General features: G+C 46.7%; 1 protein-coding gene across 1 annotated transcript; it reads left to right on the plus strand.

Moving 5' to 3' along the window:
• The first annotated feature begins 10,194 nt into the window (after positions 1 to 10,194).
• Positions 10,195 to 116,542, plus strand: LOC142311409 (protein phosphatase 1 regulatory inhibitor subunit 16B-like). The gene is made up of 11 exons (XM_075349802.1): positions 10,195 to 10,361; positions 31,082 to 31,396; positions 68,282 to 68,352; positions 70,506 to 70,651; positions 78,746 to 78,849; positions 78,992 to 79,116; positions 97,651 to 97,776; positions 100,570 to 100,645; positions 109,898 to 110,027; positions 112,542 to 112,692; positions 114,520 to 116,542. The coding sequence occupies exons 2-11, from the start codon at positions 31,141 to 31,143 to the stop codon at positions 114,994 to 114,996; spliced, it is 1,662 nt and encodes a 553-aa protein (XP_075205917.1). The 5' UTR covers positions 10,195 to 10,361; positions 31,082 to 31,140; the 3' UTR covers positions 114,997 to 116,542.
• The last annotated feature ends 27,637 nt before the right edge of the window (positions 116,543 to 144,179 follow it).

Here is a 144,179-nt window from a genome sequence, read left to right on the forward strand (position 1 = left end):
AAGTTTAATTAATGGAGAGGAGTGGGGAGGGGCTGAGGACGCATAACGGGAACATTTGTGGAGGAACACAGCTTTGTGACAGGCAGAGGGGGACTACTGTATTCCGAGGGAGGGGGGGAGGCAGGAGTGTGTAGTGATGAGGTAGTGTAATTTGTGTGTGTAGGGGATGATGGGGGGTGCATTGTATTATGTCTGGGGAGGGGGTAATAGAGAGTGCATTGTATTGTGTGTGTGTGTGGGGAGGGGTTAATGGGGGTGCATTGCATTGTGTGTGTGTAAGGGGTGATGGGGGGGTGCATTGTATTGTGTGTGTGTGTGTGTGTGTGTGTGTGGGTGGAGGGGTAGTGGAGGGTGCATTGTATTTTGTGTGTGTGGGGGGAGGGGTAATGGAGGGCACATTCTATTGTGTGTGTGTGTGTGTGTGTGTGTAGGGGTAAAGGGGGTGCATTGTATTGTGTGTGGGGGGGTAGGGATAATGGAGGGTGCATTGTATTGTTTGGGGGGGGATTACAAAAGAGCAGTTTGGGGGGAATATATAAATAAATAATAATAATGGGGCAATATGGGGGTATATTATAAAGAGAGCAGTGTGGAGAAGCTGTGTGTGGGGATGTGATGGAAAGAGGCAGCGTGGGGGTATAAGGAGAGAGGCAGTGTGGGAGGTATTTTGGATAAGGGCAGTGTGGGGGGGATATTTTGTGAAGGAAGCACATCAATTATTTATTCAGGAGCGCAGCATGGGAGATATTTATATTTATGGGGCAGTATAATACTTGTATTATTAAAGGTGCTGTGTGGGGAAGTGCTGGTGAAGAATAAAGAGGGAGGTCTTCACAGACGAGCAGTGGGCACGAAACCTGATCATGGCGTCTGTACTGTGTGGAGACAAAAAGGATGGGAACGACTCAGAAGATGTCACCAATAAAAGTACCTGGATGTAAATGATTATTTGTGATATTGCCTGTGTCTTAGACCTCTTTCCCACGTCCCTGAAAAACATGCACGTTTTTCACGGACGTGTCAGAGGTGCGTTTTGCCCTCCGTGTGCCGTGTGTATGGCACACGTGTGTTCTCCGTGATAACACACGGAGAACGGGAACTTTCTGCTCACCTGTCCCTGCTGTTGCTGTCCGTGGTGCTGATCTTCGGTCTCCGGTCCTGCTAACTCCCCGCTGCTGCTTCCGGCCGCAGTGAAGTGAATATTCAATGAGCATAATGAGCGGCGGTCAGCAGCAAGTGACAGCAGCGGCAGAGACTGCAGGGCAGGAGAAGGTGAGTAAAGTTTTGTTTTTTTCTTACAGACACGTCTTCTCTCCGGTGTGTGTCACACGGAACACATCCGTGTGGTCCGTTAGCATTACGTGTGACACATTTGCGTTCTGTGTGACACCCGTGATGCCGGAGAGAAAACGGACATGTCGGCGTGAGAAACACACAGACACACGTAATTATGGAACGGACACACGTTCCGTGCGAAAATACTTACGTGTGTCCAAAACCATAGGAATCCATAGGTCTACGTGTGTACGTGTCTCCGGTACGTGAGAAAACTGCCAAACACGTTCCGGACGCACGTACGTGTGAAAGAGGCCTTATCAGTATTGTGGTTCCTGTATGGTCCGCAGTCTGATAAGAACTCCCAGCATCTCCTTACCATTGTTAGGGACAAGCTGGGAACTGTAGATTCCGGCATCTTCCGAGCATTCCCATTGATCTGCATTGTAAAACACAGAACGTTTTCCGAGTGTAAAACACCAGAAGAATGGAGCGCCCACTTATTTTAATCACTTGGTGGTTTTAGAAACCTTAAGTGGGTAAAAGATGCTCAAAATCCTGAGCCTGTGCACAGCGAGGAGATGCAAATGGTCATTGCAGGATTTTTCATAGTAGTTTCGATGGTGCCAAAATTATCACAAATTATCACCAGTGAAAACGACAGCTTCCCTGATCACCTCTCTGTAGAATAGGTCATCAATATTAGTTCAGGGATGTGATTTTGTAATCATGCCCATCAGCTACATGACCGCAGCATTATATGGAGAGCGGTGCATCTTCTTCATTATCTTCGAGACCCAGCTCTGTAGGGAAAATAGCGGCTTCACCAGGTCCTGCTACTAAGAGCAATAACTAGGCCTGAGCTGTAAGGCTATGTCCGCACTTTGCGTCGGCCTAGTTGCATTTCTAAACGCACGTTTTGGAATTAATTGATTTAGCCAAAGTTGCCTTTTTCAGAAATTTAGCGCTAAAACCGCATGCGTATTTACTGCGTTTTAGATGCGTTTTCAGCGCTATTTACATGCTTTTTCCCTTGCGTTTTGACAGATGTGTTTTGAACATCAAGACACTGCTAAATAAAGATTAAATAGTCAAACAGAATGAAAAAAGAGAAAAAAAACAAAACATAATTTTTGAATTATTTAAGAAAATAGTTATATTTCATGAAATTATAGTGGTTTTATATTATTTATTGCTAAAATAGCAATAAAATCATAATTTTCATTAATGTAATTGTCGGATTATGTGTGTGTGTAAAGGGACATATTATTCCATTATTTTAATGTCAGAAAAGCATGTGTGAAGCCCCGCCGGTGTTGTGTCTGTGTCGGTGCATTACCTTCAGGGACTCCACGTTGCTGGATCTCCGTCACCGGTAGGAAATCTTCTTGTTTGATCGTGACGCCACTCTCAGTATTGCGGTCAGTGGGGACCGCCACTGCAGGTTAGGGGACGCCTGGGGCTGATGGTGGGTGCAGTCGGATGTAGTAGCCTCCTGAGAGTGAGGCAAGCCCCAGGGCCCGGTGTAGATTTGTAGTACCACAAGTCGCAGAATGACCACACAAGCAGGAATGTCTTTCAAGGGCTTTACTCACATTTGATGGCAGGGTGAGTAGCCCGGGCGTAGCTGAGATGAACCAGGTGGGAACCAGGTATCCTTCAGGCTGACTTTATGAGGGTGACTACTGACTCGCCTTCCTTAGCCCTTGGTGGTTTGGGGTAACCCCGACTTTGAGTCCCTATGGGGGTCACCCAGGGAAGATGCTCCAAGCCTCTCTCCCCTTCTTGTTTCGCCGTGTGCTTGTTCCCCGGACCAGGCCACTCCAGCCTCTTGCCTCCTATGACCTATGGGCCCTAACTTGCGGTTACGTGGCTGCGGCTTTTGTAGTGTTGTGGTGTGGGCTTTAAGAGCCCCACACCGGCAGGTTTAGCAGAAGAAAGCTGAATCTATCCCCGCTTCGGGATCTACCGCCCGGTTGGGCCTGGTGCTCTCTAGCAGTCTCCTTACTTCCCACTCCGTTGCACTCGCTAGCTGAAGCTGGCTTTCAGGCAGCACTCCTAGTTGACCGTTCTCCCCCGTCTGTAGCCACTGCGCGGGCGCTGTTAGACAGCAACAGCCCCACAGGTCTGCTCCTCACTGAGCCCTATGGAGTTCTCTGCTCTAACTGACTCACTGCCCCTCCTCTCCTGTTCTTGCCTACGCCACCTAGCAACCAGACTCTCTTACCACACCCCTTGAGAGGAGATGGAGGCTCTACCCCCTCCACTATTCCAGTGAAGGTGAAGGCTTGCCCCCTCCTGGGATCCCCAGGGGTCCTCTCATGGGTACATGTGTGAGACCTGATCACTATGCGCCTGTGTTCCACACCCCTGTCAGCCTTCTGGATTACCTGTATTGTACTGTCCCCAGCATGGGTGCAGTACTCAGTGGTGCCTGACCAGGTCAGGGGCGCCACATTCCCCCTTAGTTATCACCAGCACGTCCTCGGGCTGCAAGACAACATTTTAAAATGCATAAAACATTAAAACATGTAAAACATTTTTAAAAGCACCAGGTATCAGACATCACCACCCTCCACCCACAAGTCCGTTAACCCACCCAAAACCCTCTCAGGAGGCAGGTCACCGGTCCTTTTGGTAACCAGATCTGGGCCATCTACTTCCCCAGACCTTTCCTCCAATCTTCCTCTCCCGTTGGCCGCGACTTCAGCCACTTCTGGCAGGATGTAGAGGCGGCTTTCATGGGCTGGTGGTTTCAGGGTATACCTGGCCTGGTGGATCCGCGCCGTCAGCCTCTTCTGGCAGGATTCAGAGGCGGCCTCCACAGTTGGTGCTGACCAGGTACCCTCTTTGTGGTGGTGAGCCAAGGCCCCATAAACAGGCGTGCTCTCTGGTCGCAGGTGAGCCAAGGCCCTTTTCTACGGACGGGCCCCCCTGGTTGCAGACGAGCCAAGCCCCTAAACAGGCTGGCCCTGGTGGTGGTGCCACTGGTGTAACTATTTACACTGCGAGAGTTTGTGGCTATAGCAAGTTCATAGCCTTAAGGTTTATGGTTTTCTCACAATAGTTTTTGTGGGCGCATTTCTTAAACGTTGCAAACAAAACTTGTCAAAACTGGTCAAAACAGTAACTTCTTACTTTCCTTTACTTTACTCCTCTTTTTCACTAGGGCGAGGGCACGTTGGGCACTGGCACCTGTGACTTTCCTGCTCTTTGTCTCTGTCTTCATCTGTGGTTGCCTCATCTATAGGTTCTGTGTCTTTCCTTTCTTGGTCTGCATCTGATTCCTTTTCTGTATCTGTTTCTTTATCTCTGTCTTGTCTTTCTTGTCTTTCTTGTCTTTCTTGTCTTTCTTGTCTTTCTTGTGGCATGGGATGGCTGTAGGGTTTGCTGGTACGTAAGGCTACATCAAGTGCGTACAATCCCCTTTCACCTTGGTGCATGGTAAACTGTACCGAATCTCCCATTTTCAGATTTCTGCCAGGGTGTCCTCTAGGCAGGTGTGCGCTGACATCTCTCCTGTTAACAAATATTCCCTTTTTGATGCCAGGTGCTACAATAAATCCATAGCCACTTCTCAGATTAAAGTCTTCCACTACGCCATAACACAGGGGTCCTCTAGCCTGGCTTTTGGCCCTTCTCAGGGACCGTTTCTCCTGTAGGTCTCTGGCGGTGACTTCCTTCTGCTCTGGAGACTGTGGGGCTGGAGCACACTGTGTTCTGTGGCGCCGTGTCTTGCGGGCTGGGTTCTGTAGAGGGCAGCTCACAAACTCCCAGGTGAGGTCTTGGGGCTGATCTTCGTCAACAGACGGTGTCAGGTCTTCCTCATCCCAGCGGGAGTATGGCAGCATCTCCGGCTCTGGGTAGGGGTCTGCTGCGGTTGGCGTCGGAGTCAGCTCCTCAGCTTCCTGGCCTCCTCTCCCCCTTAGTTCTTCTTGGCACTCCAGCTGTGGCAGTGCCGGGGATGGATGCTCTTCAGCCGGCCCAGGTGAGGGACTCCTTGGTGTAGCTGCTGCAGGAGTTAGCAGGAGACTCTTTGGGGTATGCGGAGGGGGTATGTACTGGCTCACCAACCATTGTGGAAATTTGGCCTCCAGGTCAGCCCTCATCTGCCAATATGCAGGGTCTTCACCCACCGTGGGCTGCCTATCAGGAACCTCTGTGGACCGGGGAGCGGTGTCTGCTCTGGCCTTACAGGCCGGGGTAAATGCTGAGGTAGTCTTTTCTTGGCGGGCCGCGCCCTGTATGGCGGCGGCCTGGTCTTGGCGGGCCGCGCCCTGTATGGCGGCGGCCTGGTCTTGGCGGGCCGCGCCCTGTATGGCGGCGGCCTGGTCTTGGCGGGCCGCGCCCTGTATGGCAGCGGCCTGGTCTAGCATCGCGGTTGCAGCTTGCGTTTCAGTGGGCATCACCACTGCGGCCGGTTCTTGGCGGGCCGGACTGGGCATTGCAGCCGCGGTCTCACTTAGCGTCGCAGCCTCGATGGGGTCCGTGCAGGCTGAGCCGGGCGTCGCTGCAGTGACCGTAGCTTGGCGGGCCGCACCCGGCGGGGCTGCGGCCTGGTTCGGCATATCACTTGCGGCGCGGACGAGCGTCGCTGCTGCGTTGGGGTCTTGGCGGACCGGGTTCAGCAGGGTGGCAGCCTGGGTCAGCGTCACACCTGCAGCACGGATGAGCACTGCCGTGGTGGTCGGAGCCCTGCGGGACAGGCGGGGCATGGCTGCAGCAGCCTGGATTTGGCGGGCCGCTTCTAGCGTGGCTGCGGCCTGGTCCAGCATCGCCGCGCCGGGCGCCTCTTCTGGGACCGCGGGCGTGGCAGCAGGGGTCGGGGCACTTGCGCTGGCCGGGGCATCTCTGGACTCACCCACCGGTAGCAGCATCGGGGTCTGCGTCGTCGCCGCTCGGTCTGACATGCGTCGCGCGGCTCCCTCCTCGTAGGTCCGTACCGCCGCAGCCATCTCCAGGAGCTCCGTGCGTTCTTCTCTGATCTGCTCTATGACCCGGGTCTCCAGTCGGTCACAGAACTGGGCCAGCTCCCGATACCACCAGGCAGCGGAGCCTGGTTCTGGGTTCCTGCGGTCAGACGCCATTTCTTCTGCGCCGTCTTCTGCACGATCTCCCAGCAGTGGACTCTTCGCTGCCTCCTGTAACAAGCTGTCCAGTTTCTGCTCTGCCTCTTTCAGCAGCTCCACTCCCAGCAGCAGGCTTGTGGCTCCCTTTCTGTTCCGCCGTTTCTCGACGCTTCCACTCTCATAGCTGGCAAGGTCAGAACTCTGCAGGGGATCTCTGGGTAGCCACACCTCTTCGTGGGCGGTAACTTCTTCCAGCGCGGGCTGCTGTTGTTTTTCAGCGCGCTTTTCATGGTGGCAATATGGCGGCGCTTCCAATTTTTCAAGCGGACCGCCCAGGCACATGGTCACCTGTCTGAACAGGTCTAGTCCTTATCCTGTTCGTGACGCCAGATGTGAAGCCCCGCCGGTGTTGTGTCTGTGTCGGTGCATTACCTTCAGGGACTCCACGTTGCTGGATCTCCGTCACCGGTAGGAAATCTTCTTGTTTGATCGTGACGCCACTCTCAGTATTGCGGTCAGTGGGGACCGCCACTGCAGGTTAGGGGACGCCTGGGGCTGATGGTGGGTGCAGTCGGATGTAGTAGCCTCCTGAGAGTGAGGCAAGCCCCAGGGCCCGGTGTAGATTTGTAGTACCACAAGTCGCAGAATGACCACACAAGCAGGAATGTCTTTCAAGGGCTTTACTCACATTTGATGGCAGGGTGAGTAGCCCGGGCGTAGCTGAGATGAACCAGGTGGGAACCAGGTATCCTTCAGGCTGACTTTATGAGGGTGACTACTGACTCGCCTTCCTTAGCCCTTGGTGGTTTGGGGTAACCCCGACTTTGAGTCCCTATGGGGGTCACCCAGGGAAGATGCTCCAAGCCTCTCTCCCCTTCTTGTTTCGCCGTGTGCTTGTTCCCCGGACCAGGCCACTCCAGCCTCTTGCCTCCTATGACCTATGGGCCCTAACTTGCGGTTACGTGGCTGCGGCTTTTGTAGTGTTGTGGTGTGGGCTTTAAGAGCCCCACACCGGCAGGTTTAGCAGAAGAAAGCTGAATCTATCCCCGCTTCGGGATCTACCGCCCGGTTGGGCCTGGTGCTCTCTAGCAGTCTCCTTACTTCCCACTCCGTTGCACTCGCTAGCTGAAGCTGGCTTTCAGGCAGCACTCCTAGTTGACCGTTCTCCCCCGTCTGTAGCCACTGCGCGGGCGCTGTTAGACAGCAACAGCCCCACAGGTCTGCTCCTCACTGAGCCCTATGGAGTTCTCTGCTCTAACTGACTCACTGCCCCTCCTCTCCTGTTCTTGCCTACGCCACCTAGCAACCAGACTCTCTTACCACACCCCTTGAGAGGAGATGGAGGCTCTACCCCCTCCACTATTCCAGTGAAGGTGAAGGCTTGCCCCCTCCTGGGATCCCCAGGGGTCCTCTCATGGGTACATGTGTGAGACCTGATCACTATGCGCCTGTGTTCCACACCCCTGTCAGCCTTCTGGATTACCTGTATTGTACTGTCCCCAGCATGGGTGCAGTACTCAGTGGTGCCTGACCAGGTCAGGGGCGCCACACATGCACTTTTGAAGTAAAAAACGCAGTGTTTCTGCACCTAAAAAGCAGGTAAAACGCAGGAAATTTGATGTTTGTTGCTTTTTGTTACTTCTCATTGACTTCAATGTTAGCAAAACGCTGCAGATATGGCAAAAACAATTGACGTGCTGCTTCTTTGAACGCATGGTTTTGCCACAAATTATGCAAATTAAACGCAGCGTTTTAAAACGCAAAGTGCGGACAAGAAGTCCCCATTTTCCGTAGACTATTATGGAAAAGCAAAACGCATGCCTTTTGGCATGAAAACAGTGCAGTTCAAAACGGACCTAAAAAGCAGCTGAAACGCAGGTGGAAACGCAAAGTGCGGTCTTACCCTAAAGCTGGGTTCACACATAGCGACAGCGACAACGACATCGCTGTTACGTCACCATTTTCTGTAACGTAACAGCGACCTTGTAAGTCGCTGTTATGATCGCTGCTTAGCTGTCAAACACAGCGACGCAGCAGCGATCATAACGTCGCTACATGTGCAGAGAGCAGGGAGCCGCGCACACTGCTTAGCGCTGGCTCCTTGCTCTCCTAGCTACAGTACACATAGGGTTAATTACCCGATGTGTACTGCAGCCACATGTCACAGTGCAGAGAGCAGGGAGCCGCGCACACTGCTTAGCGCTGGCTCCTTGCTCTCCTAGCTACAGTACACATAGGGTTAATTACCCGATGTGTACTGCAGCCACATGTCACAGTGCAGAGAGCAGGGAGCCGCGCACACTGCTTAGCGCTGGCTCCTTGCTCTCCTAGCTACAGTACACATAGGGTTAATTACCCGATGTGTACTGCAGCCACATGTCACAGTGCAGAGAGCAGGGAGCCGCGCACACTGCTTAGCGCTGGCTCCTTGCTCTCCTAGCTACAGTACACATAGGGTTAATTACCCAATGTGTACTGCAGCCACATGTCACAGTGCAGAGAGCAGGGAGCCGCGCACACTGCTTAGCGCTGGCTCCCTGCTCTCCTAGCTACAGTACACATCAGGTTAATTACCCGATGCGTACTGCAGCCACATGTGCACAGAGCAGGAGCCGGCACTAGCAGCAAGAGCGGCGGAGGCTGGTAACGAAGGTAAATATCGGGTAACCAGGGAAAGGTCTTCCATTGGTTACCCGATGTTTACAGTGGTTACAGCTTTCCACAGCTGCCAGACGCCGGCTCCTGCTCCCTTCTCTTTCGTCGCTCTCTCGCTGTCACACACAGCGATGTGCGCTTCACAGCGGGAGAGCGACGACGAAAAAAATAAAGCAGGACATTCAGCAACGAGCAACGACCTCACAGCAGGGGCCAGCTCGTTGCTGGATGTCACACACAGCGACAGCGACGGGACGTCGCTGCAACGTCACAGAAAATGGTGACGTAGCAGCGACGTCGTTGTCGTCGTCGCTGTGTGTGACACCACCTTAATAATGGGTGCAGCTGGTACTGCATGTTATATGGTCGTGTTACACAACCTACAAGTGCACAAAGATATTACACATTCACCACGCGACAAGTGGGCCTGTGCACCCCCAAATGCCAGGGCTGAATTTGAGTCCCAGTCCGGCCCTGCTGGATGTCCACCTGCAGAAAGCGTATACTACCAAAAATGGTGCAAGACAGAGCACACGCTGACACTGTCTGCTCCATTATAGTCAATGGTCCAGTCGGCGCATGCGTACAAAATCCGCTTTGCGAGGGTGTTCCAACAGGACCACTGAACGTAGGTAAAAACGCAATGTGTAATCAGCCTAACATCCGAATGCAGCCTGATTTTCATAGACTGACAGAATGGAGGAAATGGAGACATTTTTTCCAGAGAGATGTCTGGAAGTTTAATTTGGCCAGTTTTTAGCTCTGTTATGGCGACCCATCCAATATGATGTTATTTAGCCCGCTATGTGGTACTGGTGTCTGCGAACTGTATATCGGTTCAGGGAAGCCTACCGAAATCACTACACAGCATAACACAAAGGATACCATGGAACATAAGGCCTGAGTAATATATATGGTTTTATAGGGAACCCACCAGAACAATAAAGAACCTGACCCAGACCGGCTATAATGGATATAACATTATTCCATATTGAGAGAAGTAAATAAGGCCAATGACAGGAATAATTGTAATGAAGCCTATGCAGCGTGCAGCAGGCATGGAGGCAGTGCAGGCGGTGGTGTACTGTATAGATGGAGCAGCACTGGGCTGTGCTGGAGGTGGAGCTGTATAATGAGAAGTCTGCACTCTCCCCCTCCTCCTCTCTGGGTAGTGAGGCTGCAGCAGACGCCTCCTCTCTACCCTGCAGAGCTCCTAGCACTGTCTGTACAGCTCGGTGCTGTCTGCATTAGTCCCTCTATGCTGTCACTTGGATCTCAAGCCCTATTTGCATTGGTCCCCAAGTGCTGTGCTTCATGCTTCCCAGAGCATTGAGTGCTGCTCCAAGGCTGCTTATTATATAGGTATGTATGGATATGAATGGTATGTGGAGATGATCTGTACCAGTGTCTATGTATATTTTATCTGCATCGCCTAAATGTATGTGTGCTATACTATGTATACTAGTTGTACCATGACGGTATTGTATTTTTACATAAGGCTTTTATATATAATGCACAAAAAGGAAACAGTATGTCATATATTATTACAGTAAAAGATTGAAAATTAGTATGTATTATTGTATAGGAATACAAAGCTCCCATCACTTCGCTGCAGGTGCTTTATCCTCGGACACATGATACCTGTACATTCTTATATCGGTCTACATATCGTGTGAGTGAACACGTGCGGCGGTCATCTAGAATGACTAGATATATATATTTAGGGTTTCAGGTAAGTATATATCTTTACTGTTTGACAGTTGCTGCATTTACAGTGCAAATCCCAATCTCTGTAGGGTTAATTTGGCACCAGAGAGGGTCTGGAGATGTGATCTATTGATTGCCCATGTACGTATTAGCTATTTAAGACCTCTATATAAAGAATGGGCTCAGATTGAAGCTTTGTGACTACTATGGTAGGCTCAATGTGTACTTGCTGTCCTTACGAATAGTCAGAATCAATCCGAAAGGAAGGAGATACATAGGGTTCTCCTGCATTTGGGTGTATTTTCTACGTCAATAATTTAAGTGTCATTGACCCTTGGTTTCGTGAACCCCATCTGCGATTTATTCCCATATTCCGACCTATTTTCAGTTGTGGCGTTTGACAAAATCCCAGGACGCAGCTGTTCAGCAGGTGCATAACAGCACACAGGTGCCCATCGGTCTAATGCAACTTTCACGTACTATTCTCATAAAATGTAGACTTTGCATTTAAATGATTTGTTTCTATATATATACATAAATGCTTAGGATATAGTTTAAGATGAATCTATACAAAGTTATACTCAGTACACATACACGAATAAGGACATCCAAGTTTTGAGAACCGAGGACTGGCCATTGAAGGTAGAATTAAGAAGTTCCTGGAAGGTCTTTGCTTGTTCTACCAAAGACTTATCATGCTTTCTGAACACAGTCATAGAACCTGGGAAACTCCAGGTGTGAGCTTTATAGTAGACATGGGTAATCGTAAGGCTATGTGCGCACTGGGAAATGAAATTTCCTTGAGTAAATTCCGCAGGCTCTCAAAGATCTTATCACCTGCGGAAAAAATCCGCATCAAATCCGCACCCAAATCCGCATGCGGATTGTCGCGTTTTGTTGCGGATTTGGTGCGGATTTGGTGCGTTTTTTCCACAAGCTGTTCCCTGCGTGATTTTTACATTAGATTAGGGAAAACCCGCAGCTACCTGCGGAAAAGAAGTGACATGCACTTGTTTTTGCTGCGGGATTTCCGCAGCAAAACATGCAGCTGTCAAATTCTGCCCAGTGCGCACAGGATTTTTTTTCTCCATAGGATTTGCTGGTGATTCACTGCAGAGATGTTATGAACATTTTCTGCAGCGAAACATGCAGCAAATCCGCGGAAAATCCGCGGCAAAATCCGGTAAGTGCGCACAGGGCCGTAGGGTTGTCCATAAGGAGAACATTTTTGGACTCTGTTCACATCTGCTTGCTTTACTAGATTCACAATACAACAGATATCAACAGCACTTACGGAGACCCAACCTGGTGGTCCGATGAACAATGGGGTTCGCTGGTTTACTGTTGTGTCTATAGTTTTGACAGCAAAAAAGTGCGGCATGCTGCCTTGTTCTTAGTGCTTTTTGTGGCTAAATTGGCAACTGAGGCTTCCAAAGGATGTGTGAACATAGCCGTGAAGGACCACTACTTTTATAATGATGACTAGTCTTTAGGATAGGTCATTAATATAAGATAGGTGTGTTCTCAACACCTACACCCCACTTATCAGCTGTTAAGACCTCTCGCGGCAGCCGGTTGTAAACATTGTACAGAGTGGAACACCACAGCTCCGTATACTGTATAGTGGCTTTTTCTGGATACTAGATATCAGCCCCTGTTGAAGAGCATAGGAGCCGATCTGTAGTACCTGGTAATGCCCACTGTGTACAGTATTCCGAGCTGCAGTCTTCCCGCTCCGTATACCATACATCTGACCACTGACAGAGACGCTAACAGCTAATTGGCAGGTTGCCCATATTATCCTAGGGATAGGTTATGTATGGTATTTAAAACAAGAGGACAAACCTTTAAAGAGAATTCACACTCTCCAAGTAAGCTGGATGTTGAGCATTTGTAAATATATAAACTGATTGTTACAACTTTTTACTTGCTGGAAATAGAAATTAATATGTTGATTTGATGATCAATAGTGATAAGTGATCACTTAAATGCTCGAGTGCTCAGTACGCGAAACAAGCAGGTTGGATACTCGTACAGGCTCGACTCGATTACCAAGATAATGGAAGTCAATGGGAAACTTGAATTTTTCCAGAAAACTCTGAGAGAAATGGTTGAGTTTCTCATTGACCTCCATTATATTTGTCAATCGAGTTGAGTCGGTGTGAGCGTCCGACCTGCTCGTTTAGAGTACCGAGCACTTGAACATCTAAAGGGCGCTTTACACGCTACAATATATCTTACAATATGTCGGCGGGGTCACGTCGTAAGTGACGCACATCCGGCATCGTAAGTTACATTGTAGCATGTAACAGCTACTTGCGATTGAACAGTAAAACGTTCATCGCATGCACGTCGTTCAATTCCTAAAAATTGAACGTCAGGTTGTTCATTGTACCCGGGGTAGCACACATCGCTGTGTGTGACACCCCGGGAACGATGAACACAGCTTACCTGCGTCCCACGGCTCCTGCCGGCAATGTAGAAGGAAGGAGGCGGGCGGGATGTTTACGTCCCGCTCATCTCCGCCCCTACGCTTCTATTGGCCGACTGCCGCGTGACGTCGATGTGACGCGAACGTCCCTCCCACTCCAGGAAGTGGATGTTCGCCGCCCACATCGAGGTCGTATGGAGGGGTAAGTGCGTGTGACGTGGGGTTATTCATTTGTGCGACATGTTCAACAAATTGAACATGCCGCACATACGATGGGGGCGGTTACGATCGCATACGAAATCGTATGCTGGATCGTATGGTGTAAAGCAGGCTTTAGACTTTCCTGTCTTCTATTTAGGTCCATTCTATGGTATCTTCATTAATTCCGTGATACTATCTGTCCATCAACTCATAAGTACATAACTTTTGTCTTCTAAACAGAGTTGTTCTATGCTATTGCATGTATGAGATTTGATTTGGTCATCTGTGGTTGAGGTAGAAGGTCAGTGTTGAGTCAGTCATGGATCAATTGGTTTTTCTGAGGTCCATATTATTTTATCTCCTAATCAATTTCATTTTCTTGGACAGTTTAATCTTTCACTTACATGTGATCATTTAAAGGATCAACAGTACAGTTCAATATCCGTTATCAGTAAGTGGCTAGGCTTTCTATCACCAGCGTCAAGATTCAGTTTACTTCCCTATTCCTGTATCTAAATACCCTGACCAAGGCAGGATTGCTTGTTGATGGCCTCATCGGTTCCTTCTCCTCTAGCAATGCACCATAGACAAGCTAAATTCCCCTAAAACTGGAGATTAAAAGGCTGCACAATGGTTTATCCAGGTGCAATGTGTTACTCATCTTCTAGCTCTTAGTGAATCAGCAACAATGGAAAAGAAAGGGCAAGAGATTCTATGGAAACAAGGACATAGCTTTTACAACCACCTACAGCAATTGACGGAATGTTTGAGTAGGTTGGAAAAAGCAGTTTTCAGTTTTACCTGATCTGCAGTTTTTTGTTTTTTTTTATAAAGTGCAAACAGTGCTTTCTTTGTCGATGATATTGTTTTTTTTTTATGCCCATAGGTAAAAGGGCATCTGTAGTGTGGTATATGACAGATAATCAAATAACTTTGATTTACTTGACCAGCCTTCTTGGTGGAGGCCTTCACCCCCATTGTGATCTAATTTTTTTTACATTTTCTATTCTTTCACATCAAATGTTCCCATAACCATGAGATAGTTGTCAGCTGACCGTGATCTCTTCAGATTTCATGTACACAAATGTTCCCGTACAGTTGACATAGTTGTCGGCTGACCGCAATCTCTCCAAGCTCCCACATACACCTTCCACAACAATTATTTGAAAAATGACTATCATTCCCAACAGACATTTCTAACAGTTTATTTCCTGAGAGGACAAGCATTGGGTTTTTATTTTTAAAGCCCCTGTACATATTAGATAGCTATTGGCCAAATGATCGTTTGGCCGACAGCTATCTCCGCAAACTCCCCACACATAGGAACACTTACCTTGGCCTAGTGCTCTGGCGTTCTCCATAAAAGAGTTACTGCCAGACTCCTCTCAGAAAAAAATTGACACGAGGAAATCCAACAGGCCGAATCCTAATATCAACAGGTTACGCTGGCTTTAGTTCATTGTGTAAGGGGTCCTTTAAACTGACTTTAAACTGTCTGGGCACCCCCACTGATCAGCTGTTATCACCTCCAACAGTATCCAGAGGCACACAGTGTACGGGCAAAACGACACAGCTCTGTTCAATATTTATATCTGTGTATGAGAACTGTAGTTCATCTTCTATTCTCTTCAATAGGAGCTGAACTGCAGGCTCTAAAATGGCCACTGAACAGTGAATAGAGCTGAGCTGCTTTGGCTATATGCACTGTTTACACCTGACGGCTGACTGTGCTGCTGTGGTAGAGCTACGTGTCGGACCCCCCAATCTGATATTGATGATCTGTCCTAGCCATAGGTCACTAGCTTCAAAAGACTGGACTATCCAATTAAAAAGTGGCCTTTTTGTTCATTTATTCCGGTATGTGCTTTAAATAGTTTTCCAGTTCTATATACATCAAGTTTAATTATTAAACAATGACAATTTTTCAGAAAGAGGCAGCCCGATTGCTCACCGGTTAGCATTGTAGCCTTGCAGCGCTGGGGTCTTGGGTTCCAATTCTACGAAGAGTAATATTGATAAAAAGTTTGTATGTTCTCCCCGTGTTTGTGTTGGTTTTCTCCCACACTTCAAAGACATACTGATAGGGAACTTAGATTCTGAGGCCCAATGGGAAACTGCAGGACCTGCTTCCGAGGAAACATAATCCTTAGATGTATCACACTTCTCTTGCTCTGGGCCTCCGCCTGAAAGCAGTCGCCACCTCATATAAATGAAGTTGTTCCTTAATTTTCCGTCCTTCCAGTTTTAACTGCTCCACCTCTACTAGGTTTGCAATATGATATTCTAGAAGCACCCGTACATTTCCAACACTTTCCTTCATTCCCACAATGACAAATGGAACCATACCCTCTTCACGGGGTAGCTTTACTTTATTGTGCTTTCCAATTCTTACTCTCACAACTCTGGTTTTATCCATGAATTCTCAGATGAATTTTCCATTCTTTCCAACCTCTTTCCCAACAATATTTCTTTGGACCGAGATTAAATCTTACACAAGTTCCAATACATTCCAAGCTCTCTTCATGGTTTCTGCAGTCTCTCCGTAAATTCGACATAATCCTAAATCTTCTTTGAATTTGATTGCTGTGATACCCAGGATTTTCCTGCCTTGCTGAACGTTACTTCTGAGTGTATGTATGGTGAGCCCAATTAAATCTCTTCTCAGTACCATAACTTCCTAAAATGCTGTGGTCAGCTACTTTATACGCTTTAAGTGTTTGGAGGCTTGTTCATTCCATAACATGATCATACGCTTTGTACAAACGCATCGTAGGTGCATGTTACTCAGGATAGCCACCCGCTTCACTGTGGCTTCATTTACATACAGAATAATCAGTTAATTTGTCTCTGAGGTAAAGTACACTCTACATACTCCTACGATTTTCTATAATCTTTCATGCACCATCTTACTGGCACAAGCTTCTCTCATGTCAACAGGCACATCTCCCATGCACTTAAAGACCGGATGGATTCCTTTACCTTCACAACCATCGGACAGTTCCTTGGGTCTTTCCAACTCATCTTTTACCATCTCACGCATTCTTATCAAAGACTCTACCTCTTTAGTTGAAATTTCCTCAGGTATAGCCACAGGTTCAGAGTGTTTGGGTTTCTCATCAACTTGGACCACTGGTTTCTCACACGTTTGAGCTGAGTCAATCTCTGTGTCTTTAGTCTTGGCAGGTTCAGTTTTGTTCTTAGCTCCTGATGATACGTCTAGTCCAGACTTCACTTCCTCAGCTGGCTTTCTCCACTTCTGCAGCTGCTGCTGTCTCTTGGGTCTCCGCCACATTACCTTCAACTTCCTCTTGAGTCTCTTCAGTGTGACCTTTAGTTTTCTGTTGGGTCTCTGAAGCATCACCTTCTGCCTCAGGTTCTTTGGAGTCTTCACCATTTTCCTTTTCAGATTTCTCTTCTTTTTCTTTCAGGATGTCACACCCCACAGAGTTGTACTCTTTTACTTCCAGAATTTCAGCACTGTTTCCACTTACAACCACACTTGGGTTGGCTGAATCACCGGCCTGCTCTTTTTAATCTTTGAGGATTTTTACTCCATTAACGCTCTTCAGGATTTCATCACCTACAGCACTCTAACAAATTTCATCTCTTATAGCGTTCTCCAGGATTTCTTCTCCTTAAGCGCTCTTGCCCAACAGATCATCAGCTATATGCTTAGAAATCATAGAGGACACCAACACTGCTTCCTCGGTTGACTCCTTTTCTGTGATTTCATTCTGCTGATTTTCATCCTCACAATGTGTCAATTACAGCTCTAATTCCTCTTGCAGCACATCATTCTCTGCATCTAACCAAGTGCTTGTGACTGGCAACATGACTTCACCATCCTTTTTTACCCACTCAGAGTCTTGAAGAGAATCCACATTTTGAATGGAAGCACACAACACTGTAATTTCCTTGGTTATATTTTCAGAGGGTGCAGTTTGTTCCGCCCTCTGCGCCTATTGCATCTCCGGTGACGGGAGGAGGAGCATTTGCCTTCTTTGCTCAGCTATTCTTTACTGTACTCTCCTTCTACATTATTAGAGTTACAGTCTACCTTGAAGTCATTGTCACTCATGCTGGTACCCTGGAACAGCAAGTACCCATTTAACCGGCCCCCTTTTCTGGAGGTATCCCGATTTCAACAGTCATACTACAGTTTATTTTTTTAAACATTGTGTTGCTAAATTGGGCATTTCCACTATTTTATTTGGTCACCCCTAACTTAGGACTGTCAACTCTAGGATATGCTATCTCCTCCTTTTTATACCCCAACATACAACCAGGAATCCCTTCAGTATCTTGCTGTGGTGCGGCTTCCATTGGATCGTTACGGTTCTTATCTGAGCAACCGAACACTTCCCACAAGTCCCAAAATGATCCAAAGTCCTGGTCTATTATAACTGGTATAGTAAGTCTGGAACTATACCAACATTAACGGACTCAAACTGTCTCATTGACCACTCTGGACACTGGATGTTCTTTAACCTTCCCTTGACTGCAGCTGACTTCCATCTTTTTTCCGGGAATCAGGTACACATCAGGCGTGGCCCTCACCAGGGTTCACAAGTTTACCGAGCCTAATAGCCCAGTCACACATTCTTCATTAACTTCCACGGAACACACTCTTGGCACCTAATTGGAATGGACTTGCATAGGAACGAACACTGTTGTCCCTTGCTATAATCCATCTGCCCATTCATTAGGTGACATCGGGCTGCTATATGGCCTGGACTGTGACATTTCCCGCAGATTATGTCGTCACCTGATTCCTTCGGCACCACCGCAGCTGCCCCTTTGGACTTAGGAAGATATGGCCTCTTCTGGGTAACTGCCCCCTGGGATCTTCCTGGGCAACCTGTATCTGTACTGGCCCCACAAGGGATTGCACAAACTGGTCCATTACTGCCATATCAAGTTTCTCTGTCAGCGATTCCTGTCGCTGCCACAGCTCTCTGGAGTCCACCCAGCGGCAGACTGGAGTACCTGGGGCCCATCAGGAAAAAATCAATCTTGGGGCCCGCCAACACCATGCAGTTACCGTACTGTATATAGGAATAACATACATACAAGTTATCATACAAGTATGACATTTGTATACTTCTGGCCACATTCTGATTTGATGTGTCTGGCCTCAGTCAATTCACTTTCATTGAGCATATCTGTTCAGCACGTGACCACATCTATGTAAATCACGTACTTGCAGCTTCGTAACCTCCCACTGTCACCACCGGCACCAGAGAATCTTGATAGCGTGTAGTGTGTGCACTGTGAGAATTGAGAAGTCTGCAGTCACATAGAGTGACTGCAGGTCATCACAAACTTGGACAACCCCTTTAATGCTCCTAACCAGATAAATAAAAACATAGTAACCCTTAACTTGCCAGACGGCACAAGATTTTATTAAAGAGATTGTCCACTACTTTTTAATACTGATGGCGTTTCCTTAGGATAGGTCACCAATGTCCGATTGGTCGGGGTCCGGCACCTGGCACACCAGACAATCGCCTGTTCTAGGTGCCGTGCCGGTGGTGGCCAGAAGTGCTCAGTTCTGGATTTGCTTTGTCTTCTGATAGTGGCAGCAGCCTCCTATTAAAATTAATGAGGCGGATGTGCAGTACCCGGCCGCGGACACTATCAGAGGATAGAGCAGATCTAGAAATAAGCATTTCCGGCCACCTGCACCAAGAACAGCTGATCAGTGGGGGTCCCACTGTGCTCACATCAGAAGCAATGCGCAAGTGGGACCAAGGCCTAATGATGAGACATAGTATCACAAATAAACATTTACATTCAGGTACCTTATAGATGATGTTGTCTATAGCCGTTTCTTTCTATTCTTCACCTTGTCTTGACGCCATGATGACTTTTCACATGCACAGCTCGTCTCTGCAGATTTTCATGTTCTCCGGTCTTCTGCAGCACATCCCGACACGATGCCCCTAAAATAGCAGAATGATTATAATACTTCTATTTAAAAATATCTGCCCTACACTGTGCCCCAGAATAAATAATGACCCCTCACTGTGTTCTCTGCACGAAATATGACCCCACACTGTCCTTCATATGGTACATGCCCCCCACACTGCCCTCTCCTTTCCATACTGAGCCTACTCTTTACACTGTCCTTTATACTGTGTCCCCTTATACTGCCCAGTCTTTATACTGTGCTCTCTCATCCCACCCCCTCCTCGCTATGGCCTCACACTGTCCTCCCATTCTGCCCCCTCTCTATACCCCCCCTCCACTACCCAGTCTCTTTTCTGTGCCCCTTCACATTTTTCTCATCCCTTACTGTCTCCTCACTACCTCCTGTGTGTCCAAATACTTTTCCGCCTCACTCCCCATCTTGCCCACTTGCTCCTCATACTGTGTCACTCTTTATTCTGTGGGGAGATAAGGTATGCACACCAGTGACTATGTAAGGGGAATACATGGAATAGCAGAAACTGCTGTGTGAATACTGACTTGAAAAATCCAATAGCTATATGAAGAGTGAAAATGTGAAAAATGGAATCTGCATTACTGCCATGAATATATGAATCAAGAGAAATTTAGCTACTGAATTGATCAATGCAATAGAGCCCCAACACTACGCCAAAGTATTTCTCTACGTTGGGGTCCCTAGCTTGTGTGTGTCCTCTCATGCAGTTAAAAAACTTACCGTGTATGGGAAGCTGAGACCCAGGCTATTTATGCGTATTATATGGATTGGCAATAGGTGTGGTGGGGAGGGTTCACAAACGAAAAACTACTAACAATAAGGAATAACGTTTGGAACTCCATTCTATGTCTGAACTGGGTGCAAAAAACCTAAAAAACATCACTATGGGGAGATAAGGTATGCACACCAGTGACTATGTAAGGGGAATACATGGAATAGCAGAAACTGCTGTGTGAATACTGACTTGAAAAATCCAATAGCTATGTGTAAGAGTGAAAATGTGAAAAATGGAATCTGCATTACTGCCATGAATATATGAATAAAGAGAAATTTAGCTACACACATAAGCTAGGGACCCCAACGTAGAGAAATACTTTGGCGTAGTGTTGGGGCTCTATTGCATTGATCAATTCAGTAGCTAAATTTCTCTTGATTCATATATTCATGGCAGTAATGCAGATTCCATTTTTCACATTTTCACTCTTCATATAGCTATTGGATTTTTCAAGTCAGTATTCACACAGCAGTTTCTGCTATTCCATGTATTCCCCTTACCTAGTCACTGGTGTGCATACCTTATCTCCCCATAGTGATGTTTTTTTAGGTTTTTTGCACCCAGTTCAGACTTAGAATGGTGTTCCAAACGTTATTCGTTATTGTTACTCTTTATTCTGTGTCCTCAAAATTTTTTTCCCGTTTGCTCCCCATACCATGTCCGTATACATTCCCCCAACCATACATCACCCCTCATCCTCTCTCCCTATACATCATCCCTCATCCTCTCTCACCCCATACATCACCCCTCATCCTCTCTCCCCCCATACTGTGTCCAAATATAGTTCCCTCTCCCCATCCGCTCTCCTCCATACTGTGTCTATAGATACTGCCTCCTTCCCACCCTCTGTCCCCTCATACTTTGTCTATAGATACTGCCTCCTCCCCATCCTCTCTCCTCCATACTGTGTATATAGATACTGCCCCCTCCCCATCCTCTCGCCTCCACTGTGTATATAGATACTGCCCACTCCCCATCCTCTCTCCTTTATACTGTGCATATAGATACTGCCCCCTCCCCATCCTCTCTCCTCCATACTGTGTCTATATACTGCCCCCTCCCCATCCTCTCTCCTCCATACTGTATAGATACTGCCCCCTCCCCATCTTCTGTGCCCTCATACTGTGTCCACTGATAGTTCCCTCTCCTCTTCCTCTGCCCCCTCATTCTGTGCCCATAGATACCTCCCTCTCACCCCATAATGTTCTTCTTCGCTGTCACTGTCTTAAGCTCCACACTGGAACACTTCTCCACGCTCTCTGCTGCCTCTGCACTACGGCCCTGACTTCCGGGTCAGCAGTCTGATCAGCTGACCTGATCACCTGACAGCCGTCTCCCTGACCCGGACGTCAGCGCCGGCGTCACCGCTCCAATTGTCCTCGCGTCTGACAGATACGAGGACAATTGAGCAGTGGGAGCCACGCGCTGCAGCTTCTATGAGTGCAGCTGTCAGTGTGACAGCTGCACTCAGAGAATGGCAGCTCCCACTGCAGGGCGGCAAACGCAGCTGCCATGGAGACTTTCACAGCGCTGCATCAAGCAGCCTGACAGCGCCCCCCTGACAGCTGCGCCCGAGGCAAATGCCCCGCAAGCCCCCCCAGATACGCCTCTTGGTAAAGAGCCCCTCCGCACACACACCCGGGTCCCCGCGCCCCCTCCCCCGGGGCCCCTGCTTGCCCCCCTGAGCCCCCGCCTTCTATACTCACAAGCTGCTGCTCCTACAGGGTGGCCTGGGGCGACGCCGGGTCCGTCCTCCATAGCGCAATGCTGTCGACACCCGCACAGGAAGAAAGCAGTCATCGCTCTGAGACTGCCTCCTCCTGCAGTGTCGCTGCACAGAGGAGTCAGAGCGGCACTGACAGTGACAGCAGGCAGAGCAGGGAGATCGCTCTCCTTGCTTACCGCTGCACAGGGAACAGGGAATGGGATTGTCACTAATCATATCGGCAATGTGCCGATATGATTAGTAAAATTACCGGCCGGGGGGCCTCTCTCACATATCCATAGAGGCCCAGGGTGGGTAGGGGGGTGGGGCCTAGGGGGCGTGGCCATCAATAGCAGGGGCCCACCGGGGGTTCTCCTGACCTCCTGGTGGGCCAGTCCGACCCAGCCACCGCCTGCCGGTTCCCTTTAGCTGCTCACTGACCTGCACCAGATGGCTCCACAGTGCCTCGATCTCATCTATCTGTGCTGCCTCCACTAGACAATCCATCTATTGGTCCTGGGCTTGCTGCTGCTCCGCTCACACGGCTCTGCACCACACCAGGAGTCTTCATGGACCCACCAATCCACAGGCAAAAGTTGCGTGCAGTGTATAACGAATCTTTGTGGACACGCCGATCCACCAAAACCAACACTGTGCATCCGATACACGTGCCTCCTGGAATGCTGCTCGCACTCTAGCACCATTTCTGATGTGGGTACTCTGCATGCTTCTTAAGGTAGCAACAAGAACACTCTTCATTTAAAAGTTCAGCTCCTTCATAAACTGCACCAGGAGCACAAGAACCACAGCCTTTTCCAGCATAAAGTCCCAAACAGAACAAAAAACATTGAGACATGTATCTCTACAGGGTTTGCCTGCACAAGATCTCTCACCAAGATCCCACAGATGTTCCAATCTTTTCACACAGATTCTGTCAGTGTAGAGGACCTCTCACACAGGCCGCTCTTCACACCCTGCCATGTGCCAAACAGTCTCCATTTTACACAAATGAGACACACCCATGGGAGGAGATATGTGGATAGCCAGACCTGCCCATCTCTTCAGCTATCCTGAAAAAAAACATATTTGGTATCTCTGCTCCCATCTTTCATCTATCAAAATATCAAATTAATTAAATGGATCAGTAAAAACTGTACAGGGAAATATATAAAAATATAAAAACAATGCAACGCCACAAAAAAATGCAGTAAGAAGTGATGAAATCGTATGCACTCCGAAAAGGTATAAATAAAAATGTCAGCTTGTCATAAGAAAAACAAGCCCTCGAAAAGCTTCATCAGTGGAAAAAATAGGTCTTGGAAAGTGTTTGTTTTTTTTAAGAATTTCTCAATTTTCTTCACACCTTAAATAATAAAAAGAAGGAATATGCAAGTTTAGTATCGCCATAATCCCACTTATGTTGAGAACCCTATTGCCAAGTCATTTTTACCGTATAATGAAAACAATAAAAACAAAAAACAATTGCAGAATTTTTTCCAGTGCATCATATCTTCAAATGGATGGTGTCATTCCAAAGTGCAACTCCCCCTGCTTCTTGGAAGAATTTAAGGAAAAAAAATGAAAGCGCAAAAAAAACCCCAAACACTCAGTCCTTAAGGGGTTAATGAATACAAATAATCATGTCGCTCATATAAACTATGTTATCGGCACCTCTATGGCTCCATACAGATAAGCAGCATGACAAAGTAGGATTGTGTAACGGTCATCAGTATTTTCCATTCTGCCGGTCACAGGACTGTCACCAGAATACCCAGAAGTGGAGACATTGCTTTCAGACCAGTAAACATCACATATCCATCTTTATTTGAAAAGGAACCGATATCGACTATTTTATTGCCAGTGACACTTGATGAATAGCTCTTTTTAGAATTGCTTTTTCAGTTCTTTTTTTCTATATCCCTGGGAGTAAGATGTTAATTCTTTGTATGGATTCCTCCCATAAGATGTGTACTTAGACTTGGAAAACATTGGCAGCTGCTCAAGACACCTGGATTTGTAGGTAGTAAATTGCAGACAAGAAAAGGAGTCTTTTGACTATAATTTAAGGAACAATGTGTCCTAAACGTGTCCAGCAGTTTACTCTCTATATTATGCTGTTACATATTCTGAGCATTTTCCATTGTCTTCTCGTGGTTCATGTTCTCTGCTGATCTTCACTGCAGGAAGTCACCGCATGGCCCAGTCTGTCTGTGTCTGTCTTTCCTGCTTAGGTTTCAATTGACGCCTCTCTGTTTTTCTTACCGTACCGGATGTGTCACACAGCTGAATGATCAGAGATTAAACCCCTTTATACAAATTAGGTCATGGTGCTATACGGTATAATATAATATACTATTAAATGGGATACAGCGCCCAACTTGGGTTTGTTTGACACGTTCAATATAATTCTACTGATGGTCCATTCTTCAGCTATACAGAAAAAGTACCTGTGTAATTAAATCCACAGCTCTATACACCAGTTTATTCATCAACCCCCAAAATGATGATCCCCAGCAGTAAATTATTCGCTAGTTGGGGTTTCCTCTTCTGAACCTCTTAAGCTTTGTTTCTACTTGGCCTGATTGGGCCAAGCCAGTATCTTCTAATCCTCGAGGAGGACAGTCCAACCCTTTTGTTTCTAGCTGTAATATGTGTTAATTGTAGAAATCTTTATAGTAATGGCTTGTTAGCTTTATACCCCCTATCCCTACACATTAGATCGATGTGTATGGTGTCCTTCCATTAGATTAATCTGAATGACCATAGTTGATTCTTCTATTCTGCAGCCAACTTACTCTGTGATCCTCATTGAGAGCACATGAATGCTCAGTTGTGCAAGCGTTGATGCATTTGGGGGAGTTTAGAGGATAAACTGTACATTATCTAAGGTATATGGGCATTGATACAAGAATATTTTCACTCCACTGTGTCAAGGCTGGAGTCTGATTACTTCATTATACATGTTACAAACTGTCCCATTCGTTAGTTCATTCCTTTAAAAATGCCCATACAATTTAGATAACGCTCGGCCACATGCCCATTTGGGTGATAGCTATCTCTTCTCTCACATATACACAGATGCTCTGCATGGCCACAATGCTTGTGTTATTAGTGGTTAAAGGGCAGTAACGGCCCCCATACACATTGGAATAAAACCATCCAAACCCACGAATGTCGGCAATACCAGCCAACAGTTTAATGTGTACACTAACCGCCCAATTGTTCCCCAACAAAAGATATTGGTGAGGAACAAAATCCAGCCTGTTGAATTTCAATTGCTGATACTTCTGTTTGGCGCTGAGAAAAGCTTTTTCCAAAGAACTCAGGCAGTGACTCTCTCATAAAGAACACAAAACTGCTTGGCCAGACAGAGAATTTGTCTGATAGCCACCTCATGTGTATGGCAGGCTTAAAGAGGTTGTCTACTACTTTGACATTGATGACCTATCCTTAGGATAGATCATCAATGTCTGATTGGCTGGGGTCTGACACTCCTGCCGATCAGCTGTCTTTGGTCATTCGGAAATGCTCAGTTCCAGCGATGCTCCGTTTTCTGATAGTGGCCGTGGTTGAAGCCCGCACATCCACGTCCCATTCTAATCATTAGGAGGCGGATGTGCAGCACCCAACCTTGTCCGCTATCGGAAGACGGAGCAGCACCGGAACTGAGCATTTCAGGCTGCCTGTTGTCGCCGCCAGGACCAAGAAAAGCGGATCGGCAGGGGTGCAGGGTGTCGGACTCCGGTCGATCAGACTTTGATGACCTATCCTAGAGATAGGCCATCAGTATCAAAGTAGTCGACAATCTCTTTAAGTTTCTGCCAGACACATTTGGAGGTATCTCCCAGAGCAAAATGATTGGAAAGGAAATTCAGCAAACCTTTTCCATTTCTCCCCCTACATAATTTTTTTTTGCAGTTCCCATACACATTCGATGGATGGCTTTGTCCCTCCAACAAAAGTCAAGTTTTGTCTAATGCCTATGGCGGTCTTAAGTAGAGATGAGTGGACCTGTGGATGTTCGGGTTCGCCGTCTTTTGACAGAATTTAGTTAAAAGTTTGTTTCAGGACCCAGACTTGACCTGAACTTGTTCCTGGATCCCAAACCCCATATAAGTTAATGGGGACCCGAACTTACGGGCTCGACTTGAGTAACGAGTAGAATGGAAGTTAATGATTGGGCAGTTCGGCTCTCCGCCCTCATACAGCTAGCCATAAAGAGAGCTTTTCCGGGGAGGGAAGGTGTTTTTTTTACTTTTTTTTCACACAACATCCGAAAATGTGTTTTTACCACCAGCGAGAGCCATTCAGATATTTCAAGCGGCTCGCCCTGCTTGATCAAGTGGTTAGCCTTCGAACAGCTCCCAAACTCAGGCGCGGATTTTTTTTAAAAAAGTTTGGGTTTGAGCCACAGATACCCAATCTTCGATATGAACCCCAAACTTTATAGGTTGGTGTCGCGGGCGGGGAGGAGGGTGTCAGCACACCGCGCTCACCCCTTCTGCTCGGGTCCGGCAGCTGCTCCTGGTGGCTCGAGCTGTGGGCCGGATCCCGGGGTTTTCTCGAGCGACACTCCTCGCCCGTGAGTGAAAGGGGGTGTTTGTTGGGTGAAGGGATTGTTATAGTTCGTGACGCCACCCACGGTTGTGGTGATTGCACCACCGCTGCTCAGTGTGGGGGTCCCGGGGATGGTGATGCGGAGCAGCCAGGTGTTGTGTTGCCCCTCCGTGGGTAGGGGTTGGTGATCCCGGGGCCCGGTGATGAGATGTGAAGTGTAGGGCCTGGAGGGCGCAGGGACGCGGGGGCAGCGCTGTGCCTTGCGGCACTATGGTACTCACTCAGCCTGACACACGGACACAGTTTGTACGGTAAACCAACGGCTGGTAGGACGGTCCCACAGACGGCTGCACCTGCACTCCCGGTAGGTGACGGTGATGTCCCTCTTCCTTGCACCTGTGTTGACTGATGGTAGCGGTGGATTCCCTCCGGTTACCCGCTCCCCGGCTGCAATCTGGGCCGGAGGAGCTCTACACTTTGCCCGCAGGCGCTGGCCCTGAGAAACTTGTGCCGTGGCGGTGGCGGTGTCTCTCCAATACGGGTTGGGCTGTTGCCTTCAATCGGGACTTGGTTGTTGGGGGATCTGCGTCCCCGTCACTGACGGATTTGGCAAATCTGGCGACTCCTAGCCTTGCCGGGGTCCGAGAGGCCCCTGCCCTGGTGCTGACTATCCTTCGGAACACTGCTCCAGACCACCGGGCACACAGCCAACGGGGTCCTTCCAGGAACTTCCAAACGGTCCCCCTCCAGACAGTCACCGCCGTTGCTGACCTTGCTGTTCTGGCCCTCACAAAGCTGGACCCTTCAGGCTGTCTTTCTCTTCTGTCACTTTACTTGCTTTTCCTCCTTTTCTACTTTCACTTTCACTTTCTAAACTCCTCCACTTTAGCTCCTCACTCCTACTCCTCCCTGAGCTGACTCCTCACTCAAGCTCTCCCTGAGCTCTTCTGCCTGGTTTCTTCCTGCCTCCAGTGTTGTGAGCTCCTCGGTGGGCGGAGCCAACCGCCTGGCCCACCCCCTGGTGTGCATCATCAACCTCTGGAGGAAGGCAACAAGGATTTGTGGTTAGCTGTGATGTGCCTACCTGGAGTGTGGGGTGTGGTGGTGTTGTGACCCGTGTCCCCTGGCTTGCCCAGGGCGACACATTCCCCCTTAGCAAAATGCAGACCGTCCGCGGGCTGCCGTCCTACACCGGTTTTATTTTTCTGTAAAAAGGGGATAACAGGGTTAAGCAAAACATAAATACATTTTTAATCAAAAACTCTTCCCAAGACGGGAGGCACATTTACTTAAACGTTGCAACGGTATACGGTCACGGTTTCCGCTCTCTCCCACCCAAGCAACCTGGCCCTGATGCTGCCCCTAAAACCCAGGCAGCACCCCTTGACCCACAGTCCAGCACAAGTCACCCGAGCGGGATCTGTCCTTCCCCTCCAGAGGGTGGCCACCGGTTCCTTTGGTGGCTGGGCCCTAGCCTGCTCTGCTCAGGGCCCTCCCTCCAACCTGCCTCTCCGGAGACGGTATTGCGGAAACGGTAACGGTAACCAACATATTTACAAGCCACTTAACGTTTGTGGTGCCCTGCAAGTTCACGGGCTTGTCCATGGATAGTTCCCATGCATATAAACTTTAAACGGTCCCCACGGGGACAACGGTGCCGGCTCCAGCCGGTTGCAAATCAACAAACAAATCAGATGACTTCTTCGGTAATTTCACTTATCATTTCAAACTTTTTAAACTTTTTCAAACAAACAGCAACTTCAGTGATGGTCCCAACGGGGACGGTGCAACGGGCATCCGCTGCCCTACTCCGGTCCCTTTGCTGCTTCGTCCGAGGGAGGGGATGCAGAGCTCACCTTGCTCTCCGGGCTGCCCTTCAGCTTTACATCCAGGGCAAACCACCCCCTCTCTCCGCAGTGCCGGGTGTAACGCACCATGTCCCCCGGTATAAGATTGCGGCCAGGATGCTCCTCGGGCAGATGGGCATGCACGTCCCGCCGGGCCACAAACATCTCGGCCTCCAGGCCCGGTTCGTATATGAATCCGTAGCCCCGGCGGATATCGAATCGCCTCACCTGTCCCTCGTATAACGGGCCCCAGACACGGAAGGTCGCTTGCCGCAGGTTTTCTTTTTCCCGAATGGCTCGGGCCACCAGCTCGGCTTTCCTTCTCTCCCTCTCCGCGATCTCCAGGCCCAGCTTTGTCGGCTCCCTGTCCCAGTATGGCGCTGCTCCCAGCTCCGGCGCACGGGTTGAGCCCCGCGGGACATCCAGCACGTTACCCACTGTCAGGAAGGTGGGTAGCGTATCCCGCGGTGTCATGGCCTTGGGCGCTGCCTTGCAGCAACAACCCGGCGCCACCTCAGCCGAGGTGTGGGGGATGGGCACAGGGGCTTTCCGCAGTTGGGCCTTCGGCTCGGAGCGGGTCATCGGCTCCGGCTCGGGGAACTGCTCGGGGACTGTCTCTGGCACAATCTTCGGGGCCTTCCAGGGTAATGCCTTCGGTTGGTTACGGGCTCCGGCTACAGGTCGGTCCGCTGGGGTGGACGGGCTGGGTATCGCTACCGGTGGCGGTGGTAGCGGGCCTAGTGGCGGGGTCACGGCCTCCGAGACGGGTGGCGAGGGAGGCAACGGGGGGAGAGGGCTTGGACCGGGCCCCACAGCCGCGATGACCGGCCCTGCAAGGGCATTGGGACGTGGGTCACTCACCTTCCCTTTCTCCACCTCCTCCTCGCGTCTCCGCACGGTGGCTACAACGTCCGCCATGTCGGCCTCCCACTCCTCCACGAGGAGCTGCATCTTCACCTGCAGCCGTTGGGAGAGCTGCGCGGTCCGGATCTCCACCCACGCCGCGGTTCCAGGCGCGGGGGGTACGGTGTCGCGGGACGGCATCCACATGGTGTCTTCACTGTTTGCTTCCAGGAACGGTATTCTTGCAAGGTCCTGGCGTCCCTGCCTTTATAGCCGCAGCTACATGCGTCCAGCCGCCATCGCGTCCCCCTTAGCTCTTTCCGGCCCCTCCTCTCTCGGGGCGGGGTTTTGGCCCTCGCGCCTCTACTGCTCGAGAAGACGCTCGAGCGGGAACTTTTCGCGCCAAAGATGGCGGCTTCTGAAATTTTTCTGCCGGATGCCTCCGGCGGTAACAAGGCGCACCTCTACCTGACGGCAGAGCGGTAAGATCCTGTTCGTGACGCCAAGTTGTCGCGGGCGGGGAGGAGGGTGTCAGCACACCGCGCTCACCCCTTCTGCTCGGGTCCGGCAGCTGCTCCTGGTGGCTCGAGCTGTGGGCCGGATCCCGGGGTTTTCTCGAGCGACACTCCTCGCCCGTGAGTGAAAGGGGGTGTTTGTTGGGTGAAGGGATTGTTATAGTTCGTGACGCCACCCACGGTTGTGGTGATTGCACCACCGCTGCTCAGTGTGGGGGTCCCGGGGATGGTGATGCGGAGCAGCCAGGTGTTGTGTTGCCCCTCCGTGGGTAGGGGTTGGTGATCCCGGGGCCCGGTGATGATATGTGAAGTGTAGGGCCTGGAGGGCGCAGGGACGCGGGGGCAGCGCTGTGCCTTGCGGCACTATGGTACTCACTCAGCCTGACACACGGACACAGTTTGTACGGTAAACCAACGGCTGGTAGGACGGTCCCACAGACGGTTGCACCTGCACTCCCGGTAGGTGACGGTGATGTCCCTCTTCCTTGCACCTGTGTTGACTGATGGTAGCGGTGGATTCCCTCCGGTTACCCACTCCCCGGCTGCAATCTGGGCCGGAGGAGCTCTACACTTTGCCCGCAGGCGCTGGCCCTGAGAAACTTGTGCCGTGGCGGTGGCGGTGTCTCTCCAATACGGGTTGGGCTGTTGCCTTCAATCGGGACTTGGTTGTTGGGGGATCTGCGTCCCCGTCACTGACGGATTTGGCAAATCTGGCGACTCCTAGCCTTGCCGGGGTCCGAGAGGCCCCTGCCCTGGTGCTGACTGTCCTTCGGAACACTGCTCCAGACCACCGGGCACACAGCCAACGGGGTCCTTCCAGGAACTTCCAAACGGTCCCCCTCCAGACAGTCACCGCCGTTGCTGACCTTGCAGTTCTGGCCCTCACAAAGCTGGACCCTTCAGGCTGTCTTTCTCTTCTGTCACTTTACTTGCTTTTCCTCCTTTTCTACTTTCACTTTCACTTTCTAAACTCCTCCACTTTAGCTCCTCACTCCTACACCTCCCTGAGCTGACTCCTCACTCAAGCTCTCCCTGGGCTAATCTGCCTGGTTTCTTCCTGCCTCCAGTGTTGTGAGCTCCTCGGTGGGCGGAGCCAACCGCCTGGCCCACCCCCTGGTGTGCATCATCAACCTCTGGAGGAAGGCAACAAGGATTTGTGGTTAGCTGTGATGTGCCTACCTGGAGTGTGGGGTGTGGTGGTGTTGTGACCCATGTCCCCTGGCTTGCCCAGGGCGACACATTGGGTTCGCTCATCTCTAGTCTTAAGGGATTTGTTTAGCTGCCTGCTTGAAATGGGTGGGTGGTAGGTGCATGTATTGGATATTTAATGCAAAGTGTATGAAGTAAGGCAAAGTCAGTAGAACAAGAGAGCGCTGTAATTATTGGTCTGTCCCCCGGGGCTCTTAAAAAAAGGCAATAAGATAAATGATAACCTAAAAGTGTTCCACTAAAACCTTTATATTGTTTTGGCTTTGAGCACTTTATTGTTTTCACTTGACACAATACAAAGCAGACATTTAAATGTCATAGTTGTGAATACTCTTCTTTATTTAACAGATATGTCAGTGTATCCACATCTGATGAGAGAAGAACTTATGCTGTCCTGACAGTCAGATATGGCCACAAAGCCAATGGATCTATTGGCAGAACTTCAGCTCTTGGAGAAGGCATCCACTTTAGAAAGACTACGTGCAGCCAAGAAACGAAGAGAACAGCAACTGAAGAGGTGGGCCCAGAATGAAAGAGAAGAAGAGAACAGGAGACGACGCCAACAGAAATCTAGAAGGAAGACCCCCACCAGGAGCAAAAGAGTGTCTTTTCCTTCCCGTGTCACACTCCATGAGGCTTGTCTGAGGAATGACCCAGAAGAAGGTATGTACAAATCATAGAGGACAGAAGGAAAACATTGAGGAGGAGCATAAGGCTTGTGTGTATATGGTAGAGAGTTGGTGATTGATCATCACCAGCAATTTGTGCTTGTACCAGTAATTTGTGCTTGTACCAGTAATTTGTGCTTGTACCAGTAATTTGTGTCACTATGGAAACAAAAGGATTGACAAAGTTGGTTTTGACAATAGTTTAACAATCAGCTATGAATTTTCTATGTAGCGTATTAGTAATCTAATATATAAAGCTGAGTGTATGTATGTACTGTATGTGTGTATATGTACCGTATATATGTGTATATGTATGTCCGCTAAAGGAATCCACACCGTCGCATTTACAATCACGAAATTTTACACAGATGCCTCATTTGACTCAGGTAGCGTCATAGACTATGTTTTGTGGGGAAAATGTAACCCTACGCTTTACAGTTATTTGCCAAAAAACCTGCTTACATTAAAGTGAATGGAGCTGAAAGTTACAGGTCATTAATAGGAACTCTGATTGGTTGCTATAGGCAACCAAGGACATTATTAGTATAAGAAGCTTATGTGTCAGTTAATATGATTTTGGAGGAGAGATGGATAGAGAGAGACAGAGAGACACAGAGAGACAGCCAGTCAAAGAGACAGAAAGTCAGACAGACAGAAAGACAGAGAGAGACACAGACAGAGAGACAGCCAGTCAAAGAGACAGAAAGCCAGACAGACAGAAAAACAGAGAGAGACACAGACAGAAAGAGACAGAGAGCTTGACTGATAATGAGAGCGATGGATAGAGAAAGAGACAGAGAGACAGACAGAGATAGAGAGAATGACAGACAGAGAGTGACAGAGAGAGAATCAGAGAGAGAGAGACAGGCAGACAGAGACAGACAGACAGAGAAGGAGACAGACAGAGAGGTCGAGAGTGGGAGAGAGACAGAGAGTCACTTAGCTACTATCCCAGGCAACGCTGGGTACTACAGCTAGTATATACAGTACAGACCAAAAGTTTGGACACACCTTCTCATTCAAAAAGTTTTCTTTATTTTCATGATTCTGAAAATTGTTGATTCACATTGAAGGCATCAAAACTATGAATTAACACATGTGGAATGAAATACTTAATAAAAAAAGGGAAACAACTGAAAGTATGTCTTATATTCTAGGTTCTTCAAAGTAGCCACCTTTTGCTTTGATTACTGCTTTGCACACTCTTGGCAATCTCTTGATGAGCTTCAAGAGGTAGTCACCGGAAATGGTCTTCCAACAGTCTTGAAGGAGTTCCCAGAGATGCTTAGCACTTGTTGGCCCTTTTGCCTTCACTCTGCGGTCCAGCTCACCCCAAACCATCTCAATTGGGTTCAGGTCTGGTGACTGTGGAGGCCAGGTCATCTGGCGTAGCACCCCATCACTCTCCTTCTTAGTGAAAAAGCCCTTACACAGCCTAGAGGTGTGTTTGGGGTTATTGTCCTGTTGAAAAATAAATGATGCTCCAACTAAACGCAAACCGAATGGAATAGCATGCTGCTGCAAGATGCTGTGGTAGCCATGCTGGTTCAATATGCCTTCAATTTTGAATAAATCCCCAACAGTGTTACCAGCAAAGCACCCCCACACCATCACACCTCCTCCTCCATGCTTCAGAGTGGAAACCAGGCATGTAGAGTCCATCCGTTCACCTTTTCTGCGTCGCTCAAAGACACGGTGGTTGGATCTAAAGATCTCAAATTTGGACTCATCAGACCAAAGCACAGATTTCCACTGGTCTAATGTCCATTCCTTGTGTTTTTTAGCCCAAACAAGTCTCTTCTGCTTGTTGCCTGTCCTTAGCAGTGGTTTCCTAGCGGCTATTTTACCATGAAGACCTGATGCACAAAGTCTCCTCTTAACAGTTGTTCTAGAGATGTGTCTGCTGCTAGAACTCTGTGTGGCATTGACCTGGTCTCTAATCTGAGCTGCTGTTAACCTGCGATTTCTGAGGCTTGTGACTCGGATAAACTTATCCTTCGCAGCAGAGATGACTCTTAGGGGTACTTTACACGTTGCGACATTGCTACCGCTATATCGTCGGGGTCACGGTTGTTGTGACACACATCCGGCGCCGGTAGCGACATCGCAATATGTAAATTCTAGGAGCGACGATGAACAAGCGCAAAACAGTCAAAAATCGTTGATCTGTGTCACGTCGTTTATTTTCATAATGTCGCTCCAGCTGCAGATACGATGTTGTTTGTCGTTCCTGCAGCTCCACACATCGCTGTGTGTGAAGCCGCAGGAGCGACAAACATCTCCTTACCTGCGTCCACAGTCAATGCGGAAGGAAGAAGGTGGGCGGGATGTTATGTCCCGCACATCTCCACCCCTCCGCTGCTATTGGCTGGCCGCTTAGTGACATCAGGGTCGAACGCACCTCCCCCTTGAAGGAGGGATTGTTCGGCGGTCACAGCGACGTCGGCGACAAGGTATGTGCGTGTGAAGCTGCCGTAGCGATAATATTCGCTACGGCAGCGATCACCAGATATCGCATGTGCGACGGGGGCGGGTACTATCGCGCTGGACATCGCTAGCTGATGCTAGCGATGTTGCAACGTGTAAAGTACCCCTTAGTCTTCCTTTCCTGCGGCGGTCCTGATGTGAGCCAGTTTTTTTGTAGCGTTTGATGGTTTTTGCCACTGCACTTGGGGACACTTTCAAAGTTTTCCCAATTTTTCAGACTGACTGACCTTCATTTCTTAAAGTAATGATGGCCACCCGTTTGTCTTTACTTAGCTGCTTTTTTCTTGCCATAATACAAATTCTAACAGTCTATTCAGTAGGACTATCAGCTGTGTATCCACCAGACATCTGCACAACACAACTGATGGTCCCAACCCCATTTATAAGGCAAGAAATCCCACGTATTAAACCTGACAGGTCACACCTGTGAAGTGAAAACCATTTCCGGTGACTACCTCTTGAAGCTCATCAAGAGAATGCCAAAAGTGTGCAAAGTAGTAATCAAAGCAAAAGGTGGCTACTTTGAAGAACCTAGAATATAAGACAAATTTTCAGTTGTTTCACACTTTTTTGTTAAGTATTTCATTCCACATGTGTTAATTTATAGTTTTGATGCCTTCATTGTGAATCTACAGTTTTCAGAGTCTTGAAAATAAAGAAAACTCTTTGAATGAGAAGGTGTGACCAAACGTTTGGTCTGTACTTTATATATATATATATATATATATATATATATACAGTGCCTAAAAGTAGTATTCAACCCCCTGCAGATTTAGCAGGTTTACACATTCGGAATTAACTTGGCATTGTGACATTTGGACTGTAGATCAGCCTGGAAGTGTGAAATGCACTGCAGCAAAAAAGAATGTTATTTCTTTTTTTTCTTTTTTTTTTAAATTGTGAAAAGTTTATTCAGAGGGCCATTTATTATTCAACCCCTCAAACCACAAGAATTCTGTTTGGTTCCCCTTAAGTATTAAGAAGTATTTCAGGCACAAAGAACAATGAGCTTCACATGTTTGGATTAATTATCTCTTTTTCCAGCCTTTTCTGACTAATTAAGACCCTCCCCAAACTTGTGAACAGCACTCATACTTGGTCAACATGGGAAAGACAAAGGAGCATTCCAAGGCCATCAGAGACAAGATCGTGGAGGGTCACAAGGCTGGCAAGGGGTACAAAACCCTTTCCAAGGAGTTGGGCCTACCTGTCTCCACTGTTGGGAGCATCATCCGGAAGTGGAAGGCTTATGGAACTACTGTTAGCCTGCCACGGCCTGGACAGCCTTTGAAAGTATCCACCCGTGCCGAGGCCAGGCTTGTCCGAAGAGTCAAGGCTAACCCAAGGACAACAAGGAAGGAGCCCCGGGAAGATCTCATGGCAGTGGGGACATTGGTTTCAGTCAATACCATAAGTAACATACTCCACCGCAATGGTCTCCGTTCCAGACGAGCCCGTAAGGTACCTTTACTTTCAAAGCGTCATGTCAAGGCTCGTCTACAGTTTGCTCATGATCACTTGGAGGACTCTGAGACAGACTGGTTGAAGGTTCTCTGGTCTGATGAGACCAAGATCGAGATCTTTGGTGCCAACCACACACGTGACGTTTAGAGACTGGATGGCACTGCATACGACCCCAAGAATACCATCCCTACAGTCAAGCATGGTGGTGGCAGCATCATGCTGTGGGGCTGTTTCTCAGCCAAGGGGCCTGGCCATCTGGTCCGCATCCATGGGAAGATGGATAGCACGGCCTACCTGGAGATTTTGGCCAAGAACCTCCGCTCCTCCATCAAGGATCTTAAGATGGGTCGTCATTTCATCTTCCAACAAGACAACGACCCAAAGCACACAGCCAAGAAAACCAAGGCCTGGTTCAAGAGGGAAAAAATCAAGGTGTTGCAGTGGCCTAGTCAGTCTCCTGACCTTAACCCAATTGAAAACTTGTGGAAGGAGCTCAAGATTAAAGTCCACATGAGACACCCAAAGAACCTAGATAACTTGGAGAAGATCTGCATGGAGGAGTGGGCCAAGATAACTCCAGAGACCTGTGCCGGCCTGATCAGGTCTTATAAAAGACGATTATTAGCTGTAATTGCAAACAAGGGTTATTCCACAAAATATTAAACCTAGGGGTTGAATAATAATTGACCCACACTTTTATGTTGAAAATGTATTAAAATTTAACTGAGCAACATAACTTGTTGGTTTGTAAGATTTATGCATCTGTTAATAAATCCTGCTCTTGTTTGACGTTTGCAGGCTCTAACTTATTTGCATCTTATCAAACCTGCTAAATCTGCAGGGGGTTGAATACTACTTGTAGGCAATGTATATATATATATATATATATATATATATATATATATATAATATATATATATATAAAAATGGACAATACATCTGCTAATTAATTGGATAGTTGGTTTGGATGGGGCTGTGTTTGGGTCTGTGGATAACAGATGAGGCTACATTGTTGTGTGGGTTTAAGGTAGTGGCAATTAAAGGGTTATTCTTGAATAGTACGGTTGAGTTTTATTCAGATCTGTAATAATAAGTACCGATGAGGCATTTATGGATCTGTATTGAGATAGAACAAAATTATGTGAAAGGAGCACTTGGAGCAAAACACATTGTGTTATGGCCGTTGCGGGTCTTGAGGGGGCGGAGCATGACACAATGCTTTTCTCATTAGTGTTGTTTGTCATACATCGCCCCTTCAGGCCCTGCACTAACTAAGACGCAGTAAATGTTTTGCTCAGAGTGTTTCTTTCACCTTCTTTAGTATAGATGAGAGCGATTACCGCAACTGCTGATTTGTGTGGGATTGAGAATTACAAGTGTTTAGAAATTAGTTCTGTTAGTCATAGAATTCAGATGCTTCAAAATCATTGCAGTGCGTGGGATCGTGGGTGGATGCGTTCAGTGTTGTTAGTAATAAGCACTGAGGCTGAAAAAAATGCATTTACAAATCCTGATGAAAAACACGCTTTACATAATATGCTGTACGCACGTTCTCTGGTGCTGTGCTGGCCACATAACATAGGGACTCACAGATTAAGACGTAGGAACGAAGGCCGGGTTCAGGCGAGCGCGTGGTGTCACCTGTAGTAATAGCAATAATTAGAGTAATCTTTATTTATTTAGCACCAACATATTCCGCCGCGCTTTACAATTCAGAGGAGACATATACCGACAGTCATCTTTATGGCTGTATTTCATACTATTTTTTGAGCATCCGAACACCTTGTATAGGTGAGTCTGAATACACCAGTGCTTGCTGCGGTTTTTTTCTCACTGACCATCTGACTAATGTTATTCAATAGGGTTGTTCAGATGACAGCTTTTTACTGTGTGCTGCCTGCTTTTTTCATGGACAGTATGCATCTGTTTAATACGCTCGTCTGAATGAGCCCTTAGAGGGGTTGTCCAGCCTTGGGGCTCAAGTTTCCAGTCACTCTATGTGACTGCACACTTGTGAATTTTCACAGCTTGCAGTGTGCACGCTGTCAGTATTTTCTGATGTTGCCACCGGGAGTAGGCGGGCATGTGACCGCAAGTAAGCGATTTCCATATTTGCAGTCACGTGCTGAGTAGACATGCGCGACCTCGCTCAGTACAAGTAAATTGAGTGAAGCCAGAATGTGGTGGAAACTATGCAATTCAAATATATGCTGTGACATGACTCCCCCACACGCGTACCTGTGTCCGTTGTCACCACTTCAGAACGCCAGGTTTAGGGTCAGCACGCATGATCAGAAGTCCAGCACTTTTGGTCATGTGCATTATGAAGCCGGGTGTAGGCGTCCTGGCTTCAGAGAGGTCTAATGCGCATGACTGGAAGTGCCGGGACTTTGATCATACGCACTGACCCTAAAACCGGCGGTGACAATGGACATAGGTACAAGCGTCACCGTTGATGACACTAGGCAATGGGCATTGAATTGCATGCTTGTGGGCATGCTAACATGCTAAGAGGGAGGACTAGTTGGGGGAACTAATGCCCTTGCGACTAATAGTTGTTCTCATAACATATGATAAAGGATCTTTAGAAATACCTTTTCTAAAGATCTCTTTATCTATGCAATTTCTTTTTATTGAGCATCCATGTGTTTTCAGTCAGCAGAAAGGAGTAAGCTATTGTCAGATTCCTCTGTCAGCTGCTTATTTTCCCTAAGAACTAAGGAGCAGAGGTTTGAATTCACAATAACATATTCTTCTCTCTATCATATGTACAAATTGGATGGTTGGCAGTTCTCGTTGAAATCAGGGGCTGATGTAAATCCAATGTGCATGTGTCCTACAGATGATCTAATTTTACCAATAACTTTGTGTAAAGGCTGCGTTACACGCAGCGACATCGCTAGCGAAGTCGCTCGTGAAAGCACCTGCCCCCGTCGTTTGTGCGTCACGAGTAAATTGTTGCCCGTGGCGCACAATATCACTGTTACCCGTCACATGTACTTATCTTCCTCGCAACGTCGCTGTGAGCGGCGAACAACCTCTTCGTTAAGGCGGAGGTTTGTGCGCCGTCACAGCGACGTCACACAGCGGCCGACCAATAGAAGCAGAGGGGCGGTGACCAGCCACAATAACGACACGCCCACCTCGTTGCCGGAGGATGCAGGTAAGCTGTTGTTCGTTTTTCCCGGGGTGTCACACGTAGCGTTGTGTGCTGCCTCAGGAACGAACAACCTACGTCCACAACAACCAACGAGATTTTGAAAATGAACGACGTGTCAACGATCAACGATTAGGTGAGTATGTTTGATCGTTAACACTCGCCGGATGTGCGTCACGAATTCCATGACCCCGACGACATATCGTTAGATATGTCGTTGCATGTAAAGCCACCTTATGCCGCTTTACACGCTGCGATATCGGTACCGATATCGATAGTGTGGGTACCCGCCCCCATCTGTTGTGTGACATGGGCAAATCGCTGCCCGTGGCGCACAACATCGCCAAGAGCCGTCACATATATTTACCTGCCTAGCGACGTCACTGTGACCGGCGAACCGCCTCCTTTCTAAGGGGGCAGTTCGTTCAGCGTCACAGCGACGTCACAGTATCGTCACTGAACCACCGCCCAATAGCAGCGGAGGGGCGGAGATGAGCGGGACGTAACATCCCGCCCACCTCCTTCCTTCTGCATAGCGGCCGGGAGGCAGGTAAGGAGAGCTTACTCGTTCCTGCGGCGTCACACGGAGCGATGTGTGCTGCCGCAGGAACGAGGAACAACTTCGTTACTGCTGCAGTAACGATATTTGAGAATGGACCCCCATGTCACAGATGAGCGATTTTGCAAGTTTTTGCGACGATGCAAAATCGCTCATAGGTGTCACACGCAACGGCATCGCTAATGCGGCCGGATGTGCGTCACCAATTCCGTGACCCGAATGACAACGCATTAGCGATGTCGTAGTGTGTAAAGCCCCCTTAAAGGTCTTGCCTATTCACAGAAGTGGAAGTACTGACAACAAGTATTAAAGATGCCATCAACAACAACAAACCGTGACATGTTTACACTGGTCACTGAATGCGCACCTGCTTCCAATCTAATAATTTTCCATCAGATAATTACTGTGTAAAGACTTTGAAGTATTTTTAGCTAAACTGAAAGGTAATTTTATCCAGCAATCAGATCCTGAGCATGGAGTTTAGCAGAGACTTGACTGAACTGAGTGGAGGTCAAGCTTGCTCACCTCTGTTCCATTCATTATCTATGGGACTGCTGTAAATAGCAAAGCAGGACTTGACTTTATCCATCAGTCACATAGATATTAAATGGAATGGATGCTCGACCTCTACTTCATTCAGACAGGTTACTATAGAGCTTCATTCTTGTGATAGCTAAGGCTGGCTTTGCACGTTGCGACATTGCACGTGCGATGTCGATGGGGTCAAATCGAAAGTGACGCACATCCGGCGTCGCAGTCGATATCGCAACGTGTAAAACCTTTTTGATACGATGAACGAGCGCAAAAGCGTCGTTATCGTATCATCGCTGCAGCCTCCGACATTTCCATAATGCCGGTGCAGCGACAGGTACGATGTTGTTCCTCGCTCCTGCGGCAGCACACATCACTGTGTATGAAGCCGCAGGAGCGAGGAACTTCAACTTACCTGCCGCCGGCTGCAATGAGAAGGACGGAGGTGGGCGGGATGTTTACATCCTGCTCATCTCCGCCCCTCCGCTTCAATTGGCCGCCTGCCGTGTGACGTCACTGTGACGCCGCACGACCCGCCCCCTAAGGAAGGAGGCGGGTCGCCGGCCAGAGGGACGTCGCACGGCATGTATGTGCGTGTAAAGCTGCCGTAGCGATAATAATCATTACGGCAGCTTTCACTAGATATCGAATGTGCGACGGGGGCGGGACTATCGCTGCAGCATCGGTAACACATTGTTACCGATGTTGCAACGTGCAAAGCCCGCCTAAGAGTCTCAACAGTTGGACCATCAGTGAACAGTACATTATCACCTACCGTATGAATAGGGGATACCTTTCAATTTTGGTAACATCCCTTTAGCTACTTCTATAACACCCAAAGACCATAAACGTCTGGGTGATTCATACTTTGCTCTGCCCTCATGTTCTAAAATGTCAATAAAGAGTAAAGATGTCGCTTGTGAAACCACCCGCCCCCGTTGTTTGTGTGTCACGGGCAAATCTTTGCCCGTGGCGCACAACATCGCTAGTACCCGTCACACTACTTACCTTCCTAGCGACGTCACTGTGGGCGGCGAACAGCCTCCTTTCTAAGGGGGCGGTTCGTGCGGCGTCACAGCGATGTCACCCGGCAGGCGTCCATTAGAAGCGGAGGGCCGGAGAGCAGACGCATGGCAGTCACTCCCACCTCGTTGCCGGACGACGCAGGTACGTTGCTGTTCGTCGTTCCTGGGGTGTCACACGTAGCGATGTGTGCTGCCTTAGGAATGATGAACAACCTGCCTCCTGAACCAGCAACGATTTTATGGAAATGAACGACGTGTCAACGATCAACGATAAGGTGAGTATTTTTGATCGTTAGCGGTCTCTCGTAGGTGTCACACGCAACAACGTCGCTAACGAGGCCGGATGTGCTTCACGAATTCCATGACCCCAACGACATCTCATTAGCGATGTTGTTGTGTGTAACGGGGCCTTAAGCAGATTGCAGGAGATTGTACAGCTGTGGAAATGGGGAGTGGGTTATTAGACACTACTGGACTATCCCATAGAGAAGGCAGAGATGGTTTATTACCATGTCTGCCTTCTTGATTGTATACACAGCCCCAAAGCAGCACTTGTTTATGCAGATTAGGAACTAATTGGGGCTCATATACCAGTCCTGCTTGCAGGGAGAATCAGCAATTAAAAGAATGTAGTAATATGTTAAAATGCCCCCCAAAGATTTTTTAAGACTTTATGTGGACATAGTGTATGAAATAAATCGAAATAAAGAAGCAGGAAAAAATAATTGAATTTAAAAAAGGAAAAAAAAAAGACGCTGTCAGTCTGAATCATTGTTTCTAGCCCGGCTCCACTAAAAATAAATATGTCCAATGTATAACTAGAATTTCTACAGAAAGTGGAAAGCAATTTAAAATGTTTTGTGATTGTAACAAAAAATAAAAGGAAAAAAATGAAAAATAGACATGTATTTCATATTTTTCTTTGCATTTCCCCTTATATCAGCAATACAAAATAAATATAAAAATGACATAAAAATAATGTTGCATGTACTGCCAAAACAAATGGCAAAAATTATCTGAATATCCGAAGAATAATTTTTTTTTTATAACCGTTAAAATCGTATGCATGATAAAACCCAAAAATATGCCTGGGAAGGAATGGGGAAAAATAATCTTTTGTCAGGGAGCTTTGGGAAGGGGGGGAGGGGGGGTGTTGCATTTTAATAATTAAAACCTACTTGCCCCTAAACTTCTGTAGTAAGAGCCAGAACTAAAGGCCCCGTCACACGCTACGATATATCTAACGATATGTCGTCGGGGTCACGGAATTCGTGACGCACATCCGGCATCGTTAGAGTTGTCGCAGCGTGTGACAGTTCCGAACGACTGTTAATGAGCAAAAATACTCACCTCATCGTTGCTCGTTGACACGTCGTTCATTTTCATAATGTCGTTCCTCCTTCTGCGCGTCGGTTGTTCGTTGTTACCGAAGCAGCACACGTCGCTACGTGTGCCACACCGGGAACGACGAACACAGCTTACCTGCGTCCCGCCGGCAATGAGGAAGGAAGGAGGTGGGCAGGATGTTACGTCTCGTTCATCTCCGCCCCTTTGCTTCTATTGGGCGGCCGCTGTGTGATGTCGCTGTGACGCCGAACGTCCCTTCCCCTTCAGGAAGAGGATGTTTGCCGCCCACAGCGACGTTGTGAGGGAGGTAAGTACGTGTGATGGGGGTTAACGAAATTGTGCGCCACGGGCAACGAATTGCCCGTGACGCACAAATGGCGGGGGCGGGTGCGATCGCTCATGCGATCGCACGATATATCAAAGCGTGTGACAGGGCCTTAACAGTTAAAGAGGTTGTCACTTTTTGGACAACCCCTTCTCAATCTGTATGTTTCCCCACATCACAATAATAATTATACTCACCTCTGATGTCGTTCCAGTGATGTCAGCACTGTCTCTCCTGGGATTGCATGAATGTGATGTCGCACAATCCTGGCAGCCAATCAGCAGCCACTTTACTCTCATCACCATTGAATGTATCAAATACATCCAGGGGAAGAGAGAGAGAGCAACAGTGTCACTTCCTTTGGATGTAAGCGATTTGTCAGTAGGCAAGCAGAGTGAAGCGGACGCTAATTGACTTGGTGCATGTAATGTCACACAGTTATGCCATCCTGAAAAAAAAATGCTGTTACCAGTGGAACAGCGCTGGCACCAGAGGTGAGTATAAGTTTTATTACTTTAAATGGGTGAAGCATATGGATTGAGATGGGTGGACAACCCCTTTAATGGAGGAGTGGTTGTAGATGCTCACTAATGTACTTTTTACTCAGGGGACTTTTGGGCCCTGTTCTAAATTTTGGTGAGGGGTCCAAGTGCTGTAACCCGCAGTCATGATACATTTGTGGATAGGTGATATATGTTATTTATGGGATTATCCAATTAAAGGCGTTTTCCCACGAACAAAGTTCATGTCAATGTTAATTTTAATAATAGATCTTGGAATAATAATAATAATTTCCACAATTGGATGTAATTAAAAAAAATGTTCCCGTGCTGAGATAATCTTATATATGTGCCCCTGCTGTGTACTGTGTAATGGCCGTGTCTGACTGTACAGGGACATGGTCTGATCATACCACAGTTCCTGGGCAGGGGAGGACAGAAAAGAGTATGCAAACATTACAGCACGGGATCATAGCTCGTTCTTTCGTGAGGTAAAACATTTCCCTGCCTTTATTAAAAAAGTTTTACCTCAAAGAAATAATTATTTGCCATCCCATGCTGTAATGTCTGTATACTTTTTACCCCCCTTCTCTGCCCAGGAGATGTGGGATGGTCAGACCATGTTCCTGTATAGTCAGACACGGCCATTACACAGTATATAGCAGGGGCACATATATAAGATTATCTCAGCACAGGAACATTTTTTTTAAACACATCCAATTGTGGAAATTATTATTATTCCAAGATCTATTGATTTAAAATGAACTTTGTTTGTGGAAAAACCCCTTTAGGCTCTGTGCGCACTGGGAAATGGAATTTTCTTGTGAAAATTCCGCATGCTCTCAAAGATTACCGCACCCGCGGTAAAAAACCGCGGGAAACCGCACCCGAAAACCGCATGCGGTTTGCCGCGGTTTTACCGCGGTATTATTCGCGGTATTGCCGCGGTTTTGCCGCGTGCGGGTTGGGATGTGCTTTATTGCATTCAATGCAATAAAGCACATTGAAGAAAAAAAAAAAAAAAAAAGTCATTTAATTCTGAGATAGTAGATAGACAGAAGAATAGATAGAGGGATAGACAGACAGATAGATAGAGGGATAGATACAGGACAGATCGCTGCATTTCCCACGGTCGGCAGTGAGTTCACATTACCGGCCGTGGGAAATGACCGGTAATTACCTCTGCTGTCTGCTGCATTCAGCCTGTATCTGTGACAGTCGCGGCTGGATGTCAGCAGTGCAGGACGCTGGAGCCGGAGCTGTGTGGATTACGCCGGAGCTTTGTTTGGGGGGGGTTAATAAAATGGTGAACGAGGCTTGTTGGTTTTATTTAAAATAAAGGATTTTTCGGTGTCTGTGTTTTTTTCACTTTACTTACGGGTTGATCATGTCAGCTGTCACATAGACGCTGCCATGATCAAGCCTGGGGTTAATGGCGGTGGTCCCCCACCATCATTAACCCCTTGTATTACCTTGCCACCACTGCTACACGGTGGCAAGAAGAGCCGAGGACACGCCGGTAGTGCCGCATAATGCATGCGACAGTGCCGGGGCAGCTGCGGCTGATATTCTCGGCTGCGGGAGGGGGAGTGAGGCGGGGGGGACATTACCCCTGCCCCTCTCCCTCCCCAGCCTGAGAATACCGGCCGCCGCTGTGTGCTTACCTCAGCTGGAAGGTAAATATGCAGCGGAGCCCACGTTCTTTTTTTTCTATATTTCCGTTTTCTTTCTATGTGTGTTCTATGTGTCTGTGATGTCTATCTGTGTCTGTGATGTCTGTGTGTGTGTGTGTGATGTGTGTGTTTACTCTCTGCACGGCTTCCTCTTCCTGTAATGACATCACTTCCCTGCAAAACCGCAGACAGGCGATGTACATTACCGGAGGTAAACCGCGAAATACCGCAGGGAATAACGCAGGAAAACGCAGTGAACCGCACAGAATTTGCTGCCTGCGTTATTCCCTGCGGGATTTCATGATTAACATTGAGTCAATGTAGTGAAATCCCGCAGCGATGTGCGGAAAAGAAGTGACATGCACTTGTTTTTGCTGCGGGATTCCCGCAGCAAAACATGCAGCTGTCAAATTCCGCCCAGTGCGCACAGGATTTTTTTTCTCCATAGGATTTGCTGGTGATTCACTGCAGAGATGTTATGAACATTTTCTGCAGCGAAACATGCAGCAAATCCGCGGAAAATCCGCGGCAAAATCCGGTAAGTGCGCACATAGCCTAAAGCTATTCTTTGAATAGAATAACATAAACATGTAAGGCAAACTTCTTTTCCAAATCGTGGAGTCTACAATATCGATGACCTATCCTTGGGATAGGTTATCAATATCATATTAGTGGAGCAGCCCCATCAATCGGCTACTACCAGGTCCTGAGGTGGTCAATTTCAGTACAGCAGCTCAGCTTCTATTTACTTCAATGATAGTTGAACTACAGTACCTGAGAACAGTCCTTACACAGTGTTTGGAGCTGTGTTGCACCTGCTAACAGCTTATCGGTGGTGGCGATGGGCTTCAGACTCGCATTGATCTGATATTGTTGACCTATTCTAAGGACAGGTCACCAATATCAAAGTCCCAGACAACCCCTTTAAATAAGTCCTTTTTTATGATGTGCTTTTGTGTTGTAAAATGCTGTGTCAACGAAGTAAGAATGAGAGTGACACATAATGTCAGGTTAATAACATGGCTGATATAATTACTAGCTCCCCTGACATAACAATGATGACTTCTGTACATCCTGTCTGAATGAGCGTTCAACAAGATTACAATATGTGATTATCATCTGACTTAATAAGAGTTTGATGGAAAGTGAAAAAAGGTGTGAACTTCAAGGTCTCGGCAGTACAAAGGTGACTGGGTGGGTCAGTAAGGGTTAAAGAAGCACAAGGACACCTGACTATTTCTGTACCAATAAACCTTGGTGAAGCTTGTTATGCAGACTTGTTAGGAACCGGAGCCGGCGGGTTTGAGAGAGCCGAGTACCAGATCTTTGTTTAAGGGAACATAGGGATTGGACACTACACATAGGAGACACCTCGTGAGGGTTGTTGGAGTCTCTCTCCACCTTCGTTCAGCTGGTTATGAAATGTAAGGGATAATGGTCTCGTAAAAAACTTTTTCCGAAAGCTCAGAGCTTTTTAAACACTATACAACTATCTACCGGCACTGTGAGGTGTAACATTAAAAATGTAAAGTATGACAGTAATTCAGGTGCAGTGAAGGGGCTCAAAGACCCCCAAGAACAATCCTGAGGTTTCAGTTCTCTATTGCATGGCAGTGTCTGTACTACTTGGCTCGACTCGTAAGGAGGCCATACATACTATATAGAAGTAGGAGGATGAAAAAAACAAATGTTGAATGAGTATTGTCAGGGAAACATTAGATTTGCTGACACAGTATACACGATTTTTTCATTATTACCAATAAACCATGCCATACATTTCAAATACATAGGGGACCAAAGATCTTTTGGCTTTGGCCAAATATGGGATAAAAAGATTTAGGCATGGCCAACTTCCTGCTAGATAATGAAAATGTGTCGTCAGTCGGCTGTGTCGTCAGTCGGCTGTGTCGTCAGTCGGTTTATTGAATTTCATCAGATTAACTTTATGGTTGAAATCATCCATCTTCATCAACACAGCAGCCTTGGAGAACTTGCTGTGGAGCACTGTTGGTTGTCTTCCATTTAACCTGTCACATCCCAAAACGCTATTAACCTGCAGATACTAGGTTAATCTGCAGGTTAATAGTGTTCCAAAGCTGCCCAGCCACTGTACTAAAAGTGCGGGTATTTGTCACGCTTCCCGGTCCCCTGGTCCCGTTCTCCGGTCCCCGTGGCCCGCTCCCCGCTCCCCGGCGGCGTCCCCTGCTCACCACTCCGGTCCCGGCCTCCTCGACCCCGCCTGCAGCCTCCATGCGTCCAGCTCCTCGCTCCCGGCGCTCCTCTGCGACGTGGGACTCCCAGCCGGGCGCTCCTGCTTCCTCCTCACCGCTTCCTGGACTGGCTTCTGGCACACGGGCCTCGCGCATGCGCATTAGGGCGCGCGCGCGGTCATTGACCCTTTCTTAAAGGGCCAGCACCCAGAAACAGGATATTGCATAGACAGGTACAGGGTATATAAGGTTTCTCTTTCCTGGTGGGCGGGGCCTGTTCTACGTGTTTAGCAAGCTAGTGTTCAGGTCCCCGTGTTGCTTTGCCTTGTGCTTTGCCTTGCATTAACGCTGTCCTGTCTCGTAGAGCCTGTCCTGCCACGCCAGTCGCTCCGAACCAAGTCCATCCCTGGACCCTGACGGTGACTTCGGCGGATGCCCCACCACCTCTGCAGCTCCGCCAGTCTCCAGTCCCTGGCTCCGTTCGGTGACCCGTTCCATCGCTCAGCAGGTTCCGGATCCCGCCTGACCCTACAACCCGGCCTCGGACCCTGAGCCTCGTCACCCGGACTACCGTCCAGAACTCCGTGGGTTCAGCATCATCCACCTTTCCTGCTCCTCTACGGACTGTCCAGCTACCTATAGTGCTTCGGCTGCCGTGCATCAGGACCCTCTGGCGGGGTGACCGGCCTGGCTGCCTCCTCAGGGGACATCGGTGTACGGTCCAGTGCTTCCGCCACCCGGACGTAACAGTATTGAGAGGAAATTAAGTTTATTACTCTCGGCAGCTTCTGGCTTTCAGTAACAGGCGCAGGTGGCGTGGCTTCAGTCACCACTTAAACAGTGAGTAGCGGCTGTAATCGTATCCCCACACTGACTGATAGCCAGCTCAGCAGTGTGTCAGTACAGAACCAGTTAGCAGTCTGTGTCAGTTCCAGCTGCCACTCACTGTTTACTGAGTGGTGACTGAAGCCATGCATCTATGACTGAAAGCCAGAGGCTGCTGGCAGGAATAAATTCAATTTCTCCCAGTAGCCAAGCTTTCTTTGCAGCAGCTGGGAAGCTTTAAACTCTATGAACCTACAGATTAACCGCATATTTGCTGGTTAATAGCATTTGGGGATGTGACTAATTGGCTATAGCTGACCTTTTGCCCTTAAGTAGGTCAGTCAGGTGTGACTACCATTGTGAAGTTCAGGAGGAAGTGATGGTAGTAGCCCACAATGCCCACTAACACCCTAACTTGAGTGGGTATGGCGCTTTCTGGAAGACGTCCACCTTATGCATTTGGGGCTTGATCTCACCCCTGCCCACAAGATAGCCTAAATATCTGGCTTCTTCCATCCCGACAGCACAATTCTTCGGGTTGATGAAATTCCCCGCCTTCTATAGGGCATAAAAAAAATCACCTGTACGTTGCCCAGATGGCTTCACCAATCCCAGCTGAAGATAATGATGTCATCCAGGTAGGCCACTGCTTATTTCTTGTGGGGAGCTAGGATTCGGTCCATGGCTTTTTGAAGGTGGCCAGAGCTCCTTGCAGCCCAAATGGCATCCGACATATTGGTAACACCCATCTGGCATTAAAAAGGATGTCTTCTCCTTAGCCTCTTTGGAAAGGGGAATCTACCAATACCCTTTCGTTAGTTCCAGTGTGGTGATGTAGCAGGCTGGCCCGAGCCTCGCAATGGGCTCATCGACACGCAGTGGCCATTGAATATGCAAAGAACTTAGAAACCTTGTTCAGCTTCCTGTAGTCATTGCAAAACGACCATTCTCCATCTGGTTTTGGCACCAAGACTACGGGACTGGACTAGCCACTCTTGGACTCCTCAATCACTCCTAGGTCCAACATACACTTCACCTCCTTTGAGATTACTTCTCAGTGAGCCTTGGGAATCCAGTATGAGGTTCCATGAGGATTTCATATTCTATGACCTGAGTACAACCTGGCAGTTCTGAGAACAAGTATTTGTTCCTGATGAACCAATCTCGGCACTGATGTTTTTGGGCAGGTGACAGTGAGAATACAAGATATGGTATGGTATGGTAGTAGAGAGTCCCAGTGTCGCGCGTCTTTCTTCATAACCTTCTTTTGCGTGGTCTTCAAGTTTTCATTATACCGTTCCACAAGTCCATCCTTCTGCGGGTGGTATACCGAGGTCCTGCGTTGAGTGGTCTCCAGGGATTTGCAGAATTTCCTCATGACCTTCAACAAGAATTGGGTTCCCTGGTCTGTCAGGATTTCTTTCGGCAGTCCGGTTCATGAAAGGATCTAGACGGGTTTTCTGGCTATGCTCTTAGTAGAGGCATTTCTCTGCCTCCGGCTACTGTGGAGCATAATCCATGACCATTAGAATATACTGATGCCCTCTGGTGGACTTAACAAAGGGTCCTAGTAAATCCATCACTATACAATCAAATGGGACCTCAGTGATGGGTAATGGCATTAATGGGCTACGGAGGTGAGCGACTGAGGCAATGAGCTGACAGGTGGGACAGGACCTGCAATCTTTCACAATTTATTGGTGACAACCAGACCAGAATTTCTGGAGGATCCATTCCTCTGTTTTGTCTACCCCCAGATGACCACCTAAGACATGAAAATGGGCATGTCTAGTATCCAGATGGAAGGTGGTGGAGTGCAAGGTCTTTATCATCCACCAGCTCCATGATGCTGTCATGGAGGATGGAAGAGGATCCAGTGGCTCCTGTGAAGCTCTAGTGAACACCATACCCAAGAGAGTTAAGGCACTGCTTGAAAATAATGGTGGCCAATTAAAATATTCACACTTTGGGCACAGTTTAACCACTTTCAATTAAGGGGTGTACTGATTTTTGTTGCCAGTGTTTTAAACATAAATGGCTGTGTGTTGTTATTTGGAGGGCACACCAAATTTCCACAGTTATACAAGCTGGACACTAACTACATTGTGGTAAACTGTCATATCTTCAGTGTTGTGAGGGGTGTACTCACTTTTGTGATATACTGTAGACATTATGAGGGCAGGGGGCATATGTTTCCCTTTGCATAATGACACTTGCCATATTAGACGTTTAGATAGTTCCATGACTGTTTTCTTCCGTTTTCCGTCTAATCTCTGTGACACAGATACATTTTCTGTTCTTTAGCCCCCTCCTCCACCCCCTCGATATTTAATAGTCTGACTTTTATGTGATTTTTTTGCATAGCACAATGTTGTGCATACCTTTCAGGATGTGGTAATTCTGTATCCTGTTTTCATTGGTGATCATATGGTAAATGAGAATCGGATGCTATATACTAATGACATGCAGCTCAGCTTTTGCTGCGAGTGTGAGCCGAGTGTCACTCACTGGGATCTGATTCTCTTGCATGCGAAAATCGGAGTACAGGTGCGGAGAAGATCGGAGAAATTAATCTCTCCATCCTCTCCACTGCCTGCAGTCCGATGTTTGACACGCACCCATAGACTTGTATGGGTGGAATCTGGGTGAGAAAAGAATGCCTTATTGATTAACATTGGTCCGAGATTTTCTTGCGTTACTTACACGGATTCTTACAATCGTGTGACCCCAATCTTATTCTAAATGGAAACGTAAGGATTTTTCTGCTAAGAGCTTTAAAGGCCTGCCCTCCCCCTTATGTAGGCTAACTTGGTGGTTTAGTTCTTTGCAATCTATAATGATACTAGCTTATGGAAATCATCCTAGTGTACACTGACGTCTCATTGAGCTTATTTGATACTCAGCAGTGCTGCAGTGTAAAGCATGAGGGAGGGACAGCGTTGACAGCTAAGGCACGGATGAGACAAGAAGTGTTTTTAGACTACCTCCTGAACTTTGAAGCTTTGACTGTCAAGCAGCTGCTTTATATTTGTAACTGATAGTTATTGGATTATGGTGTTATGTCACCTTGTTTGCCTTGTTTTTTTACTGTAACAATGCAAAGCACTATAGTAAATGATTGTAAAAAGGACCCCAAAATACTGATAAACATGCAGAGAGATAAAGGAGGGTACAAAACAGGGTCTGTGTATACTTCTGTATATTGAATGACTAGATGAAAAGTATGCAAAACAGCTCTCCTCCAGAAGGAAGAAAGTCGACTCTACTGCCACCTGTTGGAGGTAGCCACCTTTATAAGTAGAAGGCTAACCCTTTAGTGAGCCTGGCATCAAGGCTTGGGATATGGAGACAAACCAATCTTATCCAAAAGGAATCTGCAAATAGTTGTTGGGGGGACTTCTTACCCCTTAACATTGCAGAGTAGGGTACTAGGTGTCTGGGGGAAAGTCCAAAGACAGAGGTGGTGATAGAGGCTGGATGCTGATGTAGAAAGACTTTTAGGCTAGGCAGTGCTCTGTAGGAAAAGGGTTACAAATTAGCTCTCCACCAGGATAGTGATAGCTATTGGAGATAGAAATCCTATAAGTCACATACAACCCGTTACAAGCCTTGCAGTATTGGCCACTGTGGTTATAACATTCAGATCCCTAGATACAGTATAAGGGCAGTCTGATGCATGGGCGGACATATCATTGGTGCAACCAATGCAGCTGACAGAGGCTCAAGAGGTACAGGGGGCCCATTCCTGCCTCCAAAGTAGGTGGAATTGTGCATTATGAAAAATTCTTGAGCTACATATATGTGGCGCCCTGGACAAGCCAGGGGCCACAGAGAACAACACCCACTCACCCCACACTCCCGGTCAGGCACACCGAAGTCAGACACAAACCCTTATTGCCTTCCTCCAGGGGCTGATGTTCACACCAGGGGGTGGGCCAGGCGGTTGGCCCCGCCCACCGAGGAGTTCACAGTCCTGGAGTCGGGAAAAGCAGACAGATTAGTTTTGGAGGTGAAAGTGGAAGGAAGGAAAGTGGTAGTGGAGCAACTATCTGACAGCGTCCGGGTGTGTGGCCCGGGTGGTACAGCAAGGTTGGCAGACGGTGGTGACCGTCTACAGGAGTGGCCTATCGGAGTTTACCGCAAGGACCGTGGACGGGCGGTGGCCCGGTGGTACCGGACCGGTATGCAAAGAGAAGCCAGCACCATCTGGCAGGGGCTTACGGACCCCGGCAAGGCTAGGAGTCACCGTGAATTTGCCAAATCCGTTAGCAAAGGGAACCTCCTGGGTTTCCCAGCAGCCAAGTCCCGACAGAAGGCAACCGTCCAACCGAGAGAGGGAAACACAAGTCACCACCGAGGCTAAAGTTCCCAGGGCCAGAGCCTGCGGGCAAAAGGGGCTCCTCCAGCACCCATCCAAGCTGGGGAGCGGGTTACCTGTGGGAACCCATTGGAACCGTTACACTACATAGGTGCAGGGAAAGGCAGTCACCATCACCCTTCCGGGAGAAACAACACCGCAGCCGTCTGTGGGACCCGTCCATCCAGCCGTGTGTTTTACCGAGAACTGTGTCTTCATCATTGGCTGAGTGAGTACCACCGTGCCGTGCGGCACAGCGCTGCCCCCGCGACCCTGCACCTCACCAGGCCCCGTAACCCACCTGCCATCCATCCCTACCCCATCACCGGGCCCCGGGACAACCAACCCCCTACCCACGGAGGGGAGAACTAACAACAAAGCTGCTCCATGTCACCGCTCCCGGGATCCCCGTTCAGAGCAGCGGTGGTGTCACCAATATCACCACAACCGTGGGTGGCGTCACGGACAATAACCAAATCCCCACAATCAAATCCCCTTTTCACTCACGAGCGAGGAATGCCGCTCGAGTCCCCGGGATCCAGCCTACCGCTTTAGCCACCACCGAGCAGCCGCAGCAGCGGCCGGACCCGAGCAGTGGGAGAGCGCAGCGTCCCCTCCTCCGCCCGCGACATATATACATATATAGCATATATACATGAGCCCTCATCTGCCTGTGTCCGCTAGTGATCTGATGTTTTATCGGATAGCACTTGCTCCATTGTTATTTTATGGGGTAGTACTGCTCAGTGCTTTTTTTTCTCATGTTGATTTGAAATGGGAAAAAAAAATCACAGCATGCTTCAATTGGCAGTGTATTTCAGAGGGCGCGCACCCATTAAAGTCTATGGGTGAATGCAACACATCGGACTGCACTCTGATGTCATCCAAGTGCAGTCTGATATAAGCCGACACGGACAATGGAGAAGATGGAGAAATTAATCTCTCCATCTTCTCCTCACCTGTGATCCGGTTTTCACATGTGAGAGATTGGGATCACAGTGAGTAACACTCGGCTCACACTCTGATCACAGTTTGAAAAGCTATGTCTGTATGATTGCTCTAAAGGCCCTCTCACACACAGAGATAAATCTTTGGCAGATCTGTGGTTGCAGTGAAATCATGGACATATTGTTCCATTTGTACACAGCCACAAACCTGCCACTGATTGTCCACAATTTCACTGCAACCACAGATCTGCCGCAGATTTATCTCTGTGTGACAGGGCCTTAAGGCTCATTCAGGCATCATTTTTTCTCGTACAAGTTCTATTCTTGTTTTTCATATATCTGTAGGATAGTTAACATGTCCGATTTTTGAGTGGTCCGCACAAAATCACAGAGACTTGTCTGACATTGATATGAGAGTCAGATGAAACTCGCCAACACAAGTCTATGGGTCAGTGAAAAAAATCGGCCAGCACTTGGATGCCATCCATGTCCAGTCCATTTTTCATGGACTGTTTGATAGAAGAAGCTTGAGAAACCTCCATTAGTTCCTTTTTCTTCTGAGAACAATGGATGAAACTGATCAAACTCTGATGGTAAAAACTGACACTGACCAAACTCTGAAGACACTGATCAAAAACACTGAGGAAGCTCGGAACGAGTCTTAAAGAGAAAACCTGAGCTGAAACATCGTCACAGAAAGACAAAGGGAATTTTCTGTAGCTGGAGATTGTAGCCAGCTTTATATCTGCCATCGACTACTGGCAAACAATAGAATCGTCAGTCTGAAATCACATGTTCCGGATCCTTTTGTTCTCCACCATCATCTGTTGGTGAACAGTCTGGAGCATCCATACATGTTAGATTGTCGGTTGCACTTTTCAATTTCGACAGGATTGGCCAACATTAGTATAAAGCATATGGGGGGCTTTAGAGAAGTGCCTTATCTGCATTGTCAGCACTTCCTATAATCCCTAAAGGCCCCATTACACGCAACGACGTATCTAATGATATATCGCTGGGGTCACGGATTCCGTGACGCACATCTGGCATCGTTAGCGACGTCGTTGCGTGTAACACCAACGAACGGCCGTTAACGATGGAAAATACTCACCAAATCGTCCATCGTTGACACGTCATTCCTTTTCAAAAAATCGTTGCTTGTTGAGGACGCAGGTTGTTCGTCGTTCCTGAGGCAGCACACATCGCTACGTGTGACACCTCGGGAACGACGAACTAAAGCTTACCTGCGACCGCCGGCAATGAGGAAGGAAGGAGGTGGGCGGGATGTTACGGCCACTCATCTCCACCCCTCCGCTTCTATTGGGCGGCCGCTTAGTGACGCCGCTGTGACGCAGCACGGACCGCCCCCTTAGAAAGGAGGCGGTTCGCCGGACACAGCAACATTGCTAGGCAGGTAAGTCCGTGTGACGGCTCCTAACAATATTGTGCGCCATGGGCAGCGATTTGCCCATGACGCACAACCGATGGGGGCGGGTGCTTTCACCAGCGACATCGCTAGCGATGTCACTGCGTGTAAAGCCCCCTTTAGTCCTTAAAAAATTATGTATCACTGGTGATAAAGTCCTGTGAGGTCTGGACGTAACCCAAAAGGAAGTTTTCAAGTTTAACTTTAATATTGATGTAGATTGTTTATATGGTTTTGAGCGCTCAGGAGAGCAGATGCTATAATTAGCACTCTTACATATTACTTTAATAGAAGTAGTGATTTATGTGAATCAATCCAAAACCAATTAAAGGAACACTCCAGGGAAAATAAATACTCTGTTATACCTAGTGCAGGGCCTGAAGAGTGGTACAAAACTCAAGGTCTCACTCTGAGAATCCACCAGTCGTGCTTCCTTACCCCTCATGCCCCTCATTGGGCAGAACGCAGTGTATTAGTTCTGCCTGGAGCATTCCTTTAAAGAGGATCTTCCACTAGCTATTAAAATGAAAAAAATAAATAAGCAAACGCCCACAGAGAAGTTCTGTGGTAGACGCCCACTTGTTTGAAGCGAAAATTGCACTATTATTTCCAGGGGGCATAAATTTGAAAGTGGGGCAAAGAAAGAAAAGAAAAACTGTTCCAGAATCAGTGGAATAGCACCAATTGGATAAACTACTTAAAAATCCAATGAAAACATTTCCTGATACACTTAAGGCCCCGTTACACGCTATGATTTATCTGACGATATGTCGTCGGGGTCACGGTTTTCGTGACGCACTTCCGTTGTCGTTAGCGATGTCGTTGCGTGTGACACCTATGAGCGACTACAAACGATCGCAAAACTAGCGAAAATCGTTGATCGTTGACACGTCGTTCATTTTCAAAATATTGTTCGTCGTTGCGAATGCAGCAGACATATTGCTATGTTTGACACCCTGCCAACGACAAACAACATCGTTAGTGCGTCCGTCATCAGCGACACAGGCGTGTCGTTACGAGCAATGCTCCACGCCTCCTCCGCTCTGATTGGTGTCACGCCAGGGTGTATGCTATAGACAATTATACGCCTCTGACGTTGCCGGAATCGTTGGGAGGAATGCTGTGTGACGGTGTCCACCCGACCGCCTTGTTCACACAATATATTGCTGAATGATGTAGCGTCGTTTGTGAGATGGGTACGTGTGACCGCTACAAAACAACCTATGAGCGATCTCGGCAAATCGTAACAACGATCTGGGCGTGTCACATCGCTAACGAGATCGCTAGTGATATCGTTGCATGTAAAGCAGCCTTTAGAAGAGAATATCATTCAAGGGAAGTAAGGTTCATAAAACAACCGGCAACAGGCTTTGGGCTAAAGACTGGTGTCTCTCTTTGTGACTGCAGACTTGTGAATCCTTACAGTGTGCACAGTGCGTGCTGTCAGGATTCTCCAGGGCTGACACCAGGCTCAGGTTGTCAAGTGACATGTGTAATATGCATAATTTCGCCCACATTCCGATGTATCACTTGTATTGGGCACGGCCGCACACATCTGGTCAGCACGTGATCACATGAATGCAAATTGCATATTCGCTGTCATGCACCTGCATGCTAGTGGCCACGGACAATCCTGACAGTGCACACACTGTGTGCTGTGAGGATCCACAAGTCTTCAGTCAGAGAGTGACTGCAGACTTTAACTTCAAGCCTGGACAACCCCTTTAAGGCTTCATGCACGTATGGGTGTTCAGTATTCTCGAACGTCTGTCCACAGAATGCTTTATGACAAACTAAATAACGAGATCATAGGACTGGGGAGCCTTACAGATTCAGATCAAACAACGTTTCATCTTTTTAGAAATCTGACAAAAATCAGAGCCCAAAACCAACCCCTGATGTCTCATAACCCTTTTCCTGCCTGTTTTCTGATTAAAGTTTGAATGGCAAACAAAGGCTACAAATGCTTTGTGAGAAGAATCGTCTATTGATATACAGTCCACTTATCAATACAAGATGAAGCAGCTATATACAAATCCATGCTTGCTTCACGTCATGTCCCTCAAAACGTTGACCTCTGTCATCTGGTCACCTATCACACATAGAGCAGGTCTACACCATGTTCTGCCACGGATTGCAGCACTAGAAGCCAGCATTAAAGGGTCATGTATATGCTAATGACCTTGTTGGAAAGCCTTTAATGATTGTTGAGACAACTATTACTTCACTCCTAAGTGTGCTGGAGTGGAAAGCTTAGAGTTCCTTCTGATTGCTTGTGAGGTGAAGGGGTTAATTGGAACTTAGTTCTATATTAACCTTTTTGCTCTGAAAGCTTCGCATTGTAGTATAGTATATGTACTAAAATAATATAATAGGAAAACAGTTAATAGCAAGATGTCGTGTTATATAGAGCCGTGGCCAAAAGTTTTGAGACTGACAGAAATTTTGGTTTTCTCGAAGTTTTCTTGCTTCAGTGTTTTTCGATCTCTTATAAGTCAGATGTTTCTTTGGTTATTAAATACAATTATAAGCATTTTTTTTTAGGTTTTATACTTTTCTTGACAAATGCATCAAGTTTATGCAAAGACGTAATATTTAGAGTTTAGATCCTTAAACCCGCTTTACACGCTGCAATGTATCTTATGATCTGTCGGCGGGGTCACGTCGTAAGTGACGCACATCCGGCATCGTAAGGTACATTGCAGTGTGTAACAGCTACGTGCGATTGCGATTGAACGGTAAAACGTTCATCGCACGCACGTCGTTCATTACTCATGAATTGAACGTCAGATTGTTCATCGTACCCGGTGTAGTACACATCACAGTGTGTGACACCCCAGGAACGATGAACAGATCTTACCTGCGTCCTGCGGCTCCCGGACGGTAATGCGGAAGTAAGGAGGTGGGCGGGATGTTTACGTCCCGCTCAGCTCCGCCCCTCCGCTTCTATTGGCCGGCTGCCGCGTGACGTCGATGTAACGCCAAACGTCCCTCCCACTCCAGGAAGTGGACGTTCGCCGCCCACATCGAGGTCGTATGGAAGGTAAGTACGTGTGACGGGGGGTTACTCGTATGTGCGGCACATTCAACAAATTGAACATGCCACACATACGATGGAAGCGGTTACGATCGCATACGATATCATAGGCTGGATCGTAAGGTGTAAAGCAGGCTTTAGTTTTGAAGATTTCAGCAATTCGCCCCAGCATGCAGGATATCAACTTCTGAGCCAAATCCTGACTGATGACAACACATTCTTGTCTAATCAGCGATTAGAGTTCACATTTTCTGTGGTTTTGTGTGGCCACTGCTTTTTGAGGATTGACAACTATTCTCAATGGGATTTTTGTTTTGGGGAGTTTCCAGGCTATGGACCCTAAATGTCAAAGTTGTGTTCACCTAGCCACATAGTTTCTTAATGCCAGAAAAAGCATTGTCCGTCACCAAATTGCTCCAGGATTGTTGGGAGAAGATGTTTAGATGCCATTCTTTATTCATGGCAGTGTTCTTAGGTCAAATTGTGAGTGACCCCCATCCTTGGATGAAAAGAAACCCCACATATGAATGGTCTCAGGATGGTTTACTATTGGCATGACACAACACTCATGGTGTTACTCACCTTTTCTTTTCTGAACAATCACGCAAAATAAACCTAGTTTTCACTCCAACATACTGTACATCAATGAGCTTTGGTAGCCAATCACCCTGTCAAAGGTTTACCATGTCCAATAAATCGTATAGACCTGGCTCACTATATATATTCGGGTGCTCTGGAGAAACAATCAACTCAACTCCAAAATTATCCCCGGCACTCCAAGAAGAAAGAAAACAACGTCTGGGTATCTTTGATGTTTTTTATTGTGTAATAGTCTTATCTCAACGTTTCGGTCACACCTTGACCTTTATCAAGAGAATATATTAGACTATGAGGCAGAGGAGTCAATATATGAACACTACTCGAAAAGGAGCGATACGAGTCACCACTCAAAAGGAGAGAATGATTGGTGCGTGTGAGCACTGTGACTAAACGATTGAAAGTCGGGGTCAGCCAGTCAAAGTCTTAAGGAAATCATGTAATGGTATATTACCAGGGTAGAAGATCACATGTCAAAGCTGTCCAATAGAGATAAAGAGTTTCAGTGGCTACCGTATAGGTACAGCGCCAATCTCATCCGGGAGGAGACAGCCTGTCAACCGGCGTGGGAAGGTGTACAAGATATAATATGTATCCGGAAACCAGTGAAACTGATCTGGAATTGGCACAAGTTATCCAGTGGGTAATGCAAGTCTCCTATACTTGCTTTAAAACATATAGCCCATAATGGCGCAGGTTAATATTAATCTATAAACAGCCGTGAGGAGGAATTGTATAGGAGTCCTTGTTAAAGGTGGTAGTGGGATAGCAGGAGTTATCCTGATTGCCAATATCAGTGTCCTATATTCGTTGCGGACTCTGAAATGAAACAGCCTGTGTGAAGACAATGCCCTGTGCAGTAGGTTATTCCCAGGGGGGTTGCTTGGAAATGGAACGGTCAAAAAGACCCATGAGGAGCAAAGGGAACCTGTGTCCAGTGGAGAAAGTGGTCAAGGTGTGACCGAAACGTTGAGATAAGACTATTACACAATAAAAAACATCAAAGATACCCAGACATTGTTTTCTTTCTTCTTGGAGTGCCGGGGATAATTTTGGAGTAAAGGTTTACCATGTGTCCATCCTTAGGCGGGCTTTGCACGTTGCGACATCGCAAGCCGATGCTGCGATGTCGCACGCGATAGTCCCCGCCCCCGTCGCAGGTACGATATCGTGTGATAGCTGGCGTAGCGAAAATGATCGCTACGCCAGCTTCACATGCACTCACCTGCCCTGCGACCGTCGCTCTGGCCGGCGACCCGCCTCCTTCCTAAGGGGGCAGGTCGTGCGGCGTCATAGCGACGTCACACGGCAGGCGGCCAATAGCGGCGGAGGGGCGGAGATGAGCAGGATGTAAACATACTGCCCACCTCCTTCCTTCCGCATATCCTACGGAAGCCGCAGTGACGCCGGTAGGAGATGTTCCTCGCTCCTGCGGCTTCACACACAGCGATGTGTGCTGCCGCAGGAACGAGGAACAACATCGGACCGTCGCGTCAGCGTAATTATGGATTACGCCGACGCTGCACCGATGATACGATTACGACGATTTTGCGCTCGTTAATCGTATCATCTAGGCTTTACACAGTACGATGTCGCATGCGATGCCAGATGTGCGTCACTTTCAATTTGACCCCACCGACATCGCACCTGCGATGTCGTACTGTGCAAAGCCGCCCTTAGATTACTTTTGGCGAGTACTAGCCACAACCAAAAATACCCACAAAACCTGCCATTTTTATTATTTGTTAATCCTGTTATCCCGTCTTTAGTATCTTCATCAAAATCACTCAGATCCTTACAGTTCTATGTGGCACAAGAGGGCCATGCAGTGGCGTAACAAGAGTCTGATGGGCCCCCCGGTGCAGAATTTGAGCCTGAGCCCCCCCCCATATGTTCGTCAGATGTATTGGCCATTGTAGCATTCTAAATCCTATAAAGCCATGCAAGATGCCCCCCTCCCCCTTCATTGTGAAGTAATGTCCCCTATCCTGTATTAATGTCCCCCATCCTAGGCCACTTCCTGGTAAATATGTTCCCCATCCTGGTATATTTCCACATCATGGCCTTATCCTGGTATATGTCCACATCATGGCCCCATCCTGGTGTATGACCCCATCATGGCTATATCCTGGTATATACAGTTCCTACAAGTAGTATTCAACCCCCTGCAGATTTAGCAGGTTTACACATTCGGAATTAACTTGGCATTGTGACATTTGGACTGTAGATCAGCCTGGAAGTGTGAAATGCACTGCAGCAAAAAAGAATGTTATTTCTTTTTTTTTTTTTTTTTTTTAAATTGTGAAAAGTTTATTCAGAGGGTCATTTATTATTCAACCCCTCAAACCACCAGAATTCTGTTTGGTTCCCCTAAAGTATTAAGAAGTATTTCAGGCACAAAGAACAATGAGCTTCACATGTTTGGATTAATTATCTCTTTTGACTAATTAAGACCCTCCCCAAACTTGTGAACAGCACTCATACTTGGTCAACATGAGAAAGACAAAGGAGCATTCCAAGGCCATCAGAGACAAGATCGTGGAGGGTCACATATCTGGCAAGGGGTACAAAACCCTTTCCAAGGAGTTGGGCCTACCTGTCTCCACTGTTGGGAGCATCATCCGGAAGTCGAAGGCTTATGGAACTACTGTTAGCCTTCCACGGCCTGGACAGCCTTTGAACGTTTCCACCCGTGCCGAGGCCAGGCTTGCCCGAAGAGTCAAGGCTAACCCAAGGACAACAAGGAAGGAGCTCCGGGAAGATCTCATGGCAGTGGGGACATTGGTTTCAGTCAATACCATAAGTAACGTACTCCACCGCAATGGTCTCCGTTCCAGACGAGCCCGTAAGGTACCTTTACTTTCAAAGCGTCATGTCAAGGCTCGTCTACAGTTTGCTCATGATCACTTGGAGGACTCTGAGACAGACTGGTTCAAGGTTCTCTGGTCTGATGAGACCAAGATCGAGATCTTTGGTGCCAACCACACACGTGACGTTTGGAGACTGGATGGCACTGCATACGACCCCAATAATACCATCCCTACAGTCAAGCATGCTGGTTGCAGCATCATGCTGTGGGGCTGTTTCTCAGCCAAGGGGCCTGGCCATCTGGTCCGCATCCATGGGAAGATGGATAGCACGGCCTACCTGGAGATTTTGGCCAAGAACCTCCGCTCCTCCATCAAGGATCTTAAGATGGGTCGTCATTTCATCTTCCAACAAGACAACGACCCAAAGCACACAGCCAAGAAATCCAAGGCCTGGTTCGAGAGGGAAAAAATCAAGGTGTTGCAGTGGCCTAGTCAGTCTCCTGACCTTAACCCAATTGAAAACTTGTGGAAGGAGCTCAAGATTAAAGTCCACATGAGATACCCAAAGAACCTAGATAACTTGGAGAAGATCTGCATGGAGGAGTGGGCCAAGATAACTCCAGAGACCTGTGCCAGCCTGATCAGGTCTTATAAAAGACGATTATTAGCTGTAATTGCAAACAAGGGTTATTCCACAAAATATTAAACCTAGGGGTTGAATAATAATTGACCCACACTTTTATGTTGAAAATTTATTAAAATTTAACTGAGCAACATAACTTGTTGGTTTGTAAGATTTATGCATCTGTTAATAAATCCTGCTCTTGTATAAAAGTTTGCAGGCTCTAACTTATTTGCATCTTATCAAACCTGCTAAATCTGCAGGGGGTTGAATACTACTTGTAGGCACTGTATGGTCCCATCCAGGTATATATGTCCACTATCATGGCCCTAACCTGGTATATATATCTCCATCATGACCCCAACCATGGTATATGTCCCCATCATGGCTCCGTCCTGGTGTATGACCCCTATCATGTCTATGTCTTGGTATATATAGCCCCATCCTGGTATATGTCCCCATCATGGCCCCATCCTGGTGTATGACCCTGATCATGGATATAGACTGGTATACAGTTCCTTGCAAAAGTATTCGGCCCCCTTGAATTTTTCAACCTTTTCCCACATTTCAGGCTTCAAACATAAAGATAAAACATTTTAATTTTATGATGAAAAATCAACAACAAGTGGGACACAATTGTGAAGTTGAACGAAATGTATTGCTTATTTAAAATTTTTATAAAAAACTGAAAATTGAGGCGTACAATATTATTCGTCCCCTTTAGGTTAATACTTTGTAGCGCCACCTTTTGCTGCAATTACAGCTGCAAGTCACTTGGGGTATGTGTCTATTAGTTTTGCACATCGAGAGACTGAAATTCTTGCCCATTCTTTCTTTGCAAACAGCTTGAGCTGAGTGAGGTTGGATGGAGAGCGTTTGTGAACAGCAGTTTTCAGCTCTTTCCACAGATTCTTGATTGGCTATTCTAACACCTGGATACGTTTATTTGTGAACCATTCTATTGTAGATTTTGCTTTATGTTTGGCATCATTGTCTTGTTGGAAGACAAATCTCCATCCCAGTCTCAGGTCTTTTGCAGACTCCAACAGGTTTTCTTTAAGAATGGTCCTGTATTTGGCTCCATCCATCTTCCCATCAGTTTTATCCATCTTCCCTGTCCCTGCTGAAGAAAAGCAGGCCCAAACCATGATGCTGCCACCACCATGTTTGACAGTGGGGATGGTGTGTTCAGGGTGATGAGCTGTGTTGCTTTTACACCAAACATATCGTTTGGCATTGTGCCCAAAAAGTTTGATTTTGATTTCATCTGACCAGAGCACCTTCTTCCACATGTTTGGTGTGTCTCCCAGGTGGCTTGTGGCAAACTTTAAACCACACTTTTTATGGATATCTTTGAGAAATGGCTTTCTTCTTGCCACTCTTCCATAAAGGCAAGATTTGTGCAGTGTACAACTGATTGTTGTCCTATGGACACACTCTCCCCCCTCAGCTGTAGATCTCTGCAGTTCATCCAGAGTGATCATGGGCCTCTTGGCTGCATCTCTAATCAGTCTTCTCCTTGTTTGACATGAAATTTTTGAGAGACGGCCGGGTCTTGGTAGATTTGCAGTAGTATGATACTCCTTCCATTTCAATATGATCGCTTGCACAGTGCTTCTTGGGATGTTTAAAGTTTTGTAATTCTTTTTGCAACCACATCCGGCTTTAAACTTCTCCACAACAGTGTCACGGACCTGCCTGTTGTGTTCCTTGGTCTTCATTATGCTATCTGCGCTTTAAACAGAACACTGAGACTATCACAGAGAAGGTGCATTTATACGGAGACTTCATTACACACAGGTGGCTTATATTATTATTTATTATTATTATTTATTATTATAGCGCCATTTATTCCATGGCGCTTTACAAGTGAAAGAGGGTATACGTACAACAATCATTAACAGTACAAAACAGACTGGTATAGGAGGAGAGACCGTGAGGGCTCACAGTCTACAGGGAATGGGTTATGGTACAATAGGTGAGGACAGAGCTGGTTGCGCAGTGGTGTACTGGACTGAGGGCTATTGTATGTTGTAGGCTTGTTGGAATAGGTGGATCTTGAGGTTCCTCTTGAAGCTTTCCACAGTAGGGGAGAGTCTGATATGCTGAGGTAGAGTGTTCCAGAGTATGGGGGAGGCACGGGAGAAATCTTGTACGCGATTGTGGGAAGAGGAGGATCATCATCAGTCATTTAGGACAACATTGGATCATTCAGAGATCCTCAATGAACTTCTGGAGTGAGTTTGCTGCACTGAAAGTAAAGGGACCGAATAATATTGCACGCCCCAATTTTCATTTTTTTTATTTTTTACAATAACTTAACATAAGCAATAAATATTGTTCAGCTTCACAATTTTGTCCCACTTGTTGATTCTTCACCATAAAATTTAAATTTTTTATCTTTATGTTTGAAGCCTGAAATGTGGGAAAAGGTTGAAAAATTCAAGGGGGCCGAATACTTTCGCAAGGCACTGTATATGACCCCATTCTGATATATATGTTCCCATCATGGCCCATCCTGGTATATATGGCCCCATCATGACCCATCCTGGTATATATGGCCCCATCCTGGTATATATGGCCTCATCCTGGTATATATGTCCCTATCATGGCCCCATCCTGGTATATATTCCCCCATCATGGCCCCATCCTGGTATATATGTTCCCATCATGGCCCCAGCCTGGTATATGCTCCCATCATGTCACCATCCTGGTTTATATAGTTCCATCATGTCCCCATCCTGGTATATGGCCCCATCCTGGTATATGTCCCAAGCATGTCCCCATCCTGATATATAGCCCTCCATCCTGGTATGTAGCCCCCCATCCTAGTATATAGCTCCCCATCCTGGTATATAGCCCCCATTGTAGTATATAGCCCCCCATCCTAGTATATAGCCCTCCAGTGTGGTATATAGCCCCCTCATCCTGGTATCTAGCCTGCTATCCTGGTATATAGCCACCTCATCCTAGTATATAGTCCCCATCATGCCATATAGCCTCCTCATCCCTGTATATAGCCCCTTCATGCTATATAGCCCCCTCATCCTAGTATATAGCCCTGCACAAAGTAATAAATTAATGATTGCACTCACCTGCCATGCGCTCCCCCGGCGTCCTCCTGCGATGCTGGACTGTTGGCAACTGACCAGCTTGTATGCGGTGCAGCGCATGACGTCAGTGACATGTGCAGCCACTTACAGAAGCGGCAGCTATCAGCATATTCTGTGCTCCCCATGCCCAAGATTGTGTGCGTGGGGAGCAATGAATATTCATGGCCTTCATTGGTGGCCGCACATCACAGTTGAGGGACCCAACAGGTCTCTGTGCTGCAATGTATTTCAGCCTAATGCGTGCCCTTAGATACACATCCATCTAAATCAGGGGCTAGGGCAGGTAGGCCTTCTGCACCTCCTGGCCCGGTCACAGTGGATATATCTGCGACTGTGGTAGTTACGCCCCTGGGGCCATGTTTAAGAACCTGTGGAGATGGACACTTGCCCATTTTTGTTTAGAATATATTAACTTCAAGAGCTGTCACTTGCACCTGACTGTTTCACCCATTGACAAGAGCCACAGTTTACCTACAGATTGGCTCAGTTTTAAAATTGTTAAAGGGAATCTGTCAGATCCCATATGTCTTCCAAACTAATGTAGCAGTATTCTAACCTTTATGGATTTATTCCCTCCCTAACCATGCTTGTATAACACTATGTGGGCATGATAACATGATTTCCATGAGCCAGTGTCACTGCCAGCTCCAGGGAATATTGCGCATGTGCGCAGCTCAATGTTAGCCGCTTCAGTGTGCCTTGAAGCCAGTTGTACATTTCCTGGCTTCATTAGGCTCGCTGCACATGACCGGAAGTTCAGAGGACGTGTACGTGACCCATTTTCTGAACTTTCAGTCAGTGAGCCTAATGAAGCTGGGAAGCGTACACACGGTTTCAAAGGAACACTGATGTAGCTGAAATGAGCTGTGCGCATGCGCAAGATTTCCAGGAGTTGGCAGTTATGTCAGCTCGTGGGAATTATGTTATCACACTCACAGGGGCGTGATAACACAGAAAGAGGGCCGAGTAGTAACGGGCCTAATTAGCATAGGGACAGTAAAGGTTATAAGTAGTTTTTTTTTACACATTCATATTAGTGAATAGCATTATACAGGGCTGGTTAGGGAGGGAATAAATGTTGTTAGGTTGGAGGGGATAGAGGACCTGACAGGTTCCCTTTAATGCCTGTGGTACTTTCTAGGGAAACAGCGTTTTATCTGTAAATCTAAACAGCTATGAGCTTACAATTTATGAAGCATGCTGATTTAGTTTTTGGCCATATCCTAGCCTCTTTTGCTGTGCCATGGCCACAACATGAGAACTCACCCTTATGGATGATGGTGTGTACATGACATCCTTTGGCTCGGAGCCTGTGAGGCCCTGTTTGACCTTTCTGAAAACCATCATTGCTCTGCAAGTATTTATGCTCTCCACAATCAATCACACAGTTAAATTGAATACAGTATTAAATAAAGCACGGGTCGATCAATGGGCAACTGGTGACCTAGAATTAATGGACATCTCTGCAATAGAAATTGAAGTATACAAATATATAGTCTCTAGAGAACATGAAGAGGCTTTCAGAAAACAGCCGTGTAGATCTGAGAATTAATGTTACAGTGTGATGTACGTTAGGTCCACCTTGAATTCTTGTTAAAGGGTCTGCAGCGTTATAAAATACACCGCAATGTACCCATGGATTTCAGATGGACACTTTATGAAAAAATAACGAAGGAAAAGACCTGGTATTTGCAAGAATTTAAAAAGAATTTGGTTTCCTTTATTCATAGATTTGTTTAAAAAGTTACATGCATGACTCCTTAAAGCCCCTCTGATGCGTTTCCAGCGTAACAACCGTCCTTAGTTGTAGAGATATCTACCCTTGCCTCGTAACCTGTTTAAAAACTCTGGACCAATCATGCGAGAGCTGAAAATTATCTATTTATAATAGTGTTTCCATGGACAAACGATATGTTTAACCCCTTAACGACGTGCTATGTCAGTCATGGGTCGTGTCTCTGCCTTTGATGCGGGTCACGCGCTAAGCTCACATCTTTTTCTTTTTAATCAGCCGACATGTACCTCTAACAGCTGCGTGTAGATAGGAAAACCGCCCACAACTGTTAACCACTTAAATCGTGCAGGCAGGAGTGAATCTTCCCCGCTTCCATCGACGCTCCGATGACATAATCCCGATGGGTTGTCATGACAACTGGGGGGTCTCAGCTGATCCCATAGGATTTCTTTGGAACTCTGGTCTGGAGAAATTGCAGGCCACTCCATTTGAGATACCACAGTCTCCACTGGCCGTTCCTAAATGATGTAACCTCGATGAGCTGGAGCATTATCTTCGATGAATATGAAATTAGGCCTGTGTTGCTCATGCAAAGGCACAATGACTGGATTAATGATGGTATTCAAGTAGTAGGGGCTTGTGACTGTGCCATTCACAAAGTGTAGGGCAGTTCAGTGTTAACTAGACACACCTGCCCACATTGTAACACCATCGCCACCAAAGGTTCATCTGGTGACAACAGTGGCTGATACATATTGCTCTCATTGATGTCACCAACATCATTGATGGCCATCATTTTTGTTCAGCGAGAATCGACTTTCATCAGTGAACAACACTGAGGCCCAGTGGTCCATTGACCAACGTAGATGCTTCCTTGCCCAGGCAAGACAGGTACAGGTACCATTGCAGGTCGTCTAGCAAGCAGAACACGCTGATTGTAAAAGGTTTTGAATGGTCTGATATGACACTTGGGTGCCTCTCACGTTCCTTAAATGTGCCTGGAGTGGTGTGGCATTTATCATCCGGTTCTGTAGGGCATTGTTCACAATGAAACAGTCATCAATGTGGGATGTGGTCAAAGGACATCCACTTCTATGCCTTGCTGCAGTTGTTCAAGTCTCTCTGTATCTCTGTTGCAACCTGTTGATGACAATCTGTGATCCTCTAAGCTCAGTGGCCACTTCCGTCTGAGAGCATCCTGCTTGAAGCCTTGCAATGGCGAAGTACTGTTGATCAATTGTTAGGTGTTGTCATGGTCTCATGATGTAAAAATCTGAACAGTATGATGAGAATTCTAATTGAACCCCAAAATTTATTGGGCGATTCATGGACCAAACACCTGTTCTTAATTTTGGCGTTCAGCTCCTTGTTAGAGAACATAAAGTTGTACAAAATGTACTGAAACATTGACCAGTTGGACATGTGCATTCAGAGGTTTAGAGAAGGTCACATTAAATTCACCTGAAAAGGTTAGAGGGCATTTTAGGATCATCCTGAAATTTCACCCGAAAGCCAAATATCCCTAACGTTTTGTGAGTAGTGTCTGTTTTTTTTGCATGGTATAATTGTATGTTACTTTTCAGCTCTCACATGATTGGTACATAAGGGTTTTTAAGCAGGTTACGAGGCAAGGGTAGATATCTCTACAACTTAGGGAGGCTGTTACACCAGAAACGCTTTGGCCATGGAGCCATGCATGTAACTTTTTAAATCAATGCACAAATAAAGGAAACCTAATTTTTGAATGTTCTATCATGTGCCAGCTCTTTTCCTTTGTTTTTCTTTCCTACGTACTGCCAGCTATTCGTTCAGTAGTAGAAAGATTGCAGTATACGCGATGAGTCCAGAAACCTTTTCCCTTTTTCTATAGACACTTAGGATATACTGTCCTGCACAAGTCATTATAGACTACATAAGGAGACACTGGTTTCTTATCATCAGTCTTGTGTACACACACTCACTCCTTAGCTTACAAACAGTTCAAATATTGCAATCGACTGAATAGAAGTAGAAAGTGATGTTGATGCCACTATTTTGGGGGGAACATAGTACAATATGGAAACATCTTATTGTCCAATGCACTTTGATACTTAAGCTCTGATGATTACATACATATTATGGTTTTTTTTCCAGTCCTTTTATTACTGCAGACCACTGTGGACCCCAATCTGAGTAATGAAGATGGATTGACGGCTCTACATCAGGTATGAGAATATGTATATGGTCCCCACCCATCACCATCACTGAGCATTATCCTAACCTCCCTATCTAAAGTGTGTCCCAGTATGTGGCTTTCCAGCAGTTATGAGGTTAAGCCAAGCCTGTGCCAGTCTTTGTAGTGGGAAAGAACTTCAGCCTCCAGCACATTCCTTGCTCCCAACATGAATTTCACTATAAGGAGGGCATTGTGTGCCACCCACTGTTTGTCTGTCTGATCTTGTAAACTCCTAATGCATCTACATCTTCTCAAAGACAAATAATGGGGCTTGCTTTATGAAGGTTCCAAGAAGACAAGTGTCCTTGATCTTCAAGAAGATAATCATGCATTTTTTTAAGACGTTTGGAAATGTAAAGTTTTTGAGTTGTTCATGCCATTTAATTTTAGAGGCAAATACTTTAAAAGAGGTATACACATCTGAGTCTCTTCCTCCACATGTTGGGAGAGAGTCACACACATTCAAGTCCTGTTTTTGATTCAGTCTGCAATCTCGACTAGCAGAGCGTGGTTATTGTATCGCCATCCTAGAAATGGTACCTCCATCTATCAGTCAGGTGACTCCCATTGTGCGAATATTAAAGGGAACCTGTCACCAGGTTTTTCCCCTATGAGCTGTGGCCACCACCAGTGAGCATTTATATACAGCATTCCAGATTTCTGTATATAAGAGCCCAGGCTGCTCTGTAGAACATAAAAAACACCTTTATTATACTCACCTAGGGGGCGTTGCTGCTCTCGGTCCGGTGCCTCCTCTATCTTGTGGGATCGCCGTCCTTGTAGTGCGCATGCTCGGGCAGTCTTTGACCTTTACTCGCATCTGCGAATTATTGTACTTTGTTCTGCCCACTGCCAGGCATATCAAAGTGCGCATGCGCAGGAGCGCAATGGAGACATCTATGTGAATGACGCAGGACGTGTCATACACACAGGGCGGGGCAGGAGGACGGCACTCGCACAAGATGGAGGAGGCGCCGGACCGAGAGCAGCGACACCCATCGACCAGACCACCCCCTAGGTGAATATTATAAAGGTGTTTTTTACATTCTACCGAGAAGCCTGGGCTCTTATATACAGTATTCTGGGATGCTGTATATAAAGGCTCACTGGTAGTGGCCGCAGTTTATAGGGGAAAAACCTGGTGACAGGTTCCCTTTAAGTGGGTACATTCAATCACAGACTCTACTAATAACTCCCATCATTCTTGTAACGTCCATAGACTTGAATAGAGAAAGGTTTATTCATATGTTAAGACCTTTCCAGCCACTGTTGCCCATATCACCTGGCAGAAAGGGAGGTCAGGGGACCTTTCTTCTAGGACAGGTGGGAGTTTCAGAACTGGATCCTCTACATCAGTGTTCCCCCACTCCAGTCCTCAGCAGCCACCAACAGATCATGTTTTCAGGTTATCCTTCGCATTACAAGTGTTGGAATCATCGCCTGTCAGGTGATTAAGTTATCATCTGTGCAATACTAAGGAAATCCTGAAAACCTGCATGTTTGGTGGCTGCTGAGGACTGGAGTTGGGGAACACTGCTCTACATAACAGACAGGCAATCCTGATTATGCCAGACGAGCCATGTAACAGGATCGTTTAAAGGAAATTGGGGATCATCGCCGCACTTGTCACCAATCAATCCAAAAGTAAATAATCCAAGTCATTTATTTAAGGAGCAAAAACAAGTCTACGCGTTTCAGGGGTCTCTGCCCCCTTCCTTCTGTGTCATTAATATACTGTCCTGAGGAAAGGGGCAGAGATTCCTGAAACGTGTAGACTTGTATGGCATATCCAGCAAATATGCCATACAAGTATAATATGGGAATGCTTTTGTACTAACATACTATTACTATTCTTTTATATCTTATTGTATTTTCATTCTTATTATTCCTCTTCTTTTTGAGTCATTTTACTCTCTACGTCTAAGTGCACCAGTTCTTCCATGCGCATTGAAGTGAATGTCATGTCTTAGTACTTTGCTATGTCATCCTCTTATCTGGTGGCTCCAGAATCTTGCCAGTCACTGTGATGTTGTCCTGTCTCGTACAATGTCCTGTGTCTTTGTATGTTATGATGTTAAGAAACCTGTATTATCTCAGACCACGGTTACATGCCATGTCACACCGTCTGTCCTGTCCCCTCAGTGCTGCATCGATAACTATGAAGATCTCCTCAAGTTGCTCTTACAACATGGTGCTAATGTAAATGTCACAGACAACGAGCTATGGACTCCTCTCCACGCAGCGGCGACCTGTGGTCACACTAACTTGGTGCGGATACTGATTCAGCAGTAAGTGTTTGCTCCTAATATTCTCCAGTTTTCTCTGTGCAGCACATAGACCCTAGAAGCTCCGGCTTCACTATCACTTTGTACTTCTCCGCAGCCCCGAATGCTATTAGGGAATACTCCTGTTCTCCTCAATATGGCATTTGCTAAATGTTATTAATAAAAATCACTCCCATCTTCTTCACAAGGGAAATATCGCTCGTGTCCTAGGTCTGGTTAGTCATTCTGCCACCTTGTGGTTACAAGCGGTATTCTTCTTTCTTCTAAGCACGTCATTAAAAGTGGTAAAGTGGTTTACCACTCTATTAGCAACAACAATACATACAAATTATCTTTCCATGATTAATAATCTTATGATATACGCAAATAGCTTCAGGTTTTCCTGCTATGTTCATTCCTAAAAATAATCCTGCATATTCTCTAAGTTTATACAGACATGTACACATTAAGGTAATATGTTATTATTATATTTTATTATTTAATATAATAGCGCCATTCATTCCATGGTGCTTTACATGTGAAAAAGGGGCATACATAGACAAGTACAATAATCATGAACATTACAAGGCACAGACTGGTACAGGATTAGAGATGACCCTGCCCATGAGGGCTGACAGCCTACAGGGGATGGGTGAGGATACAGTAGGTGAGGGTAGAGCTGGTCATGCAGCAGTATAGTGGACTGAGGGGGATGGGTGAGGATACAGTAGGTGAGGATGCAGCGGTATAGTGGACTGAAGGGGATGGGTGACGATACAGTAGGTAAGGGTAGGGCTGGTCATGCAGCGGTATAGTGGACTGAGAGGGATGGCGGGGATACAGTAGATGAGGGTAGGGCTGGTCATGCAGCAGTATAGTGGACTGAGGGGGATGGCGGGGGATACAGTAGGTGAGGGTAGGGCTGGTCATGCAGCAGTATAGTGGACTGAGGGGGATGGCGGGGGATACAGTAGGTGAGAGTAGGGCTGGTCATGCAGCAGTATAGTGGACTGAGGGGGATGGGTGAGGATACAGTAGGTGAGAGTAGAGCTGGTCATGCAGCAGTATAGTGGACTGAGGGGGATGGGTGAGGATGCAGTAGGTGAGGGTAGGGCAGTATTGTTGACTGAGGGGGATGATGGGGATACAGTAGGTGAGGGTAGGGCTCATCATGCAGCTGTATAGTGGACTGAGGGGGATAGGTGAGAATACAGTAGGTGAGGGCAGAGCTGGACATGCAGTGGTATAGTAGACTGATGGGGATGGGTAAGTGTTAGGGCCAGATGGACGGGTAGACCCTGGAGGTGGATCCACTGGGCCGAACTCCCGGATGAGGGAAAGGAGTCCGGTAGCCGGAGCACTGTGGGTAGCAGGACAGTCCGTGCACTGAGAGCAAATGGAGAAGTCCCTGGGACCACGAGGTCACGGATGGTGGTCCGGGTGACGGAGCTCAGGTTCAGAAGCCGTGATGGTGTCAGGCAGGGTCCGGAACCGTTGGAGCGAGATGACGGGTCACCGCAGGGATCCGAGATGGTACGGACTGTCAGGATGGCAGATGGGCAGCGTTCGGGGTTCGAGGTACCGCAGGACCGGATGGCGATGCAGGATCGGCTCTAGAAGACAGAGAGGTAAGTATCTCATAGAACACAAGGAGACCTGACTCCTAGCTTGGGAAAACACGAAGAACAGGCCCCGCTCCCTTGGACATTAACCCCCTATATACCCTGTACCTGAGTGCATCATTTCCTGTTAATTGACACTGGCCCTTTAAGAAAGGTTCAGTGACCGCGCGCGCGCCCTAATGCGCATGCGCGCGGCCCGGGTGCCAGAAGCCAGGGCAGGAAGCTGAAGGGAGGACGCAGGGGAGCCGGCCAGGAACTGGGAAGCCGTCGGGCGCCGGGAGCGGAGACCAGGGGGCCTGGGAAGTGCGGGCACCGGAGGCTGGAGAGCGGGGAGCGTGGCAGGTGAGCCGGGGAGCGGAGCTGAGGACCCGGGGATCGGAGCAGGGGACCCGGGGAGGGGATCCGAGGACCCGGGGAGCGTGACAGTAAGGATACAGTAGGTGAGGGTAGTGCTGGTCATTCAGCGGTATAGTGGACTGAGGGGGATGGCGGGGGATACAGTAGGTGAGGGTAGGGCGGTCATTCAGCGGTATAGTGGACTGAGGGGGATGGCGGGGATACAGTAGGTGAGGGCAGAGCTGGACATGCAGTGGTATAGTAGACTGATGGGGATGGGTAAGGATACAGTAGGTGAGGGTAGAGCTGGTCATACAGTGGTATAGTGGAACTGGGGGGATGGGTAAGGATACAGTAGGTGAGGGCAGAACTGGTCATGTAGCTCTATAGTGGACTGAGCGTTACTGCAGGTTGTAGACTTGTCAGAAGAGTTGGGTCTTCAGGGTCCTTTTGAAGGTTTCCACTGTAGGTGAGAGTCTGATATGTTGGGCTACAGAGATAAATGTTATGAATATACATGGGAAAAAAAACAAACACTCTTGATAGGAACTCCTTATAATGATCATTTTCTTATTCTGTTATAGGGCACACAGTGGGGTGGCCTACAGTATTTATATATATATATATATATATATATACACCTCCCTTTCAGTCTCTCTGCTAAAGGCTTTGCTGTGCACCCTAAGGCCTTATTCTTTATAATGTCAAGATGTTAAGGAGGTATTCAAGGATGCACTTAGGCCTGCTTCACACAGGTGAAATTCATGGTCCATACGGGCAGCACAATGATGGACTGAACCTGAACGTACGCCGTTATAGACACATATGAGGCTGTAAGTTCAGGTCTGGACATCAGCAGCCCATATATAGACTATGAAATATGCTCACGTGAACCTTACTCATATAATTTATGTACAAATTCTTCTGTCAATTCTGTTTGGAAAAGTGGTGATAGTGTGGGTAGTTGGGCAATATGCTGCCACTTCCTTATACTGACCGCAATCTCAGTTTGCACGCTAGTCTGCATAGATAACCCAGATCCTTGCTAGGTGGTAATGATCAGGAAACACAATGTCTTGCAGAGTTGTAGCCAGATCTTCCTTAACCTGGGACTGACATATATTCCATATACAGTATATTCTGTCCAAGCCAAATTGGGCTGTTGAATCCCCACCTGGCACCCACCACCAACCTCCCACCTGGCTCTACGCACAGTGCCCTGGAAATCTGCATGAATCCTTGAGATGTAAAGCTGTATTCCAGAAAGAAAAAGTGATCACCTATATACATAGTAGGTAACAACTACTAGATAACTGCAGGCCCAACCCCAGAGACTACCAATGATCAGTAATTTAAAGGCGTATTTCCATCTCCAAAATCCTATGCCAATATGTAGTAGGTATAATAATAATAATTAATAAAAATATTAGCAAATACCTCCAATTAGAAATGTAGTAATTCTCCTGATATAGCCATGTCTCTTACCTCATGTGCTTAGGTATCCATGATTACATACACTCATATAGTGACAGTAAGTTAGTTGCTCGTCATTGTAACCATGGATACCTAATCTGCAATGCCCTGCACATGAGGTAAGAGACATAGCCATATCAAAAGAACTATACTACATGTCTAATTTAAAATATTTTCTAATATTATTACTATTACACCTACTACATATTGGGATAGGATCTTTCCGATGGGAATACCCCTTTAATTCTTTATGCAATAGCCTCACATAGCGGAGCATTGTAATCAGACCTCCACCATTCCATTTTGTGGATGTTTATACTTTCTTATACTTTCTTCTTAATGGACTACCCATTTAATCCCATTATATGGTAGATTTGTACAATTCATTTAAATCAAAAAGTTTAATTTTATTCTGCAAAGACTAATGCAGTCAGTCGAGCATTCTCAGATGCCCTAATGATCTGCTTTAATAAAAAATCTTACAGCCAGATTGTAATGCAACTCTGAAGATCCCGCTCATTTCATCTGCATTTGTACCTAACAACCCGTATTACTTAATGAAAACAGGTGCACCTATGGCCCTATGTAATAAAACACCCCCAGACCCACTCACGGCATCCTCATTGCTCTGACATCCATATTGTAGCACAAGTCTATCCTATGCTCCGCTCTGAAAATCCAAGTGAACAACTAATAAAATGTGGAGTTTGTAAACAGTAAAAAATATTGGTCACATACTGGTTTATAGTCACTACATTCACAACTCTCAATGGACAACTCATCTATAGAAATACAGAGATACAAGTTACCCTTGTAGCAGGGGAACACATAGAAATAATGGAGGACAATATTAAGAGTTCATATCTGCCCCCCCACCCCCCACAATAAAATATTTGGCGGAATACACTAGGTTACGGCGCATAATCGTATTCGCAGAAGGGCCTAACTTTGAAATGCACCCACTGCAACATCCTTTTGTATATAGTTATCCTTTCCATAGCCCTCATACATTATTACCTACCCATACAGTATAATACCCCACATTCAATGCCTTCACTCGCATAGTGTGGCAATTCCACAGAATGATGCCGTCCTCCCCATACAATATGAGACCCTACAGTCCCCTCCCACAGTATGATGCACTCATAACCCCCTACAAGTATAATGATCTAGCACACAATATGATGTTCCTTGCTAGCCCACCTTATAGCATGATGGCCCTTCCTAGCCCCCCACAAAGCATGATGTTGCCCCTGCTGTGGCACTCATTCAACTGTCTCGGCATCCTGAGGGCACAGATACCGTCTGTTGGAAGGTCTGCCGCTATGGGCGATATGCCCCTGCTTTATGGAGATCTATCGCTGTAAAGAAGCACACACACAATGAAAGCAGAGGGAAGGGCCTACAGCACTGAGAAGAAGCAGTGCACTGTGCTGCAGATCTAATAGGACCACGCACAGATACCGTTGAATCGAAATGTCTGTTGGAAGGTCTGCCGCTATGGGCGATATGCCCCTGCTTTATGGAGATCTATCGCTGTAAAGAAGCACACACACAATGAAAGCAGAGGGAAGGGCCTACAGCACTGAGAAGAAGCAGTGCACTGTGCTGCAGATCTAATAGGACCATGCATTCAGCTGTGTGAATCTGGGGATGCACTTAGCAGCAAAAAAAGATGAAAGAAAAGCAACAGAGATACAAGAAATAAACTATATGTTTTGCTTGTACTGTATATTAAAAACAGTCATGTATATACGGTACTATGCTCTGTAAAAAAAAAAATATTGCCATTGTGAGGATAACCCTTAAGGTGAGTATCTAACTCTTGCATTTCTATAGAATGTATTGGTCAAACATTACACCCCATGGATTTAAAGGGAATCTGTCAGTAGGATCCACCCTCCTAAGCCGTCTATATGGGCATGTAGGCTATAGAAAAATGAATAAAATGATGCCTTGATATCTGCGAAGAGATGTCTTATTCTGGAAATATCCATGCTTTTCTTGTATATAAATGAGCTGTTAAAATCTGTGGGCTGGACATAGAGCTTCCTTAGAATCTGTCTACAGAGCTTATTTTAAGTGAAAGGAGCGTTACCATTAAGAGACATGTAATGACTGACAGTCTGCTCTCATAATCACACAGCTCTGTAGTGAGATCAGACACAGCACAGTACAGCAGAAGTGAACTTTGTCTCAGTATTTTGTAGGCTCTGCTGTACTGTGTTAGCTCTGCGTGATTATGAGAGCAGACTGTCAGTCATTACATGGCTCACACTGGTAAAACTCCATTTATAGCAGCTCTCTTTAATTTAACATAAGCACTGCAGGCAGATTCTTGGGGGGATCAGTGTCCAGCCCATAGATCTTAACAGCTCATTTACATATAAGCAAAACATTCATATCTGTGGAGTAAGACATTGGATTGCAAATATCATGGTATTGTTTTTTTCAGGGCTGATCGCACTGACAGATTCCCTTTAAATTGAACCTCGACCACCTGTGTACAGTGTTTGCTCCATTGAATTCAGTGGAAGTCATCTAAGGCTGCTTTCACACATCAGTTTTTTGCCATCAAGCACAATCCGTCAAAAACATGAAAAAACGTCTGTTGCCGCCAGATCCGTTTTTCCCCCCATAGACTTTCATTAGTGCCGGATTGTGTCGGATGGCCTTGCGTTTCATCCGGTTTTTGCCGGATCCGGCAAAATCTAGTTGTCCGACAGCCAGATGAAAGTTGAAGTGAATGTTTTTGTGTCCGGCAAAAAAAATGGATCGCGCCAGATTCGTTTTTTTGAACTAAGCATGCTCAGAATCATACCAGATCCGTCAAAAAACTGAAGGAACTGATGGAAAAAACTGATGCAACTGATCCGTTTTTTCGCCGGATGCGTCGCATCAGTTATTTTGCCGGATCGTGCCTGATGCCAAAAAACTGATGTGTGAAAGCAGCCTAAAGGGGGCTTTACACACTACGATTTCGTTAATGTTTTATCGTTGGGGTCACGCCGTTAGTGATGCACATCCGGCGTCATTAATGATATCGCAGCGTGTGACACTTTTGTGCGACCTAAAATGATCACAAAAGTCGCCAAAATCGTTTGCTGTGGAGAGGTCGTCCTAAAACCAAAAATTGTTTAACGCTCATTAGCAATGATGTTCCTCGTTCCTGCGGCAGCACACATCGCTGTGTGTGACACCGCAGGAGCGACGAACATCTCCTTACCTGTCTCCACCGGCAATGCGGAAGGAAGGAGGAGGTGGGCGGGATGTTTACGTCCCGCTGATCTCCGCCCCTCCGCTTCTATTGGATGCCTGCTATGTGACGTCGCTGTGACGCCGCACGACCCGCCCCTTAGAAAGGAGGCGGATTGCCGGCCAGAGCGACGTTGCAGAGCAGGTAAGTCTGTGTGACGGGGGTGCGCGATTTTGTGCGTGACGGGCAGCTATATGCCCGTGTCACACAAAAGATGGGGACGGGTACGCACGCTAGCGATATCGGCAATGATATCGTAGCGTGTAAAGCCCGCTTAAGGAAATGCACAAATCATTGCCAAAGAGTTCAGGTAGATGCCAAGTTACCGGTGTTGCTGTTCGTGTTTCAGCTTTTTCAAAATGTACATAGGATCCAAAAAGAAATAGTTTAGGAAGGTATTAGAATAGAAATCATGCAGAATGTGCGAGGGTTGTATATCCTACCTGGGTATCTCATACGACGTAAGGTCGCGTCCGAGATCAAAGGTGCCGCGACACTATGGAATTCTGGGAGAGTATAGCTCTGAAGCCTGCACAGCAGTAAAGGTTGCTGTGGACTATAGCAGACTCTACATTTATATCAATAATAGTAAAATAGTTACAGAAATGTTTTATATAGATGTAACACAAGTTTTACACATTACTGTATCGGTAAAATATATCCTTTTACCGATACAGCGCCATGTACTGTGTATGTACAGTTTGGTGGAACTATTTTTATCCTATTGTCTGAATATTGTTGCCATGACCACCTTCTCTTTGCTTTACATGTCTTTTGTGTTCACTTTATTCATTTGTACTTTTTTATTTGTGTACTGTGATAATTAATAAAAACAAAAATCTTATCATTAAATTGATATATATTGGAGATTATTCTTACTGGCCACACTTGGCAATGGTGCAAGTATAATATTGAGGTTTGGGCTGGTTATTTGGACATTGAAGCAGTACAGATCTTAAAGGGGTATTCCCATCTCCAAGATCCTGTCCCAATATGTAGTAGGCATAATAATAATAATAATAATAATAATAATAGCACATACCTCCAATTAGATATGTACCGTAGTACTGCATACTTCTCCTGATATAGTCACGTCTCTTATCTCATGTGCAGGGCATTGCAGCTTAGGTATCCATGGTTACGTCCACTCATATAGTGACAGTTAGTTGCTTGTGAACATAATCATAGATACCTAAGCTGCAATACCCTGCACATGAGGTAAGAGATTTAGCTATATCAGGAAAACTATACATTTCTAATTGCAGGTAGTTGCTAATATTGTTATTATTACACCTACTACACATTGGGCTAGGATCTTGGAGATGGGAATATCCCTTTAACGCTTTATATAATTAGTGCTCAGAAGTAACCGTTTTAGGTGTTTCCATCACTTTTAGGCTAACAGTGATTTTGCTTCTGTGCTGTCCGCAGTGGTGCAGATCTGCTGGCAGTAAATGCAGATGGTAATATGGTGTATGACCTGTGTGAGGAGGAAGCGACACTGAGCGTCATAGAAAACTGCATGACCTACAAAGGTGAGAGGCAAAAGAAAACTTTTTTCCATCAAACTGCTAATCACTTGTGACACTGGGGTAGTTAATGTGAGAACGTATCATTGGCTTCTGTGTTAACTGCACTGAGATTATAACTCGTCTTCCTACATTCACCACGCTCTAGGTATCACACAAGAAATGGTTAACGAGGCTCGGCAGGCCCCGGAGCGTCACATGCTGAACGATGTCAGAGCGCTGGTAGCAGCCGGACAGGACCTGAACAGAACAGACAGCCAGGGGGCCACTCTGGTGAGACAAATAGAGTGGTCATGCTACTTTCCCCAATAACGTCCTCTACAGGCGATCACCTGTTGTGACCAGAATCGCCCATTACACACTGCATATTGTGTAGATATTATCCTGCTGACTGCTCGTGGGGTGTAAATAGCAATTCCCTAACTGCTAGTGGGTCTGTGCCCCCCAAACAGAAAAGCTTAGCTGAATGGAGTAGAGTCCCACTATAATTTAGTATTTGTAGCATTAACCCTAGAACCCATACCTGGGGCCTCGCAGGCCTGCTAGGTCATTTGTTTTCTATGGTAGATTGTTATGCTTGCGCGTTCTAGGGTTAATATAGTAAGTCTAACGAGCTGTGGTTGACAAACCCCTCCCCTGAAGCCCCTCCCTCCTTTCAAAGTGGGTGGGGTCACTGTAGAAAAGTAGCAATATGTTTAAGAAACTACAGGTTCAGTAAAAACTTCCAACTTTTATAAGTCAGAAAGCTGATGAATTCCCCCCACAGTTGTCATTTCTCCGCATATTAAGGCAAAATGTGGGTCCCAATGCAAAAACTGTAACTAAAATGTACTATTTATAATACTGGTGTCTACTGTATACAGCTCGCTCTCCTGAGTCCTCTGTACACTATGAGAGAGACCCTGACAGAGTCCGCTGTCATTGGGGTCATTCGCCGAGAACAAGAGGATTCGGCATATGTAATCAGAGATGCTGGATTCTTATATCTTCAGTCATCATCTGTCAGGGAAGAGTTAAGATGCCACCGTACATATCAGAATGTTATTCGACTCCAGTGATATTGGGAGGTTTGGTGGACATTAGTCTAATGTATTTGGATGCCTTTAGCATACTGTATCTATAACTCTGTAAATACTGTGCACACCTTTGCTCAGAGCACCTGGCTGCCATTGTGTCACACTTACAGTGGCTATCCACTAGATGAATAGGGCTGGATGATATATCTCTCCCTCTCTCTCTCTCTATATCTATATATCTATCTATATATATATACTAGAAGGTGGCCCGATTCTACGCATCGGGTATTCTAGAATTTACGTATTGTGTAGTTAATGTATGATTTTTGTTATATATATATATATATATATATGTTGTTGTGTGTAGTTACCAAGTGTTTGTGTAGGGGCTGTACATGTTCTGGGTGTTGTCTGGGTGTAGCGGGGGGTGAGAGCGGTGTTGTTTGTGTGTTGCGTTGTGTGTCGTTATTTGTGGAGCGCTGTGTGTCTGTATCGTTGTGTATGTGTGTTGCGCGGTTTGTGTGGGTGTGTGTGTGTGTTTTGGGGGGAGGTATGTTTTGTGCAATGTGTGTGTTGTGCGGTATGTGCGTATATTTGTGTGTGCCGCGGTGTTTGTGTGTTGGGTGTTGTGTGTCTGCGGCATTGAGTGTGCGTGTGAATCTGAGTGTGCGTGTGAGTCTGAGTCTGAGTGTGAGTGTGCGTGTGAGTGTGCGTGTGAGTCTGAGTGTGAGTATGCGTGTGAATCTGAGTGTGAGTGTGCGTGTGAGTCTGAGTGTGAGTGTGCGTTTGAGTCTGAGTGTGAGTGTGCATGTGAGTCTGAGTGTGAGTGTTTGTGTGAGTCTGAGTGTGAGTCTGAGTCTGAGTGTGAGTCTGAGTGTGAGTCTGAGTCTGAGTGAGTGAGTGTGAGTCTGAGTGTGAGTGAGTGTGAGTCTGAGTGTGAGTGTGCGTCTGAGTGTGAGTGTGCATGTGAGTGAGTGTGCGTGTGAGTCTGAGTGTGCGTGTGAGTCTGAGTGTGCGTGTGAGTCTGAGTCTGAGTGAGTGTGAGTGTGAGTGTGAGTGAGTGTGAGTCTGAGTGTGTGTGAGTCTGAGTGTGAGTCTGAGTGTGAGTCTGAGTGTGAGTCTGAGTCTGAGTGAGTGTGAGTCTGAGTGTGTGTGTGAGTCTGAGTGTGAGTGTGAGTCTGAGTGTGAGTGTGCATTTGAGTCTGAGTGTGAGTGTGCATGTGAGTCTGAGTGTGAGTGTTTGTGTGAGTCTGAGTGTGACTCTGAGTCTGAGTGTGCGTCTGAGTGTGAGTGTGAGTGAGTGTGCGTCTGAGTGTGAGTCTGAGTGTGAGTCTGAGTGTGCATGTGAGTCTGAGTGTGAGTCTAAATGTGAGTCTGAGTGTGAGTCTGAGTGTGAGTCTGAGTGAGTGTGAGTCTGAGTGTGAGTGAGTGTGAGTCTGAGTGTGTGAGTGTGAGTCTGAGTCTGAGTGTGAGTCTGAGTGTGAGTGAGTGTGCGTCTGAGTGTGAGTCTGAGTGTGAGTCTGAGTGTGCATGTGAGTCTGAGTGTGAGTCTGAGTGTGAGTCTGAGTGTGAGTCTGAGTGAGTGTGAGTCTGAGTGTGAGTGAGTGTGAGTCTGAGTGTGTGAGTGTGAGTCTGAGTGTAAGTCTGAGTGTGCGTGTGAGTCTGAGTCTGAGTGTGAGTCTGAGTGTGAGTCTGAGTGTGAGTCTGAGTGAGTGTGAGTCTGAGTGTGAGTGAGTGTGAGTCTGAGTGTGACTCTGAGTGAGTGAGTGTGAGTCTGAGTGTGAGTGAGAGTCTGAGTGTAAGTCTGAGTGTGCGTGTGAGTCTGAGTCTGAGTCTGAGTATGAGTCTGAGTGTGAGTCTGAGTGTGAGTCTGAGTGTGAGTCTGAGTGTGAGTCTGAGTGTGAGTGTGAGTCTGAGTGTGAGTGTGAGTCTGAGTGTGAGTGTGAGTCTGAGTGAGTGTGAGTCTGAGTGTGAGTGTGAGTGTGAGTCTGAGTGTGAGTCTGAGTGTGAGTCTGAGTGAGTGAGTGTGAGTGTAAGTCTGAGTGTAAGTCTGAGTGTACGTGTGAGTCTGAGTCTGAGTCTGAGTGTGAGTCTGAGTGTGAGTCTGAGTGTGAGTCTGAGTGAGTGAGTGTGAGTCTGAGTGTGAGTGAGTGTGTGTCTGAGTGTGCGTCTGAGTGTGAGTCTGAGTGTGAGTCTGAGTCTGAGTGAGTGTGAGTCTGAGTGAGTGTGAGTGTGAGTCTGAGTGTGAGTCTGAGTGTGAGTCTGAGTGTGAGTGAGTGTGAGTCTGAGTGTGAGTGAGTGTGAGTCTGAGTGTGAGTGTGAGTCTGAGTGTGAGTGTGAGTGTGAGTGTGAGTCTGAGTGTGAGTCTGAGTGTGAGTCTGAGTGTGAGTCTGAGTGTGAGTCTGAGTCTGAGTGAGTGTGAGTCTGAGTGTGTGTGTGAGTCTGAGTGTGAGTGTGAGTCTGAGTGTGAGTGTGCATTTGAGTCTGAGTGTGAGTGCATGTGAGTCTGAGTGTGAGTGTTTGTGTGAGTCTGAGTGTGACTCTGAGTCTGAGTGTGCGTCTGAGTGTGAGTGTGAGTGAGTGTGCGTCTGAGTGTGAGTCTGAGTGTGAGTCTGAGTGTGCATGTGAGTCTGAGTGTGAGTCTAAATGTGAGTCTGAGTGTGAGTCTGAGTGTGAGTCTGAGTGAGTGTGAGTCTGAGTGTGAGTGAGTGTGAGTCTGAGTGTGTGAGTGTGAGTCTGAGTCTGAGTGTGAGTCTGAGTGTGAGTGAGTGTGCGTCTGAGTGTGAGTCTGAGTGTGAGTCTGAGTGTGCATGTGAGTCTGAGTGTGAGTCTGAGTGTGAGTCTGAGTGTGAGTCTGAGTGAGTGTGAGTCTGAGTGTGAGTGAGTGTGAGTCTGAGTGTGTGAGTGTGAGTCTGAGTGTAAGTCTGAGTGTGCGTGTGAGTCTGAGTCTGAGTGTGAGTCTGAGTGTGAGTCTGAGTGTGAGTCTGAGTGAGTGTGAGTCTGAGTGTGAGTGAGTGTGAGTCTGAGTGTGACTCTGAGTGAGTGAGTGTGAGTCTGAGTGTGAGTGAGAGTCTGAGTGTAAGTCTGAGTGTGCGTGTGAGTCTGAGTCTGAGTCTGAGTATGAGTCTGAGTGTGAGTCTGAGTGTGAGTCTGAGTGTGAGTCTGAGTGTGAGTGTGAGTCTGAGTGTGAGTGTGAGTCTGAGTGTGAGTGTGAGTCTGAGTGAGTGTGAGTCTGAGTGTGAGTGTGAGTCTGAGTGTGAGTCTGAGTGTGAGTCTGAGTGTGAGTCTGAGTGTGAGTCTGAGTGAGTGAGTGTGAGTGTAAGTCTGAGTGTAAGTCTGAGTGTACGTGTGAGTCTGAGTCTGAGTGTGAGTCTGAGTGTGAGTCTGAGTGTGAGTCTGAGTGAGTGAGTGTGAGTCTGAGTGTGAGTGAGTGTGTGTCTGAGTGTGCGTCTGAGTGTGAGTCTGAGTGTGAGTCTGAGTCTGAGTGAGTGTGAGTCTGAGTGAGTGTGAGTGTGAGTCTGAGTGTGAGTCTGAGTGTGAGTCTGAGTGTGAGTGAGTGTGAGTCTGAGTGTGAGTGAGTGTGAGTCTGAGTGTGAGTGTGAGTCTGAGTCTGAGTGTGAGTGTGAGTGTGAGTCTGAGTGTGAGTGTGAGTCTGAGTCTGAGTCTGAGTGTGACTCTGAGTGTGAGTCTGAGTGTGAGTCTGAGTGTGAGTCTGAGTGTGAGTCTGAGTGAGTGAGTGTGAGTGTGAGTGTAAGTCTGAGTGTAAGTCTGAGTGTGCGTGTGAGTGTGAGTCTGAGTCTGAGTCTGAGTGAGTGAGTGTGAGTCTGAGTGTGAGTCTGAGTGTGAGTGAGTGTGAGTGAGTCTGAGTGTGAGTCTGAGTGTGAGTGTGAGTCTGAGTCTGAGTGTGAGTCTGAGTCTGAGTGTGAGTCTGAGTGTGAGTCTGAGTGTGAGTCTGAGTGTGAGTGTGAGTGTGAGTGTAAGTCTGAGTGTAAGTCTGAGTGTACGTGTGAGTCTGAGTCTGAGTGTGAGTCTGAGTGTGAGTCTGAGTGTGAGTCTGAGTGAGTGAGTGTGAGTCTGAGTGTGAGTGAGTGTGCGTCTGAGTGTGCGTCTGAGTGTGAGTCTGAGTGTGAGTCTGAGTCTGAGTGAGTGTGAGTCTGAGTGAGTGTGAGTCTGAGTCTGAGTGTGAGTCTGAGTGTAAGTCTGAGTGTGAGTGTGAGTCTGAGTGTGAGTCTGAGTGTGAGTCTGAGTGTGAGTCTGAGTGTGAGTCTGAGTGTGAGTGTGAGTCTGAGTCTGAGTGAGTGAGTGTGAGTCTGAGTGTGAGTCTGAGTGTGAGTGAGTGTGAGTGAGTCTGAGTGTGAGTCTGAGTCTGAGTGTGCGTCTGAGTCTGAGTGTGAGTGTGAGTCTGAGTGTGAGTCTGAGTGTGAGTCTGAGTCTGAGTCTGAGTGTGAGTGAGTGTGAGTGAGTCTGAGTGTGAGTCTGAGTGTGAGTCTGAGTCTGAGTGTGAGTCTGAGTGTGAGTCTGAATGTGAGTCTGAGTCTGAGTGTGAGTCTGAGTGTGAGTCTGAGTGTGAGTCTGAGTGTGAGTGTGAGTGTGAGTGTGCGTGTGAGTGTGAGTGTGAGTCTGAGTCTGAGTCTGAGTGTGAGTCTGAGTGTGAGTCTGAATGTGAGTCTGAGTGTGAGTGTGAGTCTGAGTGTGAGTGTGAGTGTGAGTCTGAGTGTGAGTCTGAGTGTGAGTCTGAGTGTGAGTGTGAGTGTGAGTCTGAGTGTGAGTATGCGTGTGAATCTGAGTGTGAGTGTGCGTGTGAGTCTGAGTGTGAGTGTGCGTTTGAGTCTGAGTGTGAGTGTGCATGTGAGTCTGAGTGTGAGTGTTTGTGTGAGTCTGAGTGTGAGTCTGAGTCTGAGTGTGAGTCTGAGTGTGAGTCTGAGTGAGTGAGTGTGAGTCTGAGTGAGTGAGTGTGAGTCTGAGTGTGAGTGAGTGTGCGTCTGAGTGTGAGTGTGCATGTGAGTGTGAGTGAGTGTGAGTCTGAGTGTGTGTGAGTCTGAGTGTGAGTCTGAGTGTGAGTCTGAGTGTGAGTCTGAGTCTGAGTGAGTGTGAGTCTGAGTGTGTGTGTGAGTCTGAGTGTGAGTGTGAGTCTGAGTGTGAGTGTGCATTTGAGTCTGAGTGTGAGTGTGCATGTGAGTCTGAGTGTGAGTGTTTGTGTGAGTCTGAGTGTGACTCTGAGTCTGAGTGTGCGTCTGAGTGTGAGTGTGAGTGAGTGTGCGTGTGAGTCTGAGTCTGAGTGTGAGTCTGAGTGTGAGTGAGTGTGCGTCTGAGTGTGAGTCTGAGTGTGAGTCTGAGTGTGCATGTGAGTCTGAGTGTGAGTCTAAATGTGAGTCTGAGTCTGAGTGTGAGTCTGAGTGAGTGTGAGTCTGAGTGTGAGTGAGTGTGAGTCTGAGTGTGTGAGTGTGAGTCTGAGTCTGAGTGTGAGTCTGAGTGTGAGTGAGTGTGCGTCTGAGTGTGAGTCTGAGTGTGAGTCTGAGTGTGCATGTGAGTCTGAGTGTGAGTCTGAGTGTGAGTCTGAGTGAGTGTGAGTCTGAGTGTGAGTGAGTGTGAGTCTGAGTGTGTGAGTGTGAGTCTGAGTGTAAGTCTGAGTGTGCGTGTGAGTCTGAGTCTGAGTGTGAGTCTGAGTGTGAGTCTGAGTGTGAGTCTGAGTGAGTGTGAGTCTGAGTGTGAGTGAGTGTGAGTCTGAGTGTGACTCTGAGTGAGTGAGTGTGTGTCTGAGTGTGAGTGAGAGTCTGAGTGTAAGTCTGAGTGTGCGTGTGAGTCTGAGTCTGAGTCTGAGTGTGAGTCTGAGTGTGAGTCTGAGTGTGAGTCTGAGTGTGAGTCTGAGTGTGAGTCTGAGTGTGAGTGTGAGTCTGAGTGTGAGTGTGAGTGTGAGTGTGAGTCTGAGTGAGTGTGAGTCTGAGTGTGAGTGTGAGTCTGAGTGTGAGTCTGAGTGTGAGTCTGAGTGTGAGTCTGAGTGTGAGTCTGAGTGAGTGAGTGTGAGTGTAAGTCTGAGTGTAAGTCTGAGTGTACGTGTGAGTCTGAGTGTGAGTCTGAGTGTGAGTCTGAGTGTGAGTCTGAGTGTGAGTCTGAGTGAGTGAGTGTGAGTCTGAGTGTGAGTGAGTGTGTGTCTGAGTGTGCATCTGAGTGTGAGTCTGAGTGTGAGTCTGAGTCTGAGTGAGTGTGAGTCTGAGTGAGTGTGAGTCTGAGTCTGAGTGTGAGTCTGAGTGTGAGTCTGAGTGTGAGTGAGTGTGAGTCTGAGTGTGAGTGAGTGTGAGTCTGAGTGTGAGTGTGAGTCTGAGTCTGAGTGTGAGTGTGAGTGTGAGTGTGAGTCTGAGTGTGAGTCTGAGTGTGAGTCTGAGTGTGAGTCTGAGTGTGAGTCTGAGTGAGTGAGTGTGAGTGTGAGTGTAAGTCTGAGTGTAAGTCTGAGTGTGCGTGTGAGTCTGAGTGTGAGTCTGAGTGTGAGTCTGAGTGTGAGTCTGAGTGTGAGTCTGAGTGTGAGTCTGAGTCTGAGTCTGAGTGAGTGAGTGTGAGTCTGAGTGTGAGTCTGAGTGTGAGTGAGTCTGAGTGTGAGTCTGAGTGTGAGTGTGAGTCTGAGTCTGAGTGTGAGTCTGAGTGTGAGTCTGAGTGTGAGTCTGAGTGTGAGTCTGAGTGTGAGTCTGAGTGTGAGTCTGAGTGTGAGTGTGAGTGTGAGTGTAAGTCTGAGTGTAAGTCTGAGTGTACGTGTGAGTCTGAGTCTGAGTCTGAGTGTGAGTCTGAGTGTGAGTCTGAGTGTGAGTCTGAGTGAGTGAGTGTGAGTCTGAGTGTGAGTGAGTGTGTGTCTGAGTGTGCGTCTGAGTGTGAGTCTGAGTGTGAGTCTGAGTCTGAGTGAGTGTGAGTCTGAGTGAGTGTGAGTCTGAGTCTGAGTGTAAGTCTGAGTGTGAGTGTGAGTCTGAGTGTGAGTGTGAGTCTGAGTCTGAGTGAGTGAGTGTGAGTCTGAGTGTGAGTCTGAGTGTGAGTGAGTGTGAGTGAGTCTGAGTGTGAGTATGAGTCTGAGTGTGCGTCTGAGTCTGAGTCTGAGTGTGAGTGTGAGTCTGAGTGTGAGTCTGAGTCTGAGTCTGAGTGTGAGTCTGAGTGTGAGTCTGAGTGTGAGTCTGAGTGTGAGTGAGTGTGAGTGAGTGTGAGTGAGTCTGAGTGTGAGTCTGAGTCTGAGTGTGAGTCTGAGTGTGAGTCTGAGTGAGTGAGTGTGAGTCTGAGTGTGAGTGAGTGTGCGTCTGAGTGTGCGTCTGAGTGTGAGTCTGAGTGTGAGTCTGAGTCTGAGTGAGTGTGAGTCTGAGTGAGTGTGAGTCTGAGTCTGAGTGTGAGTCTGAGTGTAAGTCTGAGTGTGAGTGTGAGTCTGAGTGTGAGTCTGAGTGTGAGTCTGAGTGTGAGTCTGAGTGTGAGTCTGAGTGTGAGTGTGAGTCTGAGTCTGAGTGAGTGAGTGTGAGTCTGAGTGTGAGTCTGAGTGTGAGTGAGTGTGAGTGAGTCTGAGTGTGAGTCTGAGTCTGAGTGTGCGTCTGAGTCTGAGTGTGAGTCTGAGTGTGAGTCTGAGTCTGAGTGTGAGTCTGAGTCTGAGTCTGAGTGTGAGTGAGTGTGAGTGAGTCTGAGTGTGAGTCTGAGTGTGAGTCTGAGTCTGAGTGTGAGTCTGAGTGTGAGTCTGAATGTGAGTCTGAGTCTGAGTGTGAGTCTGAGTCTGAGTCTGAGTGTGAGTCTGAGTGTGAGTGTGAGTGTGAGTGTGCGTGTGAGTGTGAGTGTGAGTCTGAGTCTGAGTGTGAGTCTGAGTGTGAGTCTGAATGTGAGTCTGAGTGTGAGTGTGAGTCTGAGTGTGAGTCTGAGTGTGAGTGTGAGTGTGAGTCTGAGTGTGAGTCTGAGTGTGAGTCTGAGTGTGAGTGTGAGTGTGAGTGTGCGTGTGAGTCTGAGTGTGAGTATGCGTGTGAATCTGAGTGTGAGTGTGCGTGTGAGTCTGAGTGTGAGTGTGCGTTTGAGTCTGAGTGTGAGTGTGCATGTGAGTCTGAGTGTGAGTGTTTGTGTGAGTCTGAGTGTGAGTCTGAGTCTGAGTGTGAGTCTGAGTGTGAGTCTGAGTGAGTGAGTGTGAGTCTGAGTGTGAGTGAGTGTGCGTCTGAGTGTGAGTGTGCATGTGAGTGTGAGTGAGTGTGAGTCTGAGTGTGTGTGAGTCTGAGTGTGAGTCTGAGTGTGAGTCTGAGTGTGAGTCTGAGTCTGAGTGAGTGTGAGTCTGAGTGTGTGTGTGAGTCTGAGTGTGAGTGTGAGTCTGAGTGTGAGTGTGCATTTGAGTCTGAGTGTGAGTGTGCATGTGAGTCTGAGTGTGAGTGTTTGTGTGAGTCTGAGTGTGACTCTGAGTCTGAGTGTGCGTCTGAGTGTGAGTGTGAGTGAGTGTGCGTGTGAGTCTGAGTCTGAGTGTGAGTCTGAGTGTGAGTGAGTGTGCGTCTGAGTGTGAGTCTGAGTGTGAGTCTGAGTGTGCATGTGAGTCTGAGTGTGAGTCTAAATGTGAGTCTGAGTCTGAGTGTGAGTCTGAGTGAGTGTGAGTCTGAGTGTGAGTGAGTGTGAGTCTGAGTGTGTGAGTGTGAGTCTGAGTCTGAGTGTGAGTCTGAGTGTGAGTGAGTGTGCGTCTGAGTGTGAGTCTGAGTGTGAGTCTGAGTGTGCATGTGAGTCTGAGTGTGAGTCTGAGTGTGAGTCTGAGTGAGTGTGAGTCTGAGTGTGAGTGAGTGTGAGTCTGAGTGTGTGAGTGTGAGTCTGAGTGTAAGTCTGAGTGTGCGTGTGAGTCTGAGTGTGAGTCTGAGTGTGAGTCTGAGTGTGAGTCTGAGTGAGTGTGAGTCTGAGTGTGAGTGAGTGTGAGTCTGAGTGTGACTCTGAGTGAGTGAGTGTGTGTCTGAGTGTGAGTGAGAGTCTGAGTGTAAGTCTGAGTGTGCGTGTGAGTCTGAGTCTGAGTGTGAGTCTGAGTGTGAGTCTGAGTGTGAGTCTGAGTGTGAGTCTGAGTGTGAGTCTGAGTGTGAGTGTGAGTCTGAGTGTGAGTGTGAGTGTGAGTGTGAGTCTGAGTGAGTGTGAGTCTGAGTGTGAGTGTGAGTCTGAGTGTGAGTCTGAGTGTGAGTCTGAGTGTGAGTCTGAGTGTGAGTCTGAGTGAGTGAGTGTGAGTGTAAGTCTGAGTGTAAGTCTGAGTGTAAGTCTGAGTGTACGTGTGAGTCTGAGTGTGAGTCTGAGTGTGAGTCTGAGTGTGAGTCTGAGTGTGAGTCTGAGTGAGTGAGTGTGAGTCTGAGTGTGAGTGAGTGTGTGTCTGAGTGTGCATCTGAGTGTGAGTCTGAGTGTGAGTCTGAGTCTGAGTGAGTGTGAGTCTGAGTGAGTGTGAGTCTGAGTCTGAGTGTGAGTCTGAGTGTGAGTCTGAGTGTGAGTGAGTGTGAGTCTGAGTGTGAGTGAGTGTGAGTCTGAGTGTGAGTGTGAGTCTGAGTCTGAGTGTGAGTGTGAGTGTGAGTCTGAGTCTGAGTGTGAGTCTGAGTGTGAGTCTGAGTGTGAGTCTGAGTGTGAGTCTGAGTGTGAGTCTGAGTGAGTGAGTGTGAGTGTGAGTGTAAGTCTGAGTGTAAGTCTGAGTGTGCGTGTGAGTCTGAGTGTGAGTCTGAGTGTGAGTCTGAGTGTGAGTCTGAGTGTGAGTCTGAGTGTGAGTCTGAGTCTGAGTCTGAGTGAGTGAGTGTGAGTCTGAGTGTGAGTCTGAGTGTGAGTGAGTCTGAGTGTGAGTCTGAGTGTGAGTGTGAGTGTGAGTCTGAGTCTGAGTGTGAGTCTGAGTGTGAGTCTGAGTGTGAGTCTGAGTGTGAGTCTGAGTGTGAGTCTGAGTGTGAGTGTGAGTGTGAGTGTAAGTCTGAGTGTAAGTCTGAGTGTACGTGTGAGTCTGAGTCTGAGTCTGAGTGTGAGTCTGAGTGTGAGTCTGAGTGTGAGTCTGAGTGAGTGAGTGTGAGTCTGAGTGTGAGTGAGTGTGTGTCTGAGTGTGCGTCTGAGTGTGAGTCTGAGTGTGAGTCTGAGTCTGAGTGAGTGTGAGTCTGAGTGAGTGTGAGTCTGAGTCTGAGTGTAAGTCTGAGTGTGAGTGTGAGTCTGAGTGTGAGTGTGAGTCTGAGTCTGAGTGAGTGAGTGTGAGTCTGAGTGTGAGTCTGAGTGTGAGTGAGTGTGAGTGAGTCTGAGTGTGAGTATGAGTCTGAGTGTGCGTCTGAGTCTGAGTCTGAGTGTGAGTGTGAGTCTGAGTGTGAGTCTGAGTCTGAGTGTGAGTCTGAGTGTGAGTCTGAGTGTGAGTCTGAGTGTGAGTGAGTGTGAGTGAGTGTGAGTGAGTCTGAGTGTGAGTCTGAGTCTGAGTGTGAGTCTGAGTGTGAGTCTGAATGTGAGTCTGAGTGTGAGTGTGAGTCTGAGTCTGAGTGTGAGTGTGAGTCTGAGTCTGAGTGTGAGTCTGAGTGTGAGTCTGAGTCTGAGTGTGAGTCTGAGTGTGAGTCTGAGTGTGAGTCTGAGTGTGAGTCTGAGTGTGAGTCTGAGTGAGTGAGTGTGAGTGTGAGTGTAAGTCTGAGTGTAAGTCTGAGTGTGCGTGTGAGTCTGAGTGTGAGTCTGAGTGTGAGTCTGAGTGTGAGTCTGAGTGTGAGTGTGAGTGTGAGTCTGAGTCTGAGTCTGAGTGAGTGAGTGTGAGTCTGAGTGTGAGTCTGAGTGTGAGTGAGTCTGAGTGTGAGTCTGAGTGTGAGTCTGAGTCTGAGTCTGAGTGTGAGTCTGAGTGTGAGTCTGAGTGTGAGTCTGAGTCTGAGTCTGAGTGTGAGTCTGAGTGTGAGTGTGAGTGTGAGTGTGAGTGTGCGTCTGAGTCTGAGTCTGAGTCTGAGTGTGAGTGTGCGTGTGAGTGTGAGTGTGCGTGTGAGTGTGAGTGAGTCTGAGTGTGAGTCTGAGTGTGAGTCTGAGTGTGAGTCTGAGTGTGAGTGTGAGTGTGAGTGAGTGTGAGTGTGAGTCTGAGTGTGCGTGTGAGTGTGCGTGTGAGTGTGCGTTTGAGTGTGAGTTTGAGTCTGAGTGTGAGTCTGAGTGTGAGTCTGAGTCTGAGTGTGAGTCTGAGTGTGAGTGTGAGTCTGAGTGTGAGTGTGAGTGAGTGTGAGTGTGAGTCTGAGTGTGCGTGTGAGTGTGCGTGTGAGTGTGCGTTTGAGTCTGAGTTTGAGTCTGAGTGTGAGTCTGAGTGTGAGTCTGAGTGTGAGTGTGAGTGTGAGTGTGAGTGTGCGTGTGAGTGTGAGTCTGAGTCTGAGTCTGAGTGTGAGTGTGAGTGAGTGTGAGTCTGAGTGTGAGTCTGAGTGTGAGTCTGAGTGTGAGTCTGAGTGTGAGTGAGTGTGAGTGTGCGTGTGAGTGTGCGTGTGAGTGTGCGTGTGAGTGTGCGTGTGAGTGTGCGTTTGAGTGTGCGTTTGAGTGTGAGTTTGAGTCTGAGTTTGAGTGTGAGTCTGAGTCTGAGTGTGAGTCTGAGTCTGAGTGTGAGTGTGAGTCTGAGTGTGAGTCTGAGTCTGAGTCTGAGTCTGAGTCTGAGTGTGCGTCTGAGTCTGAGTCTGAGTGTGCGTCTGAGTGTGAGTGTGAGTCTGAGTGTGAGTGGCGGCCAATCCGTGCGGGGGGGGGCGGATCCGAGGAGAGGCGAGCGGCCAATCCATGCGGGGGGAGGAGCCGAGGCGAGGCGAGCGGCCAATCCGTGGGGGGGCGGGGCCATGGCGAGCCCAGAGGCCAATCAGCTTTGTGTCACCGTAAGGACACAATTTTGGAGCATGACAGACAGACAGACAGACAGACAGACAGACAGAATAAGGCAATTATATATATAGATATATATATATATAAAATATATATATATATTTTTTTTTTCTTTTTAATTCTTTTTTTTACTATATATATATATATATATATATATATACATATGTATTTGTATATAATATATATATGTATTTTACATATATATATATACACATATATATATATATATATACAGTATATATATGCATATATTTTTATATATATACATATATATATACATACATATACAGTGCCTACAAGTAGTATTCAACCCCCTGCAGATTTAGCAGGTTTGATAAGATGCAAATAAGTTAGAGCCTGCAAACTTCAAACACGAGCAGGATTTATTAACAGATGCATAAATCTTACAAACCAACAAGTTATGTTGCTCAGTTAAATTTTAATAAATTTTCAACATAAAAGTGTGGGCCAATTATTATTCAACCCCTAGGTTTAATATTTTGTGGAATAACCCTTGTTTGCAATAACAGCTAATAATCGTCTTTTATAAGACCTGATCAGGCCGGCACAGGTCTCTGGAGTTATCTTGGCCCACTCCTCCATGCAGATCTTCTCCAAGTTATCTAGGTTCTTTGGGTGTCTCATGTGGACTTTAATCTTGAGCTCCTTCCACAAGTTTTCAATTGGGTTAAGGTCAGGAGACTGACTAGGCCACTGCAACACCTTGATTTTTTCCCTCTTGAACCAGGCCTTGGTTTTCTTGGCTGTGTGCTTTGGGTCGTTGTCTTGTTGGAAGATGAAATGACGACCCATCTTAAGATCCTTGATGGAGGAGCGGAGGTTCTTGGCCAAAATCTCCAGGTAGGCCGTGCTATCCATCTTCCCATGGATGCGGACCAGATGGCCAGGCCCCTTGGCTGAGAAACAGCCCCACAGCATGATGCTGCCACCACCATGCTTGACTGTAGGGATGGTATTCTTGGGGTCGTATGCAGTGCCATCCAGTCTCCAAACGTCACGTGTGTGGTTGGCACCAAAGATCTCGATCTTGGTCTCATCAGACCAGAGAACCTTGAACCAGTCTGTCTCAGAGTCCTCCAAGTGATCATGAGAAAACTGTAGACGAGCCTTGACATGACGCTTTGAAAGTAAAGGTACCTTACGGGCTCGTCTGGAACGGAGACCATTGCGGTGGAGTACGTTACTTATGGTATTGACTGAAACCAATGTCCCCACTGCCATGAGATCTTCCCGGAGCTCCTTCTTTGTTGTCCTTGGGTTAGCCTTGACTCTTCGGACAAGCCTGGCCTCGGCACGGGTGGAAACGTTCAAAGGCTGTCCAGGCCGTGGAAGGCTAACAGTAGTACCATAAGCCTTCCACTTCCGGATGATGCTCCCAACAGTGGAGACAGGTAGGCCCAACTCCTTGGAAACGGTTTTGTACCCCTTGCCAGCCTTGTGACCCTCCACGATCTTGTCTCTGATGGCCTTGGAATGCTCCTTTGTCTTTCCCATGTTGACCAAGTATGAGTGCTGTTGACAAGTTTGGGGAGGGTCTTAATTAGTCAGAAAAGGCTGGAAAAAGAGATAATTAATCCAAACATGTGAAGCTCATTGTTCTTTGTGCCTGAAATACTTCTTAATACTTTAGGGGAACCAAACAGAATTCTTGTGGTTTGAGGGGTTGAATAATAAATGACCCTCTGAATAAACTTTTCACAATTTAAAAAAAAAAATGAAAAAAGAAATAACATTCTTTTTTGCTGCAGTGCATTTCACACTTCCAGGCTGATCTACAGTCCAAATGTCACAATGCCAAGTTAATTCCGAATGTGTAAACCTGCTAAATCTGAAGGGGGTTGAATATTACTTGTAGGCACTGTATATGTATATATACAGTACAGACCAAAAGTTTGGACACACCATCTCATTTAAAGAGTTTTCTTTATCTTCAGGACTCTGAAAATTGTAGATTCACACTGAAGGCATCAAAACTGTGAATTAAAACATGTGGAATGAAATACTTAAAAAAAGTGTGAAACAACTGAAAATATGTCTTATATTCTAGGTTCTTCAAAGTAGCCACATTTTGCTTGATTACTGCTTTGCACACTCTTGGCATTCGCTTGATGAGCTTCAAGAGGTAGTCACCGGAAATGGTCTGCCAACAGTCTTGAAGGAGTTCCCAGAGATGCTTAGCACTTGTTGGCCCTTTTGCCTTCACTCTGCGGTCCAGCTCACCCCAAACCATCTCGATTGGGTTCAGGTCTGGTGACTGTGGAGGCCAGGTCATCTAGCGTAGCACCCCATCACTCTCCTTCTTAGTCAAATAGCCCTTACACAGCCTGTAGGTGTATTTGGGGTCATTGTCCTGTTGAAAAATAAATGATGGTCCAACTAAACGCAAACCGGATGGAATAGCACGCCGCTGCAAGATGCTGTGGTAGTCATGCTGGTTCTGTATGCCTTCAATTTTGAATAAATCCCCAACAGTGTCACCAGCAAAACACCCCCACACCATCACACCTCCTCCGCCATGCTTCACGGTGGGAACCAGCCATGTAGAGTCCATCCGTTCACCTTTTCTACAAAGACACGGTGGTTGGATCCAAAGATCTCAAATTTGGACTCATCAGACCAAAGCACAGATTTCCACTGGTCTAATCCATTCCTTGTGTTCTTTAGCCCAAACAAGTCTCTTCTGCTTGTTGCCTGTCCTTAGCAGTGGTTTCCTAGCAGCTATTTTACCATGAAGGCCTGCTGCACAAAGTCTCCTCTTAACAGTTGTTCTAGAGATGAGAAGGTGTGTCCAAACTTTTGGTCTGTACTATATACAGTTAGGTCCAGAAATATTTGGACAGTGACACAAGTTTTGTTATTTTAGCTGTTTACAAAAACATGTTCAGAAATACAATTATATATATAATATGGGCTGAAAGTGCACACTCCCAGCTCCAATATGAGAGTTTTCACATCCAAATTGGAGAAAGGGTTTAGGAATCATAGCTCTGTAATGCATAGCCTCCTCTTTTTCAAGGGACCAAAAGTAATTGGACAAGGGACTCTAAGGGCTGCAATTAACTCTGAAGGCGTCTCCCTCGTTAACCTGTAATCAATGAAGTAGTTAAAAGGTCTGGGGTTGATTACAGGTGTGTGGTTTTGCATTTGGAAGCTGTTGCTGTGACCAGACAACATGCGGTCTAAGGAACTCTCAATTGAGGTGAAGCAGAACATCCTGAGGCTGAAAAAAAAGAAAAAATCCATCAGAGAGATAGCAGACATGCTTGGAGTAGCAAAATCAACAGTCGGGTACATTCTGAGAAAAAAGGAATTGACTGGTGAGCTTGGGAACTCAAAAAGGCCTGGGCGTCCACGGATGACAACAGTGGTGGATGATCGCCGCATACTTTCTTTGGTGAAGAAGAACCCGTTCACAACATCAACTGAAGTCCAGAACACTCTCAGTGAAGTAGGTGTATCTGTCTCTAAGTCAACAGTAAAGAGAAGACTCCATGAAAGTAAATACAAAGGGTTCACATCTAGATGCAAACCATTCATCAATTCCAAAAATAGACAGGCCAGAGTTAAATTTGCTGAAAAACACCTCATGAAGCCAGCTCAGTTCTGGAAAAGTATTCTATGGACAGATGAGACAAAGATCAACCTGTACCAGAATAATGGGAAGAAAAAAGTTTGGAGAAGAAAGGGAACGGCACATGATCCAAGGCACACCACATCCTCTGTAAAACATGGTGGAGGCAACGTGATGGCATGGGCATGCATGGCTTTCAATGGCACTGGGTCACTTGTGTTTATTGATGACATAACAGCAGACAAGAGTAGCCGGATGAATTCTGAAGTGTACTGGGATATACTTTCAGCCCAGATTCAGCCAAATGCCGCAAAGTTGATCGGACGGCGCTTCATAGTACAGATGGACAATGACCCCAAGCATACAGCCAAAGCTACCCAGGAGTTCATGAGTGCAAAAAAGTGGAACATTCTGCAATAGCCAAGTCAATCACCAGATCTTAACCCAATTGAGCATGCATTTCACTTGCTCAAATCCAGACTTAAGACGGAAAGACCCACAAACAAGCAAGACCTGAAGGCTGCGGCTGTAAAGGCCTGGCAAAGCATTAAGAAGGAGGAAACCCAGCGTTTGGTGATGTCCATGGGTTCCAGACTTAAGGCAGTGATTGCCTCCAAAGGATTCGCAACAAAATATTGAAAATAAAAATATTTTGTTTGGGTTTGGTTTATTTGTCCAATTACTTTTGACCTCCTAAAATGTGGAGTGTTTGTCAAGAAATGTGTACAATTCCTACAATTTCTATCAGATATTTTTGTTCAAACCTTCAAATTAAACGTTACAATCTGCACTTGAATTCTGTTGTAGAGGTTTCATTTCAAATCCAATGTGGTGGCATGCAGAGCCCAACTCGCGAAAATTGTGTCACTGTCCAAATATTTCTGGACCTAACTGTATGTATATATATATATATATATATATATATATATATATATATATACTCACACGCCTCCCAGACTGACGCCAATCCAGTGATATCATCCAAGCCTCTGCCGTCACCCATGTGATATTGTTATGTAACAAGAACGCTGCATCCTGTCAGTGGCAACTGATGGGTTGCTGCCTTCACACTTACCTCAGAGGGAACCCTAAAGTCCATCAGTGGCCTCTGATGGGCTGCAATGGTCACATGACATGACAATATCACTTGACTGCTGGCAACTACAGCACTAATGGCGTTGGAACAGCTCTGGTCCAGGATTATCCTTTTTTTTATATTACAAGTAGAACAGAATTTAAAAGGGAGTTGTCCTAGTAGAGGACCTTTAAAGGCCTTTGAAGGCAAGAAAAGTGTAGCATTTTTGCAACCTGTCCTACTCACCCCACTGTAAGTCAATGGGACCCATTATTTGTGGCTTCAGTTATAAAAGGAAGTCATGATGCAGATATGAACAGAATGTTAAAGGTAAGAAGTTCCAGTTTTTGTTTTTATCATGTTCCTGCTGCTCCAGTGAGTATTTATGTTTTTTTTAACGGTCCATAAAAGCCTTATATATCTATGACCTTATGGCTAATGCACACTGAGTATTCGGTGAGTTTTTAACTGCGTATTTGTAAACCAATGCCAGGAGGGTACCAATCAGAGGAAAAGTAAAATTAAAACACAGGCACCACTTCTGCATTTTTTACGCACTTTTCGTTTTGGTTAAAAAATACTGAGGTAAAAATCTCACTAAACACACAGCGTGTGCACATGGCTTATGGCTGTTTTAAAAAGGAAAATGGAATTCAGGACCAGTGGGAATAAAATAAAACTGTCCACTGTTGACCTTGTGGCAGGTTCTCCTTTCCTGGACCAGCTGCCGGCTCTCCTGACAGGAGCGGGACAGATGCATGCATTACTATAAAGCTGACCTGCTCCTGTTAGGAGAGCTGGCAACCAGTCCGGGCGATGCAATCTCACGCGTTTCACACACAAGTGTGACTCCAACCTATGTGTGAGCGCCAGGTTGCCATCTGTTTACAGTATGAAGCTTTATATCATATGTCGGACAAGGGGATATTAAATTAAACTTACTGTCCAGATTATTGGCGTGCTGATGTCTGTTTGAAAATTACAAAAACCATTAAGTGCTATTGCATTTAGTTCTCTGTTAATGTGGATTTTGAGACTGCAGGGATACAAAGTGATGTAACTTCTTGTATCTACTCATGTATGGTTACAATGTATTAATTTCTTGCCAACAAAATGCCAATTTTTCTTGTTTAATTCAACTGGTCCTTCTTGTGTCTTCATGGATGTTTTGCAGAATAAAAATGTACAGTAAGACCAGATATACTCCCCAGGTCCAAATAACCCTGTACACCATTCTGCTGTCACTAGGGTTTAATTGCATAGTGGTAGAAGATAACTTTGCATTGGATATAATAAATGTATGTGCCCTTACCTAGTGATCTCTCTTGTCACAGCTCCATGTTGCAGCCTCCAGGGGTTTTGCAGAAGTTGCAGAGACATTGCTTGAAAATGGGGCTTGTGTGGAAGTCAAAGATCCTGACATGTGGGAACCTCTTCATGCTGCAGCTTTTTGGGGACAGGTAAGCACTGTGTTGACTATGATCTCTACAAAGGTTTCAATGTATTGGCTTAAAGGGATTGTCTGGAGAATGCATAAAATAGGTGATATTTCTCATCACTCTGGGTTCCATAGTTACAATACCACCTTTAGTCAGAATTGGGGTCCTTTGTCTCCCTATTAAATAGAGTATCAGTTGTTGTGCATGTGCTTTATTCAAAGTCTATGGGACTGAAAGAGATAGACAAGTAAAGTGTAATGTTGGGAGAACTCCAATAATGTGGATTATAATAGAGAAAACCTTTTAGAAACCAACCTATCCCCTTCAAAATACATCAAATCTATTTTCTAGTGTTAGAGACTTGTGTCATGTATGTTTTCCTGCAGCATAATGACTGGCACCATAAGGTCTCCATAGAAGTGTGGAGCTGGACATATTGCGGCTGGATTAAGCTGCTCTACCACAAGTCTCCATAAGGATTTAGCAATAACTCTAGATGGACCTTTCTGGAGAAACCAAAGTTGGGCTATATCATCTTATTGTTACAGTCAACTCCCTGCTGTTTAGAGATTAGTGACAGGTTTTGGACTGGAGCCTCTCTTTTCCAGCTTTCTGCTCATTTAAACGAAGTTCCTTTTCTTTTGGTCTCTCATGTAGCTGCAGCACTCAATGTCAAGCAGCAGCTGCTAAAGCAAACAAGATTTTAGGGTGTATAAAAAGAGAGATTAGATCCCGTGATCCCAACGTATTGTTACCCCTCTATAAATCACTTGTAAGGCCACATCTGGAATATGGGATCCAGTTTTGGGCTCCACATTTTAAAAAGGACATTCAGAAGGTAGAGTCAGTTCAAAGGCAGGCAACTAGACTACTACAAGGGATGGAAGAACTCACATATGATGACAGGTTGAAAAAGTTAGATATGTTTAGCTTACAAAAAAGACGTCTCAGTGGAGATCTGATTTATTTGTGTAAATACATGTGTGGTCAATATAAAGGACTGGCACATGACTTATTTCTTCCAAAGAGAATACTAAGGACCAGGGGGCACTCACTGAGAGTGGAAGAAAAGCGATTCCGGCAGCTAAATAGGAAAGGGTTCTTTACAGTTAGAGCAGTCAGACTGTGGAATACACTACCACAAGAGGTAGTAATGGCAGATACTGTAACAGCTTTTAAAAAAGGGCTGGATGATTTCCTCAGTACACAAAACATTGTTGGTTATAAATGACTTAAGGCCGCTTTACACGCTGTGGTATCATTACCGATATCGCTAGCGTGCGTACCCGCCCCCATCGGTTGTGCGACACGGGCAAATCGCTTCCCGTGGTGCACAACATCGCTCAGTCCCGTCACACTACTTACCTGCCTAGCGACGTCGCTGTGACCGGCGAACCGCCTCCTTTCTAAGGGGGGCGGTTCGTTCAGTGTCACAGCGACGTCACTAAGCGGCCGCCCAATAGAAGCGGAGCGGCGGAGATGAGCGGGACGTAACATCCCACCCACCTCCTTCCTTCCGCATTGCCGGCGGCCGCAGGTAAGGTAAGGTTCCTCGTTCCTGCGGTGTCACACACAGCGATGTGTGCTGCCGCAGGAAAGACGAACTACATCGTACACGCAGCAGCAACAATAATTGGGAATAGGGGGGCATTTTTACCGATTAGCGATTTAGAACGTTTTTGCGACAAATCAAAATCGCTCATAGGTGTCACACGCAACGACATCGCTAAAGCGGCCGGATGTGCGTCACAAATTCCGTGACCCCAACAAGATCTCTTGAGTGATGTCGTAGCGTGTAAAGCGGCTTTTAGAGACCAAATGTAAACATGGTGGAGGAAGGTTGAACTAGATGGACCTAGGTCTTTTTTCAACCTAAGTAACTATGTAACTATGAGCTAATGCCAGTTTTGTTGCCAGCAGCATTAAGCAGTGCAGGTCAGCTATGGCTGCTTTGAGCTCATACCCCTTTAGGTTTAAATAGTGGGGTTTTCCCAGCAGTCATTGTTGTTGATAGAATTCATTCTACTCTGGCCCTCCTAGTGGAAGGAGCTGCTGACTAATTGTCCTGTGCCAATCCAACTTCTACTTTGGAGTATGTCTGCAGCCATGAATTTTGGTGCGTGTATCCTTCTGTTTATCCCCCAGTCTGTCTATCCTTTTCTCTCCGTGTTTATTAGTGCAGCAGTGGGACTTGTGACTCCCTCCGGCCATCTTACTAGCCATGGGTGTTTGCAAGCTAGTCAGGGATTAGGTATCTGGCTCGGCGGCAGGTTGAAACACCCCGTAAAGGGATGCTAGGGAGCTCAGGTAACAGCTTGAGGTGAGTTCAGGAGGTGTCCCCTCACCCCTCTCCCTAGCCATACGTTAAAATGTCCCGGTCTCCCCCCTTTGTTTGTGATGTTTTTTGTTGTGCATCAGATGGTCTGAACGCGTGTGTCATGCGGTGCATACAGACATTTCCGACTCTGTGCGTGACACATATGCTGATCATCATACAGCTTCCTGATGAACCTGCATTTGAACAATCAGTTCACCTATGTCCTTTGTAAAAAGATGCTTATTTTTGGGTACTTGTAATGTATTAGTAAAATATTATTGGAATTTTTCCCTTCAGCTTTCTAGCAAAGGCAAAGACTTTTTATTCTTCACAACTCACCAAATAATCCATCATTAGATTTCTGACTGCTCTTGACTATACTCTGTGGTCCAGAAAGTTGGGCAGCTGATGGGGAAAATATTTAATAAGGAAAGCGATTTCTGATAAGTATCTGGTGGATGTATGATATTATTAATTCCTTTCTAATCACTTTATAGATTTATGTAGCGGAGATTTTAGTATCACACGGTGCCAGTTTGAGTACTAAGACTTCCTTGGATGAAACTCCTCTTGGTGAGTATCAGACATTCTGCAATATTGTCCATTCTGAACCAAAAATTCCAAAAACATAGCCAAAATAAGGCAATCATGTTTACCAACACAGGTCACAAAACAACCTCTCTTACGGAACGCAGCAGCCCCTTGATAAATGCGGAGCAAGCACAAGTGAAACATACAACTGCCTTTTTCCAGCTGTTTTTTGAATTTTTTGTGTCACTTTGTTTTATTTTTGGTCTATTCTGAACACACAGGAATGCTATGCCACCCTTTTGTGGTCAACGATATCTATGGCCATTTTTTGTCAATCACATATTTAGATTTATGTTCCGTAAATTTATACTTATCATAAATATCAGTAGTTTTGGTCATTTCGATGGTTGTCATCCATTTCATTTTTTAGCAAGAATTTTTAACCAAAAAGTTCCAAAATGTTTTAAAATTATACCTGATAAGATCGGTCAGGAGACCTGTTTGGCCTTTTTAGTTTGTGGATTGGATTTTGTACAAGAGAGGGTAAGACTCCTAATATTTTTAAGGAATGTCTATCCCTTCTCTTATGTCTGGAGCCAGTCTTTTTCTTGGTTACAAAATACATAATCTCCCAAATATGCTGTGAAAGAGCCTTCATGCCATCTATGCCAAAGACCCAAAAAGGAACATGTGACCAACTGCAAGTCAATATGCCGCCATAATAAGCTTATCATGTGATCTCTCTTAACCAGACAGCATGGTTGGTTTGGATTTCAAGAGGTTTTTAGTACATGCAGCAGCACACTAATTAGGATATCTATAAATACTCTTATCTGATAGTGTGTTCCCTTAACGCCTTAATCATATGTGATATATATTTTAGTCATAGGTCATCTGAGGGGTGTATGGCACATGCTCAGGAGCTGAACCCGCTCTATACCAGAGTGATCACTACTTAGCATGGAACGTGTGAGACTTTGTACCTGCTCCAGATTAAATCACAATACATACGTAGAAAGCCACATTGAGACAGTCATGTATCAAAGCAGCTTTTTGTTTGTTTCAAAACAGAATGCCTTTATTACATAATCATCACTCAGTTATATAGGCATTTCTTGGACATATATTTTAGCATTGTAATTTGCTCAACTTATATCTTACAAAGTGCTGGTATAAGCATATATATATATATATATATATATATATATATATATATATATATATATATATATATATATGTGTCTCCTATTGGCTAACTGTTAGTATCTTTTAAACCCAACTTTAAGAGTCTGGGTGTGACATACACTTCTTAAGCTTCACATTACGATTTAAACAAAGAAATCACATGTGGCTTTTACGTAAAATAAGCATTTATTCTCCATTTCACAAAAAGAAGAAATACAGTACACACTCAAAACAGAGTCTAGATTATTAAGATAAATCCTACTATCACATCAGGCAGATGCTGGCTGTCTAACACAGCCGACAATTGCCTGGAATAGCAGCAACTAGAGTGAATCTGATTATTGCAGTTTCAATGCTGCTGTCAATCACTGTCAGGGTCATTTAAATGATTTGCATGCCAGTGCACAAGCATTGGCTATGCATTGGCTGTTATTGTCATCCCAACCCAGCCTGGTGACATGATGGTGGCCTACTCAATCCTTCTAGGAAGCTCATCCTCGGAGAATGTCAATTACACTATATACTGCAAAACAGTAATATTGCAGTATTTAGTTTGAACACTCAAGTGATCTTAAGTTCAAGACTCAATACAGAAAGTAAAGTAAAAATTAGAAGAAAAAGTAAAGACATTAAGAAAATATAAAAGTTTTTTGATCAAAAATACAGAAATTACATGAAATATAAAATTATCTAAACAGTATGGTGAACACCAAAAAGAAAAAAATGAAACTCTAAAATTGTTGTGTTTCAGTATCAGGGTGGACCCACAAAAATGTAATATAAGAAGATATTAAATCATTATATGTACCCCAACATGGTATTAATAAAAATGAAGTTACAGATCTGAGAAATTGATGACACCGACAATTTCTTTATCGTTCCTTTGGGAGACCCAGACCATGGGTGTTTAGCTTCTGCCTCCGGAGGACACACAAAGTACTACACTTAAAAGTGTAGCTCCTCCCTCTGAGCTTATACACCCCCTGGTAGCCAGTCCTAGCCAGTTTGTTGCTTTGTGTCAGGAGCATTAAAATATACTCCTTTATTATTAGACCTAAAAAGAGCAACGTTAATTACTCTAGTACAATTAAGTCAAATTCAAAAAGCCATCACTATCTAAGGTGAAATCACCATGGCCACTTAGGTTAGCCAAATAGGGACATACCCGCGAGGGGTCCTGTCTAATGATGGCCACAAGGAAAAATAAACACAAGAAAAAAAACAAACAAACAAAACCAAAAAGTGATGTTGCTGTAAGCAAAGGACAATGGTCCAATTGACAAAAAACACAACATAAGAAATAATACCTAAAAAAACAAATCAGTATGCATTCATCTCGCTGACAGTGGTCAGTCATGCATGTACATAAATATGCAATAGGCTTTTAGGTATTATAAAAGGAATGGTTTCACCCAGTCCCTTTTCATGTGAGGTCATGCAGTCTCTTGATCCTGAGCAGTAGAGTCATCCACCATATACTGACCCTACCACTCCTTAGATACAAAAAATAATAACTGCTGCCCCAAGCTTCCGTCCTCACAAGGACGGACCACAACTAGGTCTCAAGCTGGACCCCTATGCTGACCCTGATGACATCCCGGCACCCCATGGGATTGTACTAGAGTAATTAACGTTGCTCTTTTTAGGTCTAATAATAAAGGAGTATATTTTAATGCTTATTTTGCACACTAACAATTTGGGATTGCTGATTTACTACTTTGTGTCAGGAGGCATACATCCACACATGCATTCTCATCTGATTTGTTTGACTTTTGGAAAGAGTTTGAAGAAAAGCGGGTCCATGTCTGGACCCCCGGCATGTCCCTTCTCACCCCACTGTGTCGGCGGTGTTGTTAAGGTTGATTTACAAGGCTGCAGCCTTACATGCCGCGCTCCTTCACCATCCCTTCTGGGCTCTGGCTTGAAGTGGGAGCCAGCACGGTCTCCATGCCTGGCAGGAGTCCGGTCTCCATCCACAGCCCCTTGAGGATTCTGTTGGACCGGAGCACTCATCCCCAGGGACATGGCCCTGTGTCTCAGCAGCTAAGTACCTGAGACGTTTATGTTGGGGGTCCCGGTTCTTTATTGTAAGGGGAGAGTATGCTGTATGTGATTGTTTTAACTTTTCCGGCAGGTTCTCTAGCTTTTACCTGAGAACCACGCCGATGGTGCCTGCTTGTCGGCCTCGCCGCTTAAATTTAGGCCCCGGCTTCGCCGGAGGCCTAGTTTCATTTTCCTGCCCTCGCATGTCACTCATGCAGAGGGACAGGTTCGGCTCCTCCCGGCGGCCGTTCTACACAGGGGAGGGACACTCCCCACTGCTGGGGCGTCCCTCCTTCCCTGCAGGTCTCTATAGCCCTCCAGTTCCCGCTCTTTTATAGGAACGCCCTCTTCTCAGGCACAGTTCACTCTGCTCTGGGACATCCTGCATTCTGCATCTCTGCTGAGGTGCTGCGACTGGGGGACCGGGCTTCGGGATCTGGAGGGCACACAACACCGCGCTCAGCGGTCTGGTAAGCCACAGCCGGTCTCCGGTTGTGGACCTCTGTATATTCTCCCTGGGGTTCATTCTCTGCAAAGCCCCCACTCAAGCAGCATGTCTCACACAAGGAGCAAGGCTCCAAAGCTTGATTCTGCATGCACTGCATGTAAGCTCCTGCTGCCTGAGCCGAGCACCTATCCACATTGTGATGTCTGCTCTAACTTGGCGGGGCCACAGCCTGAAGTCTCACTCCCAGTGGTCTCTCAGGCTGCTGCTGCACCTGTGATTGAACCCCCAGCCTGGGTAGAGTCCTTTTCTAGGTCCATATCCCAGTCATTTGCTGAGTCCATGGGACTTTTGTCCAGGACTTTGATGAATATGCATCAGCCCCCCTCACAGGGTGCCTCTAATACTCTTGACAGAGGACTCCTATCCTCTGACCTCCGTCCATCAGAGCTCACGGAGGATTCATCATCTGATTCCAGACCCCGTCCTTCTGAGAAAGCGCAGGGTTTCCTCCCCCTCCCCATCCCACGGCTCTGTCTCAAGAGCTGACTCTCAAGATGAGGAGGATGCCCTCACTGGGGGCTCGGAGGCTATGTATCCCATTGATTTCTCTGAGGGTGACTCAGATCTTAGTGATTTGATTGCTTCTATTAATTCTGTGCTGGATCTCAATCCGCCAGTGTCAGAGGAGCAACTCTCTTTGGCAGAAAACATCAGTTTACCTCGCCTAAGAGAGTGAAGAGTGTGTTCTTTAACCACTCCAGTTTTCAGACCGCTGTGACCAAACCCAGGGCCTGCCCTGACAAACGCTTTCCAAAGCGTGGTTCTGATGACCGGTTTCCATTTCCACCTGAGGTGGTCAAGGAGTGGTCTCACTCCCCAAAGGTAGACCCTCCGGTGTCTAGGCTATCAGCCCGGACCGTTGTGTCGGTGGCTGACAGCACCTCACTTAAGGATTCCACTGACCGTCAGATTGACCTTCTGGCCAAATCTGTGTATGAAGCTGCGGGGGCCGCGTTTTCCCTGACTTTTGCAGCAGTGTGGGCTCTCAAAGCCATCTCTGCTTCTCTAGAGGAGATGCATTCCCTCACCAAGGAATCTATGCCTGAGATGGTTACCTTAACTGCTCAGGCTTCAGCCTTTTCATCTTATGCCATGTCTGCCATGCTAGAGGCTGCTCACCGCACTGCGGTGGCTTCAGCTAATTCTCTTGTTATCCGCAGGATTTTGTGGCTTCGAGAGTGGAAGGCAGATGCTTCTTCCAAGAAGTTTCTTGCTGGGCTTCCTTTTGCTGGTTCACGGCTGTTTGGTGAACAGCTGGATGAAATCATTAAAGAAGCTTCTGGCGGGAAGAGTACTTCCATGCCACAAACCAAGACCAGGAAACCCGCCCAGGGTAGGAATCAATCGAGGTTTCGCTCCTTTCGTTCCTCCAACTGGTCATCCTCTAAGCCTTCCGCCTCGTCCGCTAACTCAGCCAAGGATCAGAAATCCAACTGGCGCCCAAAAGCGCGTCCGCAGAAGACCGCAGGAGGTTCTGCCACTAAGGCAGCTTCCTCATGACTCTCGGCCCGCTCCAGCCACGTCCTTAGTCGGTGGCAGGCTCTCCCACTTTAGCGACGCTTGGTTAAAGCAAGTCTCCGATCAGTGGGTGAGAGACATCATATCTCACGGCTACAGGATAGAATTCTCTTCCAGCCCTCCAAACAGATTTTTTCTCTCAACTCCCCCCTGCTCCAAGGCCGCCGCCTTCTCGCAGGCCGTGGCGTCCTTGCAGGCAAACAGAGTGATTGTCCCAGTTCCCGCTCAGGAACGGTTCAGAGGTTTTTACTCAAATCTCTTCCTAGTTCCAAAAAAGGACGGTACCTTCCGGCCCATCCTGGATCTCAAGCTTCTCAACAAGCATGTTCGGGTGCAGCATTTTCGCATGGAGTCCCTGCGATCAGTCATTGCCTCTATGACCCAAGGGGAGTTCCTGGCGTCCATCGACATCAGAGATGCCTATCTACATGTGCCAATTGCAGTGTCACATCAGCGTTGGTTACGTTTTGCGATAGGAGAAGATCATTTACAATTCGTGGCTCTCCCCTTCGGGTTAGCCACGGCCCCTCGGGTATTCACCAAGGTCATGGCAGCAGTGATTGCGGTCCTGCACCTCCAGGGGTTAGCAGTGCTTCCTTATCTGGACGACCTTCTGGTCAAGGGTACATCCAGCGCAGACTGTCAGCGGAGTGTTTCGCTCATTCTCGCCACCCTAGCCCAATTCGGGTGGATTGTCAATCTTCCCAAATCCACTCTGACTCCGACCCAGAGTCTCACGTACCTAGGGATGCAGTTCGAGACTTTGCCGGCACTTGTGAAGTTGCCCTTAGACAAACAGCTGTCACTCCGGTTGGCGGTGCGCTCTCTCCTGAGGCCCCGCCGTTATACCCTCAGGCGTCTGATGCAGGTGCTGGGTCAAATGGTGGCCTCCATGGAGGCGGTTCCCTTTGCCCAGTTCCATCTGCGTCCTCTGCAGCTGGACATTCTCCGCTGTTGGGACAAGCGGCCTTCCTCCTTACAGAGGTTAGTGGCTCTGTCGCCATGGACCAGGAGCTCTCTTCAGTGGTGGCTTCGACCCCTCTCCCTGTCCCAAGGGCGCTCCTTCCTGACTCCGTCCTGGGTGATTCTCACCACGGATGCCAGCCTATCCGGCTGGGGAGCGGTACATCTCCACCACAGAGCACAGGGCACTTGGACTCTGTCCGAGTCAGCCTTTTCAATCAATGTGCTGGAAACCAGAGCTGTGCTTCTAGCTCTCCTAGCCTTTCACCACCTGTTGGCGGGCAGGCACATTCGAGTCCAGTCACACAACGCGACAGCGGTTGCCTACATCAATCACCAAGGCGGGACACGCAGCCGCCTGGCAATGTTGGAGGTCCAACGCATTCTTCAATGGGTGGAGGACTCCAAGTCCACCATATCCGCAGTCCACATCCCAGGCGTGGAAAACTGGGAGGCAGATTATCTCAGCCGTCAAACCGTGGACGGTGGTGAGTGGTCCCTGCACCCAGCAGTGTTTCAGTCAATCTGCCGCAAATGGGGCACTCCGGACGTGGACCTAATGGCATCCCGTCACAACAACAAAGTTCCTGTTTACGTGGCTCGCTCCCATGATCCTCAGGCCTTCGCCGCGGACGCTCTGGTTCAAGACTGGTCCCAGTTTCGTCTGTCCTACGTGTTTCCCCCTCTAGCTCTCTTGCCCAGAGTCCTGCGCAAGAGCAGAATGGAGGGCCGTCGAGTCATCCTCATTGCACCGGACTGGCCCAGGCGAGCTTGGTATCCGGACCTGCTCCAACTGTCCGGGGAGCGGCTGTGGCATCTTCCGGACCGTCCAGACCTGCTCTCGCAAGGTCAGTTTTTCCGCCCGAATTCTGCAGCACTCAAATTGACGGCGTGGCTCTTGAGTCCTGGATTTTGACGGCTTCTGGTATTCCTCCTGAAGTCATCTCCACTATGACTCGGGCCCGTAAGTCTTCCTCCGTCAAGATCTATCACAGGACTTGGAAAATTTTCCTGTCCTGGTGTCGCTCTTCCGGCCATTCTCCTTGGCCATTCTCGTTGCCGACCCTTCTGTCTTTTTTTACAGTCCGGTCTGCAGCTAGGACTGTCCCTCAACTCTCTCAAGGGACAAGTCTCAGCTCTATCAGTGCTGTTCCAGCGGCATCTCGCCCGGCTGGCTCAGGTCCGCTCCTTCATGCAAGGTGCGTCTCACATCATTCCGCCTTATCGGCGGCCCTTGGATCCCTGGGACCTTAACTTGGTCCTCACGGTATTGCAGAAACCCCCTTTCGAGCCCCTTAGGGAGGTTTCTTTGTATCGTCTTTCTCAAAAGGTGGCCTTTCTAGTTGCCATAACTTCTCTCAGGAGAGTCTCTGATTTGGCTGCGCTCTCCTTGGAGTCACCTTTTTTGGTTTTTCACCAAGACAAGGTAGTTCTCCGTCCGACCCCGGACTTTCTTCCTAAGGTGGTCCCTCCCTTCCACCTTAACCAGGATATTTCCTTGCCTTCCTTCTGTCCGGCCCCTGTTCATCGCTTTGAGAAAGCGCTGCATACTCTAGATCTGGTGCGTGCTCTCCGGATCTATGTGTCTCGCACCGCTGTGCTTAGGCGGTGCACCTCTCTTTTTGTGCTAACCACAGGGCGGCGCAAGGGTCTCTCTGCTTCTAAGCCGACCTTGGCCCGTTGGATTAGATCGACCATTTCGGACGCCTACCAGAGTACTCAGGTGCCTCCCCCGCCTGGGATCAAGGCACACTCGACCAGGGCTGTCGGTGCCTCTTGGGCTTTTAGGCACCAGGCTACGGCTCAACAAGTCTGTCAGGCTGCCACTTGGACTAGCCTGCATACCTTTTCGAAGCACTACCAAGTGCATGCTCATGCTTCGGCAGATGCGAGCTTGGGCAGACGCATCCTTCAGGCGGCTGTCGCCCATTTGTGAAGTTAGGCTCCGCCTACTTCTTAGTTTTTTCTGTTTATTCCCACCCAGGGACAGCTTTGGAACGTCCCATGGTCTGGGTCTCCCAAAGGAACGATAAAGAAAAACAGAATTTTGTTACTTACCGTAAATTCTTTTTCTTATAGTTCCATATTGGGAGACCCAGCTCCCTCCCTGTTGCCTGTTGGCACTTTTCTTGTTCCGTGTGTTATCACCGGCTGTTGTCGTGGACAGAGTCTCCGGTTGTTCCGGTTCTTACTCGGTTCTACTTGTGGGTGGCTATTCTCCTTCAGCTTTTGCACTAAACTGGCTAGGACTGGCTACCAGGGGGTGTATAAGCTCAGAGGGAGGAGCTACAGTTTTAAGTGTAGTACTTTGTGTGTCCTCCGGAGGCAGAAGCTAAACACCCATGGTCTGGGTCTCCCAATACGGAACTATAAGAAAAAGAATTTACGGTAAGTAACAAAATTCTCTTTTTTTTTAATTTCATAAAGTTCAGACTATTTTTCATCCACTTTTGGTATGACCGATCTTGAGAATCATTCTGCAAGATTATTGTTACCTCACACTGAACGTCATAAAAACAAAATCCAAAAAACAATAGGAAATTGTGTCATTTTTACCACATCACACCACCTTTTCTGTTTCTCAGTACATTATATGGTAAAATGAATGATATCATTTAAAACTACCACTCTTACCTTAGAAAACACGCCCTCATATGGCTATCAATGGAAGAATAAAAGAAAACTTACTGCTCTTGAAAGAGGAGGAATAAAACTAAAGTGCAAAATTGAAAAATCACCAGGTCTTGAAATGGTTCTAGTCATCAGAAAGTGATTACTGATAGAAAGGTATCAAAATGTAAAACATTTGTTTATTTTGAGCTGGACCTTGTAAAAAAATAAAAATAGTGATGGATATGTAATGTAGTAACCTGTTACTATGTAAAAATGGCTAATAAGGTACCACGGTCACTGGCATCTCACACCTTACAATTAATGCTGTGGGTACTGTGACTTATAAAACTTCCTTATCAGGGGTCCTCCATTTTCAAGATTAGATGAAGTCATATCCGGCACATGTTAAGGTGGCGTTACTCTGGTTCTGAGTCTTCATGTTTGTTTTTACACTTTGTTCCCAGATCTGTGTGAGGATGAGGAGCTGCGCTCTTTGCTCCTAGAACTGAAGCACAAGCACGACCTCATAATGAAATCTCAGCAGAAAAACAAGTCTTCTCTGAGCCGCAGGAGCTCCAGCACTGGGAGTCATGGGTCAGTAAGAAGTGATGTTTGGTTATATTTGAAGCCTACCTCACTCTACCAATTGCCTGCCCTTCATAAACTCCCCAATCTCTACCCCTGAATACAAGTTCCTCATTAATTTCTAACTCTCACTCCGGCCACCAGAGATATAATCACCCAAGTATTAATGAGGTTGTCCACTTCTTTAACATTGATGGCCTATCTTTAGGATAGGTCATCAACGTCTGATCTTCCGGGGTCCAACCCCACACACCACCACCAATCAGCTATTCTCAGTATCGGCAGTGGCAGCAAGTAGCCGGAAATGCTCAGTTCCGGAGCTGCCCTGTAAACTGATAGTGGCCGAGTACTGCACATCCGCCTCCCTTTCATATCAACAGGAGGCAGATGTGCACTACCCAGCCGCGGCCACTATCAGAATATTGACCAGCTCCAGAACTGGGTATTTATGGCTGCTGCATCCAGAACCAGGAACAGCTGATCAGCGGGGGTGCTGGGTGTCGGACCCCGGCCAATCATACCTTGATGATCTATCCTAAGGATAGGCCATCAATGTTAAAGTAGTGGCCAATGACTTAAAGATTAACCTTCGCTAGCCTGTCACCTGTCATGACTACCATATGCCTGTACAACAATAACTGCTACTCTTGTTATTCATCTCCATTGGGCAAACAAATAACTGACCACTGATACTAAAACAGTCTTTTTCCTGTATAAGCAACCATTTAGTCAATCATGTCTCCGTTTATTGCTATCAAATAACCTGGAGAACTGAGTGATCAGGTGACAGAAAACAGGTGGCACAGGGTTTAGGGATAGAAACTAGTCCCACCTCTGATACTTTCATGTTTCAGAGAACTTTATAGCATATCCTGTGGATAAGTCATAGATTTATAAGTTATACCCATTTAAATGGATTTGTCACCAGATTTCACAATACATTATTAAATGCATATATTAAATCCGGTGAAAATGGTGTACTAACTTTGAAAATCCATTTCAGGATGCCTGTATAATTCTCTTTGAAAGTTTTTGGGATGGAAAAGAGCATTTTAGGAGTCCAGATTTTCCTGGACTCATAACATACTAATTTTAATATCAGGATTATACAACCCTTCTAACATTGATTTTAAAATATATCCACTAGTATCATCAGGTTGAAGATATCTGTTTAATAATGTATTCCGTTTGTTTTAGAAAACATTAGTTTCCTTTCAGAATCAACATTTTCTATGGGATACCACACTACAAAATACTCCCACAAATGTGGGCCATTGATCACAAGAAAGAATTGTTATTTTGCACACCCCAAAAAAGTAACTTTCCAAACAATTAAATTCAAGACTATATTGCAAAAATGAGTACATCCCAATGAAAGTCTCAAGAGCGAAGCTTAAGTTTAGACTACAAAATTCTGATTAACCAGCATGCAACCACAAGTAAGTGTAATTATTCATTAAACAGGTGTCCAGCAGACAAGTAACTATAAAAGGGCAATACTTAACAAAGAAGTCCCCTTTCCATTTAATGCTGTCAGCAATGGCACCACATGGAAGAGAAATGTCAAAAGACCTGACCTCTATACAAGAAAGGTGAAGGCTACAAGAAGAGCAACAAAGCTTAACTAATTAGTCAGAATAGTGTAACAAAAGTGATACCCAATATGGCATATACTACAGAAGAATTGCATGCATGGGTGTTTTCCAAGGATGGAGGCTTCTCCTAAAGCCCATGGACAAAGCCTATCTACAATTTCCGAGTGGCCATGCTGAAAAATACAGGATCATCATTTCCTGCATGAGACAGGAAAAGCAATTTTGACATCACAGAACAAAGTATATCCTTTGCCATCAGGCAACAAACTAAACTGCTCAGTTCTCCATGACCGTTGCGGTGAAAGACCTATTGCGTGCAACCTTAAGAAACACACATTTGATTAGAACTCTTGACGATGGCTTTTGTAGGATGTACTCTCAAGGTTGGGAATGAGATGTGACATGATCGTTTCAAGAGGCCTCATAACTGTTCTGAAGAGTCGTTTTTTCTCGGTGGTATCTCAGTAACTGCAATGTTACTATTATTACATTGCATGCCCTAGCGAGAAGCATGTAGCCCTAGCTAAAAGACATCCCCTGTTTGAAAAGAAGCAACTATCTCTAAACACAGGTAATCAGCTGTCATCACTGGAAAAGCGGCAGCTAGTAACATTTATTATACACCAACCAGCATTATATACCAATCTTTTAAATGAATGACCATCCATGAAATGCATGTGAGCCTTGTGCCTATAAGAGATGGAGCTGGTATTAGAGAGCAGCCCCTCATTTGAGCACATATATATGGTTCCTTACTTATAGGACAGGGGTTATGATGGTAAGAGAAACCCTAAAAAGACGTTATGAGGTCCTACTTAATAGTTAGGTGGCTGAGAAATCTATTCATTCAGTCAACTTCTTTTACAAATACCATAACCAATTATAATGCACATCTTATTGTAGCAGTCTGACCGTTTTTATCTTTCAGGAAGGTAGTGCGACGTGCCAGCTTGTCAGAAAGAACAAATATGTATAGGCGGGAGTATGAGAAGGAGGCTGTGGTGTGGCAGTGCCTTGTCTCTGCAGGGGATGCTGAGGGCACTCAAGATGAAGATGAAGGAAGCCCCGACATGCAAAGGGTAAATACGCAGTCTTAAAACCTTAGACTTTATGACTTGTTTCTTCCAGTTGCCAGAGTGTGCTGGATATAGCACAGAACTGTGTGCCTTAGTTGCAATTGATGAGGTTGTTTAAAGGCCCCGTCACATGCTACGATATATCTAACGATATGTCGGCGGGGGTCACGGAATTTGTGACGCACATCCGGCATCATTAGAGATGTTGTAGTGTGTGACATCTCCAAATGACTGTTAACGAGCAAAAATACTCACCTTATCGTTGCTCGTTGACACGTCGTTCATTTTCATAATGTCGGTCCTCCTTCTGTGCTCCGGTTGTTCATCATTCCCAAGGCAGCACACATCGCTACGTGTGACACCCCGGGAACGACGAACACAGCGTACCTGCAGCCGCCGGCAATGCGGAAGGAAGGAGGTGGGCGGGATGTTACGTCCCGCTCATCTCCGCCCCTCCGCTTCTATTGGGCGGCCGCTGTGTGACATCGCTGTGACGCCGAACGTCCCTCGCCCTTCAGGAAGAGGATGTTCGCCGCCCACAGCGACGTCGTTAGGGAGGTAAGTACGTGTGACGGGGATTAACGACATTGTACGCCACGGGCAACGAATTGCCAGTGACGCACAAACGACGGGGGCGGGTGCAATCGCTCATGCGATCGCATGATGTATCGTACCGTGTGACGCCGCCTTAAGACTTAGATATTGATTACCTATCCTAGGGGCAATATCACATCAGTGGAGGTCCGACACATTGCACCCCATCTGATCAACTGTTTGCAGGTCTCGCAGTGGCTGGAAGTAAACATTGTGTGGGCTGGGACATTGAAAGTGGCCGTTACTAGAGCTTAACTCTTATTGAAGTCCTTGATATGTCTGGAGGTTTTATTTCAGAAATAGGTGCAAGTATAATTCCACTGCTATTTGATTGACAGGTGCAACAGGAAGGAAATATGTGGGTTGGGTCTTGCTATCTATTCCCGCCCCTGTCTGCCCCTGCCGGAATTAACGTCTACGATGGCGACCAGGGGGAGGAAGGCCAGGCAGGCAGACAGGGGCGGGAATAGATAGCAAAACCCGTCCCACATATTCTTGCAACTGTTGCACCTATCAATCAAACAGCAGTACATTGCTGGAACTTTACTTACACATGTTTCTAAAATAAAATTTCCAATCTCAGAACAAGAGCAATGCTTAAATTCAGCATCCTAGCGCCAGTATAGCACCGGCTTTACTTTATATATGAAAACCCTGCTGGTTAGTTCCCTTTAAAGGGTTATTATCATCACTTGAGTTTCGGCAGTGCTCCACTTCTCCACCTCAAGGGTTTCTGATTTCCCAGGGGGAGTACTTTCCTGATTGACTGTCCGAGGAAGCGGTATAATTTCAGTGCTGGCCTAAGCTATGCAGTCTCTGATGTGGCATGCAAGGGCAGGTTTGCAGCGAAAGAAAAATGCAAGATTACTGAAGTTGGCAAGATTGATAATAAAGAGCATGTAAGCGCTGCGCTCCTTGGCTAGGAAATCAGACACTGTTGATAGACTGCAATGGTGGTGGATAACCTAAGCCGCGAACAGTAAACACTAAAATAAAAAAATCCTGTTCTTGAAAAGAAAGTGGATATATACTGAGAAATAAATTACAAAGTTGATTGTTTCTACAAGTATTTCACAATTCTACGCATTATAAAATTTGAGAATAACCATTTACGTTAATTAAGCATATGTATGTTGATTGTCTTTGAAGCAAAATCCTGAGTTGTAACTAATGGAAAGAAAAAACTAATATTGATGACATAATTAAAATAATTTTTCATATTTATTCTTTTTACAGCGAGATTCTATGGATCTTAATTCAGTCCTGTCGTCTCCAGAAACCTTTACAGAAACCCCATATCGGAATGGGTATTGCTCTCCACTACCTCCTTTCTATTGTTCCCAAACTATTACTGACTCACCAGTACCCACCCCACTAACCAATGGTAACAGTAATCACTCTTTGTCCTCATATTCACAAAGCCCTTTATGGAGTGGAGTCCTGGACCAAGCACCTCTTACTCTTTCGGAGCTAAAAAGACAGAGGATGGCAGCCAAGCAGGGGCGATACTTAGCCCGGAGTACTAGTGAGTTGCTTGGATCTGGAAGTATAGATTACTCCAGTGACCCTGGAACCCCACCATGGTGCTCTAACGGGACCTCTGTATACTATACTCCAACCAGTGGAGACCCTCCAATTCTACGGCTAAAGTCTCCCGCTGACGATGAAGGTCAAGAGGCTGGCAGGATATTGCGTTGTTGTCGGTTGTCATAACTGCAGATATACAATCTTCTAAGAGGATTGTATCTGTGGTGCAGGCAGAACATGGGTCGCGTGTATACATTCAGATATATGTAGATATATATGTAAAAATACCCGAACTGTACATATGTTGAGTTACATATTTGTGTACACAGAATTATGTAGATCTGTATATAGAGGATATTATAGACATGTATATAGATTGGAGTCATTCCTACCTGCAGGGAGTCTATAGACATACCCATATATAATAAAGCGCTTACATATACTCAAGTATAGTTGTTTTTTTATTCCCTAAAATAAAAATCAACAGGTACGATGCCATAAATCCTTGTAATCTCCCTCATCAGGCTTTAAAAAAACTCATGTTTTTTTTTTCTTTTTACTCTTTCTGGTATAGCGGTGTGACAGCCAATATGGCCAACAATACAACTACCATGGGTCTGTGAGGGCCTGACTGGTGGGAATGAATGTGGCAGCAGTTATTACTTTTTGGCTTCATTGGGCCTTTTTAGAGACTGTATGAACAGCCATGACCTCTGTTTGGTCAACCATGTGGCTTCCAATAATACATAGCCAAGAGGGGACATAGTGGGCCTCATTTATATAAACTGCCTTTTTGGCCAATCTGTCATTCAGAGCTCAGCTTTCATTTCTTAGACTTCTTTAGTAATATGAAAGCTGTCTAGTTATTGTTGCTATGGGCAACAGAGACCTTTTTTTTTCTTTTAAACACCTTTGGTGCATCTGCTCAAGTGTTGCCACCACTTCATTGCAGTTGAACTCCCATCAGTTGGACATATATGTTATATAGAAGCAACATGCCTAGAACCTTTCTAATTCATGATCTTAGATACTTGCCAACATTTACAATGCCAAATTGGGGACATCTAAGCCCTGCCCCAAGAACACACTTCAAACATACTTTTGGGTGTTCCTCTGCTAAATTCTGCCCTTTTGGCAGTTGGGCGTGCGTGATTCTCCTGGCACAGTTTGGAATGTTGGTAGGTATGGATGATATGTAAATGTTTTGTACAAATGAAAGAATATTTATAGAGCTACATAATTCTGTACATGAGCAGTGATGTATATAGAACGTTGTATATAAGACAAGAAATTCTGTATTTGAATATTGATATACGCAGAAAGCATTGTGGACTGTAAAGCTTTAGATGTGCGATTCAAGATGGCAGTGCCAGTGACTACCTGATCCTGTAAATATGTGGCTACAGAGCCCTACTGTACATGTATTTCACACACGACAGCAGGGGATGTGATCATGAACAGTAATGGTTTCTAACCTATGGTTCTCCAGCTGTTGCAAAACTACAACTGCCAGCAAGGTGTGATGGGACTTGTACTTTTGCAATATTTGGGAGATGTGTGATGTATGGAGTGCAGCATGTCTCAGGAATGAGCTTTGTATTGGGAGGACAACCACACGGACTCTCATACAGTTTGTATTTCTCAGATTTAAACATTTTAAAATTCAATTTAATAAATCCTGCATCATTTGCTTTTGTAATAAAGTTGGTTTTAACAAAGAAGCCTGTTGTGCCTTTCTCAAAATAAGTCTAAGCCGTCAATATGTAGTGGGCAGTTTACTTTGCTTAGTAGGATGTTTTCTATTTATAGTGGTTATTGAGATCAATGTCAAGTAGAAGAAGAATAAAACCAAACAAGACATATTGAGTAGTGATGGGCGAACTCACAGATATCCGGGAACGGTGGGACTAACCGGACTTTAAAAAAAACAAATTCGGGTCCAGCCCAGAATTAATCCCAGATATCTGGGCGCACGCTGGTCCCCATGAATGTCTGTGGGGACCAGAATCCTGCGATTAAAAATGGTGGTAGAAGGGATAGGGGGACGGGAGTAGGTGTGCTATACTTACCGAGGCTCCGTTGTGGCTGTAACTGCTCCCTCGACTGCGCAGTCACTTCTACGGCTGCTCATTAGGCTCATGCATATGCACTGCTTTCCTCGCCCACTGGCGTCTGTGATTCGTTGCAGTCAGACGCTTCCCTACTCTGAGCCACAGCGTCTGACTGCTTACATTTCAAATAAACGATTTTCGGTGTATGTTTACTTACTTTCACTTATAGATTAGTAATGGGGGTCTCATAGACACCTGCCATTACTAATCTAGGGCTTAGTGGCAGCTGTGGGCTGTTATTTACCCCTATTACGCCAATTGCCATCGTACCAGGGCATTTGGGAAGAGCCAGGTGAAGTGCTGGGATTGTCACATTTAATGGATGCGGCAATCCTGAGCAGCTGCAGGCTGCTATTTTTAGGCTTGGGGGCTTCCAAAAACCATGGGTCTCCCCAGCCTTAGAATACCAGCCCCAAGCTGTAGGGCTTTATTATGGCTGGGTATCAAAATTGGGGGGAATGAACGCTGGTTTTTTTTTAAAATTATTTATTTCAATAATAAAAAAAGGCTGTTACTCAGGGTGGGGGCGTGTCTGACTGCCACCAATCACAGACGCCGATGGGTGCGGATAGCAGTGTATATGCATAAGCCTAATGTCTGGCCCCGGAAGTAAATGGGGAGCCGCGGGAGCAGTTACAGCCGCACCAGAGGCTCGTAAGTAAAGCGCCACTTGCTTTATTATTGTTTTCTTTACTTTTTGTATTAATCGAGTGCCAGACCCGAATCATTAGTCGGAGTTCCCTGAGAATTCCAGGTCCGGCACTCGGATACTTTTGAAACCGCCCAGATCTGGACTTTTACAGTCCAGGTCCGTCCATCACTAATAATGAGTAAGTTACATGATCTCACAAACTCAACATTTAAAGTGTATACACACCTCTGACAATGAAAAAAATATTTCTACATATGTTATGTGTTAATAAAGTTGTACATTAAAATTGCAAGTTACCGTTTTCAGTATTACATAATTACATAGGTTGAAAAAAGACCTAGGTCCATCTAGATCAACCTTCCTCCACCAATTCTACATTTTGTCACTAAGTCATTTATAACCAACAATGTTGTGTGTACTGAGGAAATCATCCAGCCCTTTTGTAAAAGCTGTTATAGTGTCTGCCATTACTACCTCCTGTGGTAGGGCATTCCACAGTCTGACTGCTCTAACTGTAAAGAACCCTTTCCTATTTAACTGCCGGAATCACTTTTCTCCCACTCGCAGTGAGTGCCCCCTGGTCCTTAGTATTTTCTTTGGAAGGAATAAGTCATGTGCCAGTCCTTTATATTGACCACACATGTATTTATACATATAAATGAGATCTTCTCTTTTTTCTAAGCTAAACATATTCATTTTCAGATGTTCTGATATATACCGTAGTTTACAGCCTGTTCCAAGTTTCAGATGTTCCTCCTGTGGAAGTTTCCCTTCCAGAAATATAGTCTAATTTGAATTCTGTGTATCCAGGATGCTGCTGTCTTCACTTGTTGCAGTTTAGCTTAGACTACACAACTCCAGCACATTACTTACTTGCTCTTTATATCTATAGCTTGATTTTCCTGAGATACTTCCACAACGTTTAAGAGCATTTGGACTTAAAGCCCACTCTGCAGTGACCAAACCTCTCATTAGCAGAAAGAGTCAAGAGGCTAGACTCCCCTTTGGTGAGGAGAACTGGTCCATAGTTTATTTTAGTGATGAAAGCAAGTTTAATTTATTTGGGTCTGATGGGAAACATTTTGTTCGTCGACAAACTGGGAAAAAACTGAACCCAGTGTTCAGGAGTGTGTTAAGGAGTCAGTTATAGGTGGTGGAGGAAGTGTCATGGTTTGGGGAATGTTTTCTGCAGCAAAAGTTGGACCTCATACAGCTACAAGGCACAGTGAATGCAAGTGTGTATCAGAACCTTCTTCAATGACACGTGGTTCCTTACTTGCATTCATCACTCAATCAGCCAGTAATTTTCATGCAGGACAATGCCCTCTGTCACACAGCAAAATGGGTAAAGCAGTCCCTTGAAACCGAAAACATTGAAACAATGGAATGGCCAGCCCAGAGTCCTGATCTAAACCTCTGGAAAATATTTAGTGACAAAGTTATGACCAAGAAACCCACAACAATCAAAGAACTGTGGAAGAGACTGGAAGAAGAATGGACCAAAATCCCACCAGAGCAGTGTGAGAGACTAGTGATGTCCTCTGGCCACAGATGTGCTGAAGTCATTCAAAGGAAAGACCTGTTCACTTCCCACTGATTGGTAACTGTTGTTACCTTCAGAAAATGTACTTATAATTAGAGCTGGTCGAACTCGTAGAAAACCGGGACCAGCGGTTCCCTGCTTAATTTTTAAAAAAAACTTGGATCTGGCCCAGAATCTGTTACCCATATGAATCTATGGGAACCAGAATCTGGAGATTAAAAATATTGGTAGAAGGGATAGGTGTACTCACCAAACCTCTGCCATGGCGGCAAACTACTTCCAGGTCATGCTTTCCCTTTCGGAGCCAACAATTAACCCTCATTGAAAGTTCACTGCTTTCCCCACCCATGGGCACGTGTAATTGGTTGCAGTTAGACGCACCCCCACCCTGAGTGGCATTGTGTCAGCTGACTGCAACCAATCACAGACGCCAGGATGGCCGGTGGGCAAAGAAAGCAGTGCAGCTGTCTGCGGGTGAGTATCGTGGTATAAAAATAAATGAATAAATAAAACAATCGGCGCAACGTCTCACGAATTCTGATACAAGCACAGATAAAGCCCATGGCTGCAGCCCCCAGCTGTCGTGCTTTATCCTGGCTGTGTATCAAAATAAGGCCAGAGTCACACACTTGTGCGAGTCTCGCATCGCATCACCCACCACAGCCGCACACTCTCCTTACAGGAGCGTGCAGCTGCATAGAACTACATGCAGCCGACCTGCTCCTGTCAGGAGAGTGTGTGCGGCCGTGCTGAGTGATGCGATGCGAGACTTGTGCAAGTCCCTCGCAAGTGTGACTCAGTGTGATACCCAGCCAAGATAAAGCTGACAGCTGGGGCTGTATTCTCAGGCTGAGGAGCTGCAGCCTAAAAATATCAGCCAGCAGCCGTCCAGAATTGTTGCATCCATTAGATGTGACAATCCTGGAGCTTTACCACGCTCTTCCCGATTGCCCTGGTGCGGTGGCAGTCGGGATAATAAGAAGTTAATGGCAGTCACTAAGTCCTCGATTAGTAATGGCAGCATCTATGACAGTAAATTAGCACAGACACTGAAAAAATCCTTTATTTGGAATGAAATATAAAAAACACCCTCTTTCAACACTTTATTAACCCCAATAGACCCCTGCAGGTCCGATGTAATCCACAGGAAGTCCTATGACAATTCAGCTCTGCTACATCTCAATATCACAGCAAGTGGCCATAGAGCAGGACAGCTGCCCGCTGTGAGTGCAGAATGAATGAGCCACGATGAGCGGTGACTGGATGCAGAGAGATGCATCACACAGGCTGGGGGCGCGTCTGACTGCAACCAATCAGACGCCAGGCTGGCTGGTGGGCGGGAAAAGCCGTGCATGTGAAATGAGTGGCACAGGGAGGCCGCAGGAGCAGCATACAGCAGCGTGGAAGCAGCGTACAGCCGGGCCGGAGCTTCGGTAAGTATGAAGCTCTCGCTTCATTTTTATTTTCTTTATTTTTCTTTTCTTTTTTAAATTTTTCGAGATCCGGATCAAACAGTCAGAATCCCGAGCCCGGGTCCAGCATCTAGACAACTTTGAAACCACGCGGATCTTAAGGCCGCTTTACACGCAGCGACATCGCTAAAGCGATGTCGTTGTGGTCACGGAATTCGTGACGAACATCCGCCCTCTTTAGCGATGTCGTTGCGTGTGACACTTACGTGCGATCGCACATCGTCGCAAAAACGTTCAAAAACGTTAATTGTTGACATGCTCCCCTATTCCCAAAAATCGTTGCTGCTGCAGGTACGATGTTGTTGTTCGTTCCTGCAGCAGCGCACATCGCTATGTGTGACACCGCAGAAACGATAAACCTCACCTTACCTGCGGCCGCCGGCAATGAGGAAGCAAGGAGGTGGGCGGGATGTTACATCTCGCTCATCTCCACCCCTCCGCTTCGATTGAGCGGCCGCTTAGTGACGTCGCTGTGACGCTGAACGAACCGCCCTCTTAGAAAGGAGGCGGTTCGCCATTCACAGCGACGTCGCTAGGCAAGTAAGTAGTGTGACAGCACGGGTGTCACACGGACCGCACACTGATGTGATCCGTGTGACATCAGTGTGACACGTACTGGAGAAAACACAGGTTTTTAAATAAAAAGATTTTCTATATTTACCTGTATCCAGCGATGCTGTCTCCGGCTCTGCTGCCTCCCGCTCCTGACCCCCGCTCATTATTTTTATTGATTATTCACTGCAGTGAGCAGCTGGAAGCAGGGGCATCGCAGTGACAGCGCTGGTGATAGCACCGCCGAGGAAAGCATCGCCAAGGACAGCATTGCTGTGGACATCGCTAGTGACAGGTGAGTATCCTGCCAGCAGTGTGTGCAGGGACGTCCAGGAGGTCATCAGATTTCCCAGTGAACTCTGATGATCTTCTGATGACACCCCTGCGACAACTGCGCTATAGCGAGTGTCACGATGGTGACTTCCAGGGGTTCATGAGAGTTCATTGGGAACTCCGATGACCCCCTGGATGTCACTGCACAAACTGCTGCATTAACTAACCTGTCACCGGCGAATAATCAATGAAAATAATGAGCGGGGGTCAGGAGCGGGAGGCAGCAGAGCAGAAGACAGCATCGCTGGATACAGGTAAATATAGAACATCTTTTCATTGCAGAGACACGTGTTTTACCCGGTACGTGTCACACGTATGCAAACACGGATGTCACACGTGCGACACACGTATGACGCACCTATGACACACGTGTGACCATAACCATGCGTGTGACTGGTACCTGATTAGACACGGACTTCTGAAACCAGCCTAAAGGGAGCTTTACACGCTGCGACATCGCCAGCAATTGCTAGCGATGTCGTGCGCGATAGCACCCGCCTCCGTCGTTCGTGCGACATTTGGTGATCGCTGCTGTAGCGAACATTATTGCTACAGCAGCATCGCACGCACATACCTTTTCAGCGACGTCGCTGTGACCGCCGAACAATCCCTCCTTCAAGGGGGAGGTGCGTTCGGGTTATAGCGACGTCACTGCGGCGTCACTAAGCGGCCGACCAATAGCAGAGGAGGGGCGGAGATGAGCGGCCAGAAGATCCCGCCCACCTCCTTCCTTCCTCATTGCCGGTGGACGCGGGTAAGGAGATGTTTGTCATTCCTGCGGTGTCACACATAGCGATGTGTGATGCCGCAGGAACAACGAACAACATCGTACTTGCAGCAGCAACGATATTATGAAAAGGAGCGACGTGTCAACGATCAACGATTTTTGACGTTTTTGCGATAGTTGATCGTCGCTCCTTGGTGTCACACGCTGTGATGTCGCTAACGGCGCCGGATGTGCGTCACTAACGACATGACCTCGACGATATATCGCTAGCGATGTCGCAGCGTGTAAAGCACCCTTTAGGAGCAGGAACTCTGATAGATTTGAGACGTCTGAAAAGCACTTACACATTCTGCAAGCAGCGGAATGGTAGAACCTAATTACTGAAGTTTAGACAGTTGTTAAACTTTGCATTTGGTAAGCAAATGAACAATAAAAATAATTATATGGCATTAGTGTCAGCATAATAAACAGCTAAAGGTTTCTGAGGGTGAATCTCTAAGCAAAGCACAAGGGTGATTACCATGTCTGTGCTGGGAAATTGTGGTATAATGGCTATATATGCCAGCAGGACTGGGACAAAAAAACAGCCTTGGCACACAAACCCCATCAGCCCACATGCTATAATTGCCCCTCATCAAAGCGCAATGTAAGGTTCAGCAAATTTTGCTTTACTTAAGTCTTACCCTTCATCACTCTTTTAAAGGAGTTGTTTGAAGAGCCCCATGTGAATGGAGAGCTAGTGCACATAATCGGCCACAGCACTATTCAGAACCATGGTTGTTGGGATTAGAGGGGTCTGAGCAGTCGAACTGCCACCGTACAAACTTACAAACTTTATACAGGTAGTCCTGTATTAACTTTTATTTGCCTATAGGAATTAGGAATGCAGAGATAAATAGAGAAAATAATACACCCACCTGTACTGACTCTCTCCAAGTCCAATACTGCCACTCCTTCAATAAGACAAAAGAAACGATACTGCGCACTGTGTATATATACAGCTCTGGCAAAAATTAAGAGACTGCTTCAAAATTTTCAGTTTTTCTGATTTTTCTCTTTATAGGTATATTTTTGAGTGAAATGTGTTCTTTTATTCTATAAACTACTGAGAACGTCTCCGAATTTCCAAGCAATACATTTTTTATTTATTTTCTGAAAATGAGAAATGGTCAAAATAACCAAAATAAAGCATTGCGTTCAGACCTCAAATAATGCAAAGAAAACAAGTTCATAATCATTTAGAAACAAAAATTCTAATGTTTTAACTCAGGAAGAGTTCAGAAATCAATATTTAGTGGAATAACCATGATTTTTAATCACACTTTTCATGCGTCTTGGTATGTGTGGCGCCCCTGAGGCTCAGTCGCCACAGGGTATTGCATCACACTTAAGATTTAGTACTCATCCCGGGTAAGGAAGAGGTTAACCACTGGATTTCACTTACACAACACACACAGTTTAGGTACTTTCCCAGCTTATCAGCCAGACACTGGAACTGGGCTAAAGGTGGTCACCATAAAAACGGGTTTTTCCCAGCCACCAGTGAGACATCAGGAAGGTAGGGGAAGAACAAGGGAAGTGAGAGAGCACACAGTTTTCACCTCAGAATAGTCTGGGACACAGGACAACACGGTCACTAAGGAGAGTGCTTTAGAACTTCCTTAGTTAGGACCGGCCCATCTGAAAGAAGTAGGAGACTACGAGTGGAGCTGTGGGACACAGGTGCAACAGGGTAGCTGGAGGTAGAGCTCAAAAGTTCCCTCAGCACCAGTGCCGTTCAGGGTGCAGAGCCCTACGGTGGTGTACACTCCACGTTGCGCCACCAGATTCTGCAGGACAGGGGGATTTCATGTCTCTGGTCACCAAAGATCCTGGAGCACAGCAGCACAAAGAGTCAGGAGTCAGGACCATGGTCGGGCTCACGTTTGATTCACGCTTCCTGCGAACGAGACAGGAACTTTAACACCGATCAGGGGTCCCCAAGCACTTTAGGTCATGGGGATCCACACAGAAAGCGAAAGGAAGGAAGGGTTCACACTCCACGACACCAGTGGTGGCTTCTGAGGTACCCGGGACAAGCTGGGGCCCATCACAGCGGAAACCGGCACTCCAAGGGTCTATCGCTATGACCACTAAGGAGGGGAGGAATAGGCGCTTTATCCATCCTTTTCTCTCCTAACCACCTGACGCTTTGGTTAGTCCAATGGTCCGACTCCGTAAAAGTGGGAGGACTCTTACAGACTTTGCTCCCGCTGTGCCAGTGACCCCATAGGCCATCTGTCCGCACTGGTAACTGCCGCCGGCCTAGGAAAGGTCGCTCCCCTCTTTTCCCTCTGGATTTACCTTCCGTAACTAAGGGGTTACTGCTTACTTCAGTCTCCTTCACTCCCTCTCGTATCTTCTTAGCCTGTCTCCTCCACACCACGTTGCCGCATCTGCCTCTAGGCCTTCTCAAACAGGACGATTTTTCATTTTTGTGCTTTTGTTTTTTCTTCCCTTTATTCCAAGAGTCATAGGTTTTTTTTATTGTTCCATCAATATAGTTGCGAGATGGCTTGTTTTTAACAGAATGAGTTATATTTTGAATGACACCATTCATTTTATCATATGAAGTATTGGTAAGCAAGAGAAAAGTTGCAAGTGTGGTGAAATAGCAAAAAAATTACACTGCAAATTTTGGATATTTTTATATATAGCATTCATTTTACCATAAAACTGACCTGGCAGTATGATTTTCCAGGTCAGTACAATTATGTAGATGCCAAATATGAATAGGGTTTTTTTTTGTTTTTTTCTTTAAATGGGGGAAAAAAATAAATAAATAAATAAATCTTAACATCTTGCTTTATTCACGGCTTTACGAGAGCTGTAACATTTTAAATTTTTGGGATTTGGGGCTGTGTGAGGGTTTCTTTTTTGCACCCCAAGCTGAAGTTTTATTGATATTTTTTGAGGTATATACTGTACACGCTGTTTTTGTTTGACCTATTATTAAATTTTTTTCTTTTGATGTGGCAGCCGAAAAACTGCACTTCGGGTGTTTTGATCTTTTTTCTTGTTACGCTGTTTATCGATCGGATTACTGTATTTTATATTTTGATAGATCGGACATTTCTGAACGCAGTGATACCGATATGTGTATTTTTTTTTTAATTGTTTTATTTTCAATGGGGCAAAAACTTGAACTTTTGTGGGGGTTTTTATCATATTTAAAAACTTTTTAAACTTGAAGTTGCAATCATATGTTTGCTTGTCCTATACAGAGCAGTGTATCAGAATTGCTCTGTATAGCAAAATTCACAACGCTTCACAGGAGAATCGTCATGACAGACACAGGGGTCACAAGCTGACCCCTCGCTGTCATGACTTCGATGGTAGCAGGGAATGACACGCCCCCTGCTGGCACATGTTAAAGCCCGCTGTCAGAGATTGACAGCGGGATTCAACTGATAAACTGCCATGGACGAATCTCCGATCCACTTGAAGCTGTTAGAGGCACATGTCGGCTGATCATCAGTCTATTCTACACTATGCTGCCCTACAAATCCCCCTGTCCCCCCCCGCTATTTCCCGACCTCTCCTCTCTGCCAGCACCTTCACTGGCTTCCCAATGCCCAACGACTCCAGTTCATAACCCTAACCATGACATACAAAGCTATCCACAACCTGTCTAATACTACTGTGACCTAGTCTCCTGGTACTTACCTGCACGTAAGCTTCGATCCACATCAGATCTCCTTCTCTACTCTCCTTTCATCCCCTCTTCCCACCACTGCATCCAAGATTTCTCCCGTGCCTCCCCCATACTCTGGAATGCTCTGCCACAACATATCAGACTCTCGCCTACTTTGACAAGCTTCAAAAGGAACCTAAAGACCCACTTCTTCCGACAAACCTACAACCAGCCATAACCCTCAGTTTGCTTTAGCACCACACGACCATCTCTAACCTTATCTATCCTCATGTATCCTCACCCATCCCCTGTAGACTGTGAGCCCTCCTGGGCAGGGTCCTCTCTCCTCCTGTACCAGTCTGTGCCTTGTTTATCACTCTTGTACTTGTCCATACTATGTATACCCTTTTTCACATGTAAAGCGCCATGGAATAAATGACGCTGTAATAATAAATAATAATAATAATTGGCATCAAAGGCAGGGAGACAACCAATGATGTACATAGCACATTATGGGTCGTTAAGGGGTAATAGTGTTTGAAACCTGCTCAACGCTTTCACTTTGAACCACGCTGTGGGAAGGAAGTTATCTTTATTCTCTCCAGCATTATAGGGGTTTCAGTCATAGAGGCAGTGCTGGCGTGGGTTCAGTAACCGCTCTGTGAATCAAGGCGGTTGTAACCGTGACCCCTGCACTGACTGACAACAGCCCTTTAGAGAAGGCTGTCAGTTAGTTTGGGGGGAGTGGTTATAGCCGCCACTCCAATTAACAGAATGGTTACAACCCACGCCCCTATGACTGAAACCCCTATGAGGACTAAAGTTCATCTTCTCCCAGCAGCGGGGATCAATGTGCAGGCACCGGGCAGGTTTGAAATGCTATTAACCTGCAGATTAACTCCATATTTGCAGGTTAAGGTCAAAAAGTGCATGGCTGGCTGCGACACAGTGCCGCGCGATCAGAATGAACTCGGATGAACTTTACCTGACTTCATTGTGATTGCGGGGCTACATCGGAAGCTGACAGGAGCGACAGTAGAACACCGCCGCTCCTGTCAGCTCCATGCAGCAACTGAAGTGAGTAGCGCGATCAGCTGTGCTGTCACTGTGGTTACTCACGGCCACCGCTCTCAGGTGGAGGACTGCAGCTGTGGCCGCGAGTAACCTGAGTGACAGCACAGCTGATCGCCCGGCTCACTGCAGTCACTCAGGGGATTTGCAATCACAGGTAAGTCCTTCACGTGTAACCGCACAGTGTGCCGCGGCTTGATTTGCGGTCACACGTGAAGGACTCACCTGTGATCGCAAATCCCCTGAGTGACTGCAGTGAGACGGGCGATCAGCTGTGCTTTCACTCAGGTTACTCGCGGCCACAGCTGCAATCCTCCACTTGAGAGCGGTGGCTGCGAGTAACCACAGTGACAGCAAAGCTGATCGCGCTACTCACTTCAGTTGCTGCATGGAGCTGACAGGAGCAACGCTGTTCTACTGCCGCTCCTGTCAGCTTCCGATGTAGCAGAGCTGAAAGCATCGTGGGACCTTGCGTTGATTACGTCGGACCTGGAGGTGTTTTTGAGGGGTTATTATAGTGGTGAAAGAGGGTGTTTTTTGTCTTTCATTCCAAATAAATTATTTTTTGGATGTGTGTGTTTATTTTCTTTAACTTACAGGTTAATCATGGAAGGTATCTCGGGGAGATGCCTGTCATGATTAACTTAGGACTTAGTGGCAGCTATGGGCTGCTGCCATTAACTCCTTATTACCCCGTTTGCCACCACACCAGGGCAATTCGGGATGAGCCAGGTAAAGTTCCGGGACTGTCGCATCTAATGGATGCGGCAATACCGGGCGGCTGCTGGCTGATATTGTTAGGCTGGGGGGCTCCCCATAACGTGGAGTTCCCCATCCTGAGAATACCAGCCTTCAGCCGTGTGGCTTTACCCTGGCTGGTATCCAAATTAGCACGTCGGGTTTTTTTCAATTATTTTTTTTTTTACTGCTCGATATAGACATGCCCACCGGCGGCTGTGATTGGTTGCAGTGAGACAGCTGTTACTCAGTGTGGGGGCGTGTCTGACTGCAACCAATCATAGGTGCCGGAGGGCGGGGGAAGCAGGGAATAAGTGATGGATTAATGAGAATAAGCCGCCACAGTGTGAACGCCGTGCAGCGCCGCGCCGGTGATCGTGATCGGTGAGTATGAGAGAGGGGGTAGGAGGGAGAGACCGACATGGACAGAGAGAGAGATAGAGACATAGAGATAGAGAGAGACCGACCGACAGACTGACCGACAGACCGACCGACAGAGAGAGAAAGTCGAAAGATCTGCCTTTGTTATGTTAAAAAAACATGCGGATTGCAACAATAAAGCAATGCAAACGCACTGCTTAACATTTTGGCAGCGATTTTCTACAACTCATTGATTTCAATGGGTGTAGAACGCAGCCAAAATGACAAAAACAATTGACATGCTGCTTCTTCAAATGCAGAGATTTTGACAAATTTTTGACAATCAAAACGCTGCGTTTCAAAAAGCATTGTGCGCACAGATTTTGAATGATTCTCATAGACTTTGCTGGGGAATCAGAATGTATGCATTTTGTCAATGACACAGTGCAGTTGTAAACGCAGCCAAAACGCCGAAAAAACGCAAAGTGCGCACATAGCCTAATAGTGTTTTTACCCATGACAGGTTCCCTTAAGCTTAATGGTAACCAATGTAAGAATTCCTCCCAAGTCCCTTTAATTTAGAACAGGGTCACACTAGTGTATAGAATTGGATGTGAGAGAATTGGATGTGATATGCTAATGACACTCGGCTCAAACTCTGATGAACGTGAGCCGAGGGTCATTATACTGTGATTCGAATGTCTTGCATGCGAAAATGGGATCACAGGTGAGGAGAAGAGGGAGGCATTAATCTCTACATTTCCTCCATTTCCTATTGCTGCGTATATCAGACTGCACTCGTATTACATCTCAGTGCGATCTGATGTTTCACATACACCCATAGACTTGTATGGGTACAAGCGATCCGAGACTTGCAGACAATCACTGTGTGCTGCGAATTTTTTTTCAGTCCGATTACAGCTGAGGAAAAACTCACAGGTCTGACCTGCATCATTGACTGACATTGCTCCGAGTGCAACGTGGGATTTTCTGCATTGCACTCGTCTTATTCGTACGCTCATGTGGCCCCGGCCTTGGTAGGACAGTCACTGGTTGGAACTCTGGTCCTAAACGGTATTACAAACTTATAGGACCAAAAACATTATTAGTTTTACTGAAAGCAGCCAGCAGAGGGCAGAAACTCTCTATTTCACATTCTTTCTACACACAATACGTCAGCATATAAAGAGTACCTATGATTTCTAAAAGAAAAAAAACTTTTGACATGTTAGATCTCTTGGTCAGTGCAGATCCAGGTGCTGAGTAAAAAGGAAGGGGTAGAAGTGCTCAACTGCCACTTTGCTTGTCAACAGTTCCACTCAGCTTTCTTCAGAGAAAGGAATGAATGGTCTTAAACGCTATGCGTACGCTGAGTATTTGGTGCAAAAATTTTCTGCATCAAATCTGCACTGTCTATCAGAAAAACACACCAAAAAATGCATGTATTTTTGTATGCATTTTTGGTGCGTTTTTGTGCCATGTGTTTTTCTTAATTAAGTCAATGGGTGGAAAGCCTAAAAAAAAGCAGGCAAAAACGCACCAACAATTGACATGTTACAGATTATTTTCTGAACCAAATCTGCAAGGAAAAAATAAGCAACGTGCACACAGAACTTCAGAATTCTCATTGACTTTGCTGGCTGACATAGCTGGCATTAAGATAGACATGCAGATTTGTGACAAATCAGCATTAAAAAGAGCATCAAAAACGCACTGTGTGCACACAGCCAAACAGATTGTCTGGTCTTGTTCAGTTAGGGGTGCTTCACACACAGCGAGCTCGCTGCCGAGATCGCTGCTGAGTCACGCTTTTTGTGACGCAGCAGTGACCTCATTAGCGATCTCGCTGTGTGTGACAATGAGCAGCGATCTGGCCCCTGCTGCGAGATCGCTGCTCGTTACACACAGCCCTGGTTCGTTTTCTTCAAAGCGGCTCTCCCGCTGTGACACACAGATCGCTGTGTGTGACAGCGAGAGAGCGACAAATGAAGCGAGCAGGGAGCAGGAGCCGGCATCTGACAGCTGAGGTAAGCTGTATCCAAGATAAACATCGGGTAACCAAGGTGGTTACCCGATATTTACCTTAGTTACGAGCCTCTGCAGCTCTCACGCTGCCTGTGCTGCCGGCTCCGGCTCTCTGCACATGTAGCTGCTGTACACATCGGGTTAATTAACCCGATGTGTACAGCAGCTAGGAGAGCAAGGAGCCAGCGCTAAGCAGTGTGCGCGGCTCCCTGCTCTCTGAACATGTAGCTGCATTACACATCGGGTTAATTAACCCGATGTGTACTGTAGCTATGGTAGGAGAGCAAGGAGCCAGCACTCAGTGTGCGCGGCTCCCTGCTCCCTGCACACACAGCTGTGCGCTGGTAACTAATGTAAACATCGGGTAACCATACCCGATGTTTACCTTAGTTACCAGTCTCCGCAGCGTCCAGAGGGCAGCTCCGTGCAAGCGCAGCGTCGCTTGCACGTCGCTGCTGGCTGGGGGCTGTTCACTGGTCGCTGGTGAGATCTGCCTGTTTGACAGCTCACCAGCGACCATGTAGCGATGCAGCAGCGATCCTGACCAGGTCAGATCGCTGGTCGGATCGCTGCTGCATCGCTAAGTGTGAAGGTACCCTAACTCTATGTGACTGCAGACTCCTGAATCCTTACATTGTGCACAATGAGTGCTGTTAGGAATTTCTGGTTCTGAGGCCTCTTTCACACATCCGTGAAAACCACGCAACATTTTGCACGGATGTGTAAAAGGTGTGTATTGTTCTCCGTGTGCCGTGATTTTGGCAGACGTGTGTTGTCCGTGTGCTATCTGTGATAACACATGGAGAACAGGAACATGCTGCCCACCTGTCCCCTGGCGTTGCTGTTTGTGGTGCTGATCTATGGTCTCCGGCTGCTGCTTCAGGTCCTCTGTGCCATGTGTGGCGCCCCTGAGGCTTCAGTCGCCACAGGATATTGCATCTCACTTAAGGTGCATTACTCATCCCGGGTAAGGAAGAGGTTAACTGCTGATGTTTATCACTTACACAACACACACACTTTAGGTGCTTTCCCACTGGAACTAGGCTAGAGGCGGTCACCATAGCAACGGGACTTTCCCAACCACTAGTGAGTCATCAGGAAGGTGGGGGCAGCATTGGGGAAGTGAGAGAATACACAGACATTTACCTCAGAACAGTTACAGACTCAGAGGAGTCAGGAACACGGTCACTGAGAGGAGTGCTTTAGAGCTCTCTCGGGACTAGCTGAAGGGAGTGCTTAAGAGCTTCTTCAGGGAGAGAGGAGAAGATTGGGAGATTACCAGTGGAGCTGTGGGACACAGGAGCAACCTTGTTTGCTGAGGGGATAGCTTAATTGCTCCCTTGGAACTGGAACAGTTCAGGGTGCAGAGCCCTAGGATGGCATACACTTCACGTTGTGCCAACAGAATCTGCCTGACAGGGGGATTTCACACTCCTCTGGCCACCACAAGATCCCGGAGCACAGTGGCATATAGAGTCCGGAGTCGTGATCACGGTCAGGCCCAACAATGGATTTGCGCTGCCTGCTAAACAGGATGGAAACTTAAACACAGAACTGGGGTTCCTAAGTAACTTCAAGTCATGAGGATACACACTAAAGAGCGCAGAAAGGAAGGTCTCGTACTCCACAACACCGGTGGTGGCCTCCGAACTATCCGGGATCGGCTGGGGCCCATCATGGCAGAAACCGACACTCTGAGGGTGATGACTAAACAGTGAGTAAAAGACCTTGAACTGCATCCACTGTGTCAGCCCATCATTGCCGTCGCCATCGCCCTGCGCTCCAGCGCCAACAGCCACTACCACCACCATTATCCTCCCTGGGGCCTAGCTCTACCTGTAGGGAGCCGAATCATTCAAAGCTGCGTTACCATCCACTCCAGACGACATCACCCGCAGCGGCGGCTAATCCCTGGCGTCACGAGATAACTTCTCCCCATCTCCCCTTCCTTCATCCATCTCCTTCATCCCTTCGTGGACACCTCGGGGCCACGAAGCCGGGCCAGGCCTCCGTGATATCCCCAAGACTTCTCTTCATCACCAGCCCGGTGACGAATACGACCCCGGCCCCGTGGGGTGCTTCACGTGCATATGCAATGAGTATAATGAGCGGGAGTCGGAAGCAAGTGACAGCAGTGTCAGAGACAGCAGGGCTGGTGAAGGTGAGTATAGAAATTCATTTTATTTCACAGAAGCATGTGTTTTCTCCGGTACATGTCACACTGATGTCATACGGATCACATCCGTGCGGTTCGTGTGACACCCGTGCTGCAGGAGAAAATTGAACATGTCTACGTGTGGAGCACACATGTATGCTCCACCTGGACACAAGGTCAATGGTAAAATACGCATGTGTGCGCAATCCCATTGATTTTAATGGATCTACGTGTGCCTGTGTTTCCGGTACGTGTGAAAATGGACATCACACGTACTTGGATGTGTGAAGGAGGCCTGAGAGAGGGTGGTCATTTGACCGCAAGTATATGATTTGTATACATCTAGCTACATTCTGACTAAACATATCTGGCCTCACTCAATACACTTATATTGAGAGAGGCCGGATACAGTCTAGTTGGCACCTGACAGCAAGTATGCAAATCACATACTTGCGGTCATGTGCTCGCCACTAGAGAATCCTCACAGGGAGAATCTTCGCATAGAGTGACTGCAGACTGGTGGCTTAATAGCGGACAACCCCTTTAAGACATAGCCACCCACCACTCAAAATCAAAACTTTGATGTCTATATGACATGACAAACGTTTTTTAAAGTGGTACACTGGGTAATGTTGTAGGTACTATATGTGGCGCCTCTGAGGTTTCTGACGCTACAGGGTACAGTACCTCGGCTGAGGTGTGGTATTCATCCCAGTCACAGAGGAGGGCATTGCCAGTAAACACCACAATCTATACAACACACAGTCAGTCACCCTCCCACTTGGACTGGGTTAGGGTAGGGTACTGGGGGTGGGCATCACGAGGTATGGGACTTCCTGCCCACTAGTTCAGCAACCCGGGGGGTGGAGCATTATCAAGGGAGAGTGAGGCGACACACACACACACACACACACACACACACAGAGGAGAGAAAGAAAAGGAAACTGACCGTGAACAGACACAGAATGGAAGAGTTTTCAGAAAAGCCAGGGACCTGTGGTCTGGAGCTGGAGCGCTCGACCCAGGTTCCCAGATAGAAAGGGGGATCCCAGGGCTCACATTTCACTAGCAAGGCACTGGGGTGGAGGAACTACCAAAAGGAAGAACACGGGAAGAAGCACCGGCCTTGGTCTCCGAACTATCCGGGAACAGCTGGAGCCCATGACAGCAGAGCTCCGCACTCCAAAAGCAGTGATACTTCAGTGAGTAAAGAACTTTGACTGCAACCCCTGTGTCGTTCAATCCTTCCCGCGCCCTACCCTTGCCTTAGCTGCACTGCAGCAGGAAACTACGACTCCCAACATCCCTGGGGACTGAGCTCTGCCTGTGGAGAGCTGCACCAACTGAGCTGTGCTACCATCTGCCCCAGAGGATACCTCCCACAGCGGCGGCTCCTATATTAGCTGCAATCCACAGGTGGCATCACGAATACAAACTCTATTCTCTGTAAATAACCCTGCCATCTAAATTGACACCGCCGGGGTCACGGAACCGGGCCTGGCCGCTGTAACATCCCAACCCCTACACCGGCCCAGTGACGAGTAACCCCCCAGACCCCATGGGCGTGTCAACTTGGCCTCACGAACAGGATCTCGCGCCCGCAACCACGGGTACTGTGCGCCTACAGACTGTATGTTGCAACCATCGCACATGGGTGGCCATTGAAGGACAACAGACACCATGAGTAATCAAGTGGTCTGGGTGTATCCGCCCTTCGTGGGCTACGTGGCAGTTTGGCGCGAAGGGCTGTGCCCGCCCCCTGCAGCAGGAGACCAAAAACAAAACTTACCCAAGGGGAAGGGCCCACCTCCTCGGGAAGTGAAGAAGTATGGGTTGATTGCGCAGTCAGATTCTGGAGGCCGCATCGTGAGTAGCAACCTGAGTACCCAGAAGTGTGGAGTGGAAGCGGCCTGCTCCCCTGGCTGTCCCGAGGATGCACCGGTGCTGCGACCCGTCATCGCCCCAGAGCTCTTGGAGGAGGAGGTGAGTCAACTGCGATGCCCAAAGGCTGGCAATTCAAATGGCGACGACGACCCCGGAGGTGAAGGAGGCTGGCACCATCGAAGCACCTGAAGCAACGGCACCTGTGGCCCCAGATACTGAAGATGACCTGGTGGGACCACTTGCGGTTCCCCCGGCCTTTGCACCCGGCCGCAGTAAGCCAAACCTGGCCTAGGACGCGATGGCTGGCAGGGGGAGTGACCTGGTGGCTGCTCTGGAACCCACCCAGACGGCGAGCGCCATCGGTGTGGCTTGCCAGCAGGAGCTGAGGAACCTGCTAGCAGAGCAGGAAGAACGCCGAGTCCAACATGCCGCCATGGAAGCCCGGAACCTGGCCACCAAGCAGCGGGGCCGTAAAGCTCGACCCTCGGAGCGGGGACCGCTGAGGCACGGCGTTGTGGTCAGGTTTGACTTGGTGCGGGGGTGGGGGTTCATCGGTGAGAGTCTCCCGGTGGGACGTTGAATCCCACCTCAGCAGGGGATACCCAGACTGAGCAACGTGGAGTGAAAAAGAGGATGATCCGGCACAAAATCTCCTTAGGTAAAAACATCCAAAATTTATTGAAACATCATTAAAAACAGCGTGAAGACCAAGTATCCACTCAGATGGTAAACATGGGGATCATGATAACTTTACGCGTTTCGGACTGTTATAAAAGCAAAAAAAGTCCTTAATCATAAGTATCTCATGAACACTGCAGAGCTACTAAAATAGACTGATCTGATGAGTGAGTAAGAGGGAGGAGTGGAGGTATGCTAATTACATGCAAACATCAGGTGGAAGTCAGAATTAATGGAGTCACCCTTCAGTTAAGATTATGTGATTAATATGTGAAATTAATTGTATGTAAAGAAAAACTGAAAGGGGAAAAAAATAGATAAAAATAAAAATAAATATGAATATAGAAATGGAATGAAGGTAAATATAAAAGTAAAAATGAAAATAAATATAGATGTGAAAATAACAAAGAATTTGGTCACCTTTTCGTGGAATCCCCTATATGCCCCATATTTCAAGGCCTCCCCAAGGTCCACAAGAATCTATTTCCCCCCCCCACTCAGACCTATAGTAGCCAGTACAGGATCCCTATTGAGTAATCTGAGCAATTGGTTGGATCATCAGATCCAATCATTAATGAAACGCACCGTAGGCTACATCAGGGACACTAAAAATCTACTACAGAGTTTAGAGAAAATTCCTTGGACGGAGGACTCCTATTGGATTATGAGTGATGTTGTTTCACTATACCCTAGTATTCCACACAGGGAAGCCATCCAAGCCCTTTATTTTCACCTTGAGAAATATAGCCCATTGGATGATGTAGTGAAAGAATTCATTCTCATGGTGACAGGTTTTTTACTAACTCACAATTTCTTTGAATTCAATGGCGATTTTTATCTCCAGGTAGCGGGTTGCCCGATGGGAGCAAGTTTCTCCTGCGCCTTGGCGAACATCTACATGGCCTACTGGGAGGAACAGTACATCTACACGGACAATAATCCCTTTATGGATACCCTTGTCTGGTACGCTAGGTACATAGACGACCAGATTTTAATCTGCAAAACTGGTCAATTTGACACCCCCCAAGAGGCCATGAATAATATCAAGACATATTTTGACAATAATTCCCTCAATCTAAAATTCGATATGAATTTATATATGGAAACAGCTCCTTTTTTGGATGTCCTACTATCTGGAGAACCAGCCACAGGCTCGATATATTCCACCTTATTCAGGAAGCCCACTAGTGGAAATTCTTCCCTTTACGCCACCAGCTGCCACACACCCCACACTATTAACAACTTACCTGTGGGGGAACTTCTACGAGCCAAACGTTTGTGCTCTACTGAAGCTTCCTACCATAAGGAAGCTAGCAACATCAAAGGGAGACTCAGTAGGAGAGGATACTCAGATTTAACCCTTAGGAGGGCATCCTCCATTGCTGCTAGTCGACCCAGGGCCACACTATTGATAGACCGTCCTACACCCCCTAAGATTGGAGATCGTGTAACATTTTCTACACCCTTCAGCACAGATTTCTTCAAAATTAAACAAACCATCTTACGTTTTGTTCCCTTACTTTGTCAGGATGTCACCTTGAATCACATCCTTCAATCAGGTGTAAACATAGTAGCCAGGAAGGCAAATACTATAGGTAACTCGGTTGCGCCCAGTAGATATGCCCCCAATAAATCCAGTATATCGGGCAAAAACTGGCTCAATATCCAGGGTTCCTTTAAATGTGGATCCAATCGCTGCGGACTCTGCAAGTTTATGCTAAATAATAAATTCATTTTGGGTAACAATGGGGAGAATTTTGAAATCAGGACTTTCATCAATTGTTCTTCTACACACATTATTTATGTAGCAACATGTACTTTATGTTGTAAAAATTATGTGGGTTGTACCTCACGTACTCTAAGGACGAGGATTTCGGAACACATACGCATCCCCATAGCCGCCCAGGATAAAACTTCTTTGAACTATGCTACACTTGTCAGAAAGCGTTCCTTATCAGGATTGACTAGACACTATATCGAAAACCATGCAGGAGATTTTTCTACACTTAGGATTACGGGCATAGAACATATTCCTAGACCTCCGCGCGGAGGTGATTGGTTTAAAGCCTTACTACTGGCGGAAGCTAAGTGGATTCTTAAGCTAAATTTCAATAAATTTTGGATGTTTTTACCTAAGGAGATTTTGTGCCGGATCATCCTCTTTTTCACTCCACGTTGCCTGCTACCGGTTGGGATAAACCGAAGGATCCTAGGCACCCGCAAGGCTGAGCAGTATGGGCAGCAGGTGAGCTGAAGTTTCCATCCTATTTACACCCAGACTGAGACCTGTACCCAGGCGATCATGTCACCTACACTCGCCAACAAGGGGAGAGAGGGTGGTACGCCCTGGATGTGTGGGTAGATCAATTTGCGGGAGGATTTTGACTCTCAATACGGCCTGGACGATGCCAGTGAAGGACTTTGTGATCATGGGACTGATATGTTGATGGCATACCAGGGCAACTGTATTGCTTTGAAGCGGGACACCGTCGCAGAGTGATGGGTCTATACAGGCCCTGTAAATAATGTTTGTGTGATTTGAAATGGACGACTGGGCCACTAGACTAGGTGTGGCCAGGACTACCGCGTAAATAATTGGCACCTGTTGTGCTACCTACCAAAATTAACATGACCACAGGACCTCAAAACCTGTTGAGCATGCAGAACTAATGAAGAATGGTCAGGAACGTTCTGATGTACGCCCAGAGCCTACGTTGGGGGTTTGAGGCAGGTCCGCCATACTGCTTATTTGTTGCTAATTGGTTGCACATGGTCAGAGCGATGCAAGGTGCAAAAGCAAATGTTTTACTGCATTTTATGGTACTAAGAGATTTATCTGTCTTAATGTAGAAAATGTAAGAGTTTGTAACGTTCAAGAGACCATGTCTATCATAAAGGGAAGAAATGTTACTGTTTCAGCGCATAACCAAATTTTGCAGTTGTAACTCCTGTATTGTTTTTTATCCAGCCCGCGGATGTGCTGGGATTCGCTGTGGAGGGGTGTGGTGCCCCTGAGGCTTCAGTAGCCACAGGGTACTGCACCTCGGCTGAGGTGCGGTATTCATCCCAGGCATGGAGGTCATTGCCGGTAAACACCACAATCCATACAACACACAGTCAGTTGCCCTCCCACTGGGACTGGGTTAGGGTAGGGTGCTGGGGGTGGACATCACGACGTATTGAACCTCCTGCCCACTAGTTCAGCAACCCGTGGGGTGGAGCATCATCCAGGGGAAGTGAGGCGACACACACACACCGAGGAGAGAAAGAAAAGGAAACCGACCGTGAACAGACATGGAATGGAACCGCTCTCAGAAAAGCCAGGGACCTGTGGTTTGAAGTTGGAGCGCTCGACCCGGGTTCCCAGATAGAAAGGGGGATCCCAGGGCTCACGGGAGTGCGACAGGCATCCGAACCTGTTCCACTAGCCATGCGCTGGCGTGGAGGGACTATCAAAAGGAAGGACACACAGGAAGAAGCACCGACCTTGACCTCCAAACTATCCGGGATTGGCTGAAGCCCAACTCTACTCCCCTGTAAATAACCCCTCCATCTTTTTGACCCTGCCGGGGTCACAGAACTAGGCTGCTGTGACATCCCAGCCCCTACACCGCCCCGGTGACGAGTAACCCCCCCAGACCCTGTGCGTCACTATATGTCTGAATAGCCCAAGCTAAAACAAAAAGGCTAAGTTAAAGGGGTTGTCCTTTGTGCTAGAACTGTAGAAAAAATGGCATAGACTGCACATCCGTAAAGCATACATTGATCCAATGCTGCTAAGCAAAATATACAAAAATGAACATAAGATTTTTAGTTTAACATTCTGATCAGACTGTAAGAAGCCCACTGCCACGTCATGGTGAACCTCCGAGTGGGTCCCTAGATCTAACGGTGTGGTGCTGTGTGCTATCCACAGTTACAGCAACAGTACACCAGCAGGGGGAGCAATCCAGAATCCCATAGCACCCATGCTGCTAGGTTGAGTCCCCATGACTCCAGGCCATACCATTTCATAGACACAGCACCACAATAACAATGGTCACCAAACAATACCAACACCATGTGAATAGGTCTAACAAACTCACTTTCCACATGTTCTCAGACTGAGCTGAGATCAAAAATAGATGGAACCTCTCTTGCAATCTTCTGCTAATTACTCGGACAATCCCATCTCAATTGCTATATTCCACAATGTAAAAGAAACAACCTATTCTCATTTAAGATGCTGGCGCCATTTTAGCGGCTTCAGTGTCAGTTCTCTTGTGACGTTGTTATATCACCAGGAACAATTGAGTGTCGCTGCTGCTGTCTGACTCCCTAAGTAGATTAGTTACGTCTGAAGGAAATGAGAGTGAAGCTGCCTCAGATTTTCTTCAAGACTCAACTGGCATAATAATGTCACGAGAGACCCAGGAGACTCAACACCAACATCACTGGAACAGCGCCAGCACTGGTGGTGAGTATACTCGGTTTATATTTTACGCAGGTGAATATAGCTATTGAGAAGGGGTTTTGCGAGTAGTGGACAAAGCCTTTAACTTTTACATTTTGACATTCTGCTTCTGTGTTCTGTTTCAGTATCAGAAAAACTGAGTTAAAGGGAGATTCTCATCTCCAAGATCCAATCCAAATATATAGTAGGAGTAATAATATTAATATTAGCAAATACCTCCAATTAGAAATGTAGGCCATGCAACTCCATGGGCATCTATGGAGAAGAAAGAGGACACTGCTTTTTGTGAAATTGGGGACAGGTAAGAAGAAAAATCTTTTTTATTTAAATGTGTTGGATAAGAGCACCAAGATAGGGGACGTTATTAAAGGGAACCTGTCACCAAATTTTTCCCTTATGAGCTGTGGCCACCACCAGTAATCCCTTATATACAGCATTACAGAACACTGTATATAAAAGCCGAGGCCGCTCTGTATAACGTAAAAAAAGAGCTTTATTATACTTACCTAGGTGGCGGTGCTGTCCGAAAGGTGTCGCTGTTAGCAGGTCAGGCGCCTCCTCTCTGGTGAGATTGCCATCCTCGTTCTTAACAGCCCCATGTGGCTGCATCCTACATCATACACACAGACCGGCACTGAGGTCCTGTGCAGGTGCACTTTGATCTGCCCAGCTGTTTATCCCTCCCTGTCTGATCCATTTGTCCTCCCCCCACCTCGGTACTCTGACTTCCTGGCTCTGACCTGTATCCATGTTCCTGATTCCGGCTCCCATCTCTCCCTTTGGTATATCCGTGACTTTTCGGCCTCTGAACCTCGGCTATCACCTGACCATGATTTGTCTCTCCCTATACTATTGTCTTAACCTCCTGCTGCCAACTCGGATTACTAACTATTCTACTGCTCTCTTGTGGTCTGTCTGCTAACTGCACTCTGGGGTTGCTTTGTGGCAGCTTCAGCAGCCTTCATAGTGTAGTTTGAAAGACACTGTCTTATTTTCGGGAAACACGGTATTATACATATTCATCTATGTAGTCTTTGACTATAGAGTGGCATGCAAAAGTTTGTTCACCCCTGGTTAAAATGACTGTCCAGTGAACAGTTAAGCAAGTTGAAGATGAAATGATTAGGGATGATCGAATACTTAAAATATTCGGCTACACCCATATTTGACGAATAGGTCGTCGCTATTCGACTATTTGCGAATATTCGATGCGCAATGTAAGTCTATGGGAAACCCGAATAGTTGCCGATTAGCAACTATTCGGGCTTCCCATAGACTAAAGCGGGCTTTACACGCTACGATATTGTTAATGAATTATCGTCGGGGTCACGGTGTTTGTGACGCACATCCGACGTCATTAACGATATCGCAGTGTGTGACACTTATGAGCGACCTTAAACGATTGCAAAAGCGGTCAAAATCATTTGCCGCGGAGAGGTCGTCCTGAAACAAAAAAGGTTTTCTGTTTATTAGCGATGTTGTTCCTCGTTCCTGCGGCAGCACACATCGCTATGTGTGACACCGCAGGAGCGACGAACATCTCCTTACCTGCCTCCACCGGCAATGCGGAAGGAAGTAGGTGGGTGGGATGTTACGTCCCGCTCATTTCCGCCCCTCCGCTTCTATTGGATGCCTGCCGTGTGACGTAGCTGTGATGCCGCACGAACCGCCCCCTTAGAAAGGAGGGGGTTCGCCGGCCAGAGTGACGTCGCAGAGCAGGTATGTGTGTGTGACGCTGCCGTAGCGATAATGTTCGCTACGGAAGCGATCACACAATATCGCACGTACGACGGGGTGAGTGCTATCACGCTCGACATCGCTAGCCGATGATAGCGATGTCACAGCGTGTAAAGCCCGCTTTATATTGTGAATCGAATATTCGCATAGCGGCGACCTATTCGTCGAATATTCGCGAAGCCGGATATTGCCGAATATTTGTTGTGATATTCGATCATCCCTAGAAATGATCTATAAAAGGCATAAAGTTAATGACACATTTCCTTTGTATTTTAGACAAAATATATATATTTTCGATTTTTACTTTTTTAAATTAACAAAAAAGGAAAATGGACTGATGCAAATGTTTGGGCACCCTGCATGGTTAGTGCTTAGTATCACCCCCTTTGGCAAGTATCACAGCTTGTAAATACTTTTTGTAGCCAGACAAGAGTCTTTCAGTTCTTGTTTGAGGGATTTTCATCCATTCTTCCTTGGGAAAGTTTTCTTGTTTTGTGAGATTCCTGGGTCGTCTTGCATGCACTGCTCTTTTGAGGTCTAGCCACAGATTTTCAATGATGTATAGATCAGGACACTGTGAGTGCCATTGTAAAACAGATTGTGCCTTTTGAGGTAGTCTTTTGTGGATTTTGACGTCTGTTTAGGATCATTATCTAATTGTAGAAGCCACCCTCTTTTCAACTTCAGCTTTTTTACAGATGGTGTTATGTTTGTGAAGCGATGACTAGGGTCCACTGCAGTGCAGAGTAAGTTATGGCACGAGACGAGACTACAGGTAAACAGGGTTTATTTACAGGCAGGAACATGCAACTGCTGCAAGGCAGTGGACAGGGGGTATTAGGAATTACACAGGAAATAAACAAGTAAACTGCTTAGCTGGGGATAACTTCAGCTGTCGCTTTAAGTATCACAAAACTAAGTGGGAATAGTACATCAAAAGTACACTTAGCTATACTACGCTACAGTCTGGCTGGCCTTCACTACTGGAGACATGCGGCTACCGTGCTCTAACAACTGCCGCCTACACTGTACCCTAACGAAGGTGCACAAATGCAGACGCAGGGTACCGTCGTGAGAAACAGTCTCTCTCCGGGAACAGCAGGGTTCAGGGGCACTTCTCCAGGTGAGGCAAGGGAGAACTTTTCTTTTCTTTTGGCATGGGGCGGCTGGGTTCCTCCGGGCGACGTCTTCTCTTCTTATGGGTCCTTGCCTGGCTAAAGTCTGTGTTCTCTCATGATCCAACTCGCAGTAGTCTCGCAGCTGGCACCGTATATCTTCCTGCTCTGTGCCTACGAATTTCTCCTCAGGAAATGTCCCGCAATAACCAACCATAGCCTAGGCACAACCATTCCTAAACTTCTTCAGTGCAGTCTCTCTCCATACAGCCTCTTTCCCACACTTTTTCTGCCAGGTTAAACTACACACAGTCCAGAGGACGGGAGGCGTCAGCCAGTCCAAGACACACCTGGAACAGGGGACACTGTTCCCATAGTTACCAAAAGTATCCAGTTCTGTGCTTGCTAACACCTGCATATTACTCTTTTTGCCACTAAAAAACCCTCTATCTATTCCTAGGCATATAACTGTAATACAATTATGGCACAACATAGCTTACACTTGAAAGTAGTGTAAAACACACGTTATGCGATCAACTTTAATACAACACCAAGTAGGCGTGGGGGTATCCTGACCACCTCCTATATTTGCATCAAGAATTTGTTGAAATTTCATTGAATCCATTCTTCACTCTACCTGTGAAATGTTCCCCATACCATTGGCTAAAACACAACCCCAAAGCGTGATTGATTCACTGCCATGCTTAATGGTTGGAGAGATGTTCTTTTCCTGAAATTCTGTGCCCTTTTTTCTTCACACTTACCTGTTATGATCTGATAACTGTGGACGATCACAAAAAATCTCATTAATCAGGAAAAAACAAAACCAAAAGAATAGTTGGAAACTGAGCTGACCGCAATCCTCTATCTATCAGACAACACTAGAAGTAGCAGTGGGATGTTCCTAACACACCTAAACACCTTATTACTGCTGGAGAAACTTGCTACACCTTAGAGAAAAAAAATGAGGAATCCTAACTTGCCTCGGAGCAGTCCCAAAAGAAATAGCAAGACTCTAACATGCAACAACGGTGATGTATGAAATCACAATACACAGAATACATAGATTAGCAAAGGTGAGGCCCGACTTATATGAGACCTTAAGGTACGATAATAATTTATAACATAGTGTAGGGACCCCCCTTTTGAGATTTGCCGTGACGTGGCAGGGGGGCTCAAATCATTGATCAATCATTTTCAAAAAATCTCCTTGAATTGTTACAGTAGGAATGAATTTGTGAATCTTACACTTTTTATTTTTTCATTGTTGCATGCCATTCATAAGCAGTGCTGGCTCCCCTCCTCTTTGAGGCCCGACTTACTAGCTATGACAGAACAGGACAGATAACTGATTGCGGCCAGCAAGAAACCCTGCAAAAAACACCAAACTCCTGATATGAAAAAAATACTGAGACCACACGGTCTCTTCCCCACTATATCAGGTACTCTTGTGCCAGACACTTTAAACAGAACTGCATATATAATGGAAAGGAACGAAATCACAGAACAAATAATATTCAAGTGCAAATAATCCAAACATGAACAGGGAGCAAGCTGCCTTTCTTGCTGGAGGAACTGCCCTGCTTAAAGAAGCAGAAAGACAGACTCACATACAAGAAACCAAACACAGAACCAAATGGAATAAGCAGAAACAACCTTAAGTGCAATTTCAGCAATTAAGCATAGAACCTAGCAAACTTATCTGGAGTAGATTCAGGCACAAAAGAAATGGGAGAAACTGAAGGGAAAACTCCCAGACATCTTCGGAAGCAGGCAGGAAGCTTTATGACCAGTCGCTGTTAGGCAGAAAATGCTCTCCTAAATACACTAGGCTGATATGTCTGGGTCACAGATTCAGCCTCAGCTTCATTACCATTCCTAGCCACCAGGGGGAGCTCAACACCAGCACCCACTCGGATGACATTCACAACAGTACCACCCCTGTTGTGTACGTCATCTGTGTGGGTGCTGTTCTGAAGCTCTGTCTGGTGGCCAGGAATGGTAGTGGACCTGAATCTGAGCCTGTGACTCAGCCAGGTGCCGGTGTTAATTGGGAATTGGGGACGTCCTATTGCCGACAAGTCTGGTCT

Source organism: Anomaloglossus baeobatrachus, chromosome 5 (genome assembly GCF_048569485.1).
Source record: "Anomaloglossus baeobatrachus isolate aAnoBae1 chromosome 5, aAnoBae1.hap1, whole genome shotgun sequence".
In the NCBI taxonomy this organism is placed as follows: Eukaryota; Metazoa; Chordata; class Amphibia; order Anura; family Aromobatidae; genus Anomaloglossus; species Anomaloglossus baeobatrachus.

Excerpts from the sequence above, each read along its gene's own strand:
- LOC142311409 (XM_075349802.1), top strand. The coding sequence starts at position 31,141 with ATGGCCACAAAGCCAATGGATCTATTGGCAGAACTTCAGCTCTTGGAG. Across the intron at positions 79,117-97,650 it reads ACAGCCAGGGGGCCACTCTG|CTCCATGTTGCAGCCTCCAG; the intron begins GTGAGACAAATA and ends CTCTTGTCACAG. Across the intron at positions 97,777-100,569 it reads CTGCAGCTTTTTGGGGACAG|ATTTATGTAGCGGAGATTTT; the intron begins GTAAGCACTGTG and ends ATCACTTTATAG.